General features: G+C 43.4%; 2 long non-coding RNA genes across 2 annotated transcripts; both read right to left on the bottom strand.

Moving 5' to 3' along the window:
- Nucleotides 1–24,195: 24,195 nt before the first annotated feature.
- LOC140648454 (uncharacterized) lies at nt 24,196–26,644 on the bottom strand. Its single transcript, XR_012041220.1, has 3 exons — nt 26,514–26,644; nt 24,869–24,949; nt 24,196–24,470 (listed from the first exon to the last, which is right to left on the bottom strand). It is a non-coding gene; the product is annotated as an uncharacterized lncRNA (long non-coding RNA).
- A 48,542-nt stretch (nt 26,645–75,186) lies between these two features.
- LOC140648452 (uncharacterized) lies at nt 75,187–110,412 on the bottom strand. The gene is made up of 4 exons (XR_012041219.1): nt 110,184–110,412; nt 95,704–95,881; nt 82,265–82,318; nt 75,187–76,583 (listed from the first exon to the last, which is right to left on the bottom strand). It is a non-coding gene; the product is annotated as an uncharacterized lncRNA (long non-coding RNA).
- Nucleotides 110,413–144,179: the final 33,767 nt, after the last annotated feature.

The raw sequence follows: 144,179 nt of genomic DNA, 5'->3' as shown, positions 1-144,179 counted from the left end.
GGGTGGCTATATCAAAGACTGGCACATGGAGCATCTTGGTGAAGGACCCACACAGTTTTGGAATGCTTGCTCTGGTCAGACTGAGTTAAAGCTAGGGCTCTGGCCTTTCCCCACAGAGGTTTTAGTGCTGAAGCCTGGAGTATTCCTGCTAGTTTATCAAGGAAAAAAAAAGGGGAGCTTGGAACAGTCTCAGCTAGGCCGACAGAAGTGCTGGAGCCCAGCTTGTCCTAGGATGAGAGGAGCTAGTGCCGAGGGAGAAGCCCATTACTGCAGGCGATGCTGTCATGGCATCATCCTTCATCATCAGTTGTGGTAACAAGGGACTACTGGGGATGGTGGCAAGTTGGCAGAGTGCTTACAGGGCTCCGTGCACATCAAATAGGAGATGAAAGGCCTATCAGCATTGTATCTTCTTCTTTTCCTCTTTTCAGCCAAGACACACAGTTTTGTTGCAGTGAGACGGATGCTAAATCAGCTTCCCAAGACAGACACGGCACTAAAGCTTTCAACAAAAGGACTCAAAGTCCTCTTTGACCTCAGCATGGCCAGAGATCTCATTGCTGCCTCTGCCAGATATGACCTAATTTCTGATGAACAGATTTTCAAAATGGCTTAGTCTTGATAATCTATATATATTAGCTACACTTGTCTGTTATCTGCAAACATAGTATTGCCTGCTATTTATTTAACTTCTATTGTCTCTGTGAGATACCCTGCCAGCAAACTCCCTCACTAAAGTATCTGCAGAGTGTGCACTTGGGTGAAACAAATTAAATGTGTTAGATGAGTCGGTACACTTAGGAAATATGCTAGAGGTATCCATCCAGGCCTAATGAGAAGAAAATTAACATTCTCCTTTTCTCTCTAAACTCCCTCCTGTTCATTTATGAAGTAAAGAGAAACTTCAGGAGAGGCAGTGAATGAGCCCCGCTGACATAAATAGGAATTGCATACCGCAGGCAGATTTGGGAGTGCACATGACATGGAAAGTGTCACTGCCTGTCCTGACATTTGCTAGTGTATAACAGCTAAAAGACTTCCCATGCATCAGGAATCCTGATATAACGTAAAATTTTGAGAGAGGCAAAATTGGAGCAAATTAGACATTGCTCTCTGTGAGAAGGTACCAACACAGAGATGGCTAATGGTGGTCTATATGCTATAGTGACTCTTTCTAACTTAGATTTCTCCAGTGGCACTTCAGAAGTTCAGCTCTCTTTCTTCCCTGCCCTTCATTGTGGCTGGCCACAGAAGCTGCACCACTAGCCACCGAGCTAGCCAGGTGTGATACTTGGATTCACATTATTAGTTTCTGTGTTTAAAGGCTTATCTTCACAACGGTGACAGCGCACATAATACCAATGACAGGCAGAGGACCCCAATAACCTGATCAGAGAAAACAGAGCATCCTGACCCGGGTCCTCCCAGGGCTGTTGCAGGAGAGCATCAGCCCCACAGACAGGGAGTGAAACCCACAGAGATGAGTCAATAGGAGAGGGTCTCCGGAGCACCTGACAGGCTGAGGGGGCTTCTGCGGGGGGATGGGATGCTGGGGGAAGGGCATTTTGGGATTGCATGAGACTCGTTATGGGACATTTAGGTTATGGTTATGGTTATGGTTATGGTTATGGTTATGGGATGAGAGGGTCTGTGGGGGAATGGGATGCTGGGGAAGGGCATTTCGGGATTGCATGAGACTGGTTATGGGACATTTAGGGGAAGAACCAAAGGTGGAGAAAGGGAGATACCAAGGGGGTCTGGGGAGGGACAAGCATCTGAAAATATAGAGATAAGGGGATAAAAGGGGCCAGTCATGTGCAAACAGGTAGCTGGTCAGTACACTTTTCTGGCCATGTCCTGCACCTGATCAGCACAGCCTGTCCTGTCTCCTGATTAAACGCCATTTCTAACTCTTCTCCTGGGAGAGGGACTCTGTTCAGTGCCCGTGGGTGTGTGGGGGCTGACTGCAGCAGCTGGAGTGGGAGCAGGGTCAGAGGGACGTGTGACAGAAGAGACCAGAGTGCGTGTGTATTGTGTCTGTGAGCATATGTCAGTGTGTGTTCACATTAAATACCAAGCTGGACTAGCTGGCGAGTAGGATAAGAGGCTTTGGAGCAAAGTATTGCGGTGCCTGTAGGTTTGGGCCACATCCTGGAGGGACCCAAGGGTCTGTCAGTCAGCTACTGGAGGGACCAAGGGATATGGGGGATGACTGAGAGACCTGTTTGCGTGTGTGCATGTGTGTGTGTGTGTGTGTGTGTGTGCAAGGCGGTCTGTACCTCAGGTACCTGGAGTGGGGCCACAGCCACAGGGGTTTGCATGCCCAGGTGCCAGTGCTTGGGGAGACTGGGATCAGGGGCAGCTGCTGCGCAGACTGACAGTCCAAGCCCAGCTGCTGGAGGGACCCACATTGCATGTATGTGTACATGGCCCACTCACAGACCTTCACCCTGAGCCACCAGAGAGTGGGACCGGATCAGCCCATTTGAGCCTCCTGTCTTTGCACGAGTATTTCTGTCTGTGCTGATCTGTGTGACCAGCCACGTGTGTATGTGCATCTTGTGTGGGTGTGGACCTGTGCATCTTGTGTACCTGTGGTGGATTCGTGCTCAGCTCCTCTACGGGACAGACCTGGGGGCACGGAGCTGTGGGTGCCTCACCTCGATCAAGCTGATGGGTTTGGCATCCCCTACAACAGATTACTTGCAGAGGCATGGCTTGTTTTCATTTTAAGTCCATTCATCAATTTTGCTGAGAAAATATGGAATGAAGTGCTAGCAAAAAGGAGCATTTGGGCTGATTGGGTTTCCCCAAAAACCAAAGGTGTGACTAGATTGTAGCACTAGGTTTAAGATCCTAGATCAGCTCTGCCATTAGTGTTGCCCTTGTAGCTTGGACTTGAGCGTACTTTAAACACCCAAATAATTACCCAAGGCCCCAGTGGTTCTTGAAAACTACACTGAGGTTGCCCATGGTCACAGCAACCTGCAGCCCATTGAGGTCTGGCCCCATCTGCAGTCACATCTCTGGATGAAAGATAATGAGAGGGAAGAAAGGGCTGAGGACAGAAAGCTGTGAGAGAAGAGCCTGAGATGAGAGAGCTACCTCACTCGTCTGCATGCAAGACAGACTCTGCCCCAACAGCTCTTTAAGCCTATTTCTCCACTTGAATCTATGAAAGGAATAAGATAAAATAACCCAACAATAGGGCTCTGTGTGATTCAAGCCACAATACTATGTGTGTCACAAAAGAAAAAGCTTTTGTTTGTATTTGGCTGGCATCTATGAATCACAGTGGCCAAAAAGATTTTCACCAACCTTTGCGCCATCTTTGACGGTCCGCAGATGTCCCCCACTGTTGGTTTATTTCAAGTTTGAGCTGGTTTAGTGAAGAGACATTGCAGACGGCAGCTCTGACGGCCTTTCTCTTAACTGTCTTTTGCCTTACATAGTGTTTCTTGCTTTTTAAAGCTTTTTTTTTTTTTTAATTTGGGCAAAAAGGGGGTGAAATAGTGCTATTGGGAGTTGGTGATACTGCCAACTTGCTTGATATAATGATACAACTTGCTTGATACAGCCAGATACAATGACTCAAAAAGGAACAAAGCAAAAACCACCCTAATATTTCCTCCCCCACTCCGTTTTCCCAAATGGCTGAATCTAATCTATGCAATAAGGAGTATCTCTTCCAGTCCAAGGAATTATTTGAATGCCATGTGCTAAAGCAGATATTGAAGACAGTGAATAACCACTCTTTTCCCACTGTGCTGTTTACTGGTTTTATCATTAGATGACTGCACTGTTTTTTTTGAACCACCAAGCTGTTACATTATCCCTAAATGACTTTCACTCTCTTGAATGAAATGTCTCCTCGATTCAGATATCACTTATTTCACCAGGAGTGGGGCCTCCTCTGTCAGGCACCTGATGTAGAGCAGGTCCCTCAGCATGCAGCACTGCTTTTATTTCTCTGCAGGTCATAGATTTTAAGGACAAGACACACCACAAACCTTGTGCTGGTTTTGGCTGGGGTAGAGTTAATTTTCTTCATAGTAGCTAGTATGGGGCTATGTTTTGGATTTGTGCTGGAAACAGTGTTGATAATACAGGGATGTTTTTGTTATTGCTGAGCAGTGCTTACACAGAGTCAAGGCCTTTTCTGCTTCTCACCCCACCCCACCAGCGAGGAGGCTGGGGGTGCACAAGAAGTTGGGAGGGGACACAGCTGGGACAGCTGACCCCAACTGCCCAAAGGGCTATTCCATACCATATGGCGTCATGCTCAGCATACAAAGCTGGGGGAAGAAGAAGGAAGGGGGGGACAATCGGAGTGATGGCGTTTGTCTTCCCAAGTAACCATTACACGAGATGGAGCCCTGCTTTCCTGGAGATGGCTGAACACCTGCCTGCCCATGGGAAGCAGTGCATGAATTCCTTGTTTTGCTTTGCTTGCGTGTGCAGCTTTTGCTTTCTCTATTAAACTGTCTTTATCTCAACCCACGAGTTTTCTCACTTTTACTCTTCTGATTCTCTCCCCAGTCCCACTGTGGGGGGAGTGAGCGAGCGGCTGTGTGGGGCTCGGTTGCCAGCTGGGGTTAAACCATGACAAACCTTCAAGCCAATGTTCTTTTTGCATGGACCACAAGACTTACTGAGATCAGTTCCTGCTTCAGGTCCAAAGACAATGGTTGGAATAAAACAGATCTTTCTGGAAAAACTTCCAGTATAAACATTTTTTTTATCCATTGTGAGTTGTTCCAATGATGAAGTACTTTCTTACAGTCAATTACTTTTAATTAAAAATTTATTTCCAACCCAGCCACTGGATCTTGTTTTTTGTCTCTCTCTGCCAGACTGAAACAGTGTCTCCAGTCAGCTGTTAACATATAGATGGCTATAGGTTGTAATCAAGCCACCTTCTGCTTTCGTGGTCCTTTTAGACATCTCTTTATCAGATATATTTTCCAGTCAGCATATTTTTGTGCTTGGTTTGTGCATAGTCTCAGGAACATCAACATCAGTGTAAGGTCTCTAACTCCCACCTGCTTCTTTTCTCCCCCGGCTCTCTCTCCCACTAAGCACAGAAACACATATATATCAGAAACATTTTTAGAGGATGAACATATCCCTGTGCAAGAGTATTTTGAGAGCAGAGGTTTGCCCATCTTTGGTGCATCTGGCACGTGCCCTGTTGATTCTGCATCCCCCTTGTTGCCTGATAAAAATGTTATGCAGTACCAACTCAAATCCCTGGGATCAGCATCAGGCTGACAGTTCTACAAATTATCTGGGTCGTGCCATTTATCGTGCTAGCTTTCTCCCAGGCATCTGGAACTTCCCCAGTGTGCTAAGATTTATTTTCTTTGGCTAGCTTTTTTTTCAGTCTGCTGGATACAGGTTACTCAGATCTTTGCCTGACTTTATTATCTGCTGTTTAACCTCCTCTTTAGTTACAACTAGAAAAAAACCTATGTGATCACTGTTGGTTGACATGAATAAATGATTAGGGTTTTTCCCCCCCCTGGATATAGGACAGAAATATTACAGAATAAGCCTCTTTTTTACTTCCTTCTTATTGGCAGTTTTACTATTTCCGTCTTGTAATGAACTCATGTCATTGTTAGTATCCTTTATGTTCTGGAAATACTTAAATAAAATCCTAAACTTACAACAAAATACTCCTCAACAGGCAACTTTCCTCAGCTCTGCTTGTCATGGTTCTGCTTGTGACCTGTTGCTCCTTTTACCAATTTGCTCCAAATCCTACCTTCTAATTTATATGTATTGTCATTAAGCGCTTTTTGCATTTTCTCTTGGGGTCCAAGTACACATACACATAATAAGTTTTACTTCCCTTCTGAGACAGGCCATTTAATGACTGCAGATTTCTTTCTTGGGTGTGGCTTTTTTGGGCATCCGCTTAAGTATTATCCAATGATTCTCAATCATCATTCGGATTTTCCTGTTAATAAAATCTTTCTCCCAGTTGAATTTCTCCCAGCATTGTTTTCAGCTAAAATGAAATTTTCTCTTTAAGGCACAATGAATATGCTTTATCGGTTTGGACGTCATTCTGTTTGGAGATAACAATAAATATAATCCCACTGTCATCAGTTATACCCAAGCCATTGCTAATTGTTCATTTTATAATCAGTGTCTCTGCTGTAGTAAAGACAAGGTCTAATGTAGGAGATTTCCCAGTTGGACATAGCACTGAAATTGTTGTCTGTAACATTTGCAATGGTAGCCTTTCTCTCAGGTTGGTTTAGTACAGAAAATTTGGACTATTTCAGAAAATCAGGGTACCCAAAAGGTAAAAAACCCTGACAACAGAAAAGGTCAAGGAAACAGCCTGTGTTTCTCTCTAGTTGTCTGTCAAATCTTCTCCCAGTGTCTAAAATGTGCAATCGGATTATCCTGATCCAGCACACAGTACATCTGTGGAGCACACATCGCCACACTCTGCAGATACCCAAACAAATGAGACCCAAACCTGGTGGGTCTGGGAAGCGGGGAGCTACGTCAGCCCAGCACCTCGCTTGCCTGGTAAGCCTTGCTGAGCAGACAGATAGCCCTGTGGTACCCTCAAAGCACTTTGTCTCCAGCCCAAGTCTGCATCTCTGAGATGCTCGAGCAGCACAGTGTCCATCTGCTCTCTACAAAACTGACCCCAACCTCTCTCAGACCCCAGTAGGCATCCCACTCTTGATTTCCCGTTAGGGCTTTGCCTTGCAAAGCACAAGGGACAAATCCCCTGGGTGCCTGCATCTGCATGGCATGGAGAGATGAGGTAAATATAACTGCCTCATACAAATGTAGAAAGAGCAGGTCCCGGAGCTCACTTTGTGTCTAAGTGATTCACTGTTAGCTTTTTCTGGTCCACCAACATTACATGTCATTCTCTCAGTTTCATTTTAGAAGTCCAGTTACTCAGTGCTACATGCAAAAAGTGGTATTATTTTGTGCCTCAAATTTCCTCATATTCTATGATGCATTCTTTGTGCTGTGGTGGGGCGTGATGTATGATATAAGAGGCTATCCTGTTCCATGAAAATTCAGTATGAACATATATCTACATGTAATAGGGAGGAAATATTTTTCCAAAAGTCTTAGATGAAAAGCTGAGCCTTCAATCTACTGTTTCTCACATCTGCCTTTAGTACACTACCAGCATCCACAATGCTAACCTATTCCACAAAGGCTGAAAAAGGTAGCAAACAAAACTTGCATGATTATTTCAATTTTTAAAAGAACAACATTTAAAAATATTTGTCCAATTTACACGCACGCACGTGCACATGCACACATACAGAGCACTAGATCATTTTCTGTTCTCGAGTTTAGCTTGCAACATCCTCAATGTCTGCAAGACATTTCCCTCCTTGGAAGACTTTTCCAAACAATCCAGAAGAATTCAGATTTTGTTGTACGAGGATTTTTTTCCCTTTTAACTATTTAATCCTTTCTTTTTTTTTTTTTTTTTTTAGGTGTGCTGGCACTTGCAGAAGCAGCCTGTGTTTGCACTGTAGGCCACCAGTAGCTGGTTCAACAACGCAGGAGCACAAACACACACGGACACACACACACACACACACACACGCACACACAGAGCTCCACAGAAAAGTGATTAATGACCAGTTTTCATGTCAGAACTGTGATATTTCTGGCTGAACAGCTTTTTACCCATTCTTTTTGGTACAAAAGCCATGGCATAAAGATAAGAGGCAGAGCACTTAAGACATGTTTACAGAGATTAAACCACTGACTTGGCTTTAGTTAAAGTAAATTCTCCTGCTTCCCACTGTGCAATGAAGGTTTACAAAGGGAGGACTGGCAAAAGTTGCTTCGTCTTCTTTCCTGGCACTGTCTGTTGGCTCCAAAACTAATGCAGGACTTAAACCACATAAAAGGGCAGCAAGGTATTAGCACTTTTGAGGGGTTCAGCATCTGACACATTCCTAATCTGCCTGGGTAGGTTTTAGATCTGAGCCGTTGCAGTGCCTTTATAATGACAGGGCAATTTAACAAGCCAAAAATTCCAACTTCCCTCCATTACCGAGCCCAGCACTCAGCCCCTCTTTGCTGCCATCATTACCAGGAGGACTGCCCACCCCCCTGCTCTCCCCCAGGGCCGGGGGGGGGGGGCGAAAATCATATTGCATTATAGACTAAAATGCTCTCATTTGCCCTAAGGTTGAGACCATAGGAGATCAACCTGAGGAGGGATTTAGGGCATGATAAAAAGGGAAAATTGCACAACTGCTGACATAGCACAGAGCTACTTTGGACCTTCAGACTATGAAGGGTCACTTCCTGACAGTGACAGGAACCTCCAGCACTCAGGAACAGTGACAGGAATCTCACTTTACAGTGACAGGAACCTCCAGCACTGAAGACACGATGTTACCAAGGGGAAGGGGCTACCTGCTCAGACAGCCCCTGGGAGCAGAGCATGGCAGAACAGCCACGGGACAGCAGGGAGGAGGAGTAACAGCAGAAAACAAAAGGGGACATCAGGAACGTAAATCCCAAGAGAACAGATAAAAAAATAAATAGGTAAGGCTCCCCCAAAAATATATTCAAATAGCTCAAATACATCTGGAAGTTTTGTATTAATGTGTTTGCATTAATATTAGTGGGATGCACTATTCTGCACTGCTTGCAGAAAGAGATTGTCTCGGCTAAGGCAGGAGAGTAGGAAAAGGCAAATGTCACGTCTATTTCTAAAATGGAAAATGAGGCAGATTATTAAGCAAATTATGCACCTATCATTATTCCTCTCAGAACTGATTATAACAAATAATGATTTAATACTAGAAAACACAAACATGGAGAAAGAAAAGGAGTTGAAAAACAGCCTTTCATGTTAGTCTGGCTTTTGTCCCTGGTGAGGAAAGCAGTCATTGAAGTCGGCTTTGGGAGGTGTAATCCAGAAGAAGACACGGTGGGGCAGGTAGGCTGTACTTGGAGAATATTGTATTGCCAGTCAAAGTGGAAGGACATATGGGCTAGGTGTGGCACAGCCTCTCCCAGGTTTTGTCGTGTTCAATATTTTTATTTATGCCCCAGACGATGGAACAGAGAGGATATACAGATGGCAGCCAGCAGGGAGGGACTGTCAGGAATTTGGAGGACAGGATTAGAATTCAAAATGATCTTGGCAAACCAGTGTTTTTAAGGTCTAACAGAAAAACATGCTAATCTAGAGACAAGCTTATAGATTCTGCATCTCACCAGGAATAGCTGGCTATATACCGCAGGATGCAGAACAGCTGCCTGGAGAGCAGTTCTGCATAAAACCGTCTAGAGGCTGTAGTGGATCACAAGCTGAACAGCAACTTTGTGTTGTTGCAGAAGAGGGAAGCCCCAGACTGCCAATGCAGAAGCAGAATTATACCCTGTGAGACACACAATCAATTTTCAGCTCTACAAAGTGACTGGGAATATCTGTGTGCACTCTGGGGCACAGTTCTCAAGAAAGATACGGTTGAGTTGTGCCATGTTGAGAGAACAGCAAAAGGTCTCATTAGAAAGCTAGAATCACAATGCAGAAGAAGACTAAAATAATAAGGTTGCTTGAGAAGAGAGGACTGTCTGTCATGGCACATAAGACGACAAGAGAGGGGCACAGATTAAAGAAAGGAAGGCTGAGGTTAGAGATCAGGAAATACTTCCCTAATGCTAAAGAGGGGTCACACAGGAACAAAACTGAACCACAGCATGTCCACCACTGTAGGCTTTTGAAAGGTTTGTGGGAGTATCTGAGATGTGGCTGAGCCCAGCTGACAGCAGAGGGATGGTCCCCCCAGCCTGTCGATGGGGTCGGATGGCTATGTCCCAGTCCACTTCCCCAGGGGACACTCAAATCTCAGTTTCTAAATCTCAGAATTGCCTGTCAGCAATTACCTTGGAGCAGGAGAATTATGCAATGGAAGGACCCAAAACACAAGCCTTTCTTTGAGTGTCTCATGGCATACCATCTCCTTCAACATACTGGTTTCTGGGAGTCCATCCTTTAACATCCAGCTCCCCCTTTTTGTGATACAGGGAGCTGGGGTCAGTGCTAAAGGGTCTGAGGATCTGCACGGGGACATTGCAAGCCTGGGAGGCATATTCAATGGTCTAGTGGGTCAAGCTGCTGCCATAATCACTGAGCTAAGCTCATTTCATTAGGAATGGGGTGAAATAAGTCTCACTTGGCAAAAACATTTCCCCCAAATCAACAAGTGAGTCAGAACTAGAATTGAAAAAAAAGATGACCGGCAAGATCTCTCTGCTAACCCCATACATTGTGGCCTCTATTACAATGCACATACTGGACAAATAAAGTCTCTGGGGACCTGTTTTCTTAAGAAACAGATAAGCTTTGAGTCAAAAGAGGTTAAAAGCAGGCTTAGGGTACAGATCTAACAACAAGCTCAAAAAAAACCAAGCAAAAGAGAAATTTGTGATTTTAGACGGATTTTTTCTTCTATTTCAAAGCAAAACAGTATTTTAACATCCATTTTGAGCCAATAGTGTTAGTGTATGCTGGCAACTATAAACGTTTATCTCGCTCAAAAAAAAAATCCACATTAAAAAAATTGCAGACAATTGGTGGGTTAGTGTCTTGGGGGATTTAAAATGCATGGTGTGCAACGTGGTTATCAAAATTCATAAAGGAATGACTGTGCTGTAAGACTTTTCAGGGGAGGTACAATACATTCTGCTCACACTCAAGAGCACAAGTGTGGCACAGCCAGCTGGGTTTTTAAATGCCTACCATTGTGGTTTGCTCCGTCCATCAGTCAGTCAGCTCCCAGATAAAGTTTCTTGTAGCATTCATTTCTAGGCTTTAATGGTCTTAAGAACCAATGAACTGTTGATTATGGGGGTGCCTCAGACTGTCAAGAGGGTTTCTTTTACCCTCGTTACATGGCTTAAATGTTGGGGGGGGAAATAAGCAGACAAGAACAAACTGAGGAAACATCTAAAGACCATGAAAGGGCATATTTTCAACACAGACTCCCACACGGCCCTTTTGCAGAACTTGCAGGCACATCTATTTGCATTTGGCAAGTGAGTAAATGAACAGAGATGACATTTTATACAGGCATTCGCAGTTACTTCTTTGTTGTGCACAAAGAAGTTGCACAACCATGCAATTTTCTGCGCACAAAATGGATGCAATTTCAAATTCTTCAGGTGCACTTAAAAATGCTGTTGAAAACCTGCATATGACTCTTTCAACATGGAATTCACTGTTCTCACTTCCACTTCTTCCTTACCTCACATCTTTAGCCAGAAACATTAAAAATACACAGAGCTCATAGAGAAGCAGCAGCCTCAGCTCTGAATCTCCGTGTTTTTCTGTGTTTGAATAAAACGTTTAATGTTACTTGAGCTGGCGAGAAAGGTGGGGGGTTGTGTGTGTCTTAGTAGAAATTAATGTTTTGGTTGGCTGGACAAGCTCAGGAAATTTCTGTAGTGAGCATGATGAGAGAGGATGTTTGGCAAGATGTTTTCCAACAGCTGGTACAGGTAAAGGATTAGAGGGAAAAAAATGCTTAAGAGCCTTTTCCCTGATTTTCTACTTTGTACCCCTCTTAGACATACAAGCAATTTTAGAGTCTAATCCAAATCTCCCTGAAATCCATGTATCTCTTTCCACTGGTTCAATAAGACTTGAACCAGGCGCTCCAAACGTTGTGTTGGTTATTAAAAACATTTTGACGTTCCTCCCCTCCCTCTTAAACACAACTATTTTGGGAAGAAGGAGCTGATACTGGCCTCTCTATGCAGCCAGGGCTTGGAGAAACCACCCAGGTGACTCTGCCCATGGTAGGACCAAATGATGTGTCAGGGTCCCGACATGGCAGGTGATGGGGTGAGGTGTCCCACTAGTTCCCCCCTTCCTGCATGGGTGGGGATGGCGGAAGAAAGGCCACGAAGGGCACAGACCTCCAAACTGCCTGAAGGCAAAGGTGGTATAGAGAGGGATACACATGGCAATATGCTTGGACATGGTGTGATGTGCTTTGTGGGACGTGAAGGATGAGGATGGTCCCTAGCTGGTGCCTTTGCCTAAGGCTCCTTGCTAAAGGCTGCATGATGCAGTGAGAGAGCAGGATCAGGCTTTAAAACTCAACATAATTTGTTATACAGCGAGTTTCCAGTAATGTCTTCATCCCATTCCCTCAGCGATACAGCTCTGCTACACCATAAACACTTCAGAATACCCCTGATGTATTTGATATTTGTAATATATAGAGACTTCTGCAAAGTGAACATTTACTGACTCCAGAATTGCTTTTGTTTAGTTCATTATGAAGGTCAGAATTATTATAAATCTACACAAATCGAAACAGCTTTTTGGCATGGCTCTGACGTTTGAACCAAGTTAATAAAAACAATGATATATAGTATTCGGGTATCATTTAATCTTAGGAATCCATAGTGAGCACAAAGACCAAAATAAACTCTTGCAACACACATGTTTATTCACATATTAAGATTCCCTGAGACTGTTCTACATTACTGACTTTCATATGCTTGGAAAATAAGAAGGCTTTTTCATATTCATGCTCAGTGAGTGAAAACACATCACTCAGGAGACCATCTGCTTCTCTCTGGAGCGCGGATCTTGACCTTAACACATCGGGCTGCATACAAACTCCAAGGGGAAAAGATGTATTTGGGTGCTTCAGTGCAATCTTAAGAGCATGGATAATTCAGTGAGCATTCAGGGGATTCGGTGTTAGTTCAGCTGCTACAGCCGCCAAAATTACAGGAGGCAGTTCAAGTTTTCACCTATCTGCCTCGGTACAAATATTCTGCCACAACCCATTTGTTATTTTACCCCGACCCATTTGTACAGGGCCAAACTCAGGTCCCCAAGAAACAGATGAGAGTTTTGCCACCAACTTCCCTGGGATCAGGATTTAGCCTGCAGCAAGGAAAAGAAAAAAAAAGAAGAAAACTAGAGGCAGCAAGTCCATCTGGAGAGTGGCAAGCTGCCCACTACCTTGGTGCCCGCAGTCGGCACAGCCTGAACAAAGGCAGGCGAGGGGAGACGTGTGGTTTGGGCACACACCGCTTTAACCCCCCCGTGGCTCCCCGGGCTCCCGGGAGGACGCAGTGCCTCCTCGGGCGGCCGCTCTGGAGGGAGCCGCTTTCTCTTCAGTCCATTTAAATGGAGATCTGGAAGAGGCAACCTGGCAAGAAGTGCTACCAGCTCTGAGGGGCTGCAGGATTAAAGCTGAAAAAGAGCGGCTGGGTTGCGGGGGAGGAAGGAGCCACCTTTAGCACATCTCACAGCTCGAAGTGTCAAGGTGCTTTGGCTTGGGGAGCTGTGCAAGAAGGGGAGCGCAAATTCCTTTAACGTTTTCAAAAGCCCTATTTCTTCCCAGGGCTGAGTCCTGAAGGGCCTTTGATACAGGTCCCTGACAGGTGCCTCCCTGCTGGGAACATACCCTCTTCTCCCTGGGCTGTTAAGACAACTGCAAAAGAGCATTTTGAGAGGGACTGGATGCAAGGGGAAGAAGAAAGGTGCCATGCCAGGGTGCTCCCCTGGAGGTTTAAGAGCATAAAGACCACAATGCACAACACGAGCCCTAGTGCCTTGCTGCAAATTAATTCCTGACTCAGGGTTCAAAAGCTGAGGCTCAACCAAAACAGGGTTTGACTCTAAATGGGGTGACTCCAGCACAGGTACATACACTGTCGGTAGCCTGGGTAATAGCAGAAGGAGCAGAGGTGGTAGCATCAGCTGCAGAAACCCTCCAGGGACTTGAAGTATTCAGGTAGCAGTTCCCTGCTGCCACACCTTCACTGTGTGGTTACCTAAATCAGAGTAAAACTATCTATCTTGAGCAACTTGCACTTTGCTGGGGCAAAATTATTGCTCCTGATTGCGGTGCCAGCATTACTTCAGGTCTAGGCTGTCTTCGGACTAACTGTCTCAGAGTCAAGATACACCCCACCTGCCTTGAAACCACTTCTTTGAGGTCACAGCAGTTTAACATGAGCTGTGCAGGAGGTGCAATATGGGAATAGAAGGGCTTTATGGACAGGAGAACATGGAAGAGAAAACTAGTCATTTTAGCCTGACTCAGGGTAAAGGCCCAGTCTAGTCCTACTACAAAAATTAGGTGAATGCAGCTACCAATGTCAGTGAGAAAACTGCTCATAGCAACTACTTGCTTGTACCAAGGAAAGAAGAAAATTAGAGGTAGTAAATTCACCGGGTGGTGGCTGTTGTTCCTTGTATATGTGCTCAAGCCAACCTTGACACTAGGCCCTAGTGTCATGAAGAGTCCCATAGTGAGCTACGCGTATTGAGGAGCATGGTCAAATCCCATATATGCATGAAATGACCACACTTCCTAAGCGACACAAGGGAAATGATAGCAGAAAAAGGCATCCCTCTCCAAGTCTCAAAAAGGAAGTAATAGACGCACAGAGTGAATATTTTCTTGTACGAGCATTCACAGTGGCACCTGGGGATCTAGAGGAGAAGCACCTCCAGAGAGATAACCTTAAAGATATTGATCCAAGACACAAAATTAACTTCCAGCCTATGAGAAGCCCAAAGGGGATAAAGCATTACCTGGTAATAGTTATGGTGAAAGACAGCTTTCTCATTATGAGAAACCAAAGGAAACAGCTGATCTGCAATGACAACACACAGTCTTTAGGGGAATAAAAGCTATAGACTGGAATATCAACCAACCAAGAAGTCTGACACTCTAGAAAACTCATGCGTGAAAGAGGTGGGGGAGGCTGGTGTCCTAGTGGGAGACTGCTAGAAATATTGTCAAGAGACCTGCAAGGCAGTAGAGCAACACTTGGAAGAAATCCATGTATAAAGAACAAGGGATGGCTTGATGAAGACCTTGGAAAGTCTTGGAAAATCAACATGCGGCAAGGGTCACATGCTGCTAGACTCACAAGAAGATATTTGTGGGGTGGAGGAGACAGAGCAGGAGAGTGCTCCTAAGACCATTTGACCAAGGGGAAGGCATGGAGGGTGTCAGCCACAAGGAGCTCGGACATGTGGGAAAAATGGAGCCCTCTGAATTTCAAAGGCTATCCTTGTAGGAAAGAGGAGTGACATGGGAAGGGGCTTTGGCTCTGCCAAATACCAGTACACAACCTGCTACCCCTGTGCTTGTAGTCCAGGGCCTGAGGTGCTGCAGGAGATGCCCATGCAGCTGCTCAGCTGCAAGCACAGTAGTAGCCGTAGCAGGACGGAGCACTTTGCTGTCATCCCCAAAGAGACAGTGACAAAGGAGAAAGATTGATGACATCTTTCCAGCCCACGGAGCAGTTCTGAGCCAACTCCCAAAGCCATCCCAGTGGTAATCAGAATTAGGGCTCAGGAAGGGTCCGGAGCCAGGTTTTGATAATGTCCTGTTCCTGCCATGTTATTAAAAACAGGAGGGGATAGATTCAGTCAAAGACTTTGTGAATTAGTTTTGTTGATTCGGTGGCTTGAAACGATTCCAGGGGAACGGCAGGTCGCATGCCTGAATGTGCACAGGAGGGACCGAGCGGAGGCAGAAGTGGCTGGGATGTCTCCTTCTCCAGTGCAGTCTGCAGAGGCAAAGCCTGTCCAGCCGGAGACACCCTTCACCAAGAAGACAGTAGCAGAGTATCCATGTTAAATCAGCGGGCCAAATCTTGGCAACGGTGGCCTGCTCATCAAAATGCTCTGTCTGAAGTTATGTGGGCGCGTTAAGGCTTTCAGCAGTTAACTTGGGAACAGAACAGGGAATAAATATGCAGGGGCCACAAGGGTGTAGTTGGGGGGTGGAACTGACCCAAATTTTCTTGTTATTATTGTTGTTATTTTTTTTCTGTTAGTTCCTATTACAGCATACGAAGGGTCTGGTCTCATCCCAGCAGCAAAGCTGGCCTCTTTTGAAAACCCAGTCCCCCATGGCTGTCAGGATTGGAAAGCTGTTGCATGGGCTAAAATTTGTGTTTTGACATTACAAGTTTGGAAAATTTTAGAGATTAAATGAACCAGAGCCGTCAGGGTGTGGGGAGAAGAGAGGGGAAGGAGTTAAAAAGGTTACAGAAGTGTAGGTATGAAACTGAGGAAAGTTAACTATTTATCACAAATCACATTTGATAAAATGCAGAAAGTATTCTGGTTTGGGTTTTGATTTCATTTCCCATTTGAAGTTGAACTGAACGACTAAAATTGCTTTTACTTCAGGAGATAGGTCAAAGTGTGCAAAGGAATGCAAGAAAGAAATACCCTTCAGATTATAAATACTGGTGACATCAGTCATTAGCTGTAGTGAGGTCTTCACACTGGCTAGTTTGTAAATTAATTCAAAATAGATTTTGAATTTGAAAAGCCGGACGTGCTCTATTCTAAAATGAGACACAGAAACATTAAAGAAAATGACAAGATTAAAGTGATCTGTAGACGGCTCCCTGTGGCCAGACCAATAGGAACATTCAGCATAGAATTAGCTTAAAATTAGCTCTAGTTTTCATTCAGAGCTGGCATGGCTCAGAGTCATCAGCCACTACGCTCTGTGTCAGCTGCTGCAGGACCTGCTGAAACCTGGGTCTGGCATTTCAGTGTCCTGGCCTGCCAAGCCTCTTTCTACAGAACAGGGCAGTTTTGCAAGAAGTCTTTGCAAAATATTTTAATAATGAAAACTTTAAAAATACACAGCTGTTTTGCAAAACCCTCTTAACAAAGACCCCTTTGAGATCAGCTCTACACAGGCTCTGTAGTGGATGTGCTACCATCAGTACTCTCAACAGAGACATTATGGAGCCTGGCGTTCCCTCCGTGCCTCTTTCACCCCCTGGGTCCCCTGCCTGGACCTTGTTCCTTTCAGGCGCTGCTGCCTGCTCAAATCCCTGCTTCAGCCCCTTTATTTGGGTGCCAGCAACTGCTTCCAGATGTTAGGCACTTTTGCCCCTTGGGACGACCTCCTCAGAGGGCTACTTGTCCTTCCTTGCTGCTGCTGTGGCTCAAACAGGACATGCTGGGGCATCATTTGGGGTGAAATTCAGCTCCCAGCTGAACTGGGCAATGCTGAGGAAAAGAAGTCCCTGGGACCTACAAACACCTGGGCACCATTTAACTCCCAGGTGAGCATCTGAGCGCCTGCTGTTTTAATTCAGCCTTTCTGCACATGGACCAACATCTGTTTCCATGCTGGGAGCATGGTACAGGGTGCTGCTGTGCCTGAGACCTGCATATTGGAGGTTGGCATCAAGCTGGATTCCTCGATTGTTGTTACTGACAAGTGTTTAGTGGAATCAATTTTCCAGAGTGAATAGTTTATTGGGATTTGAATAGTTGCAGGGAGTTCATTGCTGTAAATAGGGTAGCCCCTAACTAGGAAGTCTATTTATGGCGCTTTTATTACTGCAGGGAACATGGGGATTCAGCTTTTCAGTGTTACAAGTATTTCCCTTAAGTGGTCATTAGAAGAAATGCCTCCTAGATTCACAAGCGCTGGTATCTGTATGTAAGCTGTGTTTCCAGTAAGTTTTAATGACAAAAGAGAGAAAGCTGGCCAAGGCAGCACGATGATGGCTTTCACTCTTCCCCTAGGGAAGCCAGGAGGAATTTCCCATCAGTTTGAGCAGGAGCTGGCCGCTCACATCCTATATTGCCATACCTCCTTGCCTTAGCGTCACAGGTGGGTGAGGTGGGAAGCACGAACCTGGCGGGAAGGAGCCAGGTGGGGAGGAACCAGCCTCTCCCAGACATGCACAGGATAAAACTCTTGTTTTGCTCTTGTGTGGTGCTTCTTCTGAGAAAATAAGGGTCCTGAACATGAGCAGGGGTGAGAAAAAAGTGTGGTTATATTTGATTGAACTAAAGCCCTGTCTAGCTTAGTATCCCATCTCTGAAAGTGGCCAAGGGCACTCTTCAGTGGAAAGAACAGAGCAAGCATATACAATCCTCCCCTGAAATGCCCTGCCAGACTCAGCAGTCTGTGTCCCAGGGACTCCTGGTGGCCAAGAAACCAGAGGAGATTGTCTCACCGATTGTGGTGGGTGCTGGCTTGAGGAGATGCTGGACGAGGCTTTCAGGTGGGCTGCACCGAGCTGTATGCTGCTGAGCTGCGAGCAGACTGGGTGTTTTGTCAGGGTTCACTTCATTCATAACCCCTTTCACTTCCAGCGCTTGAAGCTGTCACTCTGAGCATTCACCTGATCCCTGGGCAAGGGAGATGTTGCTTTGTTCAAAACATGAAGGCTGGCTACAGCTCAGCCGGGTGGCCACGGCTGAAATGGGTACCTTGGACACATTGCAGCATCCAGCAATCGGCCTGAACGGGGTGCATGGGGACCTGGGTGGGACCCGCACCCACAAGGATGCTCTGGGCATTGAGAGGATGCCCAACCCACCGGGACACCCAGGCCAGCAGAGCTGGGGTGGCTGAAAGCCAGCACTTTGGAGGACTTCACCTCTCACAAGCACTAGTTCAAAGCCAACCTGCCAGGAGTCAGCAGTGGTAGCAATTCGCCCACGACTCCCAGCTGTTTCATAGACAAAAGACTGGAAGAGGCTCAGCTTCATCTGATCCACCTCACTCCTGGGGCAATAAGGAGGCTATGACTCCTGACAGAAGTTATTCTCACCTGCTCTTGAAGGTGAGCAGAGGAGAGCCACAGCATCCTTGAGCAGGCTGTGTTTCATCACCCTCATAGGTGGGAAGTTGCTTTGTAACGTGGAACCCAAATCTTCCTTGCTGCAAATTAAGCTAAATTCCTGTTGACCTTTTCCTAACAGCCACAGGGAACAATTTTAATCGCTGTTCTCTTTGTTCAGCCTTTGCATTCTGGAAAATGTATCATGTCCCCCTTCATCTCTTCTGCTCCATAAAAACAAACCCCATTCTCTCAACCTTTCCTTGTAGGTTATGTTTTCTAAACCCCTTCTTGCTGCCTTTTGGGTTCCCATCAGGGTGTCTGCTTATTGAAATAGAAGCTTCATTTCACAAAGGTTGCTGCATTGCTTGGCACAGCAGAAAATAATAACAAACACTACAATGCCACTAGAAAATCCACGATAAGATCACAAAGTGAAGGGATAGCGTGGATCTCAAGAGATCATCCAGTCTGTTTCCTTGCACTGGGGCAAGTTCAAGTGAATCAAGACAATCCCTTAAGATTTGTCGGGTCAATGGTGGCAACTTTCAGTGGTGGCACACCTCCAGTTTCCTGGCAGCCTACCCTATGGTTTTTACTGTCCTTGTATGAGTTTGTTGTATGTTGATACAACCATAAGGATTAAACACATTAAAAATATATATGGACATTTTAAAAGAATATTTAGAAATCATGTATGGCTATTGAGCTCCAAATCAGAAAATAGTCACGGGGAACAGAAGCATAATAAGGATGGATTTACCAGCTGTGAAGATGGAGGCTTTTTTCTTTTGATTTTTTTTTCCTATTCCTGTATTTTACTACTCCTTTCTTCTCTCTTTCAAGGATTCAACTACAGTAAATTAAGGAAATAAAGATGAGATGGATAGATAACATCTTTAAAGACCTGGCCTCTACACACAAACCTTGATATGTAATTTGCACTTTACCTGGGACTTCCTTGGCAGGATTTCAGCCATAGAGCAATTTTTCATGCTGGAGGTGGCAAAATGGCAGGGTTTCCTGGCAAAGGGCAAACCAATTCTGCCCATCCTCCCCTCTCGTTTGGTTCTAGGCTGATTTCACCCCAAACCAGATGAAAAAAAAAATGTCCTTTTTTTGTCAATTGCCTGCCACAGATACATTGGCAGGACTGTTGGTTGTACTGAATATTTGCCAGGGTTTCCCTGGGCCTGAAGCCCATGGGGGGTTTCTGCAGGCTGCAGGGACAGAAGACCTTTTGAAGGTCCCAACAGGAGCTGGCTGGATGTTTCACACAGGCTCAAAATGTTCCCTTGAAGTCGTGACTTTATACCATTATTTTCCTTTCGAGGAACCACCCTGTGCACAGGTTCATGCACATGGACCCTCCATCCCAGACAGGGTCCTGTCCAAACCTCTTCTCCCTGCCCTGTATTTATGCCAGGGTCTCAGGCCAGCAGATGCCACCTGGCCCAGCGCAATTAGGGTGGAAACGTTATGCTACAGGTGTTTGCACCGGAACACGGCACGTAAGCCCTGAAAGCAGAGATGCCGACCACACATGCTGGGCTGCTCCAGTTCTTGCTCAGCTATTTCATTATTACCACTGCTCATAAACAGAAATGTTTCACTCCACAGGATTTGCTTGCACAAATCCTGATGTCATCTCCCTCCCCTGCACAGAGGCAAGGAGTTTCTACCAGGAGAATCAATGCAGGAGCACAGAAAAAGAGGAGCGATGTGCTTTTGCTTTAACCAAACAGGTCTTTCAAAAGCTGAAGCTAATGAAGACCCACTTAACAACTCTGCATATAGCTCTGATAAACAAAACATTTCCAACTGGAATTTACAAAGCTGAACATAATAATATGAAGAGGGAATAAGAGCTTCCCCTTGTCAACTGGCTACTAACAAAAGAAAAATATGAGGAGTGAATGCTTAGAAAAAAGACCAACAGTGCTGTAATATAATTAAAACCATTAAAAATGCTGTACTCTGGTTTTGCTCCCTGAAGCAGTATGTTATTTTTCTTTTTTAAGCTGTCACCACATTTTGATACCATAAGGAGTAAACTAAATCAAGACAAACCTCCATTTCAAAGTTGGAGGATTTGATAGAAATATTAACTTAAACTTCAGTAACTAGCAGATGATGCTCAATGAACTGTAGTCATCAACACCTCTCTGTTTATTTGGTGACAGCAGGTATTCCTCAGGTACGTAAGCAGCACTGAAGCGGAAGAAAGACAAATGCAGAGAAAAGGCCAAGAGAAAGCACCCACAGAAAACCCACAATTTTAGAAACTCAGAGAGGGCCCCATTCAGCAAAGCGCTGAACCACATCTAGAATGATACGTATCATATGTGTAACTTAAGAGTATGCAACATTGCTTTTTCATTTGGCAGCCTTTCTGACAGAGGTAACACAACCTTCCTGTCCCTTGCTATCATATACCAAAGTTTTCCTGATGCCGTAGAGGTGATGTAACTCTGACACATGAGCAGAGATTCCACTTGCCAGCACACTGCATGGGGCCACCCTTCTGTTAGAGACAGGAAAGTATGAACCAAGGGGCTGCAGGACTGAGCCACCTCATGCATTTACCTCTTTTACTTTCCTTCTTGAGGAAAAATGTAGTCTACTGGCATTGGGAATGGGACTTGAGGGCAATGCACAAAGCAAGGAACATTCACAAAAGTTACTGCACATGAATGTACAGTCATAAAATTTCAAGCAATAAACCATGAAAAAAATTGGAAAAAATGTATTAACTGCATTCCTGGTTAGTCGAGCAAAATTACCAGTTATCATTTTTGAGCCTTGCAAAAAAACATATTATTTAGGAATGTCAATGAACCTCTTCCCCACCACCTTCTAAAAACGCAAAAAGCAAATTGAGAAAGCTGACGATACACTAATAGCAGGTTTCTCACTGAACTTGTGGCACTACACAGTGACCCAGACAAGCAATACTGAACATCCCAATTGCTAGCTTCCCAAGGGTGAGCAGGACTGTTACTTGCATCACTCTGCAGGGCCTCTGGGCATTGCAGAGATGGAAGCTGGATGCATCAGATCCTGCACAAACTGTTCTTAAGATCTGAAGGCATAGACTTCTCCTTTCTCATCCTACCCCCTCATGAAAGAGAAGATGCAAAGAAATATAAGAAATACACTGTGGACAACTCTTGTGATGAAAGGGGATAGGGGCCATAGTATTGAGACAACTGCACAGGCCCAATATATTCAGTGTATTGTTAGAAGAACAGTTGAAGAAATCTTCTCAGCTTGGCTAATTACCATCAATTGGCTATGTTTCGGCAGACTATGCTGCAGATTTGTGTTTCTCAGAGGAGCTTTATAGTGTGATAGAATAACAAAACAGAAATGAGTGTTGCTGTTCAAGGGGAATATAGTTCACAAAATGTTGTCTCTGCAACTGCTTTACCTTATGAGCCAAAAACTAATAGTTTACCATAAGCCCTTGGTATACTGTGCCCTAATATTACTCAGTTTGTTCCAGCAAATCATTGGTAGAAGAGACACATTGTTGATCCAAGGGCTGTGCACAGATTCCAGGCTGACAATATGAAGACAAGTTTCTAACTAATACAAATGATCCCTGGCACTAGCCTAGTAGACAAACACAACACACGCACTCAGTCAGAGATTCATAAACCTACCCATTGAACTCCTCAGAGGCCAGATTTGTTCTCTGCTACGTAACGTTGAACCATTTCATCTGCATACGAGTCCTTGCATGTAAGATCTGCAGTGTAAAACATCCTCCTCTGCTTTTTGGGTTTGCTATCACCCTGTTTTCAGTGACATCTGGACCTTTCAGCTGAGGGCAAGAATATTTAATCAGCAGGACAGGATCCTTTGCCTCAGCATTGCCAGTTTAAACAGGAAAAGGCCCAGCCAAGGCACCCAACAGGATCCAAGATCAAATCCTGAAAGGTGCCTTCCGTGGCCCAATGCTGGAGAGGAACCCTCGGCCACTACTTTTTCCATGGGGATAAATCACAAAACAGTGGTAGGAAAGACAAGCCCAAGCATTTTGTCTCAGGGGAAGAAGGTACTAAAGAGCATTTGTGGTAAAATAGTCTAGCAGAGCACTTTGTGTCTCTCCTGACCGCAGATGAAATGATGGGGCCAGATGTGTCTCATGGGCCACCGACTAGAGAAAACTGGTTGTGAACCTTCCTTGGATCAACATGAAAGAAGCCTAAAGTTACGGGGTACAAAAGCTGCCAATAGATGAGACTCTTTGATGTTTTTTATGGAAAAAAATGGACAGAAACATTTTTAATTTCACATTAGCATGTTGTGTTGTGTTTTGTTTTTTTTCCAACTGACTCTGTGATTGTTGATATTAATTAAAGTGAATGGTAGATTATTTTCTAAAGGCTATAATTTAAACCAGTAGTTGAATATAGACTTGAGTGTAACATTCTTCAGCTCAAACCACAAGGTATGCAAGCTGGGAATGAACTATATTTTTTCCTGTTGAAGGACAGATTAAATATTTTTTTATTAATTCTAATGCTAGCAAAGAAAGTAAGATCCCCATTTTTCCTCCGATTTCTCTGTACACTTAATTGATGTATTTAAAAGCAGTCAAGCTGCTTTTAAAACCCATTCTTTTTCATAGAAATATTATCCTCTTTTTATTAGTTTGAGTTGATAAATGGATCAAGAGTCTTTGAGGGTATTGTGTACTGTCAACAGAATATATCTTTCAGATGCATCCACTGCAATGGAGCTGAAAAAATATATATCATGAAACACTTAATAAAAAAGATACACATATTTGTCTTTTACAAGATCATGGGACTTGAGTCTATCTCCAGGGAGGAGTTCCAACATGAGAAAGAAAATACATAGTTCAAAAGCCTATGTTTTCAATTTGCAGCCACATGGTTTAAATTATCCCTGTATTTATTAAGGGCGCTAAATGGGCAGCTCAACTTAGGGGAAAGGGTCATTCAAGTTGAGAATAGTCATGTTTAATCCCTTAGCTAGCTGCAGGTTAATTGTACTTTAAGATGCTGAATGTTCTTTATACAGTGTGTGTTAAAATACCATGAGACACAGCTGGAGGGTTTTTGCCATTTATTGTTACATATTTTTATTAACTTCTATATCTCTCCATTGTAAACAACAATAGAAAATTGTTAAACACCTAGTCTGGAGGCACAGCGATCCTATATGCCACACAAAACCTATCATATTGTCATCCCTTGCACTTCAGTTTCACATGGGTGTGCACTCTGTGTTTTGTGGTCATCTGATTTCCCTGACACTCAGTCTTGTGGATTTTCATGTAATCAGAACCACAAAGAAGTAGTGTAAGATGTCTTTTCACTTTATGCTGGTGCCTAGAGATAGTAGGGTCTTGGATATTGTATGTACCTGCCTGTGAACTTGCTAACTCAGCATTTCAGGAGGGAAAAAAGAAGATTAAGCAAAATCCAAAAAGCAGAAGTTAAAGCAAACAAAAGAGCACTTCCAAATGGACAGGCAATATGAATTTTAAAGCTTTTCCACTAAGGCATCCATTGATATGAAAACAAGTAGCTATTGATTATCAGGGCAGTTTACCCAAATGTCACTGTTCTTTTATTTTGGCGGTTTACCCACAAACAAGCCCCGTTGGGAAATTAAAATATATCTCTTGTTCTATCTATCTGTTAGTTCACCCAGGCAATAGCCTGGATTTTGCCCATGAGATGCAAACGGATAGTTGCAAATATCCAAAAGGCCCACTGTGTTTGATGCAAACCTGAGCCATGTTGCTTCTGTTCTTCAGTCGGGCTAAAGCAAAAGGCTGTGGAAACAGGGATGGCCTGGGCACTCACACGGAGCTTCAGCATCTGAATGTTTTCAAGAAAAAAAAGAAAAAAAACAGAACTCAGAGGATTTCTGAGCATGGTCATGTCTAAAGTCACTTTTAAATTCAAATAAATATTTGTGGGAAAACTGTTTCCCCTATTCTCCTAGCACTCATAACTTAATTATAGTAGCCGCCAGGCATCTTTAACTTTTGTGACCAGCAGATCACTCTGGGTCTCAGTGACCTTGGCAGTTGTAACAGGGTAATATTTTCACAAGGATGAAATGTTCTTGAATACATTTCTCCAATGTACTGGTGTTCACAGGCATTTCTCAGCAGATCTGACCTGAAGTGCAAACATAATTCTTCAGTTTCACCTAGAGGTTTATTGACAAACTCCAGAAAACTCAAGTTCCCCTTCCTTTTGCTGAAACTCACCCTCTGTGAGAAGACAAAGGTGCTGGTATTCTTCTTTTGAGCTCTCCATCATCAGTGGGAGTCTGGACCAAAGGCCTGAGTCTTGGAAAATCATCCAGTGAAGAGGAACATGAAGGCAACAAAAAAGAGCAAGGGAGAAAACGCATAAGAACACAATAATTTGGTTTTTCAAGATATTTCAGTGTAATTTTTCATGTAAAATTGCTCTTAAAGTTCATTGCAATCATTTGTCAACAGAGTTCAATGAAGAAACCCAGGCAGGTGGGAATTAGTGTTTTAAAAACACCACTCTTTCACTAGCACTTAAAGCAATAGTTGCGAAATGCGGGAATTAAATCAGCAGCTTGAGAAAGATGCAGTCACCAAAATATCTGCATTCTTTTGTTGGTGAATAAGCTCCTACTCCACACTCAGGCAATGTCATTTTTGCCCAGTCCCTCTCAAAACATCATGTTCTGTTTTATCAAACTAAAGAAATCTCATGTTAGAAGAGCTTGAGCTTATGACCTATAACTCATTTTTCCACTTTGAGTCATGCAAATGTAAATCCTTACCTTTAAATCATATTGATCTGAGTTGTCTACGAAATTTTCAGGGAAGCTTAAGAAGGCCAGCTATTTGCATTCTGATTACATTTGTCTCATTTAGAGAAATGATGTACAGCTTACTTTTTCAAATGCCATATTTTGACTAAGTTCAGATAGCCTTCCTCTGCTGAAAACTATCACGTTACTCCTTGAGGAATCATGGTGGTATCATATAGCAAGCATATCAAGATACAGGCCTTAGGAAAAAAGATGAGGGATTGCATTCTTGCACAGTGCAAGTTATTTTCTTGGAGAAGGGAAGAAAAAGCCCAAAATACTGGAAATCTAACAGAGACAAGAAATAGGTCTTCTCAAAAAATGTTTCAGCTGATTTTTCAGACCTCTGATTCTGAACAGATCAAATACTGCCACATACATTCCTCTAATCTGTGGGCTCTTATGAAACAGAATGAGAACCCCAAATCAGTTTAGCCTTTATATTTAAATCGAAGGCAGACTGATCAACAAAACACAGAAGGTCTCGACTAGCTGAAGTGGTTGTAATGTGCCTAATGGACTTCAGAGACTTTGCACCTAAACCACAAATTCAATCTTATTCAGTTTCATAACGTATGGAATTCTTCACCGCTGAAGGATTCATTAGCTAATACTAGCTGATACAGAACAAAGACAGGCTTGACCTGCTGGTTTTTGTCTTATACACTAAAGATTTCTGCCTACAGTGCTGCTTTTCTTGAGAAGAGATAGACAATTTTTATTTAACCAAGGGGAAGTAAATCCAGGGAACCTGACTTTGAGTGTCTGGTGTAAATATTTCCAGGAGTGTTTTTATTCAAACAGTGTCCCAACACGTCTATCTTGTTCAAAAGGCTTATCTTACTGCTCTGACTAGGCAACCACCATAAAAACTACTATCAGGTAACAGCAGTCCAGAAAATCTTTAATGCTCTGGGTCAGTTTGCTAGTTAGCTTTATGAATCTGAAATTGAAACTAGGAGATTTCACTAAGGGCAAGATCTGCAGTGCTAATGGTACACTCTGCAACATTCATCTACTCAGAAAGCTTCAGACACCTCTGGTAGGAGATAAAGGTTTACCTCTTCAAACCAGGAGACTTGTCACCATGCTCAGAGCTTGCCATTAAATTCCTTGAGTCACATCTCATCAAGATTTCAGGAGGTCTGGATCTTCCCCTGGGTTCCAGGGTAATTATAACCCCATATTTAGTCTGTCAGTTAAAAGCCAAAGTCATTAGTTTAACATACATGCTGTGTTACTAGCTGAAGTATGTAGGTACCCCAAATGCCATGTAAGCTTGTATTTAAAATAGAATAGATTACCTTGACTTCCCTGCCCAAGCCTGGAGATGGGGTCAAACTGGCCCCATCACAGTCTTGTAAAGGTATAGACCCTTTGGGTGATAAGAAAGCAGTCACATGTACAAGAATAAAGCTAATGTTTTTAATACAGGAAGAATCTTCTGTTCCTTTTCCTTTCTCTTCAGGTGGTTTCTGTGTGATTGACAACAGTGCATCTCATTCTACCATGCTGGATTGCAGCATTTTTGAGCAAAACAGGTAAATATGCAAGGTGTCAAAGTTCTACCTTTTGAGGGCTACGCAGTCTAGTTCCTGCAATGGTGATGAGAACAGCGGACAAGCAGGAGGAATGAAAGAGGTATCCCAAGTACAGAGCACAGACCCAGCACAGCCAAGAACAGATAATTTATTTTCTGACAGCAGCTACATTAGGGATGGATTTGATGATTTTAAAAGACTCCAAGCAGCAGTGTGTTTGCTGTCTTGTCTAATATCTTAGTCCCATGTTTGATTACTTTCACTACAGAGAGAACATAGAAAGTATGCTAAAGGGATATTACAGATTTGAGAAATCATGGTTAATAACATTGTTCCTTTGCTATACTGGATCTTATTTTAAAATTCATTCTTCATTCATTTTGTTTTTCTCTGCATTTCAGTAGGTTTAAACAACACAACAATCAGTTTAACCACTGACTCGTTGATCGCTGAAGGTCATCTAGCCCAACCTGCTCAAAACAGGTCCAACTGGATCAGGTTGCTCAGTGCAATCAGGCTTTGAACACCTCCCAGAACAGAGATGCTACAACCTCTCAAGGCAACCCGTGCCAATATTTTACCACCTTTCTGAGAAAAATCTTTCCTGATATCCATCAGAACTTCCTTCATTGCAACTTCTGTCTGCTGCCTCTTACCCTATCAATGTGCACCTCTGAGAGGAGTATAACACTGTCTTGTCTATCTCCTCCCATTAGCTAATGAGTAGCTGGTCCAACAGTGCATCTCACCTATTTGGCTTGTGGATCCCCAGTGTCAGGAAATAGTCCTTGCCACTCTCCAGAAACTTGCTGGATTGACTGTGCCCTGCCATGTTGCTCATTGAGGTGGTTAAAGTCACCCATGAGAACCAGGGGCTGCAACCAGCTTCTTCTGGCTCTCTACCAGCTTCTCACAGACCAATAAAACAAAAATGAAAGAGTCCAGTGAAACAGAAATATCAGTTGATGGGTCTCATGATCAGTGACCAGCAGGCTTGGGTTTTGTGGTTTGATTTTTTTCTTTTTTTTTTTTTCCAAATTGGAACATTTTAACCACAACATTCTGGGGAACATCTATTGTTCTATAGTCCTTTGGTTCATCTACAGATAACAAAATGACAGTGAGTGCATAGCAAGAGTTCAGAAGTCCCTCATTCTCACAGTTATGCTAGAAATTAATAATAATGCTTCAGATATCTTCTCAGGTAATAAATTTACATCTCCATGGCATAAGCTAAGTGTTTAATTTTAGCAAATTCTTCATATCCGTCTTTGTTACAGCTAATAAAATTCCTGTCCCACAACCCAGCATTTCAGATGGGCACAGATCATAGAATCATAGAATCATGATAAATACAAATAAGAAGTATTTATCAGCCTCTTTGTAGCAGTGTTCATGATTTTATCATATGTATCTAGCAGTCAACTTTTACCTCACAGAGAACTGTTTTGGCTCTTAACAGGCTTAAAAAAATACCTTATCTTTTTTTAACTCCATTGGGATCAGACTTTTTTTTTTGTTCTTAGTATATTCTTTAATGTTTTATTGTTTCTCTATTTAACTAAGGAATTTTGTTGTTGTTGTTGTTGTTCTACATAACCTTTTTTTGTTGATGGAATCATGGGGTTTGGAACAACTAGCACAATATTCTTGAACAACTCCTGATTTTTCTCAGCACCTTCCCACTTAAAATGCATATGTTCAGTCAGTTATGCCAGCAAATCCTTTAAGCTTTGGAAAACTGTCCCTATTAAAGTTCCAAATGTGCAGATTTTTGGTCAGTGCCCTATTTCATTTGTATAAAGTGAATTTAAATTGACTGTGATCTCTGGTACCTCAGCAACTGCACTTTTTTGGGTCTGTAACTAACACTTTCTCATTCAGCATACTTAAGTCCACTATCAAGTTACCTTGTACTGGATACAGGACTTCCTGTTTTGAGAAGACAACATTATTATTTATAGAAACACTAAGGAAATTTGTTATTGGCCACAGGAGATCAGCAGCAAATGGCCCTCTGGTTGAAGTCATCCGTGATAAGTTTCTTGGTTGCCTTTTGACTGTTGTTGTTATTTCCCACGTCCCCTACAAATTGCTAACAGATGCTTAAGGAACAGCTCCTTTCATCTCCTAGAAATTGTTGCTGGGCTATAGAAGACCCTTACCTGTAACCTGTCTTTTGCTTCAAATAACTATGAAAACTGGGCTTTCAGATTTAAGGAACCTTAAAGACATATCTGCAGGGTATGCAGAACTGAAGTACAGGGATAGACACATTGGTAGAGACCCCTGGACAGAGCATAACACCCACCTCTTTAACAGGATGAGGTCCAGATGCAACTTATCTCAGTAACCTGGACACTGCACAGGAGATAGGAAAGCATCAACACTGTGAGCTTAGTTTGGGCCCAGACAAACATGGCTAAATTGCATCTGGGCGCTTCCCTTCTCCCCCCAGCACACATCCAGCCAGCTCAGGTGTGTCTGCACCCACCATCACCCAACTTTCCCCACACTACAAGCTCTAGAGTTAATGTGGAAGAGTGAGCTCAAATATCTCTGCATCTGCCAGTGTGGTCAAGACCAAAATCTTTCCCCAGCCTTCTGTTTTTCTCCTTCCATCCTTCATCCAAAGCCTTGGCTTTCTGGAACAGAGGCAGGGCATGGCCAAAGACTGAATCAGGAGGGAAAAAAGCTGACAGCACTGGCTGTCTCTTCTTCATTCTTCTTTTTACCATCCAGTATAGGCACTGTTTTAAATTACGCAAAAATAGCCTGTAAAGCTCTCATCAATCTCACTTGTTCAAATGCAGCTTTTCCACATTAATCATTTACAGTGACACGAGTAAACAATGCCACATGTGGCCACAGCGATGGTGCTCTTCCATTATTCATTCATCCCTAGGTGCGCTGGTTTTGCATTGAGTCTTACTCCCTTGTTTCTCTCTTTACGAAATAATGTGAAAAAGAAACCGTACAACCACCTTTTCATTTAAGAGTAAAAGACAGGAATATTCAAGCAGCAGTGGATCACAGACTGCTCCTGCCAAGGAAAGGAAAGTGTCACGTTTCAGCCTCCCTGCACTCATCCTTGCTTTCTCTTTCTGCTCATAAGGATACCTGAACTAGCTCTAGACAATCCTGCTTGAATATTGGAAACAAGACAGCTTCATTAGCACAGTGTGCCACAAAATCTAACTTAACCTGACTCTGAGAAGCCGTACAGCTATACTTCTTGCTAGTCCCCAAACCAGCTTGTTGTCTGCATCCAAAGTCTTTTTTTTTTCAGCCAGTGTAACTTTTTGGGGTAAGAGAGGGGAGCATCCAGTAGTTGTTCAAGAAAACTTACTTCCCACCTTACACTTAGTGAGTTATGCTAAAAAGTCCTGGGCAGGTTTTAACTCTCTGTTCATGGGATTGTGCTGTGCCATTTAGATACACTTTATACTATTTTTTTATTTTCAAAATATATTTCAGACTAGAAAGAGCTTCAAAAGTGGGAGGCTGAATTTCAAACCCACAAGCATTCAGAACCTGGGGTGTAGTTTGGACTCCATCCCCACAAAAACCAGCATAAAAACACTCCCCATCACTGCCAGCTCTCCTGACTTATCCAGCGTTTCACAAACGTAAAGCTGGTATTCGAGTCCCAGCTTGGAACGAAGAGACTGAACACAAACCTCAACTTTCATTCCTGCAGGAGAAGTTTCCATGCCTCCTGTTTGCAGAGGAAAGTTTGAAAACATGACCTGACTGCACTTGAGCAGGCTGCTGGGGAGGGAGGGGGAGCTGACTCATGATTTTTGCTACCCGGGGATCGCAGTGCTGGGACACTGGCCAGTCGGGAGCAGAATTTGAGACTTTGGAGCCTCATTCATTATTATGACTGTGCTGTTGCTCTGGAAGATGCCACCCTTCACTGGAACGGAGGCCAAAGCAAAATGTTTTGGTTTTGAGGAGAGGTATCAGTCAGGTGTCCTGCCTCCTCCTAAACAAACTTACCTTGGAGAAGGCTGCGTTCAGTGCAAAGCATACAGGACATCCCCATCGCCTCATTCCTCCTGGTAAATGGCATTAAGCAATATTCCACCAACACTTTTACCCATGTGTCAGCCCCTTCAGAGGGATGCTTGGCTCCTTCTGCCCAGCCCATTCAGCAGGTCCCCCTCCATGGGCATTGACTGTGGTAGCCTCAGTGCCATCATTGCTCACAAACTTCCTCCATCAATTGCCCGTAGCAAAATAACCCGAACGGGCCCATCCATCTGTGTTCTCTGCGTTTACACAGAGTTCAACCTCCTGACAAAACTCATATTAAAAAAAAAAGATGACTGCCCTGGTTTTATAAGAACCTCCTAATTAAGGGCATAAAAGCATTAAAAATGTGACACTAAAGGGACGATTAGATAGGCGTGATGGTATGTGGCACTGAAGTATACTGGAATAGTGACAGACCCACTCTGCCCTCATGACTGGGTAGGAAAAAGTAGAGAGAGAGGGAAATTGGTGTCAGCTTTATTTCAGATTATGAAGAAAAGCAAACAAAAACAGTTGCCAACACAAAAGATGGGATTTCCAGTAGGATTTATTGCTGTCTCAGCTCCACTCCTGCTGAAGCTGATAAGAATTTCATTGCCCATCTTAACACTTGCAGAATTAGGCCAATGGAGAGCACCGCTAGAAGTCCCAACCATCAAGCATAGTTTGACTGTTTACATATTAAAACCAGCAGTAACATAATCTCAGATTAAGAAAAATCCTGGCTAGCTGGAATAAAACAAAACTTACATTTAAACCGTGTATTCTGTCATTGCAAGAGAAAGACATTAGCAGGAATGGGTGAGCACCAAGAAGCGATGCAAGAGGACTAGCTGACAGCAGACCATTTTGCTAGAGTTTCAGCTGAACAAAGCATGCGGGTCTACGCTACTCCTTCAAAGTACTGAGTACCCTGAGTACTGGCTACGTGCTGGGTCCTGAGCTGCTTGCTAAGGGATCGGGACTAGTTTTGACAAGCAGGGGTGCTGTACATGCCCAGGATCTGGATTTCTCTTCACAAATTCCATACAGCTAAGCAGCTATCTGGAAATCTGCTTAGGATGAGAAACAGAAGGAAGTGAGGAAGGGCGGGAAGGAGAGAAGTAATTTGTATGTGTGTGTGTGTGTGTGTGTTGGGTTTTTTTACAAGATTGCATTATTTTTCTGGCATTTAATTTCTTGCTGTTGTCCTGACTTTTGGGTGTGGTGGGCTCTGAGCTTTGCCCTGTGTGCCTTTAGGAACAATATTCTCTGGGCAAAACTGCTTTTTCCATTTCATTGCGGCATTGTGGTTATGTATTTATTTCATAAGGAGAGTGGGTTATTTGGCAATTTAGGTTCACATTGTGGGTGTGGTCCCTGTAGATAGTTTTCTTCTGGATTAAATCTTTGCAAACTGTTATTTCTCTGGTAGTACACCAGTGAGCAGCACACCATTCTCCTGGGCAGGGTTTTATTTTATCTTCCATTTTGTTACCAAATAACCTGTTTCATCTGAGTCACCGGCTACACTTTGTTGGGACAGTCCTGGGCCCTTCTCAGGACAAGTGGCTTGGCTACCACCATAACCCACCTTGAAGCAGCAGCACAGAGCCTTGCACGGGCTAATTTCCCATCTGTTGGCACCCTGCTAGACCAGTTCCAGTTCCACAGTGCTCTGTCCAAAACTAGCCTAGGTATCTCTCTCTGCAGAGCACTTGACTATGGAGCACAAACCTAACTACCCCAAAGGGTCTCTTGTAGCTCTGGAGTAATAAAACAGGGAAGAGGAAGGGACACAGAAGCTGGCAATGGAAAGCCATAGCAGATGCCGCGCAAAGCATTTTTTTATGCTTCGTGGTCACACAAGGAGCAAAGAAACGTCACTTCTGTTCAATCACAGAAGCAAGCATGAGAAGGGGAGTATCCACACCTCCTATGGCAGGTGTTTATGTTGGGAAGGGAGTCTCCCTCATTACACAGTGGATTTTCTCACGTTCCAAAGTGCAAATAAGCACTGCAGCATGTTTTCCCTCAGCTGACTATGGATATGAAGCTAAGGATAATAGCCTCTTAATTTAGGTACTTTAGGTATGTGCCTGACTTGCAGTGATGTGAATGTATCTTTAGATCAAGCCCTGCAGAACAATTTCAGAGTATTAATCCTTTTGCTATCCCAAAACGCACCTCCTGAAAGGAAGCACTAGTCAAGCACCCCAAGGCTTGCACTGGTACCCTGTCTGTTAAACGTGTCCTGATCACATCATGGGAAATGCAATTTCTAGCCAGTGGATTCAGTCACACCTTGGTGAACCAACTCCTTAGACTCAAATATCTGGAAAATCTACCAAACCGACCTGTTTGCCATTAAATCGGGAGGGAGTAGGGAGTGTCACTGGCCGTACCCCAGACAGACATCCCACCTGGCAGCAGGGACTGTGCCTCCAGCACCAGGAACACGACCCAAGGCAAAGCTTTGCCTCCGGCTGCAACAGGAACAGCAACTGTTGCGGAGCCATTACTACAGAGAGGCAGTAAAATCACACATATCACACCACAGTATTGCAGGCACAAATTAAGTCTGGGCTGAGGCCCTTTTAGAAAAACATGGTCCATTATGTTTAATTTAGAATCTCTTTCCTTGCAACTACAGAGTAGATGATTGACAAAACAGACTTTTTAAATCACCTATGAAACTTCACTCAATGACAGGATACCAAAAAGACTCTTTTGTGTTAAAGTGTTAATTATTAAAACATGACCGAACGGTTAGTTCAATTTACAGCATTGCCATTAGAAGGAAGGCTGGAAACAATGCACACATTAAAAGGCTATATTATATGTTCTGTTACTTGGAGAGTCTCTGAAGTGAGAAAAGACAAGTTACGGAGCCAAGAAATTCTCCACTGGAATGGTGCTAGCTCTGCTTTTCTCTCAGTACAATCTCATTTATCTGAAATGCTACAGGAAGCAAAAATTATTCGGCCAACAAGAGATTCAAATCATCGAAAGAAATCCTGGGGAAGCAATTCAGCCAAACATTTGAACAGAAAGGACACTTTGGATGAAAATATCAATCACTCAGGTAAGTGGCAGTTCATTATGCGTAATCGTTAATTTGTGGCTGGGTTACTTGTTCTTGCAGTTTCCCATTTAATGATCGTTTGGATTATTATAAAAGATACAGCACTTTACAGCAGGTTTCCAAAACATTCAAGAACAGACTGACATGAACTTAGCTGTAACTCCCAACATTTCTCCTCAAAAGTGTCTGTTCATCTGTCCTGCCCACAAAACGAGGAAGGGTGTCAGGCTGAAAAAGCCACTTTGCTGAATTAGGGGGTCCACTGCACAGTGAGTCAAACAAGCAAGATATCAAGGCTGCAATTCAGTGATTTATTTCAAAGCACCTAAACACCAAACTGAGATTTGGGTTCATTTTGTGGTAGCATAAATCCGGCAAATGGAGACAATCTGATGGGTATTTCTGCATTGGGTTGAGCTAAACATATACAGTACTTTTCCCCCCAAAATAGCGAGTCATACACAAAATAGTGAAACAAGTTTCGTAACAGTTTGCATAATTATCAATTATTCATAACACCAAAAAAATGAAACACACCAGACCCTCCAAAAGCCGAAATCACATCAGCTCTGTTGAACTCTAAGATTTGTGTCATTTACTGTCAGCTGGGGATCTGTCCTGAGAGGTACACGTATTACACTTTTTTTTTTTTCCCCAGACCTATTTTTTTGCTCAGACCTATTATGTACAGTAACAACACAGCTCACCTCATAGCTGTGTAGAAGTGTTTAGGTCAGTGACAGCAAACTGGTGTGAAGCAAGAGCAGAACCGGATCCCGTGACTTGCTGTGGGGCTTTTTTCCTTCAGTCCCATTCTTTATTTAATTTACAACCTCCAGTTCTGTTCATCTTCCTCCATTCCCAAGTCCTTAGTAATAACCCTATTTCCTTAGCTCTTTTCCCATAAATAATTCTCCTGAAATAACATGAGGAGAGCCTGCTCTGCTAGCACAGTCCCCCTCAGAGAAGGCCAGGAGATCAATTACTCTCATTGAAATGCCATGGGAAAAGGAGAATTTCAGTACAGGATTTCACACAACAGTTTATAACAACAAGGTGGGAGAAGGAAAAGCAATGAACAACTTTGTTGTGTGCTCCCACATAGAGAAAAGAGAAAAAAATACCCAGACATCACTGGAAATTACTCTCCTCACTGCTTATTTCTAATTTATTTTCTTGACATCTAAATGTTATCATCTCAATGATAGCTACTGTAGCAATATATAGACATTCACACTTTTCTACTTTATAATTCCATAACTGTTTCTTTTAAGTTAGCGTACAATAAAATCAATTAACTGTGCCACTAATTAACTGCTGCATTGTACTGTGAGACAACATAGGGAGAGGACTTAAAGGACTTAAAATTAATTCTAGTTCAATGGAAAAGATCTCTAACAAAACTGTTTATTAAAGGTAGTAACTGTTTTTACTAAGCATATTTTACACTTGATGTAATTTTACACTGCTTTTGCATAAAGTGATTATTTAATTAGCAATAAAAATGCCCCCATTGTAATTTTTGTAGCTAATGTTTGTAGAGTATTTCTACTGCTTTGCAAGTCTGTAAGTGCAAATAGCATTATTTCTACTTAGTGTATGGTTGAATTAGGACCAGCAAAGACTACAGTAGCAGTACTTTGATTAAAAATACACCTCCAGGATTGGGGGAGGTAATAGTATTTATTTATCCATACAGTATTTAAATGAACCTTCCTTTTTCTTCCTCTCTTCAGAATAAACTTTAACTCCGATGATTAGAGCAGCAGTAAGTGATCAGGGAGCAGAAGGCATGTTTGAACATGTCCTCAAGGATGGGGACAGTTTCCTAATTTCTCCACAGGTTCCCCACTTAGATTCAGTCCAGTCAGTTTTAAAAATAAATTTAAATATGTTTCAAGCATTGCATTTCTCCTGAATCTCTCATCCAGCTTTAGGGTTCTTTACTTGCCTTCTCCATTTTAAAGAGGCTTTTCTTTCCTCCAGGTACAGGGGGACCGGCACAAACAATAATGCTCTGTATTTGGATGCAGTGAATAGGAGATAATCAGGGATGTTAAAGGCTCAGTTTAAACATACCAGCAAACAACCAAACATAAAAAAACCAGAAGAAAAATTTTCTCTGCTCTCTTTCAGTTGTTTCTTGGGACATTAACATTAATTAAAAAAAACCCCAAAACCAACAAACTCAAACAACTGTGATTTTTAAACTGGATATTCTTCCTTTAAAGCCCCAAAAATGTCAGCACAGGGACAAAGCTTCCACTGATGTAGCTAAGCATAACTTGATCACAGAGCTGTACCTATTTACATTAGCTGAAGGTCTGTCATATAACCTTCTATTATATGAAGATCTGCTAGTTTTTAAACAATGAGCAGGATATTATACTGATTTAGAAACATCCTTTCTTTCTCAAGAACTCCTTGCCCTCTTATTTTTTCATGCTAGTTAATGCCAGTTCCATTAATTTATTCTTGCGTACACAGCCAACACCCAAATTTATAGGCCAGGCCAAGAACATGGGGGCAAACAGCAATTTTTTGTAACAAGAAAGCTCAATCTGGCTCGAATATAAATGTTTTTTACCACCTGCAATGAAATCTCCTGGCTGCCTGAGAAAACGCTGATTGTCAAAGGAAAAAAATGTGTCTTCTAGCACAGTGGATCTTGAGCAAGCAGGAAAGCCCAAAGGGAAAGCAAGAAGGTCAAGAAAAAATTATTCTGGAGGAAATATTGAAGGTCTGGTGCTGTCTAGGCTAGAGAAAACAAGACTGGTGGGGATGGCATGGTAGAAAAAACCTACCCCTCCGTGCCACACTGAATATAGCAGGAAGAGCAGAGTGAGAGCATGGGGGGAATATACTTTAGCTGGTAGGAAAAGCTTTCCAACCACAGGGACAGGTATGGGCTGGAGGCATCTGCCTACCACCCAGAGGAAGTTCAGTGGTGGACGGTCTGAGCACAGGACAGACGGACATCACCCAGGAGCAACGGCGGCAGCACGGTGGGCCAGGTCAGCCCAGTGCTTTGCGACTCCACGGAAAGGCACACGTTCAGCGGACGGGGATCGAGAGCGCGCTCAGCTCTGAGTCAGAGAAACACATCTTTTAGAGGATTAAGAGATGATGTAGGAAGTTGAGACTGCAAGTTGCCGACAATGAATACCAGACGGCCGATGCGGCGCTGCCAGCTCATCAAGGGCCTGACTCAGCAAATGGCTCTGCTTTCTGCAACCGCCGCGCCAAGGGTTTGCTGCTCCCACTACATCGCATGCCTCAAAAGCCAGAACAATCTTTTTTCTTTTTTTTTTTTTTTTAAAACGGAGGGAGATCCTAAGCCAGTGTCTCCTAAATTGGGAAGGCAGAAGATAAGCGGCGAGGGAGCGGGAGAAGGGAAGCGCGTGACTCCAGGACTCCTTGTGCTTCATGCCCAACTACAGACACACAACACTTATGCAGGCGTCTGGGATCTGTAAAAACAGCTGCTTGTCTGTCTTCCCCCCCCGGCTACTGTGGAAACCCTCCTGCAGCAGCCACAAGCAGGGCTGGGGTTTGGGCAACGGCGCCTGTGCTCCTCTTTTGGCCCACTCGCCCGGTGCTGGGCAGAGCATCCCTCCTTGCAGCCAGAGCGGGCAGCAGCCGGCAGCCCCTCGCCGCCTGCCTGCACAGGGACAGGGAAAGCCGCCCAGTGCACAGGCGTGGGGGAGGAGAATCAGGGAAAGGGCTTTAATGGATAGTAGATTGCAATAGATGGGAAAAAATGGGGACTGAGTGAGCAGGAAAACATGCTGAGTGGCACCATGAGAAGACAGCAAAGGGATGAACTGATGGTGGCAGTTTTCATCTCCCGTGAACGGCAAATGAGCACCCAGTTTGCCTCCTCGCTTCCTGTCAGCAATGCCCAGGCTCTCAGACATCTTTTGTTCGCACTTTGCACCAGCACACGGACACATGCCGCACACTGGTAGGGCCCACGGTCAGTAAGAAGCTCAGGGCACAGGTCTGCGTTACTGCCTCTATTGTGGAAACAGCCGGTGAACGAGGATTTTCCATGTTGCATGCGAATTCTGATGCTAAAAAGAAAGTTTCTCCTCTGAGCTAGAGAGGCAAGACTGTTGCAGGTTATCCTTCAAAAGGAAATGAATTTAAAAGATCTGGAGCTGATTTATTCCAGAAAATTTAATAAGGCTGTTCCCTGAGGTTTGGACCACAGGGTCCAAGGTGCCCAGCAGAGCTGCCGCGGCACCCAAGGTGTCAGTGGAGCCAGCAGGCTGCTGTGAGCTCCCGGGGAATGGGTCTGATTCCCAACAGAAACCTGCCTGTAAATGCAGGGACACCTGTAGGTTTCCTCAAGACTCCTTTTGCAGGAAAATGCCTGTTCACCCACTCCAAATGTTTAATCAGAAAGTTTATTGGTGCGTTATTCCCATTCTCACCTGCCATATTTGGTCTCCTTTGATTATCTATTTGATTTTAAATTGTTCATTAGAAAATTTAATGCACTGCAGATAACCTTTCAATCAGTGTACTATTAAAGGTAAACTATTAATATTTTCCTCTTAAGAAGCAATAATAGGGTTAAGTATTTGCATGGCTCATTTATTAGAAAAATGTGTGCAAGTAACTCAAGGAGTTTTCAGTGAGTTACTCTTTATGAGCTAGATTCAATCAAGATTTCATCTGGCTTCCAGGCTGCAGAAATTGTCCAAGGCAGCTCAGCCGCCCAAGTCTTGGTGCCTGCACCAGGCTGATGCTGCTTCTCATGGCAGCAGAGCGTGCACAGGGTCTGTGGCCCTGCTCAGCCACCAAGCAGCCAAACCCAGCAGATCTCCCTGGGTGAGAGTTTTATGCCTGGTGGGGAAACCACCAAGGTGACACAGGACAGGGTTATCTGAACCAAGGACTTGAGGAAGAGATCCCCAGGACCCTGGGTGGCCTCCGTGCCACTGCAGTGGCATGGTACCGCAAAGACATCCTCAGATCTGTCAGGTCAAGCATCAGGGAGCACCAAAGGCGGGTTGAAAGGCCCCAGCTCCTCAAGAGCACCAATTTTTCTGAGCTGCAGGTAACATGGCCGGGGAAGCTGTCTCACTGAGTGTGCCTCTGGATCTTCCACGTGGGAAAGAGTCCTGCTCAGCAAGCCTTGCCATTGACCTAACTGCAGGCACCAGAAAGTGGACTTCTTTCTCCCTTTCCCTCTCCCAACAGATTTTTTTTATTTTTAAACAAGATTTTTTTGGCCAGAAATAATATATTTTTTTTTAACAGCCTAGATGTATTCTTTCACTGTTCTCAAACTGAAACATTCCCAAATTGGTGTTTAGAAGATGTTTTCAGTTAGAGACTGACTCTTCTTATTTATTTCTTTTATTAGGATTAAGCAGGCCAAAACCAAGATGTGCTATTTTGGATTAAATAAACCATTTCAGGTTGACTACACTCTCTCATGTACTTGAAGTATGAAAAAGAAATAGGCTTTGTTGAAACAAAGATAAATGTATAAAAACACTTTTTGGCCCATTTTTCACACAGCTGCAGTCAAAACTTCTCCTACTTGGATTAACTCTTCCCACTTCTCCTTCATGCAGCCTACCCTATTCCAAGCACTCAAACAGAAGATGTAAAAAACATCTTCAAGTAAATAAGAGCTACCTGCAATCTGCAAAACAAAATACAGAAAAGCAGAAATTAATCTCTTTTTAATCTGAAACAGAAATTATAAGCACTGAAATTTCAGCATGCGGCCCCACCCTTGCAACTGCCTGCGTTGGCTCTGCTTTTGATAAACCAAGCCACAAACACAGAGCTAAAGCCTTTGGCAAACCATATACCTATGAAGCAAACGCAGCGTGAATGAGATGGGGGGCCATCTCCCTGGTTGGAGTATATCACTGTGGCTTTGCTGAAGTCAGAGATGACACAGCTGGAACAGCAGTAGCCAAGACGCAGTGTCCTGAGGTCTCTGAACCTCAGGGCAAATATTTAGCATCCATTCTTCAAAAACCTCGCTCATTTTAAAATGAGGTAGCCTCCAGCAGCATTTATTCATAGGTAACTACCAAGACTTTGTACCCATTGGACGAGCAATTTTTAGCTCCTCAACATGTGTTTCACATGCTGGGAGGAATAAATTAGGTTAAAATGCAATTCTGTTCCTTTAGCTGATATCAGAGAAATTACTGCTTACAGCAGAGACACCTCAAACAAGACAGGTTTCCAGGGGCTATCTTCAGTGCTGCTTGTACACAGAATATGGACCACTCTGACTGCGCTGGCATGAACAGTTACAGCAATAAAGTCCCTGGTAACTAGGACCTGATTTGCATCCATTGCTTTTTCTTTTTTTTTTTCCCCTTCTTTTTAATTTTTTTTTCCATTTACTGGAAAAGACATAATCCCAGCAGAAGGCTTGTTTCCCGGGTGGCCTGTATAAATGTCCCTTTCTTAGGCTCCAGCACCAGACCCTAACAGACCACCTACTTTACAAGCAGTCGCCCTCTATTGCCTCCAGACATCTCTGAAGTCTTTTCCCTTCCTAAGTCTGTTGCTTTTATCAAACGAGCCTTGTTCCAGCCCGTGCCCGTTGGCAAACCGCCCATTCTGTGTCCTATGTCCTTTGCCCCTGCACAGAGCACCTGACCATCGATGGGGAGCTGCACATCACAGCTTACAGGCTGGAGGGCTTTTAGCTTTTTCAGAGGAGAAGGAACAGATGCCTCATGACTGTCCTCTCCTCCTCTTTCTCCTCCGGGACCAGTCTACGGTAGCTTTGCCCACCAGGTTAATGGGGCCTCCCGGGCACAGGGCTCCCACACTGTTGGGGAGCACTTTACCCTTTCCCAGAAAGTCCGTCCTCACCACAGCTCCTTTGTTGGTCTCTGCAGTACCATTCAGATTGGTGTGGCTGAGCCAAAAGCTAACTCAGCAGCATTTTCCACCATATAAAGCCATGGTAGGCTTGCATCATGAACACTTTGTACAGTCCTGATTGTTCTTCCACCCCCACATCTTAAAAAAGATATAGGGGAAACTGGAGGAGGTTCAGAGAAAAGCAGCAAGGAGGGTCAAAGGTATAGAGTGGTTTGCACACAAGGAACAGCTGAATGCCCTAGAATGCTTCAGCCTGGAAAATAGAAGACCTGGGAGTGGAGGAGAGGGTTTAATACAGTCAAAAATCAAGTAGTCATGAGTAGCATGGAAAGGGTGAGTAGGAAATGCCCATTCACTGCCTCTTCCAGTGCACACTGTGGAGCTCGCAGCTGGTAGTTGGATAAAAAGCAGTGAAAGAGGGTGTTTTAGCACAGCGTGTGCACTTAAACCATGGATGCTAAGAGTGTACATGGGCTCAAAGGGAGACCAGACAAGTAAAAATCCACCAAAGGTGGCTCGGTGTACTACAGCGGCTTCCACCTCAGGAAGCCTCTGAGCTGCAAATGGTTGGATGCTGGGAGAGCATTCAGGGACGTGGCATGCTTGGACCCTCACTGCAGGCATTCAGCTACTATTGACCACTTCCAAAAACTCGTTACCAGACAAGACAGACCTTTAGTCTGGCCCAGCATGATGCTTCCTATATTTGCTACCATATACTCCTCCTGCAGAATCATGCCCTTCCTTTTTTCCCAGGACTTGAGTTTATTTGATTGGTATGACATGCAAACACTGAGGCACCAAAGTCCTTCCTCTCTTCCCCAGGGTATGGCACAGCATCCCAACACCCAGTCCACTCTGTTGGGGATCAAGCCATGTTTTTGTGCTCCCTTCTGCTCCCCTGTCTGCTCTCCAAGGCATGATGCCTCCCAGCTCCTCTGCCATGTCCTAATGCTGTTTTACCCTGGCCCAGTGTGCCCAGAGCTAACTGAAGACTTGGCAGCTACAGAGGAACCCTCACAGGGGGCAGGGGGGAAAGGTACCAGCAAGGCGGGAGGTTGAGGATGGCCCCAGAGAGGAGGGGTTTCTGCATCCGTGCCTCTAAGGACTGGCCAACATATGCAGCTGTAACCATTTTCCGGACATTCAACAATTTTTACCTTGGCTGTTAAAGGCAACCTGGGATGAGGATACCCTAGTGGTACCTAGGCCAGCTCTGAGGGCATCATCAGAGCCCTCACAATGGGCTCAGGCAGGCAAGTCCTTTCTGGGCCATCCTTGAGCTCCCCCAGGCCCTCAGCCGGGAGAAACCGGTCAGCCACCAGCAGAGCTGGGCAATCGTGGTCTAGCTGGGGAAAAAACATTAGCATAAGCTGAATTGACATATTTCTTTTTGGGTCAGCCCAAACCATTGCATTTGACCCAATATAAAATTTTTATTTTGATTTTGGAAACAAAAGCCTTTACCCTGTGTTCCAATTCAGTAAAAGGTCTTGTTTTGAAAATGTTCATGGCACAAGTGTGTTTCAAAAAAATTTATTCTCTACTTTTAGATTCGAAGTTTCTTTCTGAATTCAGCACATTTGGTACATTTATTAGCTTCCCCCTCCAAAAAATAATAGTCACTCAGTTGACCTCACCATGGGGTCTCAACCTATCTCTTGAAACCAGACTGCAACATGGTGTCATAGTGGTTTTTATAACACAAATAATCATGCCCACAATTAAATAACCTGGTGTTGGGGATATATCTGATCTTAGACTGTTGAAGCCTATGTAATTCAAACCAAAGGTAGCAGCTGCACAACTAGGGGGTACAAGCAGCGGCACAGCACTGAATACATGCAACACCCAGTTATGCCTTGACACTGTTCACTCCTAGGTGCCAATGCTCCTGAGGAGTTAATGGTAATTTTAGCCTTGTGTCCAAAATCAGGTAGGAAACAGGGGCTTACTGGAGGCAGAAAACACTGTCCTACCCCCCCCAGCTCCTCTGCTCCTTGTCCCTGAGCACTTTGGCTCTGTCATACTCCTCCTCACATCTCTGGAAGACTCTGGTGTTTACCCATGCATATTCACAGCTATGCACTGGTTTCACTAAATTATCTTCTAAAGTCTATTTCATTCAAATTAAATTTGTTTAACTAAGTTAACTTTATTCAGGCCAATGCTACATTCTTGTATTCAGTCTTTTTCAAATGTGTCCAAAGGCTCTGACGCTCTGTCGAACATGAGTCACTCAGAAATCCCAAGAAACTTTGGAAAAAGCTGAGTCTACATTTGAAACAAACATGCTAAGCAGCTTGTCACAATATCATGCCCAGCGTTAAAGAGATGTCATATCTTAGGATTGTACAACATGTGAGTGTAGGATCACAGGATAGGACCATAGGTACCCTGAAGCCCTGAGTCCTACAGGACTCCCATGAATCCTATAAAAAGCCCGTTTCCCATTCCCATGGAAAGAGCCCATTGCAGCTCCCGTAGCAGAAACCTTGTCTATAGTCATAATATGCCCATCCTTCCCAGAGATCCAGCTTTAATATTTCTTGTTTTTACAAAACTGTTTGCCACAGTAGCTCGCTCTGCAAGTGCACCTCATCATGGTCAGTTAATTCATCATTTCGGCTGGTCTCATTAGTCTCCCCCTCCCCTTCCACAGATAAACCACATTTAATGGCTGTGTTAAGCAAAAAGCAGCATGCCAAGGAATATCTTGCATACTTCAGAAGGGTAACATCCTACCAGATTTATCTGGACATTTAAATCCCATTTTGAAAAAGTTCTCTCAGTTACTGATCTACTGAAAGTAAATTTCATAATAATTTATTTCAGAAGGGGAAAAGGAATGAAAAGTTAGAATTATTACCTAGTTTTTCAGTGTTTGTCTGACAGGTTAATATTTTGATTTCAAGTCCTCATAATAGGACTTTCCTCAGGTGCAACCCTGTGTGTCATCAAAGTATTTGCCCTCTAAACATTGCTCTTAATTTCCTGGTCCCAGACATAACCAGCCTGAGCAGAGACCTCAGCTCATACTTGGCAGGGGCCATGCCAAATCCACCTCCCATCCTGTCTGCTGTTTGCGTTAGCCCAGCAAAGAGATGATGGCTTCCCCCTCCAGAGCGAATGTTGGATGCTGTCTGTGCCTGCGTTCCCGCACGGCCAGGATCTGCAGCCCCGCAGCCCACGTTGCATGGGCAGCAAGTAACACGCAGTGTCTGGTCCTCACCAAACCCTTGCTGTGTCTACCCGCCATACCCGGACGCTACAGAAACCCCATTTTCCACTTTTTTGTTTATTTTTTAAAGCCAAGCCTTTGACCTTCTAGGTAATAATAATTTTCCAGCCATCAAACAGGCATAAGGAGTGTGGTATGTGCCTGCCACAGCCCCAAACCACAACTGAGAGCTCTGAATACCCTCTCTCATTAGCCCCAACAGGATGTCAAAGCCAGGCTCAAACACTAAGCCCTCACTGTCTCAGCTAAACTTATGTATTTTACTGCTAATTATTTTTCAAGCAGGATGGGATGGTGTGGCAGAAGCCAGATGTGGGGATCAGATGGATCTGCCTGCATCTTTCACTTAAAGCAAGCCCACCTAAAACACAGAAAGGCTTTTCACCTTGAAACCTGGGATTTATTAGGAGATTCTGTCATAGATAGGATGGGGAAATCCACAGCCGGAAGGCAGAATCGTTGAAGCATTGTCCCAGAACACAAACTATGATTAAAAACACACATTTCTCACAAACACCTCCTTTTTTTTTCAATTATTCTCTTTACAGGTTTATTTATTTTCAAGTGTAACAGAATGTGAGTTCTCCAATTAGGAAGCACAGTGAAGGAAACACTGAAAAATGCCAGGGTAGGAAAATTTGATTTTAAAACTCCATTACCAAAGTTAAACCAAAAATTACTTTGGATCCATATTCAGCAATATCTACCCAGCCTCCACCATCCTCGCTGCTATCTACTCCTGCCTCCCTCAGATAAGCACATCCCAGTGCTGTGGACATATCGCTTCACTGACTTGTTTTCAGCCATGGTCAATGTGCTTTTTTGAGGGGCTATTTATGTTTCCTTTAAAGAATATTTCTCTTAAGTGCCGTAAGGCTATACTGTCTCTTGGCATTTTAGCACAGTCTTCACAAGCTCTGATCTCTTGTATGTTTTCATTGAAGAGCTATTTTTTTCCTCATGCAGAGACTTAAAACCCACCTATCACATGCTTCAAACATGACTAAATAAGTGTATGATATCTCAGAAACACAGTCGAGTATTTCTGATGTAGAGATAACTGTGTCATCTTCCTGTAAGACAGAAAAATAAGGAACTGAACTTTTCTTAATCAGGCTTTTCTTTGTAGCGTTGCAGCATAAAATGGTGTCAATTTTTGCCATGCTTTGGAAGGCTGCCAGCTCCCCATGCTGTGTGCAGGAGAGCCAGAGCCTCCAGCAGGGTACTGCTGTGGCTACCCTAGCAAACCACCTGCAATTCGCCACCTGCGATGTGCTACCAGTCCCTGAAACGAGACAGAAATCAGGTGGTTTTGAACTTTTTTAATCATAGAGATTCAACAGACAGTTGTGTCTCCTGTAAAACACACTAATAATCACAACCGGCCTTTACGTCTGCAGTCGCTGCCGTTTTCAAACAGGAATTATGCACGCCTACTGCAGACCAGAGTAGTCACTGTGGATCAGGGTCTGATCTCATTACCCTGCTGTGAATCTAGCATAATTCAGTCACTCACGGCAGGTACTTTGGACCTGCACCAGTGTCACTGTGATCAAACTCTGCCCCTCTGCCTGTTTTAAGAAGAATGTTTAGAACAAGATGCCAAAAATATCTTTTCTCCGGTACAGGCACTGGCTAAGAGCACGTCCTTGGTTATTAGAAACCTCTCACCATCTGGTCATTCTTATTTCAAATATTACCATCACCTCTGCAAAATTCACAGTGTCCTGTAGCATCAGGTGCTCCAGGGGGCACAGCGGGACAAAGCTCCATGATGAGCATAATGTGGCCGCCTGCAGAATATTTTGGGTCACTGCTCAGCCTGGATGTTGCCTGAGAGTGCACACAGGGATCCTGGCAAGGCTGGAGAGAAAGGCAGAGCCCACATAACCTGTACTTATGTAGTTTCATGCAGGAAATGCCCACTTTTATCTGAACCAATGTTCCACACAGGTTGATTGCCCTGCCTACAACAGCAGACTCAGAGCTTTGACTGGGGAGGAAAGTGATACTTTCCTCAACGCCTTAGAAGGGTGAGTGGGGTATAAGGTATAGGTAGCCTGACTCAATTGGGTTTTATACTTGTTTCTGAGCTAGAATTAAAACTGCCTCAGCTGATGGGTGGTGCAGACTCAGACCTGCCACTACAGCACACTGTGGGCATCAGCTTTGTCCACCACAACCTTGCAAATCGCAGCAAACCACCCCTCCCTTGCATCCCCTGCTCCTGAGCTCCAGAGACTGACAGTGGACTTCCTAATGTGTTCACTGCTTGGAGGTGCAACTGAGCCAGATCAGATGGGTGTTAGAGGAAAGAAAATAAAAGCTGATATGTTTGCATTCACATACTGTCTCCTGGAGAGCTAATTAGTCTTGCTTCTGGTAAACACACTTGGGGGGGATGACACCAATCAGCCAAATTAACTTGCCATTTCCCTGGAGACCTTCAATGCATTAAAGAAAAAGACCATTAGCATGCAATTTTGACACTGACACAACTCTGTGCATGCTTTCTAAACATCACTGTTATTGGCTGTTTGTGGAGGAATCCAAAAGTGTCTCCAATTCAAAAGTGTGTCCATCTTTCTGAAGCCTAAATTCCTGTTACAGTTGTGGTCCTGCATCTCCGGGGTGCTTTTCCCTGTGGGGTATCAGAAGCTGTCATCATCTGGAATTAGCCTGGGCAGTTTGCAATAATTAGGGACCTAATTAGTGCTGCTGTGGGAGCACGGTGCCTCTCAAGGTGCAGTCCCAGGGCAGAATAGGTGACATGAGCTGGGGCAGAAGGCGGCTGAGAGCCAGAACAGCAGAAACAACTTAAACACCATGAAGATGGGCAATAATGCAATAATACCAAGCAGGAGCTCCTTCAATTACTGAGTAATAACAATTTTTGCTATAAATTGGAAGTTCCTCAGTAGTGAGACACCAAGGGGGACAGGAATCTGAGCGTCCTGCCAAGTCCCAGGATAAGGACACAGGGGAGACTTGTGCCATTGGGGCATATCAAAGGAGCCATGAAGGTCTGTAACACTGAAGTGCCCTAAAGACCTAGTGCCGTGCCGCTAGAGCAGTCCTTCAGAGCAACCTTACATAGCAGAGTGGGGCAGCTAGGAAGAAATCAGGCAGATTAACAAAAAAAACATAACTAAGATGCCCAGTCGATTAAATGAAACCAGAAGCAAGCAAAACATTTTAAATAAAGCGAGCAAATAAATACTGTAAATATGAAAAGAGAGGGGATTACAGACCTGAAGATAGTGAAGAGATTGATATAATGAGGTATAAACAGAAATAGGTGAAGAAGCCAGATAGAGTGTCTAAGTCTAATCCTTTCATAACACAGCACCATAAAAGGTCTTAAAGCAAGGCTGGTTAAAATTTTCCATCAAAACTTCTCTACTGAACAGTAAAAAGAGTAGTTTTATATGATTACTCTGTCTAATATTTTTTTTTACCCACAACAGCTGCTTTCCATGAAAATTTTCAACATTTTGTGGAAACACCAAAAAAAGCCAACCCTCTGTTTATGGCAACTGAACATTTTCAGACAAAAAAAAAAAGAACATTTTTGGTGACATTAAAGAATGGCCTGTAGTTTTGAGACATGACTAATCTCTTTGTTGCCAAACACTGAATATTTTTTGGTTTTCCCATAAAAAGTCCAAATTTTCCTCTGGGTGAGGGGGGGACTTTCCAAACCAGCAGCACATTAAATGTCAAAAGGAAAAATGCAAACTCAATTCCTGCCTTAAGGGATGGCCAGTGCTGAGGCCTCTGTAAAGAAAGAGTATTGGGGGCCGGTCAAAGGGCAAAACCAAACAGACAAACAGCCTAATTCTGGACAGGCTGCAAACAGAAATGGAAAGAAGCAGGAAAACCAGCAAAAAAGAAAATAATTGAAGTTATTAGGCTGAGAGACATGGTGAGAGAATTGGAGTGCAGATTAGTGGTTTTGTTGTGGAAAGTGTCAAATAGTCCGGTTTTGGATGGCTGAGAAGCAGTTTGTAACTGAGCATCTGAAGACTTGGAGACCAAGTAGTCACAGTCTTGAATACTTGGCCAGTCAATGGCTCTGGCTGTCTCAATATCCTTGGTTGCTTTATAATGATAAAGAAATGAGTGGTACATTTTTTATATCTGCCTTTGCCAGGGCCGGCATTGTCAGGCCAGAAACATTTCTTTAGCCTAGAGAAGTATCATTCACTAAAATAAATACATTATTGAACGAAGTTAAATCAAAATCTAAAATCCTAACACTTATTGCAGGAATCTTATATGGTGCCATATATTAAAAATGGTTATTTAAGGAAACTGTTCTGTTGGATTGGAGCCAACCCTTGTGTTCTTAGCAATAAAATATTTCATCTCATTTCACCTCTAACTTTTGATCTTGCAGCAGGTATCACCAGAAGATGGCAGGGTAAGCCAAGGCAGCTGTAAATGTCATCATGCATTAATATAGGACCTGGAGTTAATTTAAACCTATTTATTTGTGTGATTCTCTTGCTTTCCTAGCACCTAGCAGCTTACTTTGCAAACGCAATAGTAGCCCGGGGTACATTTTTCTCATGAAATTTCAGGTTTAAACATGGTGCTGAAAATGATTCCCAGCAGCCTCAGCTAAAGCGATAATAGAGGCCACGTAGCCAAAACTTGTATAGGAGGTAAAAATCACTCTCCATGGGTCCCGTACATCCTCTGAAAACTTCACCAAGCCTAAAGAGAGTTAAAACATAACAAATCTCTCAGGATGAGGCAACCTTCTGTTAAAGCTGGGGAAGAGGCTGTTGGAGCTGATGGTCTGGTATCAGAGCTATGATGGAGCAGAAAAGGTAGGAAGAAAAAGGCTCCTGGAAAGAAAAAGGCAAAAGTGTTGCAGCTCTGCCTGACGATGTTAGATAGGAGGAAGAGAGCGAAGTGTCCCCCTGCAGAGGCAGAAAGCAGGTCACACAAGGATGTAAGGTGAATTAATCTGAGATTAATTGAAAACAGTCCAAGCCCACTGAAAAACCAAACAGTCATGGTCCTGCATCCTGGTGGTAAAGTTACACAACATGAACTCAGGGAGGAGGTAACATGCCAGGAATGGCATCCTCAGAGATTACTCAGCTCAGCAACGTGGCTATCAAATATTTGGTGTCAAAAACAAGAATGCTCCTTTCAGACAGAGGCACAGTGGTATCACATTGCTTCACAAGGGGTGGTCTGAAAGCAGACCCCCTTCTGGTGCCTACAAGGGGTTCAGTCTCTGTCAGTGGTAGAGACATCCCGGCAACGTCTGGTGATAGACACATCAGCAGCAGCATGTCTCTACCTGAACTGGGGAAAAATAGTGGATGAGTATGGGATGCATAGCAAAACACAAAGGAAGGAAGGAAGGAAGGAAAGAAGGAAAGAAGGAAAGAAGGAAAGAAGGAAAGAAGGAAAGAAGGAAAGAAGGAAAGAAGGAAAGGGAGGGAGGAAGGAAGGAAGGAAGGAAGGAAGGAAGGAAGGAAGGAAGGAAGGAAGGAAGGAAGGAAGGAAGGAAGGAAGGAAGAAAGGAAAGAAGGAAGGAGGGGAGGGAGGGAGGGAGGGAGGGGGGGAGTAGAGAAACTCTAAAAGGAATATTTAAAAGTGAGGGAAAGCAACCAGCCTCCTCACCACAGACAGTATAGGAGTGGCAACAAATGACTCACGGGAGAGGAAGAGGCTAGTTTCTGGAGCAAAGCAGATAAAAGGATGCCTGAGAAAAGGCAAGTTTAATCCTCAGTCTGTTCCTCCTTCAAAATCCTTTCCAAATGGAGACATGGTGGCCATTGAAGGATGTGGTTTCTGTGAGGGTAGAAGTTCCAGGTAAGGATAGGGCAAGTTTTACTTGGATGCTGTAAGAGCTTGTCATTTAGGAGCATGGCAGTGCAGTATGCCCACATTGACTTTCTCTACAGACTCAGCAGAGATGTGAACTATCTTTTCTGCCTGTGAAAACCCAAAGGGAGTCACAGCTGATAATGCCAGCAGATGCAGGTTAACAAAAAGTAGATGCAAAAGAAGACAAAAGCATGGGGGGGACACCTGGCTCAGCCCAGGGTTAATGGCAAAGCTATGCAATTCCTGAATTTCCTCTGGGACCAATCCCATTTGATTTACCTTAGAGAAGCTCTTCTCATTTCAGCATAGTTCCTCCTGGTTCCCATCCTTGTGCATAAAGTATTACAGCCTTTTAATTAAGACTGTGTACAAATTTCACTTTCTATAGTGAAATTCATGTCAGGCTGGAGTGCTGCCTGCAGGTTGACTTCAACCTCACAAAATAAGCATTGCTTATTTTTAGTCCCAGTGTAGGGTGAAGAAAACTTATAGTCCCTTCCATTGGTTTGCTGCCTAAAGAAAACTAAAAGACATTAATCTAAACTGTGAATTATAAAATCTTGATCTTTAAGTTAATTAATTCTCCTTCACTGGCTTGAATTTTTAGGCACTTTTCCTTAAAGAGCAGGATAAATTTAAAAGCCTACTTCTGAACTCATTAAGGCCAGTATAAATAAGGAATGACTGCTCATGCTAATGGAAATACACTAGTGTATAAATTAACAAAAACAGATTTCATTTCACTTAAACTGGGTTTTGATGTACTATGTCTAGTTCCACTCCCTCCCTACAGTTATATCGCAAGGGGTGTTGCTGTGCATTGCACACTTGCACAATAAGTAAGACTATTAAATAAACAGGGATACAACAAAAATATGAAGTTTCAGAATATTCAGGAAATCATCATTTCCTGGAGCTGAATAAACATTTTAGAAAAAACTCACCCAGCAGGAAATGGAGCTATCTGAAGTGGCCAGTAGGTTCAGAGGATGTGGAAAGGGGTTTGTTCAGAGGCGTTAAATAAACAGAGTAAAATGCCTTGGGAAATAGTTCCCTTTATTTGCTTTCTTGGCTAACAATGTTCATGTTACATTCAGCCTTCAGCACAGGAGACACAAACAGGCCCCATGCAAGATTACCAAGCTGAGTGTAAACTGATACACAGTCTTCCTGGTTCTGCAGGCATCCTGAAATGATAGTTAAGGGAGATCGTGCTGCCCTGCTCAACTCCTGAGCAGGCTACCTCTGCATATTAAGGATTTGGCAAGTTAAATATTATCAAATTAACCATTTCACTGCTCTCAAACTTAACAGGTCCACTTATCCCTTGGCCAAGCACCAACTGACCTCCAAGTAACAGGAAACAATACAAACATATGTTGATAGAAAAGCCTATGGCACATCAAAGCCTGCTAACTGGAAGACGACATTAAACCTAAAGTCTAAACATCAGAGTGACACAAAGGAGGAGAATGTGAATCATGATATTCATGCTTAGGTCTTTACAGTCTTCCATCTTAATACATCTGTGAAGCTGACACAGCATTTCATGAATGCTGTGCTGGAATATCACAGAATACGAGGACCATGCTGCAGTTTTCAGCTCTAGTTGTGCCTCAGAAAAACAGGCTTTTCAGTCCAGGCCCTTGAGCCAGAGTCAGATACAGCATGATGACCACAGTCTATAAAGTTTTTGGTTTTTTTCTCCCCCTATTCTCTCTCCTTGCCTTAAATTGTGCTGAGTGTTCATTCCCCCATGAGACGATAGAGAGAAATGGATGTTCTTGAACTCTCTGTGTGGCCTTGACCCAGTCACCATGAGCAAAGTTTTCTATGGTTTCTACATGGGTGTCATTCCTATACCCCAGTAAAATCAATAGGTTGAATGGAATTAGACAGTTAATGTGCATAAGGACATCAGGCTGGGGAGAAAATATGTATCTGCAACTCTATGTGCCTAAACAGCTTCGTAAATTTATTCTTATTTTCCGTAAGCCTCAGTTCCCAATGTGTAAGATTGAGGCTGTAATCCCTTTACGCCTGTGGAGGATGTGAGGAGTTCTGGGGCAAGAGCTGTCTTTTACCACCCAGCTGCACAACACTTGGCACTGTGGGTCCCCAACATCACTTGTTAATAAAATATTAACAGCAGCGATGTCACCCAGACCTGCATCTCACAGCATCTCTGAGGACCGAGAGAGATGTCTTTTCAAGGGATAGACCCCATTACTGGAACTGCCATTTATGGAGCTTCTGGAGAAAGGATGAAAGCGGGGACATGGGGACAAAAACACGAGGCTCCTGAGAAATTAAGAAGAAGGGCAGAGAAAATGGAGGAGGCAATGGAGAGGTGCAGTGAAGGAAGAAGTAATGAGTGAAGAAAAAATGAGGGGAGAGATTACAGCAAAAGAAGCCAGAAAAGATACTTTAGGGACTTTGAGAAGAAGCAGAAGTAAGATTTAGAGGAGTGAGAGAAGGTGGACCAAGAAGAGAGTGAGGGGAAAAAAATTCCAGCAGGTCTGATAACAGAGCTCTGATGAGGCTTCACACACTTCAAACAAGAAATATGGGCCCCTCCCCAGCGAAACTGGGCTTCCACTGCCAGCAAAATTGTTTCCACAGCTGAGACTGCAGTGCCAGCGAACGTCTGCGCTCGGCCCATCCAGGTGCTCTGTGATACAGGCAGCACCAGACTCAACCCATCAAAGCGATGGGAATAAATCTGAGGGCCAGGAATGAGTACTTGGGCCCCTGCTTGGCTGCCGCTGTGCAGAAACGAGAACATAAGTAGCCAAAAAAAGACACATTTAAGGTATAACTCAACAAAAAATAAGAAACAGACCTTTTGACAGCAGACATGCTAACAAATCAAGTTCAGGGAATAAGAACCAGCTATGCTGCAGGAGGGACAAGGACTCTGAAAGCTGCTGTAAGAGTCTGATATGCCAATTTGCAGATGATACTGAAATTCCATCTATTTCAATTTTTAAATTGGACTTATGCTGGTAAACTCTCCCATCTGAGCTTTTTATTAATATCGTACGAGCTACAGCCTGCAGAGATTCAAAGTCTCTCCAGTTTTCCTGACTATGCAGTTAGTCTCTGGCATCCCTGTGAACACCAGCATGACTTCTCCAGCAGGCCCCCGAGCTCAGCAGGCGAATGCACCAGCGTCAGCGGCCACTACACCACCACCGAGCCGCGACAGTGCTTCCCGGACGCTCAGCGGAGCTGAGAGCAGGGCATTGAGCACTGCTTGTTCCACAAGTAGCTGCACTGACCTTTGAGGATTATTAATCCAGTGCAAATAGGGGTATGGCAATTTGCTCTGAATGGGAAAGAGAGAGACATTATCATCCAAACCTATTTTTTCAAGCGTAGCTCCAACAAATTGAGTGCATTACATAGCAAGGGTAGGTGAGATTTTCTATAAATAAAACAGTAACCCAAATCCTATTGAACATCCCCCCATGAATCTGTACCAGCAAACAATAAGACCAGGCTGGAAGGTGCCTTCTGGGGCACCACATCCAACTCACCGCTGTTGCAAGCAACCACGTCATAGGGTCTCTTTCATAACCACTAATTCACTTATGTTTACTAGGGCGTCAGAGTGTTATCTTACAGCTATTTCAAATATTCATCTTTTTATCACTGCTGCACAGAAGGTTTTGTGAAAGAATCCAGTTCTTGGACTGGAGAGGGAACAACATGGCTGCTCATGCGTCAGTTTGTCTTGGCTCCATCTGGTCTTTGTTTGCACCGGACTGAAATGTTCACTACATATATTTAAACTCACAATCAAATCCTGATATGATTTAAAGTTATGGGAGTATTCCACACTAGCAAAACTGAACCAAAGCCTTGCTTTGCTGGACAAAGATCATTTTAAAGGTAACCACCCGCTTTCCTAGGAGGCTTTCTGCAATCAACAGCTGAGTGACTCTGGGCTAATGTAACCGGGCTCCCATATGGTGCTCAGCATGTGACCGGCAAGATCCCTGCCCTCGTGTTACATGGGGAAAGACTGGGACATGGAGAAGCTCCCCTCGTCAGGAGATGGTGCGTTGCCTGGGGCCTCCCAGTGCTCCATGTGATGCGTATACTGTCCTCCCTCTGCTAAGCCCTTGCCTGGGCTGTGGTCTGCTTCAGCTGGGACGGAGGAGTCCCAGGAAACTGTTTTCACCACTTGCTCTGTCTTGAATTCACCGTCATTGCAAACTCTCCCAGGCAAGTACTCTCCTGCAGTTATGTCAGCACTGTGACAAAGCTGACAGTCTGTGGTGTCACCCAGAAGACATTAATTTAAGCAAACAGCTGGGCAGTTTTTTAGAGGAATACCAGGAGGGCTGAGTCCCTGAGCAACCTCACTTTGTATTTTCTCAGCCCACCCGTCTAAAACTAGATTGTGAGCTCCTCCAGGTAGGAGCTGCGGATCCAAATGGGTTCAGTCAACTGCCTAGCATGCTTGAGGATGGTGTAAATCAAATGTGGGTAACTAAATGCCCTTTGCCTGCTTTCAGATCTGCCCAAACACAGAATGCAAAGTCAGGCAAGACACGTACTTGACACTGATTTTGCAGCCCTCGTGATTTCAGGCTCCCTTAGCCACTGGCCTCTCTGCGCTCGCAGCCCACCGGGGCTGACAGCAGCCACCTCCCCTGGGAGAAGCAGAGCAAAAAGGATGGTCCACTGCTCCCGTCCAAAGGAGGAGGTGAGAAATCTCCCACCTTGAAAGCCCGAATCACAGGCAATGCAAAAGGCATCAACTTGTCTCCCGGGGAAGCTCAAATCCCCTGTAAAGGAGAGAAAGGAAGAAAGGAAAATCAACCTTGAACTCCCAAATGAATTATATGCCTCCTGGGAAGAAGACGGCATATTTCTTTTGGTAAATCATTAGTCACCAAAAAAACCGACTGTGTCAGGTTGGTTGATGACTTTCTGAAGTTTGACCAAATTCAATAAACAGGTTTTGCCAAAACAAATGAAGACTGGGGTTTTTTAACTGTCAGAAACAGTTTGTTTAGACACTTTCTGAATATAAGCCCGTCACATTTTTGAAATATTTAACTTTCTGGCTACTTGTAATCAAAGTCATGTAAATAAAGGTACATTGGTGGTAGTTAACCTTCCACCCAATAGCACAGTATTAATGCCCTCAGCTGAAAAATGAAAGACGCAGGTTTAATTTCTTCCTCTGGCTCGAGGAGCTGCACCCACACCCCAGAAAACTGCACTGGTCATCAGTCAGTGCTGGTGCATTTCTGCTCTCATGGATCCCTGTGGACAGTGCCGCAGTTTCTGCGAACTAAGTGTCCTTTCTGATTTAAAGGCCTGACTTTAACTAAAGTCTTCTACCCCTTTGGAGCACAGTAGCAACTTAACCCGTTGTCGGTCCCTCTCAGTTTTTCCCAGTACTCTGCCAGCCCCTGGCAAAGTATGAGGCTGAGGGTGCTCCAAGGAGGAGAGCACTGCTAGGAGGTGAGGATGACCGATGCACAGGAGGGAGTCCCAGGCAGGGCATGCAGCCGGCAGAGCTGCCTGCATCAGCACACCCCACGTTCCCTCGCAACCTGGGCAGAGGAATAGCCAGCGGTTCCTTTTGAGTCAAAGAGATGTCCAAGCTGCTGCCAGCTTTATGAATATAGCATTTAATTTTCTTGTCTTTTACTTCAGAACTCCAAGAGAAAAACTTTCTATGACTTTTTACCCCAAAGTTTTATTTTGTCTTTTTTTTAACTTCTCACTTTGACAAGGAAAAAATCCTGAGGTTGGGAGAGTAGAACACAGTCTGCATTTCAATTATTTATCTCAATTACTTTTCAGATCAGCCAACAAAAGTATTAATTGGTTATTTTCGCAATCCAGCCTCGGTGCCCTCATTTCTCCCATTTCCATTTTATTTAGATGCTATCTGGTTGAGATAGGCCGGCTGTTTCCATATTATCCCAGACTTCTGTCTGGCATCTTCTACCTAGCTGGGTCCTTGTCAGGGACCACATCACTGAACTGCTGTCATCAGAGTGCCTGAGAGAACCAGTTGTCTTTTCACTTTGGATAAGGCAGCAAGGCGGCCTAAGTGGTCCCCACATCCATGGAAAAAAATTGAAGACGTAACCTTACTAACCTCTGGCTTCCAAATTCATTTCGTACATCACCATCTGATTTCTAGTAGATATAGTGGAAAATAAAGAATCCATTTGTTTGGCATAAAAAGATTAAGAACCCAACATAATTTTCTAATTTTATGTTTTGTAACATGCTTCATTGTATAGCTGAGAGAGAAATCAGCTGAATTTCCCTCATGCCTGACCATATGATCAGGAGGCAGCTACTGCGGGTACGGTTCTGTAAGGGAACTCTTTTGAAGTCAGAAGTCAAAAAGACTTTCAGGGGTTTAAATGCCTTTTTAATGTGGTCTCTTTTCTGTGTGGAGCACAGTCCACACTTAAAGGGCTTTCTATGTGCCTGTGAGAAATGTGTTTCTTGAAACTCATTTTTCATCTCTGCCCTACAAAATCTGTGTAAAAGCTCAGACCACTCAGTAGATCCTCACATGCTTCAAAGAGTGCTCATCTTAACCATGGTCCTGTGAGGTCCCAAAACCAACAGCAGTTTAGTCTGGATCAGATAACGCAGGTCACGGTCTAAAGGCTGAATGTAAATATCTATTATAAAGGTAACAAAGACTTCTTTTTCTCCTTATTCCCTTCAAAGCCAAGGACATCTACTTTGCACTGAACTGATTTTACTTTTCACAGGGTAACCTCATTATATCTTGATTTTTGGGCCATCATTCAGTGCGAGTGCTGCATGCCCCAGGCAGGTACCAAGCTTGCAGCGGTCAGGCAGGACCAGGTCCCTGCGTCCGTCTGACCACAGACCGCAATCCGCAGGGGCAGAGCGGGCACTGCTGTGCTCCAAAAAGTGCCTTCTCAGGGAGAGACTGGCAAACATTGCCGCAAAAAGGGCAGAGGGGTGCCTAACAAGGTAACGTTTGCTGCTCTCTCTGGTCATGACTCATCTCATAGGAGCTGGCCTCAGGCGCACAGCATCTTTGAGTAAGGCTTTGTCTTTCCTCCTACAATGGCACCGTGGTTGGGAGATGGCTGCTTTGTGCCAAAATACCCACCAGCGATGCATGCTCCGCTGGGCACCATCAGCGAGGCCCATCGTGGTAATGGAAATCAGGTGGCTGCATGCCCTTCCTTTAAGCTTTGAGTAACAGGGGAAAGTGTGGGTGGGTCTGGAATCACCTATTTCCCCCCCTCCTCAGTGACTCTCCCTCCCAGTGTAACATCTGGGGTTGCTGTGTACCCCCAGGCTACAAAGGGAAAAAAGAAAAAAAGGGGGGAAAAAGGAAAAAATCCAAACAGTTTCTGGAACAAATTTCTGTCTTCATAGTCCTGTCACCCAGTCCGAGTGCAAGAGTCAAAGTAATTGTGCAACCATTTTAAAATATCACAGTGACATATGAGGTAATGCCACTTTCTGCACAGGCTCCTTCAGGAGCTGCCAGGCTGAGCCCTGCTGTCAGCAGTGTGTTGGGAGTGAGCACTCATCCACCTTCATTTTCACAGGGGAACAGGAGTTTCCAGAACCCAGAAGGGACATTACTGCAGAGAAACCTCCCTCTGATGTGAAAGTCCCCTTCATTTCTGGATGATCCTTTAATGAAAAGAGGAGTTGCTGCGATTCTGATTTGGGAAGATAAAATGTTTGTTATCTGAATGGTTCACGGATCAAGTCCTTCAAACCGGCTGAGATCTGCTGAGAGAGTGTGCTCGGCCATAGGGAAGCATGGAATAAAGCTAGAGCTGAAACATTTTTATAGCCTGGTTGCTAACCCCTCTCCATGGATTTTGCCTACAGTCACCTAGAGTCTCTGAGAAAGCAAACGACATGTTTTCTTTTACTAGACCAAATAGTTGTTATTTTAGCATTTCTTTCACAGTGAGTACATGAAACTAGCAAAGCCTGACTAATCCCACAACCTTCTTTTCAACTCCAGTTACAAAACCACGCCACATAGCAAGCCCATCACGTTCCCCTAGACTAGAGAGGAATGAGAAACTGCCCATCTCCCCCTCTCGCAGCGGGTGGGAGCCCATCACCCACATCACTTCTGTCTTTATCACTGGCTATTTCTTCAAATGTGCCCTAGGCTTGAAGCTTACATGCAGTGCTGAGGAATAGCCATGCTTGGGGCATGGGTCAGCAGACCTAGCAGGAATGTTTGGTCCTTCCTCTACCCAGTCTGCTTCAGTGAACAAGATCTTTGTCCTGTGCAAAGGTGCCAGACATATTTAAGCTCTCATAAACAACTCCAAAACTCAGCCTGTGCCTACACCTGAGCATATGCTTGCATGCAGAGAAGCCTGGATGTGGTATTCAGGAAATGATTAATAGGCAACATTGACATGCCTGAGGACATTGAAGAGCTGTGCCCCATGAAGGCCCCATTCTCCCAAGAAAACAGAATATTTTTAGGTTGGAGAGGACAGACTTGATTATTTACACAATGATACGTGATTCCTCTGACCAAATGTCTCCACAAAGAGATATCCTCAGGCAGGACTGTCTCTTTTGGTCTGCAGTAAGAGTAAAAAATATTTTTTGAAACAAGTGAGGAAGAGGATCCAGGCAACTAAGAGATAGTGAGTCTTCCCTCAGTTCTTGGAAAAATTACAGAACAAGTCTTCATGCAGGTCATTTCACTGCACATTAAGGGAAAGACAGCAACAGCAAACAACCAGCGTGGATTAACCAATGGCAAACTCATCAATAACCTGGACAATGGGATGTAATGAGCCCTCAGCAAGTCTCCTGATGATGCCAAACTGGGAGGACTGACTGATACATTGCATGTCACCTGGGGGGCCCAAACCAGCTGGAGTAATGGGCCAGAAGGAACTTCATGAAATGCACCAAAGACGAATGCAAAGTCCTGCACCTGGGGAGGGCTAGCCCCCTGTGTCAGTACAGGCTGGGGGCCAACTGGCTGGCGAGCAGCTCTGCAGATAAGGACCCCGCTGAACTCAACTTGACCCTGTGATCTTGTGGGAATGAAGGCTAAGCACATACCAAGCTGTATTAGCAGAAGCGTAGGCAGCAGGCTGAGTAAAGTGGTTATTCCTTGCTACTCAGGACTTGTGAAGATACATCTGGAATAGCGTGTCCTGTTTCGGGCCCTGATCAAAAGTAAGGAAAAAGTTTTACAATGATGGTGGTTGAGTACTAACACAAGTTCCCCACAGAAGCTGTGGCATCTCCATCCCCGGAGATACTCAAAATGCAACTGGACATGATGCTAAGCAACCTGATCTAACTTCAAAGCTAGCCCAGCTTTGAGCTGAAGGCTGAACTACAAGACCGCCAGAGGTCCCCTCCAGCCTGAATTTTTCCATAATTCTATGATTTATGATAGCTCTTAGTAAATCTTGTGCCATTATGCTGTTGAAAAAATGGCCTATACTTTTATAAGGGGAACGTTTCAAGCAGTATCAGTACTTCCTATTAAAACTTTGGCAACTGCATATGTCAATATTTTTGAAATATATTTTAACATTGTTGCTTTCATTTTCCCTACTTTCAGGAGGAAAAGAGATTATTAGTAAACATGAATTTTCTAAAGAGATTTCATAAAAATGCTGGCAAAAATCTGTGGAAATATATTGTAAAATAAGCAGAAGAAGTATCAATTTCAGATCACAAGGAATGGAAAGATCTTCAGAATGTCAAAAATAGTGAAATAATTTAACTAGCTCTGTAATTTCTATAATGCAATAAACATATGCATTACCTGCTGGGTAGAAACCATGAAGACATTTTCCATTTGAATTAAGCGAATTCAATCCCATAATTTCCATTCTTTGGTGCTCATTTTCCTTAAATTATCTCCTGAAAAAGTTTCTTGGCAAAGATGTTCCCTGGAACAATTCACTTTAAATAAATGTTGCACACATTGCAGAAAAAGCAAATTTCACTTTCATAATTGCCCCACATTCTCACTACAAACTGTAGCATGGGAACAGTAACACTGCATATAACCTATATGCAAGTCTGGACACATGAGTTTCCAGTGGCAAACATTTCTTATTATTTTCTCACAAACATCCAGGTGGATGAAGCTGGCCCTTCCTTCTTTGTTTATGCTTAGCTACACCTGCAGCACAATGACAATAGTTCCTTCTCGTGATGTTCCTATCAGGGCTGCCAAAAAAGCAATCGCTTCGTATCAAAAAGCATTGGTTTTATGGGAGCACCTGGGAATCTAAACTCGTAGCTACCTGAGAAACCAAGAGAGCTCTGGAATATCAGAGGCAGCACAGTCTGCACCCTTTCTACCTGTGTTACTTTATGTGCCTGCACGAAGTGTTGTTAAGACCTAGAGAAACCTAACATAACTCTAAATTGTCCTGCTTTTTGGGGGGAGTTGGACTGGAGGATCCTTGTAATCCTAATTACTCTGTGTGATTACATCATATCATCATGATATGATGACTATACTTGGATTTTTCATGAGAGAGCTCCAGACCTTGGGCTGAAGTAATGTCCAAGATATGACTGAGTGCTCATGCAGCAAATGGTTGGAGAATCTCATCTTGAGAGTAACCTCTAACCAACCTTGACCTGAGAGCAGGGGCATATCTTCAAGATAGAGTCAATAATGAACAGATTCACATCACTTCCACCAAAATCATTGCTTATCAGGCTGGCCAGTATTGTGTCACTGACCTTTCATTTTCTCCTTGATTGTCTGCATCTAAATCTTATCTCTTGTCTTGTAGTTTGTAAAAGACTGTTCTTTTTTATTCTATGTACTAAAATATTTTTAGCTATGAGTATTAACAAACATGTCACTAACTATGTAATGACAACACCAAGTAATTCTTTCAGTAGATAATAATATAAGGAAAAGAATGGCAATCCTTTCCACTGAATTAATTTAATTCAAATGGAAGCACATACACAGAAGATACAGGTAATATGTCAAAATACATGTATAATAAAAATTGGGCTTAGATCTTTGTTTGTGCAAGCAAAATGGCACTACTGCTGTCAGGTTTCTTCTTCATTCTGAATACCAGTATTTTGAAATTTTATTCCCTAAAAATATCATATTTGTATTATTCCCCAGCATTTCTCCCTAACTCAATGGATTTTTTAAAATTCTTTTTTCCAAATGTTCATAGCACATACCAGGCTGCATTAATAAAATTTTGACCTTTCCTGGATCATTAACAAAGTCAGAAAATAAGATGTGTTTTAGAAACAATCTTTGCAACACCTAAAAGCATTCCAAATTGCTCAGTTTTGTGATCATTTTACCCAGGTTTCATGTTATGTGAAATGTTTAGAAACAATTTGATTTAGTTTTTCAGGTAAAACTTTATTAGACTTAGAGAAATGTTCTAAATTATAAATGCTGATATTCAGCTTGCTTTAGTAAGTACAGTGAAGTCAATATGGTTATGGTTCCTTTTTCCAGATGAGACTCTGACCTTCAATATAACATTTACCCATTTTCTTCATACAATAATTACTCTGGGCTATAAAATGGTTTGTCTGCCAAAATTTAGTCTTGACAAATCAGTGCCGGTTATTGATCATAATTTTGTTGTCTTCTAGATGTTCAAAGATTATTTTCCTTATCAGATGTTGAGTTTTGGATTAAAGTACTTTAAAAATTATAATTACTAAGAATATTCCTTGTTTTTGAGGATTACTAGTGTGCTTCTGTTCTCGTTCCAGTCATTGCCCAGTCCTCTTATCTTTTTAAAAGTAACTGCCCATGGTTAGGGAAGTCTTTTAGCTGGCTAAAACATAGTTCATATTTCCTAACTGTTTTGTCTTTTTCCTTAAGTAACAATATGATGGAATTCTGCAAAATTAGCAACATTTTTATTTTTTAGAGAAACACTTTATAAAGGTATTCATTGTCTTGATCTCAAATTGTCACTAATTATGTATGTGTTCTCAATTCATAATGGATTTTTTTTCTAGGTTTTCTATCTTGCATTCATTAAAAGTCAAGGATAAGGATTTTATTTACTTCATTGATCTAGAAGAGAACCATTTCTCTTCAAAAAGAAAAAAAAAATAGAGAAAACTTTAGTTCTCTTTAACCTCAATTCTCTTTAACCTCAATGACTAATTCACACCATACACACAAGTTCATCCAGTTTACACTTATTCCACACCAATAACAGTTACTGAATATAACAGTTTCTGAGTAGTCTTGGCTAGGTTTCATTGCCTCCCACCCCTGCCGTATATTCTATTACCATTGCTGTCCCATTGTGATTTGAAGTCACAATCAATGGAATAATCTCTATTGAGGCTACATGTGCTCTTCACAGTCTCCATTTTGAGGACAGCTACAATCTGCTGTACCTTAATTCTCTTCCACTCATCACAGAATCACAGAATGGTTGAGGTTGGAAGGGACCTCTGGAGCTCATCTGGTCCAAACCCCCCTGCTCAAGAAGGGCCACCTATTACAGGCTTCCCAGGACTATGTCCAGTCAGCTTTTTAATACCTCCAAGGAGGCAGACTCTACAACCTCCCCGGGCAACCTGTTCCAGTGCTTGGTCACCCTCACGGTGAAAAAGTGTTTCCTGATGTTCAGAGGGAACCTCCTGTGTTTCAGTTTGGGCCCATTGCCTCTGGTCCTGTCACTGGGCACCACTGAAAAGAGCCTGGCTCTGTCCTCTTTGCCCTCCAGGTATTTATATGCCTTGATGAGATTCCCCCCTGAGCCTTCTCTTCTCTAGGCTGAACAGTCCCAGGTCTCCCAGCCTTTCCTCATAGGAGAGGTGCTCTGGTCTCTTAATCATCTTCATGGCTCTTGTTTGGATTGTCTCCAGATGTCTCTCTTGTGTTGAGGAGCCTGGAACTGGACGCAGCACTCCAGGTTTGGCCTCACCAGTGCTGAGCAGAGGGGAAGGATCATCTCCCTTGACCTGCTGTCACTACTTTGTCTAATACAGCCCATGATCCCATTCACCTTCTTTGCCACAAGGGCACATTGTTGGCTAATGGTCAACTTGTTGTCCACCAGGACCCCCAGGTGCTTTTCTGACAAACTGCTTTCCAGATGGGTGGCCCCCAGTATATGCTGTTGCCTGGGATTGTTTCTCCCCAGGTGCAGGACTTTGCACGTTGCACTTCTTGTTGAACTTTGTGAGGTTCTTGTCAGCCCATTTCTGCAGCCACTTCTCTCTGTTGGTTTTAAACCCTCAGTCCTGCACGTGTTAGTGCTGGTAGGATTTTCTCCATTTACATCAAAGAGGCCGTGGGTAATTTTTTGGTTTCTTAATCAAACTTTTTGGAAACCAGTTATCTATGCACTCCTACAATGAGTAAATCTGCTCCTTGTTCTAATGAATCAGAGTAGCTTTTGGCTGCCAGCTTCCCCATTATTCTCAAATCAGCACTGAGCAACACAACAAACCCCATTAGAGTCAATGGAAAGACTCCCCATTCATTTCCATCGGTGGAAGCTTGACCAGGACCCCTCTGGGTAGTACTGCAACTGGTTAGCATGAATAAAAAATATTTGTTACATTTTCTTAGATGGACTAGAAACTATTTTTCATTTCATGTAGGAGGATATTTATATGAATTTTTAAAGCAATGTTTTCCTCTACTGTCCAAGCAAAATAAAGGTGGCTGCTGCTCTCATATGTTTACCAGATTTAAGGTACTCACCTCTCCAAAGTTCATTAAGAAATGATACATTTTTATTATTATTTTGCCAGACAGCAAGAATGCAAGCTTTCCTGTGCTACTCCATCAATTACTTCATGGCTAGAGTGGAAAGGTTGCTGCATTCAGGGGCCAAAGGGTGATTTACTCCGCGCAGTTATTACAGCTAACAGAATCCTTGGCTTATTTAACAGAAAGACGGGTATCTGCTAACATAGAGGCAACAATTTTTGAAAAACTGTCTGTGAAGAAATGACTCACGTTTTGGGCAGCCCCCAAAAGTCATATTTAAAGTGAAGGACACCTCAGTTTGAAGAATGTAGCCAGTGTGATCTAATTGGCAGTGACTTCAGTAGCAGTTTTGGGAAGTATCAGGTTTCCTGATCACTTTGGGAGATGTGGAAAGTGGATCTTTAGTGAATGCACTGATATAATGTCAAATAGCTCAGATATAATCTCAGATAGTTGCTATGAACACCAGCATTGCTTCACTCCAGAGAGGGGTCCACCATCCAGACCTTCCATGCTATCTTAGGGGCAACACATCTTTAACTCTACCACTTCTCTCTCTCTCTCTCTCTCTCTCATCCAAACTCCTCCTCCAAGAGTTTCCACTGGATAGCTATTTTGAGGTAAATTAAATTAATCCCTTACAGGTTGCAGCAAAGCACTGCTGGTTCTGCTAAATATGCTGGGCCACACAGAAACCAGTAGTAACTCCCTACTTCTGGGCTTCCTCACCCTGGATGCTTTGAACTGTGAAAACCGCTTTTCAGTGAAAAAGCCTCCCCAAGAAGATGCTCAGTGGAGGGAGCAAAATGTTCCCGTTCAGACCTGAAATGAAGGACCATACAGCATGGCTAAAGGTGTCAGAATGAAGACTCACTTAGGTACATATTTCTTATCATGCTGGTAGTTTGTCTTTAATTGACTAATTGCACAGTCGCAGTGCAATTAATATCAAAAAGAAGAAATTGTCTAAATAAGATTCATCTGCTTATACCATTATTTAAGGATTCTGCTGTTTGAAAGCCTAACTTTGTGGATACAGACATCAGGTTAATACAGAGGTTTCCTAATTTGGTATCAGTCTGATTAACAACACTGCTATGCTTGTCTACTGGCACATTGGATTACTGCCCATGTGCTGAAATAGCCTTAAATAACCAATCAAAGAAATTCCAGGGCACTGCCCTATATGCATCAATACAAACCTGAATAGCCTTGAGCTTACTTCCCCCATGGCTATGTCTTGTTGGTTCAATTACTACAACATTTTCCAGGAGGAGCCTATCAGAAACTGAAATAAAAGGCTGTGCAGCTACAAGCAGGAAGGTTGAGCAATGACAGAACTTCTTTCACTGGCATGACTGACCCATGGAACTGCGTACATTCTCAAAAGATAATAAACACAAACATGAAAGAAGAGACTACAAACTGCAATATTTTTCTTATTAGCACAGTAAGAAAGCCACTGATGAGAACAGACCTCAAAAGCTGCATGAGGAATGAAAAACAGTGTTTAAATACAGTATTGGAAAAATATGGGAATGAAGTAACTTCAGGGCAAAGATCATTAATAGTGAAATCAAGGACAATTTTCACATAGATTTTTTCCAAGATGGCAGCTGTTCTTAGGAGCTGATCCAAAGCCTACTGAATTCAATGGAAAGATTTAACTTCAATGGACTTGGGATCATTTTAGCTTTTGGCTGAGTTGCATTACTCCAAGTTAAAAGAGGGAAGACTTGGCAAATGATAACTGAGGCTACAGCACATTTAGGGTCAAAAGACCTTAATTGCTGGACCAATTCATCCCCGGTGTGATTCCACCCTACCCAGAGGATTTGCAGAGTTAGTTTTGTACTGACTGATGATGCCATTTGCGATTTCCAATGAGTTCAGTGTGTAAGTCAGGGTAGAAGTTGACCTAGTGGATGTGACTGTACTGTAAAATTTAGTTAATTTGAATACAATAGTCCTATTGGTTTAAATAACTGCAGAAGTTTTTCTTAACATTAAAAGGCTATATTTTATTACTATAACCTCACAGCTATGAAATATGGCTCTCCAATGATATAACTATGAGATATAACTTTCTTCCCAACAGCTGCTGGTGGGAATTCCACTGTTTCTGAGATAAATATTGTATGCATACATACCATACATGGAGGGAAAGAGAGAGCAATAGGAAATACAATGAGCTGACTCGAGATGTGTTATTTATTTGCACACATTATTAATGATCTCATAGCTCAGAAGTGGTGGAGGGAACCTGAGCCACTTGTGAATTATGAAAGGTCATCCATAACTCATAGCAATATATGACACATCCATTCAGGTCATCCAGACTTACTCCATGCTTGGATCTGTTTATCTAACACCAGTTTTAGTTTAGTCTGTACTGTGTGTTGATTTCATAGTACATCATGAGACCTGTACAGCAATGAGACCTCTTGGCTGCACTCCCATGTAAGATGACTAAGTTTGAAGTATAAGAGAACCTGAAACAAATTTTCAGAGTATCAGTTGATTGAACTGAACCACACGTATCTACTTCCAATGACATGTGTGATCATTAAGTAAAGTAACTTAGATATAAATATATCAGATTGGGTGTGTGCACTTGCATCTGTAGAAACACACTCACATTTCATACAGCTGAAACTCAAAACTTTTCCTTATGCTTGTTTCTCTCCCTAAGAAACTGAAAGAGTAAACATGCAACAGAGATTATTTTGATAGTATTATCACAAGACACTCAAGTACTACAGAGATGAGCATAGTATAAGAATGAAATTAATTACAATCCAGTTTTTCACTGTCTTAAAAGAAAGCTAAAAGACACATTTTGTTCTCAGTCACATATCTGAAACTGAACAATTAGGTATAATCCATATATAGACAAGGGTATAATTTACCTCTTCTATTCTTAAAAATTGTACAGACTACAGTTATACGTGTTTTAATTATAGCTACTTTGAGACAGCTCTCAGACTGTAAACCATATTTGAAAACGTGATTCTGAAAAAATATGAGTTTAAATGGGTTTTGTCCAAGGAATCTTAATAAACTGGTTAGAAAATATTAAACTCCTCTGCTAGTTCCTCTAATCCTGTTGGTAATACTCACTATATCAAACTGGCCAGGCAGTACCCATTATTGACTGCCAAAAGTTCATGGCAATACCCTGGGGCAGAGCTCATTTCTTCCAGCCCCAAGTACCCATATGTTTATTACTTCTTGAGCTAATGGAAACTCAGTGTGGGAAATACATGGCACGTGGCACACCGTAGGGAGCTGTGATGAACACACATTTTAGGCAGCGGTACATACTTATAAGGTGCCTAATGCTAACACTGTCATCACTACTCACACGTGCAAATTCTCAGTACAGATCAGTATCCAACAGCTATATGGCAAGACAGGATGCATTTAGTAACCTACAGATGTGCTTTTTGGGATAGCTGCAAACTCTTAGGCCTTCGGACAAGCACCCCACCTGGCTCTATATCAGCCCAAATGCTACATAAACTGTTTTGTAGTGTTCTTACATCAACTTGGCATGGGAAAAAAAAAAGTCTCCAGACCAAAATCCTCTGAGCACTTCTCACATCACATGTGCTATTTGAGGCAGACAGAGACTGAAGTCATTTATCTGCACAGTTGTTCTCCCATCTGACAAAAAAGCCAAAGCTAAAGGGTCTTTGATATCAAAGAAAAACTAATTCCAAGCACGCAATTCTTGGTCTTTTCAACTACTTTAATCAAACTCTCATGGTAGGTCATTTCACATTTTATACGTGAAATAGAACATTTTGTTTATAAACCAGAACATGACACAAACATCGCTTTCGTCAGGGCAGGAGAACAGCTCTCAGGCAAGCAGCAACACAAAGCAACCCTTTCTAAAGGCTGATGGGCACTACCACATCACAAGAGAAAGTGAGTGTTACCTATTTACTGCCAGAAGAGGGAAAAAAGCATGGTGCTATCTTTTGCTGGCAAAACCTTCCCTCAACTTAATGGCAAATGTGCCTATCTAGAAGTAGTATCATGACACCCTGCAATTAGTTTTAGTGTTTTCTCCCTCACTTTTCCATCTTTCCTTTTAGAAAATGTTTTGCTTTTTTCCCTTCTTTCACCTCAAAATTGCCTTAAAACAACTGAGTTATCAGGTTATTGTCAAACTTTTTTCTCTTTTTTTTTCCCTGAACAGGACGGATAACTTTCCCAAGGTTAAAATGAAATCATTGGTTGTAACATGACAACTTCATTCCCTCCCATTGAGCAAGCTCTCCTTTGAGGAGTCATAAGGAGACTCCTGGACCTGCGCTCAGCTGAGATGTCGCTGTGAATCCTTGATCTCCGCTGAAGCCATACGAGTCAGCCTGCCAGTGTAACAGGATGGCAGTGCTGAGGAGCTCTGCACAGCAATGCAGGGCTCTTTGCTGAGTCAGATGCTAACACTGTTCATGCAAAGACAGAGAAATTACTTCCGAATCATATCTGACATACAGACATTGTTAGCTATGGTAAAAGGTTAGAACCATAGCTGTCTCTTTGTAGAAGATGGATGTTTCCAGCCAGTGGCAACCTTCCCAAAAGGAGAAAATTGTTAAATGATTAGGCCACAGTCAGAAGAGTAATCTCGAACTGACTGAAGATAAAAAACATTGAATATAAGTAAGTAGAAACCATCAGAAACTGAGGTGAGTGGCAAAACACAATGGACAATCCCCATCACAAATACCGAGCTGCAACCCAGAAAACCCAAAGCTGCACAGTTTTGCAACTGAACAGAACCACTAGATTTAAAGCCAGAAGGGGATGGTTAGGATGCCTGAGGTGCTGCCAGAACATGTTTCCATACCTGACGTGTTTCAGAAAGTATTAAGCGTAGGGTAAAAAAAGGGCATATCCGCTCTTTCAACAGGATGCCCAGTGGTCCTAAGCATTAAAGCCAGCTCAGAAAACCAGGCTATATTCAAGCTGTCTCTTACCCCGTGAGAGGATGATCTTCTGGGACCAAGGGGAGATCATTTACAGAGCTCTAGAGAAGCTCACATTTCAGCTACCAGCATTGCTCCTGGCCTGGGGATAAATGGAGACCTGAAGTCTACAGTGCTTCCGACAAGACTCCAACTTTTCAGAGCCAGCTGTAAAAACTGTAAGTAAAAAAAAAGCAAAGAGCCTATTGTTTTACAGTTAGCACTTCTTCCAGTTTTTGCATGAGCACACTGAAGTCAGGTCAAATCCTAGGAACCTGATTCTGACATCATCACGTTAAATATATTGCTCTATCTCTGTCAATTTAAATCAAATCACTGCTGATTTATCCTACTATTAGATCAGAGTTAGGCTAATGAACTGTTCAATATGACTGCAGAAGTCAGGTGCTCTGAGTGCAGTGTTGATGGGTCCTATGCACGTAATTGAATACAACAAAACAGAATACATCAGAGCCTGACTAACGTGATCCTGGCATGAGACCGGGATCTAAGCCTTGTTTTTCTCATTCATACATCACCACCACATTTTTTAAGTGCCACTGTCATTAAGTTAAGATACAGAGCAATCCATCATTTAAAACCATTACGTAAACATTTTTGGGTCAAAAAGATGACCTTTCATATAACTAGGTCTGAAAAGAAGAACGCTTTCCTGATGTGGCAAAGGGAACTAAGCAGAGGAATGCAACACACTATCAACAAATAACTCGCTGAGCTTCACCACTAATTACTTCTGATTTCCACTGGATTTATGCTTCATGGTTGACTGAACCATCAAACAAATCACAACAATGAACTCATCCTCATATCACCTACAGCCCCACCACAATAACCTCAGTTCCCTCATTTCCCCTCACTGCAGGACTCCTCTGTCCCTACCACAACATCCTTATGCCCTTTCTACTCTCACTTCTCCTACCCATATCTTTCAACAACTTTGTCCAGCTTGCTGGTGGGCGAAGAGGCATCAAGACCTTTGTAGGGACCAGGGCTACATGAACACGGTTTCACTGGCCAGGACACGCATGTTGGTTGCTCAACCACTTGGTCAGGAGTCAAACACTTTTCCACAGCCCAGCCTACCACGGTGCTGCAGCTGCCCTGTGACAAATTCTGCCCCACATCTCTTTTGGAAGGAGAAGACAGGACATAGGGGAGGTCAGATGAATGTGGATCCTTATGCTCTTTCACCATACATCTCACAGACCTTTTGCAGAAACTTTCTATATTGGAGACTTAATCCTCTGTTAAAGCTTGATGAAATTGGTTGATGAATTGAAACATTCAGAGAGGAAAAGGACTGACATACACACCGACAATGTGACTATGTAACATCAACTCCTCACTCTAAGAACTACTGCTGATATCACACAAGCACACAAAATGATGCAGCTTTAGTAGAAATTAGAAATTTGCTCACACAATTGCAAACACCTTCTGGTGTGCAATTTTCATTGAACTGCTCAAAACAGTAAGTTAATGCACCATTCAAGCCAATAAAGAAAATCTGGGAATTGCAGAGATAAAGTTAGTATTACTCCCCTCCACTGACTAAATCACCTTGGCCAAGGGAACGAGACTTTCTTTAGCTATTCTTCACTTGTCAAATCTAAAAATAAAAATGATCAGGCACAGGGAATACCTAGGGTCTTTTTGAAGCCTCATGCAGTGTTTAGAGAAAGAAAAATGTACATTCAGCACACAGATGCGTGATCTTTTGTTAACAATAATGTTCTAATGCTTTTGCAAGTCCTGATGTCAATAATTACCCTTCAACCCCAGAAAGGCTGTTCTGTGCTCAGGCTTTTGCTGCTGTCGTGAACAATAGCTCGTTCCCTGTTCAAGCCATTGGCGCTGCAACTGTTCAAAAACCACTTTGAATTCTAGTCAATATTTTTGACATCCAAAGTTTTTCTCCATTTAATTTATTTAGGCATTTGTAACACATGAGGGAATGACAACAGCTGATAAAGACAACATCAGAAAGGAACTCCAGCTGAATAAGTTAATTCACAATCCCACTTAAAAATCAGACTGTTCTGATTATCACCTTCCTCTCCTTCAGTTTCAGCATGATTTTTAGCAACCACGCTTCTCACAAACTCCTAGACTCAGCAAATAATACTTTAAAGTTAAACCACTCAAAAATGGAAGTAACAATGTTTTAAACATAGTCTACTGCCTCCATCCTCTAGACAGCTGCTGCTAAAATGTGGATGGTGTGGAAACGGAGAGGAAAATGGAACAACCAAGTATTTTTCATGTGTAAATCAGTGAGATTCGATAGAAGCACTGTGTTTAATTAGAAAATAAGCATTCCAAAGGTGTACAGCATTTGTTCCTGTTCATGGTACTTCATGATAGTGAAGGTTTGGAAATACCCACCAGTTCTTTTCATCCCAGCATCCCAGCAGGCACTAAGGATGTTAGTCAACATGCCAGGATGCTTTATTACCAGTGGGAGCTTGGGCCAGTCCATCTGTACCGTTACTTGAAGATGGAGAGTTGTCCTCTGGTAATTAATACATTTCCACCTCTGTCTCATTAAAGAGATCCAGTGCATTCATTCTCATTAAAAAAGAAATGTGGAGCTTTGCAATTTCTCCAGTTTGGGGCTGTAAAAGAACTTCAAACATCAGAATAATTTTCTAAAAGTAATGAGTTGCCTCATTCTAGTGGGTGCTACAGACCTGGTAATAAAGCATCTTTGCTAAAAACTGCTGTCTGGAGACTGATTCATTCTGGTGGCATGGGAGAGAGATTCAGACTGGGAGTGCTCTGCAGGGAATCTGTGACAGACTTTCATCAGCTGCATATTCTTGACTTATAAAAACAAAAACAAAGGCATATTGTGAAGATCATGGAGCCTCATTGCTGGGCTACAGTGTTTTAGCTGAAGATTTCAGACTCACATACAACAGCGTGCTTGAGAAAAGGGTGCCGTATAAACTTAAAATCAAGTGTGAGATTTCTGTCTCCATTGCTGTCTGTACAAATCAACAAAATCTCAATTATTCTCCCTCGAGGCATCTTGAGGATTTTGCTTTTCTCTTAACAGACCCACTTTACTCCTTTGAAGTGGCAAACGGAGACAGTGGATTGCCTCTCTGGGGTAATATGCATAATGAATATGTTCACATACAACTGCCTCCTTTCTTGGCATATCTGCAGGATACTTGCACCAGATTCTCATCCATACCATACCAGTGTAGATCTTGAATAATTTAGACAGGAATCATTATCTTCTTTCAGCTGAGAAGAATAAGTGGCCAACAGGCTCCAACAGGAGATTGGCCTAAGCAAAGTCTGCAAGACTTTGTAAAGACACCTGAGAGAAACATCTTCAGAAGGCAATCCCAGGCCAATGAGCTCCTAACTTACATGACCTTGCTAGGCTCTCCAAATTAGTCAGAACTGGGGAAGAGACAGAAGCTTGGGCTACGGCTCACCTTCCCTTTGCTTTGCACCCTCTGACACTGCTGGGCCTCCTGGGGGAAGTTTTTCTGCTCCTTCAAGTGTGGGAACCACAGGCATTTCTGGCACTTGCATACAGCACTTTCAATATACTCTCCCCTCTACTCACACCCACATTAAGCATAAAAGACAGTGTTTTCCATCAACACTTATCAAAGTGCCAGTACTCTGAGAAGAAAAACTAAGGGGGGAAGGGGAATTCAGCTGAAGAAAATGAAACCACTGCCGTCAGCCCATTGAAAACGCTCCTAAAAGCTTTTTTCTTCCATATTCCCTACCAGAGTGCCAAACAAACAGTAATTAAAATATATATTATGCTCAAAGCCACAGATTATTCTTCCCGCTGGATTTCTTGAGTGGTCCTCCTGTCTTTTTGCATCAGTGTTTCAGACTGTGAGCTCTCTGAGACATGACTTTCATTATCTCTGGGTCATTAGCAGCTCATAACTCAATGTCAGATAATACAGATAAAGAGAGACAAAGGGCAGACCCTTTTCAAATTGTGGAGCCAAATGTATTGCACTGCATTGTGTAAAGTCAAAATTGTATGCATTAGTTACCAAGCAGTGACAATGCTGGACACTTGGCTAGTTAAGAAAAGTAGATGGCACAGCACATTGCATTCAGCAGTGAGATTCACACAGCTGCTCAAAGGCACTCATTGAAGGCCAGGTTGAGTCATAGATGGGTCTGCAGGGATCTTGGTCACCAGAACAGAATCCAAGACCCAGATTGGTTCAACTAGGGCAGAGTTACAGCTTCACAAAAATCATCTAAAAATACCCCTGAAAACCCCAAACCTTGCACTCCACAGTGATGAATAGGAACCATGAGCCACAGTGATGTGTCTGGGCTCCTGCCCCACTTTGGAGCTTCTGCACCAAATGCAGGAGGTGCCTCCAGTTACCCAGCGCTTGCAGTGCGCTCCGTGGGATCTGCTGAAGTTACCTAGAAAAGCAGGCCTAGGCTCACTCTTTTAATAATCTCAGTATTTTATAGTAAAAATACTTTTTTTAAAAAAAATATCCTAGTGACTATGCATTCACTTGCGAAGCAGAAGACCAGGCTCCATTCGCACCTCAATCTGAGGTCCACCCTCTTCTCCCCTCTCTTCCTGCCATCAAATTGGTCTGCAAGAGGTATTCTCCCCCATCAGCATGTACACAACAAAAACAGCAAAAGCTTCATCCAGAACAGAAGAACATATGACTTTGTAACCTAGCAGACAGTCTCTCATGAGTATTTATTTTTAACCCAGGGACTATTTGAACAAAAAATTATGAGCTGTCCTTGGAGTGCAGACCAGCCCCCAGGTGCACCGCACCAGCTGAACACCCTGACCCCAAGCAGCCTGAGTCATCTTCCCTCTTGGTTTTCATTCCAGCCATACGAATCCCGCATTATTTGCAACACCATAACACCACTTCAGTAGGAAGGGTTGGAAGAGCCCTCCCACATGACCTTATTTTCAAGGTCGTGATTCAAGGTACTCCCCAGTTCAGTAGTAAATGTGGTTTTGAATGCCCTCAGGCTGATGAGGGTGGTGTACCCAGCTTTCCTGCTCCTTAGTTATAGCACCTAACTCACAGCCTAATATGTAAAGGCACTAAGGTTGGATTTTTTTTTTTTTTTAATGAGGCAGGGACTGTGATGGTAAGCTGCTTTTGTCTGTCTTACTGCTGATGGTAAGCACACTTTTGTCTCATGTTCACTGTGCATGGAGCATGCCTCTGCAATCACAGGTAACCTCAGGTAACCATGAGAAATAGTTCTCTGATAATTGGAAACGTTGTGCAGCCCAAAGATGACATGGTTATGTTAGCATCTAGAGTCATTCTGGCACCAAAAAGGAGATGGACAGATGAGGAACCCGCTGAGAGAGCGAGTTTGGGGAATCACAGATTTTAGTCACCTCAAACCTACTAAGGTGCCAACAACCTTATTATAGATCTGGCACCACGTGGTTTTCTTGCATTCACCAGAAGCATTTTGTCCTCTTCCAGGGTACCAGCACTTGTCAACAAACCTCACACAGTTGGCTGACGCAGGGCTCCAACGCTCACCCTTCACTGTGGCTGCACTTTTAGCTTGCTGGAAGCAACCAAACTGCTGACATCAGGGTGTGAAGACTCTCTAGGATAGCTAGTCTCCTAAGAAGCTCAGCTATTAGGCTGCACTGAGAGCAGCATACAGTTTTTTGGCTAAAAGGTCTTCAAACTAAATAACTTTTTCCACACGACTTTCAGAACTTTGTTTTGTCAGCTTCTGCTTTTTTTTTTTTCCTAAAAAAAGTTCAATATTGTTATTTAGGGATTTTTTTTGTAATTATCATGTCAGTAATTTTTCTTTGCAACTTTATATTTCTTTTCTTTTCCTGCAAACAGCTATTGTGCTTTAAAGCCTTTTCAGTTAAGCGAACTAAAAAGCAACTTTCAGTTGTGATCCTAGACAGACACTGCTGAGCTTTGTTTAATTGGTCTGGATTTTGTTGCTAAATATATTTTTTAAATGAATGCCACATATTTGCAAGGATGCTAGAGGAAAGAATGGAAATACAGTATTGTACAACCTGCTGAAGTTCTTTGTTACTGTGGTGTAACATGCCACTGCGTTAAATTCCCCCTCTCCCACTACATACACATTTGGACACATTAGGTGGCCAAATGGTTTTAAAAATTGGAGAAACTCTTGTTTCTGGAATTATCCTGCATTTATGTCATTTTATGGAAAACATTATCTGATAAATTTCTAAGTGAAAGATGGGAGAGTCCAGCAAAGGAAAAATGAAAATAAATGTGGCTCTTCTTAATTCAAAAGAGTTAAACTTGCATCTGTCAGAGCAGAACTTGTCCCAAAGTGAAGGGGAAATAGGATAAAGGAAGAAAAGAACCAAATGAGACTGAAACACATGTATTTAATGGGAAGTTGCTGATCAAGTTTAAATATGGGGGAATAAGATTGCCACTTTCAACATGTAAAAATATGTAGCCATCTCAATTTAGGCATAACCCATGTGTTTGACGCGTGCAGGTAGGTTGCAATTCTACCAATACTTGGTGAAATATTAACAACACAAATATCCCCCCCCTGTTTTCAGAAGAACAAAGAAAGTGGATTGTTTCTCTGATGAACTCGTGTGACAAGGTGGAGGTGCTATCTCCCCCAAAGTTCAACAGGCTCCAGATACTACAAAGCACAGAGTGCCAAAGCGGGAGGAGGCTGAGACAGAGACTCTAAGACTCCAGAGAGTTTCACGGGATCAGAGGAGGCTTTCTGTGCATAGGCTGGCATGAACGCGGCTTTGAGTGTCAGGCTTATATAATCAAGATGGCAGGAAGGGGATCTGAAACTACAGTGCCTCCATTTAGAAAAGGCACCTTGGACATTGCGGAAACAGACAATTTAAAAAGACAGTTTGAAACCATAGGCCTCCTTTTTCATGATAAGGGTCTGCTGCCATCTCCAGCTCAGTTGTCACCATTGCTAAGAGTCTCACGGCTTCAATCTGGTGAAGTAAACACCATGATCTTGACATCCCAAATGGCTCCACCTGCACTGCTGCACCGAGTGACCTGAAGGGTAGGTCTGAAGCTGAGGCAGCCAGGAACCCTCATCACCCGCCTGGAGCAACACCTAACCTGCCAGGCTACAGAAATCCCAGTGATACTCCCTGGGAGGCACTTCATTTCTGGCCAGGGTTTACAGTGCCTCCCAAGGGCAACTCTACCTGCGGTGCAGGCAGCTCCCAGGTTTCTTGCTAGCCATCTGTCCTCGCAGTTGCCACATCAGCCTGGAAAGACTTGGAGGCACATACAATCCTTCCCAGAAGAGTCACGATAGTGCAAGGGCAGGAGGCATGTGCCGACAGCCCAAGCACAGCCTGTGCACAGGCAGCCCTGAGACTCAGCACACTGCTGGGAGTCAGGATAGGAATAGGTCCCTCGCTAAGGAAATACAACAGCTGCAATCCCTATCCTTTCTATAACTACCTCTATGATCCAAATCGCCAGTTAAGAGATCAGGTAACCACAACTTTCCCCCAACAAACTTTCCCTGTGACGATAAGGAGGTTACGAAGGGTGGATAAACTGATGCACATTTCAGTATTATTTATAAACAAATCCATCCCAGATATTTTAGAAATGTGGATGAAGGAAAGAGGTTTGATTATTTCTCCATTGCACAAGTAACACTACCAGGAATGAAAACAGGGCTCAACAGCCCTGCTCTGAAGATTTTTGTAGCTGAATGGTCAGACCGTGTTTTGTGACTGTGGAGAACGGGGAGAAGTTCTTTCTTCTTTTCATTTGTACCATCCGCAGTGGTGCTCCTGTGAAAATACAAGACAGTCATGAATGACAGGGGTTGTAAAGCAGGGCTGCCATGGGATGGTGTGAAAGCAGAGCTGGAGATGGACAGTTAATCCTTATAACAATGTTTTAAATCAGACAAAACAGACCCTGGGATTACAGCATGGGAAGAGAAGGCACATTCAGGAAGGTCACCATTTCATTTAACTAATTTGAGGTCAGGGCAAGGTAGGGCAGCTGGAAAAGAGAAATGGAAAATGTTCTTTAAATGGCTTTATTAATCATGACAGGATCTAATACTGAGAGCGGGAAGAGAAAAACATTACTTTTTTGACCAGCATTTTAAAACAGTCCCATCTTCAGATGAACACAGTAAATGACTATTCCTTCAAGCAATGGATAGTGAGGAAGACCTTAAAGCAGATTTCTGGGACATTCATAGGTTCTTCTTTCATGTTTTTCTATGTCCATAACAGAAATAGTAAGGGGCACTGGAGTCTATACTAGTAAATATAGTAGTAAATTAAACATGCCAAGGACCAGTCTCTGGCCCTGAGGGTAGCAGGCTGTGAACAGCCCACATCTGTATTACGGACTTCACTTAACTCTCCAAAATGGATGGCCACCACCAAACTGCTCATTTGGAGTTGCTCGTTCCCTGTGCTAAGTCCAGACCCACCAGCCAGGAACAGAGGGTGACAGTTGACCTAAGCCAAACCCATGCTAAGGATTTTGCTAACAGTTCAGCGCTATGGGCAATCTCTTTCCCATAGCCAAAGGGGCTGCAAATACAGAGCCAACATTCAGCAGCTATCAGTAGGCAGGATCCCACGGACCTTACTTCCAAGAAAGCTTACCCTACAAACAAACTTCATTTAGCTCGATCATCTTCCCCTTTGCCTATGGTTAAGGTGCAGGAGCTGGAAGTCTTCCACCTTTATCATTTTATGCCAGTGGAAACTTCCAGCATAAGGTCCTACCCTAGTTCCCTGACTGATGATGTAAATGGATCTGAATTTATAGCGAAGACTAGTCGGTCTTCTGGGAGCACAGAATTGACTGGCCCTCGCCCTGCTTCTGCTCAGGAGTGGCATCTGGAGGAGATGGGAATGGGGCCCAGCCAGTGGGTCTGCAAGTGTGAGAATCACTGACTTAAAAAAAAAAATCTCCCTTTAAAAGGAGACAAAAAGGTGCCAGCTGTTACCACATCCCAGTGGTTGCATTAGCAGTGCTCTGGTCCCCCTTTCCGGGAAAGGACCCTGCCTCAGCCCCAGTCCACGGAGCGGGGGCCATCCTCCAGCAAAGCCTGTTTATTCATCTGTTAAGTGTTTGGACCTCCATGTTTAATCAAGCAAAGCACCTACCAAAGGGGATAGGAGCTTTGCCTGAGAGGAGTCTGCAGGATTTTGGCCTTTCATTTTAATGGTTAAGCAGCTCCGAGCCTCAGCCTTTGGCGGGGCTGGGGAGATCCGTGCAGATGGGAGACTGCTCCTTCTTTTCTTATGGTAAAATAAAAAAAAAAAAGAAGCTCATACATCATAAAACGTGACAATTCCCAGAGTAGTTCTTTTGGGGCTCCTTCTACCAAAGAGTTGTAGCGCTGCCAGGCAAAAGGAGAAATGGTCTTAATCACCCAAACCCTAGGCAAACACTATATCTTTTTTGTGAATCAAGTTTAAACAGAAGTTATGCAGGAAGGACCAAGTCAAAAACCACTTTTTCCAGATGTCAGAAAGATTGAAACACACATGAGGGAAAAAAGCAGTGTTACAAACTTTTAGCTTGATATATCTGGTAGGTGAAAGAACTAATGCTGTAAAGAAAATGTTTGCATAGTGCCGCTGAGTCTGCTCTAGACTATAATACTGGTCAAACAGCACTTTCACCAAATGTTTCTTAGCCATGCTGCTGTTTGAAGAGCAGAAAGTACAGGGAGGGGGAGAAAAAGAAAAATCTAAATGTGAACACAAAGTTCTATTTACTGAGATAAAGATTGAAGAAATAGATATGGTTATGGAAAATGCTCTTGAAATATGTTCCTTGTTATAAATAAACCATGTTGCCAGCACTTAAATAAAAAAAAATAAAATAAAATCCCTGTTGAGAGTCACAGGGGAGCAATACCATCGCCGGAATATCTGCTGATGCAGCTGAACTATGCTTAAGACATCTGCTGAGATGAAACTACTTTGTGGCTGGAGGTATTAGGAAAAAAAGAGTTACTTCAACAAAAAAATAGCCAGTGTGTGAAAACAAAACCACACCAAAATGTAACAGAACGTGCACTTCTACAACTGTGGCACCGCCGTACAGTAGTTATTCCATCAATCTGTCTGCCTTAGAAGTGAAGCAAAAGATTGTAAGACAGGCTGATAAATGAAGAAACCTCCCCCACAGCACTGCTTTCTGCAGAAATCTCAGATCCCGAACACAGTCGCAAGCTATTAAGAGAAAGCAAAGATCAAAAATAAATGGGGTTTAAAGCCAATTTATTCAAAACGAGTGCCTCGTTCACTTTGCTGCCGAAGCGCTGCGTTCAGACCCCGCGAGGTCTGCCTGCTGCTCGCTGCTGCGTTCATGAGCACCCAAATCAACGGGAGGAGCACAGCTCCCAGCAAGCACCCCAGGTCAGAGCCATGCCACCAGCTGCGGGCAGGGAAGGACAGCGAGCAGGCAGCCGGCAGCTATGCATTATCGATACTGGCATGCGCCACTTAACCAAGGGTGTGTTTTAAAAACAATTAGCTTAACTTGGAGGGGCTCTTACTTCAGTTTGCGAGCGGTTTGACACTGGCTTCATTGCAGCTGATTCTTTAATGGCTGGAGCTACACCAGATGAACTGCTTGACCAGAATGGACAGAAGCGACTCGTTTTAATTGAACTGGTTTAAAAGCCAGCTTCAACAAAGCACAAGCAGTTCCTGCACACAAACCATACCTTGCCTTTTGAGGGCTGCAGCCTTCCATTTAGTTTTTATAATGAGTACAATTCTCTGCACCTCCTCTGTGAGGAAAGTAAGAATTCAGGTTATTTTTCACTTTAATTTTAGTATGAACTTTTTACTTCTACTTTTTAAAACACTGCGTAATGATTATTAACCATATGTCAGGGCTTCAGGCAACAAGGGACAGACTGGTAGATCTAATGCACATGTACATTGGAGACATAATTCAGGAATACTGAGGAATAGGTATGCCCTCCTACGTCCAGATTCTCACTTGAAATAGCAGAGGCTTTCTGTAAATCCCCCTTCTCCCCCCATTGCCTTCTCTCTGGTTTCTTCTCTTCCCATCTAAAATTATCACAACTGTCATATACAGCTGTTGTCTCAGGTGTCACTCAATAAGCCTCTTCACCCCTGCCTCGCTGTTTTCCCCTGAAACTCCTCCCACCAGCATTTAAAAAAAAAATATTTGTCAGCCACCATATTTAGAGTTCCCATGTTCCCCTTTTCTGCCAGACTAATAATATCTTTTACCTCAATTCTTGGGTTGTCATGGGTTTAAAATATGAATCAACTCCAGGGTTATCTTCCAAGTCTTGCTATACCTCTGTACTTAAAAGATTTGGTATAATACTGCAGCAGGAGCTGTACAATTTTATTCAGGAGCAATTTAGCATCCAAATTCTATTCGTTGAGCCCCTTACTTATGTGTGCCTTGTGCATGCCTCGGACAGACCCCACGCATCTTCCTAGGCTTGTGGGTCAATCTCAATCTCTCTTCTGATGCTGTTCTGCCATATGTAAATGGCCAAATGCTTCATGGAGTAGGGTACAAAAACCATGTGTCCCATGTAGCAGGGGGCATAGATGCGTTTTAGTCCCCATGGAACTGTGTGGAGGAGACTGGTGCCAGCAGGAGATGCTCTGTGTCCCACCTGTGTCACCTAGTGGTGAGGGCACAGCCTGGGAAGGTCAAGATCTGGGTTGAAGCTTCTCAGTAGAACAGGACTGGAGGTGGGTGTGTGCCATGGCCATTGGACCATTGGATAAAAGAGGTACATTTCCCTTGTTTCCCAGACTGTTTTTCACATCTAGTCCTTTTTCTCCTTTGATTTTCTCATTAGTATCAGAAAGGGGAAAATGTCATTTCTTCTGATATGAGATATTCCACTCACTCCAAACCACATTCAGGTTTTTATCTCAGCAAGGAAAACTGGGAGAGAATGCCAGGTGAAGCTAAACCAGTTCTGTTGCCTGATTTTATTCTTCCAGAGAGACCTTGGTTGCCAGTTGAAAACCCTGTTTCTCAAACAGCCCTAACTGGCACCTTTTTACCTGTACGGAAGGGTCAGGCCCTGGTGTCCCAGATACACGATGCATTGCACAGCCACAAAAGGGTCATAAGCTCCCAGAAGGAGGATCCCCCAGATAATTCACCAGACAGTGGCAACTTTTCTTCTGATGATGCAATATGTGAAACTTTAACTCCCTGCTAGAGCATTTTAGTGAATTAACAGCTCAGAAAATGCTCAAAGTCCCCTGTTCATGTGGAAAGCAGTTGTAGCCTCTCTGATTTACCTCTGGTCCCTTAAGTAATGACTCAGTAACTGAGGTACCCTTCATTAATACATACTTGACAGATAAAAAAGGTAATGACAGTCTTGTCACAACAAGTCTCATTGTGGCTGTTGCTTTTCCTCTCTGCCGTTGCTTTCTGGTCCTGTTTGCTGGGAAACCTGACTCATCTGCTACTTTTGTAGCACAGAGTAATGCAGAGTTGGGGGATTCCCTGCTAGAAGAGCTATTTACAATTTAGTTGTAATCAGCATGGTTTGTAGAGGGTTTTTTGTATATATATATATATATGTGTGTGTGTGTGTACACTCTCTCCTGAATCTAAAGTGGTATGAGCTACTGTATGGTAGCTTTTGCAAAACAAAATAGTAAGGACAAAAATAAAGCTTCTATGTGGGTACTTAGAAGTATCTCCACAAGCAAAATAAGCTGAGAACGTACAGACTGTTTTTATCACCCGCTGATGAATATGAACTTAAGAAACATACAGGCAGTTAGAAAAAGTATACAAAAAAGCAGCTCTCTGAGATTGGAAGAAATGTAAATGTTAGCCATCCTAAAATTATTGAAAGAAAAAAAGAGACATTTGGTATTAGGTATACTTTTTTGGTCACAAATGGAGAATAGGTGATAACATGATGCAGATGGTATGTATCATGCTTTGATAAACACTTAATAAAAATGCTTCAAGCTCTCCCACCACCTAGTAAGTGATATACATATGGTCTTGGCTTAGTGACCATTTCAATGGGGCCAGTTCAGTGGGATTCAATGTTAGGTGCATCTGTACTGGTTGCTCACGGATGTTCCGGTTCCATATATAGTCCTTTCGAGCCTCAAGTACCCGCTAACTTAAATGGCAATCCAGAACGTAGAAGGTTTTGCAAATCAGTCAAGGAGGCTGTACTTACAACCTTTGCAGGAGTGCATTCATATCAAGAATAACTTATGAGCTAAGATGACTGTTCCAAAATAAATTCCTTCACAACAGACAAGTGATGTCTGACATCAAACCTTATAAAAATAGTTTTCCACCTTTCTGAGAATCACTGTATTTAATTTTCAATAGCTGCTTAGAAGCATTCATGCAGGGAATATGTACCATGTTCATTGTGAGTAGGGTACATGCTAAGCTCTCACATTAGAGAGCATCCTGTACCAATGGTGTATTCTTCACTCACCCAACGCTCCAGTGAGGAGAAGAGAAGGGTCTTTATACAACTCAGTGCTGGAAACTGGAAAAATAAAAAAACAGTGTAAAACAAACAAACGATACAGAGACAGAGATGTTAAGAATTTCCATTATTATATATATGCTGGTCTTTTCCACCCAAACAAGTCTTCATGCTACTGTAACTATTCAACTGATTTTACTTCAAAAGATATGGGCAGATCTGCAAACATTTTTCCCTGCATTTTTGTGGTTTTCACCCTTTCAACCCATTTTCTGCTACGGAATTAATTTACAAACAATGTGTGTTGTCCTCCAAGTAACCGTATGTGAAAGATACCCTGTGCAATGAGGCATTTCTTACGATTAGGGCCACCCAGTCTGCCCCCTGGAGACACGTCCTTCTAAAAACTGTGTTTATGTTTCCATTTTTATATAGTATTTGAAGCTGAAAATTTTCTCTTAAACGTTTGGCATAACCTTTTCATTACTCCATGGTATACTTCTCACACAAAGTAACAGGCAAAGAAGAGGAAAAATATCTGAACTTTTTTTTTTTTATGGTGTTTATGTCACGGAACATCTGGCATTAGCTTTGATTTAAATATCCTTCTAACATGCTAGAATTTATTTTGATAAAGAGCATTTGGTCTACATATCTTGATATGATAGTAGCTCAGTAGTTGCTGAGAATTAAATGATACCATTTTTCAACAGAGGAAAAATTTTTCAGCAGCATTGTAGGTGGGGTCTAGTGTGATATAGCTAGGACTAGGGGTCAAACCGCTGGTATGAAAAAGCTTAAACCATGACCATCTTCCACCATTTTAAGCATGACCATTTTGGCACATGAGTTTGTTCACAGGAGCATTGTTTCAGACTAGGATAAATATAGATGCTAGACACGACTCCACACTACTATTACCTCTGTAATGAAATTTAGGGAAAGGCATATTCCCCTGCACTCCCAGAAGTTCCTAACAGCCTCTGTGACTGGTGGGTCTGGTCCTCGGAGGTGCACATTTCCAGTGCAGCATTTGTCAGCCTTTCCCCACAGCTCTGCTGGGAAGTGCCTTGCTTGGACCCTCTGAACAAGCTCTTGTTTTCCTGCAATAAATAATCTCTGCTTATTCAGTTCCACTTAACTTCACAACCCCCCTCTGCCCTCTTACTTCTGTTCTGCTTCTGTTCCTGCGAGCTGTCCCCAGAGTTATTGCTTTGGCAGCTGAAGTCCTCCTCTGTCTTCCCCCAGCACCTCGCAGGCAGCCCAGGGAGCTGAAAACTGCACCAAACCCCTCCTTAGCACCCATGTTCCCACGCAATGGACATGCTGAAAGTTGTTGAGATTATTCAACATATTGTTTAGACTCATGGCTATTGGTCCTGCACCAAAAGCCTCCCAGAGCTGCCAGTGAGAGACCAATGTGGTTCGAGTTCATGGTTCAGAGTAGGGAAATGACCGACATGAGATAAGGAAAAGCAATCTTTCTTGTGCTATTACTGTAGAGGAAGTTTCACGGGGAGAAAATGAACCCTGCTTTTCAAACAGAAAGGAGATCCAGGCAGAAAGAAAATTTGCAATTTTTCTGGCTCATGCTGGAAGAGGAAGACGGCATTCAGGGTTCGCAAAACCAGCATGCACTATTTGGATACAAGTAGCCCTATACCATATGGATATAAGTATCCCTAACAGTCCAAAAAGAGGTGGCAATGCAATTGCTGGGCGTGTTGCTTGCAACCAGCATTACTGTAACAGAGCTGCTCCAGACAAAAGCCCGTACGTGGTCCTTGCAAGGTCCTTCTTCTTCTTATGGGCTTTCCACCTCTGCAGCCAATCGGGCAGAAGAGAAGTAACTGAAGGTCCTCAAGTCAGCTGCAGCAGTGGGACGAATCAGCTGCTCCTTCCTCCTCCTCCCAAGGGCTGGTGTGTGGGGCCCAGGTTTTGGAGGGGTGAGGAGGCCATGCGTGAGCAGGGGCAGTCGGCTGGTGGCAGCACCCCTGGGCTACCACGGGGCAGGCATGAGGACAGAGATGCTGGCAGAAGCTCCTGCCCCAAATGCCCATGGCAAGCTGTGGTGCACCTGGCCTGTTCATGGCCCTCGACCCCCAGCATTACAAACAAAGCAGAAAACCAGGAATCTTTGTCTGTGGCTGAGTGTTTTTTGAGCCTGTGAGCTTCACATTTTCTAGCTTTTCTCCATGACCACAACAGCTAAAACTTCGTTTCCTTTTTACTTTGTTAACCAAAGTTGGACACCTGTCTTCTAAAACTGGGATTTGAATTCCCCCTTGTTCCCGGCTAGTCTCTCCCTTCTCTATCTTCTCCTCCTCCTCTACAACACCCCAACACTCAAATTTAGGAAGATTTATGCTCGAGCTGATGGAGCTGGCAGCAGTATATTAGGAGCAGAAGGTGGTATTCAAGTAAAGGCCAACACAGTGCAGAATTGCAGAGCTGGATGCAAGAGCAAACAGAAAGGAAGCACCTACCATAAGGTACTTTGCATCAGAGCTGGCTGCAAATTTTTCATCAAAGCAAATTTTCATTGAAAATTTTTGTTCTTTTTTTGGTCAAAGACAAATTCTCCATGAGAGGTGCCTGCTTTTGCATTTTGTCTTAAAATAAATGAAGGCTACCAAACAAAAGATATTCCAATCAGCACATATTCCAGTTTTCAGCCAAATTATGTTTGACAAAAATTTGTCATTTCTCAGGGGAGAAAGGAACCTTTTTTCATCCAGTCCTATTTTATAAGCCTACAGTATACAATGCCTATTGTTTTCTGTGTTGTTAAACCTCTTACCATGGTTCAGTATTGCAGCTGACTTTCATGCTTGTGTTTGTATATTGAATATCTGTGGGGTAGATTACTTCATCGCTTATGTGTATCAATTCCCCATTTGGAAAGGGGACATACCACATCTTGTCTGTTCATCCGATAAGCAAAGCGACTACTGTCTCTTACTGTGCTTGGGTACCGTGCCACTTAAAATGGGTCTCCAGTTTCAATGGGTACTAATGTTGTGCTAATGTCATGCAAACAATACAAAATAATAGTCTTATTAAATGAGTATCTTCTGATCAGCTCCAGAACAAGCAAAGAAACACATGCTCACGTTTTCTTCCCCAGAAACAGGCCTCATGAAGCAAATCTCCCTGGTTGTCTGACAGTGGCTGATGTCCATAAATCTTTGTATGTCCATGCTGTTTGCTGAGCACACAGTGAGGACAGGGGTATCATGTGGGATTATTTGTGCACTAGTGATAAAAATCACATTGATATGAGAACTCAGCACTCATCCCTTCCCATTCCTCCAACAGCTCCCCAGATTATTCTGTCTCTTTTTTTCTCCTTTCTCAAAAGGATTTTATCTTTTCACTGCCAGTAGAAATTTCCATTACATAGTAGTGCCATTGCGTGGTAGCTGCTCTAAACATGCTTGCCATCAGCAGATCTGAGCTCAAGTTCACCGTGGAGAGGAACTGTATTTGCAGGACTGCCATCTCTGAGTGCTCTTCCCAGAACAAACCAGTTAAACTGGTTTGCTCTCAGCCCCCAGAAGAGAGAAGCTGGCAGAAGAGGTCCGGAGGGGCTCCAGCAGTGCTTGCATGTCCCATCCCCACCACAGCTAGTGCAAATGCTGCTTGGGTGCAAGGCAGTTGGGGGTTTCTGCCCAGTTGGCCCTTCATACGATGACCAAATCCTGAATTCTCAACACTGCCACCGTACACAGTACCAACGGTGTCTCCAGCCATTTGTGCCATGCTGGGCAAGTCTGTCACACAGCACTACTGGCAGGGAGGTATAATACAACACAGTATCATCAACGTCGCAAAAGAGGAAAAGGTCCAGGAGCAAAGATGAGAACCAAAGTGAGGGTGATGCAGTCTGCTTGCTTTATTCTTGTCTGTGCTTTCAGGTCCTGAAACGGCTCTTCTGCTGGCTTCACCCTGAACCTGAACTCTCAGACAATTAGTGCAGACCAAGCTCTGAAGGTGTGCAGAAACAGTATGATTTAGGACTCAGCTCTAAACAGACTCTGCAATAGTTTGGTGCAAGCAAGCGCCTGGATAGCAAGGGATGTTAAAGGCATACAAAACTCACTGCCTTCCCTGTGTGTCTCATGTCTACATAGCAATTGGCTTGGGTTGCATCTCTGAACTTTGCCTAAAGCACGTAACACTCATGAATCTGCAAAATTGGACTGGAAGTCTCCAGAGAAGAGGATTACCCAGGAGAATTTTAGTATTTCCTGCTTCCAATTGGGCTGGAACCAACACAAAAACAGCTATAACAGTATTTGGCTCTTGTACGCCTGGTCCCAGCCAAAAGGCAGGAAATTTAGAGGTATGTAAAGATGAAAAAAAACTGATGGGAGATTGGGGTGAGGAACAGAGCTGAGGTTTTGAGAAACTAAAGGGGGAAAAAAGATTCAGTTGGGTCAGTTCTTATTTGTTTCTGAAGCATTTTGCTAACCTGCAGGGCTAGGTCCTCCCCTCTGCATGACACCTGGACTTTCTTACAAAAGAAGAATCCATAAAGGCTAGATCTGGGGGCTTTGGCACTGGTTTATACCTCCCTGAAACAGAATAAAACTGCCAAGTCAGACTGGGATCTAGCCCAGAGTTTGTATTAATTAAATTATTTATTTAGCTGATAATTACAGGCTTCCTGGGCTTGACTCTCCTCATAGTCACACAAGTACTGTTTGGAGACCTCTACTGAATTCAGAGGAAAATGTAATCTCACTGTTCTTCAGCAGACCTGGCAACTGTTAGAAAGGCCATAGCAACTCTGCATTATTACAGATCCGTGCACAAGTGTAGCATTTCAGACAGAAACCACCTATCAAGATGAACAGTGGGAACTTGCTTTGTGTGTACATCTGGAAATGAAGTGCTTAGATGTAGCACTGCAGACTTTTGCTGCTTGTGACCTCTGTCACCAGCACAACAAACTTCACTTTTCGAGGGGAGGGCTGGATTTGTACATCTATGTGGCATGAACACAGCCTCTCAGACTGCTGGCTGCATTGTATAGTTGCATGCAAAACAGAAAACCAACCCTTTTAATAGCAAGCAAGGACTGCAATAGCAATCAGAAGGCATCCCGAGCAGTTTGTACGTAGTTACAGCAAGGTGGTCATACAGATTGCATGAAGAGCCCTGTGGTTGTGGAGGTGCCCACCAAGGTGCTACACCAGCCTCTCTGGATCTTGAAGCAATTCAGCCCAGTTGGCACTGCACTATATTGTCTGCATCGATCAGCAGAGAGCCTGCTTGAGGGCTGCTGCTCTACAGTCAGAATTGCCACTGGCTTCTTCTCCCCCCTCTGATACACTTGAAATGTATGTTCTTAGAGCCAAATCTGCATATATTCTGTATTTTTGCCTTTACTCTCGAGCTGAGTAATCCAGTGTAGACTGGCTGCATAAAGCTCTCATGTGCCATAACCTGTCCTATTAAATACTGTAAGCTATTAATGATAGCTCATGCTAGGGGATGAAGGGGCATCTTGTTGCTTTTCAACTATACGTGACTGCAAAGAGTTTAAGTGCAGCTCTTCCCCTGAGGTTATGGCAAGCAACCAGTAGCTGGGGCTGGTGGGGTACCAAGGCTGCTGGGGAATTTGCTTCTCCAGATGGGACAGAAGGTGGGCAAGGAGGACAGCTCTGGCCAACGCCAGTGGTAACCCCAGGCGCCTGCTGCATGCTCAGCCCCGGGCCAGTGGGCAGCATGGTGGTGGGACCTCTGCGAAGCTCCTGCTCCTGGGTCTTCCCTTCCTGCAGCCCTCTGACAGATGGGATGACTGATAGGTCTCGGCTGTTTGTGTATTTTGGTATGCAGCTCAGAAATTTGGCCATCCCGCTCTGGTGATTCAGACCACATACATCTTGATAACTGGGGATGTTCATTGACTCCTGAAGAGAGGGAATAATCTAATTAGGTTCTCACTAGTCATAAATTTGGAATAGTCACAGAAAATTTTAAAAACTGAGTATTTCCAACTGGGTTTCATATCCCTGGAAGATAACTGCCTAAATGTTTGGGTATTGGTCCTCTAATTAGATAAATATTTACCTGAATCCATTCCATTGTGGGGAAAAAAAACTTGTAAAAATTGGTCTTGAGTGATAGTTTGCTTTAGTTTTACAGCTGAGTCACCAAATGAAAATTCTTTTAAAACCTACTCCAGTCCTAGTTTTCATCCAACAAAGAAGGTCCAAGCCCTATGAGTCTTTGAATACCAGGGATCAAATTAAAAATGAGCCTGCATATAAAAAAAAAAGCCTTGGTTTTAGACTTACAAATAAAAGCATGAATACCTTGGTTTAACCTTCCTGTAGCCTCTTACTCACAATGTGCTTACATTGTCACCCAAATGCTTGAATAGAAAAGCTTTCCCCTGTGGCAGTGACTTTCTCTCTGTTTTCTGAAGTCTTGTGCCCCAGATTCACATTTCAGGAGAACACGCTATAACTCCGACTGCACATGCTACCAGACCACCCCATTCGTAGTTTTACTACATTTCTGTCAAAGAAAATGGGCAATGGCTTTGCCTTTGGCGTCTCTTTTACTGGCATCTTAACTTTGACATCTTTCAGCACTTGGGGCTTAAGAGGCTTCTTATAATTGAGAAAGGACAAGTCCAGCTCTTTTTTTCCATGAGCCCGTGCCGTGCTGGTCCCACTTGGTTATCAATGGCAGTGTTATGAAAGTTCAGCAAGGCTAAACACTGGTTAACTGCTTACAGGCTTTTTTGGCTCAGCAAGTAAATCCTTCAACAGTTCTGCTTGCTTACTCTGCTATCCCATTAGACAGGATAACTTTGGGGCTAGACAGGAAGGGTTTTCACAATCTTATGCCTTCGCAAGCAGAAAATCCCGAGTGTTTAGGGTGCATTTCTTGCAGAGCCCAAGTGACACAGCCTCTTTATGCACAACAGTTTTTCCCTTTCCAAAATCAGAATACAACTGTGAGTGTAAAAGATCGTAAGGACTACAGCAATACAGCTAATAAATAACCATCTCACCCTACCACATACTCTGGGGTCAGTAAAGCAGGCTGGTTGTTGTTGCCACTTCTTCTTCTTGGGGAACACCTACCTCCTTCTCCTTCAGAACACTGAGGGGCCAGGGATACAGAACTAGATCTATTGATGGCTGGTGTTAAGAGGAAATTCAGACAGCATCATACCATGATCCCTTTGGCCCAAATTAATCTCAAACTCCAGTTTAGACCCTGTGCACCTTTTGACCAAAGCACTTTTGGGGTCCAGTGAGAGCTAGGAAGCCCTTGATTTAGACATGGCAATGGAATTTAGGTCAAATGAGAATGTTTTTGGCCATGAAGTTCAGAAGTTAAATCCTTACCAGGATGAGTTGTGCCAATCTTTAAAAAGGGTAGAAAGGAGGACCCTGGGAACTACCAACCTGTCAGCCTCACCTCTGTGCCTGGGAAGATCATGGAACAGATCCTCCTAGAAGCTATGCTAGAGCACATGGAGGACAGGGACGTGATTCGAGACAGCCAACATGGCTTCACCAAGGGCAAGTCCTGCCTGACCAACCTCATGGCTTTCTATGATGGATTTACCACATCAGTGGACAAGGGAAAAGCAATAGATGTCATCTATCTGGACTTCTGTAAAGCCTTTGACACAGTCCCCCACAACATCCTTCTCTCTAAATTGGAGAGATATGGATTTGATGGGTGGACTGTTCAGTGGATAAGGAATTGGTTGGATGGTTGCATCCAGAGGGTAGCGGTCAATGGCTCAATGTCCAGATGGAGATCAGTGATGAGTGGTGTTCCTCAGGGGTCCGTACTGGGACCAGTGCTGTTCAATATTTTCATCAATGACATTGACAGCGATATCAAGTGCACCCTCAGCAAGTTCGCAGATGACACCAAGCTGAGTGGTGCAGCTGACACACCAGAAGGACGGGATGTCATCCAGAGGGACCTGGACAAGCTCAAGAAGTGGGCCTGTGTGAACCTCATGAGGTTCAATAAGGCCAAGTGCAGGGTCCTACACCTGGGTCAGGGCAATCCTCGGTTTCAATACAGGCTGGGAGATTATGTGATTGAGAGCAGCTCTGTGGAAAAGGACTTGGGGGTACTGATGGATGAAAAGCTGAACATGAGCCAACAATGTGTGCTCGCAGCCCAGAAGGCCAACCGTGTCCTGGGCTGCATCAAAAGCAGCGTGGCCAGCAGGTCGAGGGAGGTGATTCTGCCCCTCTACTCTGTTCTGGTGAGACCTCACCTGGAGTACTGTGTCCAGCTCTGGAGCCCTCAGCACAAGAATGACATGGAGCTGTTGGAGCGGGTCCAGAAGAGGGCCACGAAAATGATCTGAGGGCTGGAGCACCTCTCCTGTGAAGAAAGGCTGAGAAAGTTGGGGTTGTTCAGCCTGGAGAAGAGAAGGCTCTGGGGAGACCTTATAGCAGCCTCCCAGTACTTAAAGGGGGCCTATAGGAAAGACAGGGACAGACTTTTTAGCAAGGCCTGTTGTGACAGGACAAGGAGCAATGGTTTTAAACTAAGGGAGGGCAGATTTAGACTGGATTTAAGAAAGAAATTTTTTACAATGAGGGTGGTGAAGCACTGGAACAGGTTGCCCAGAGAGGTAGTGCAGGGGGGTTGGACTAGATGATCTGTAAAGGCCCCCTCCAATCCAAAGCATTCTATGATTCTATGATTCTATGAGGCAAATTGGCATTGACAACAAATATCCATCAGCAGTCTTGCTTCCTTTTTGGTGAGAAGCATCCTTGGGCCTGGGCAATGGATTTGCAAGTTGCTAAGGTCATGAAGGAGAGGGTTTCTGCAACCTCACTAGTACCTACAGTGTTTCTTTGGCATAGTGAAATCTGTGGGTATGCACTGAGAATGAAATACCCCTTTTGCTCATTATATCCTACCTTCAGAGTTTGCCAGTGCTCCACACACTCATTAATCTCTGAATCGTCCCAAAATCAGAATATTCAGATCCTTTTCTGTAGCATGCAACCTGACCTGAGCATTGCACCTGTTACTTCTGCAGCTCACTCCCTGTCACTGGAAACTTTCAGCTGGAGTCAAATTCTGTTGAAGACCATCCATGGATCCACACGCTTCAGCTATTCTGCTTATGAATATGGCCTTCCTTTCTTTCCTTTTTTCCTTCCTTCCTTCCTTCCTTCCTCCTCAAGCTGTTCCAACTTCTCAGTGGTTTCTATAATCTTCCTCCTTCCACCCACCTCCTATCCCAGCTGGCATGCCTGTCTGTGAACCTCCATTTGCCCTTCCCTCTCTCTCTAATGCACTTTCCTTGTGGGACACCCCACTGTCTCCCAACACCTCTTTCATCATCTTTATGCTGATGACTCCTAAATCTTCTCTTCCCCAAACCAATTCCCCTTGGCTCAGGTTCACATCTCTGATATTGCCTCACTGACATCTTGCCGCTCCCTCGTACTAGCTGGCAAGAACAGACTTGTTTCCCTCCTTGTGCCCTCTTCATTCTCCCAGCCTTTCCTCTGTGCAGAATTTCTGCAGTCTGGACTTTCTTCATCCTCCCCATAGCCAAGAACCCTATCTTCAGTTTCATACCCACTTCATCTGAATCTACTTTATAGCTGTGTTTTCACACGTTGGTCAGGCTTCTGAGAGGTTTGGATTCCACCTCCATCTTTGTGATGTCAGTTCCCTCCCAAGCAGTGGCTTTGAGGTCAGGTGGCAGCCTAGGTAAAAGCCCAGCTTCCAGCCCAATGTGTGCAGTCCTTGGGGTCTGCACTGAGCGGGAAACATTTGAGGAAGTGCCAGGAAGAAGAGCGCTTCAGCCCAACTATATACCAACAATACTGGAAACACCATGAAGTTGGAGAAAAGTTCACTTGATATAAGACATTCTTTAAACTGTGATGGTTCTGTACAAAACAGGATCCCCAGCATGGATGTTATTTCACTTAGAAGGATCTGTGTTCAGGTTTAGGATTTTACAAGTAGTGAAAATGGAGTTAGGAGAAGGATGCCACACAGGGTTTAGTTTTGTTACAGTCCTCTATACTCCCATCTCATCCCCCTTCAGCCCACTTAGTAGCAGAGCTCACCCTCCTCTTCCACAGCCTGTGCATACTCCTTTTCCTCCTTGAGGAGCCCCCAGGCTTGCATGAAAAGTTCAGATATGCCCATTCTCTCTTTTGAGTGCTCTTTTCATAGCCTCAAACTCATCTTTTGTATCTTCTAAATTTCTGTCTTCTGTTTGGACCCACACTACTACTAGCTCCTTTATTGACTGCTTTTCCCTTCTTATAAAAGTGATAGAAAAATGTAAAAAAATTATCAAAAACTATAAAAAAAAAAAATTGTCATTAACTAAAATGTAGCACATTAATTTTAACCCAGTTTCTTAGGAAAGACAAAGTTAAAATTTTCTTCATTATTTTCATCATTTCTGCCTCATAACAGAAGCCACTGATTAATTTCAGTAAAATTTGGCAGGTGTAAAGAAACCTCAAAATATTAAGTTCCAACAACTTTGGAATTTTAAGTAGTCCAGCTAAAGCTATAATTTCTGTGACTGGGAAATCAGCAGCTAAAGTGAGGAGAAAGACCCTAAACAGCCCTTCTGCCTATGGAAAAGCGGCAATAAGAGCTGACCATCTCTCAGACCATATGCTATTTTAATAACACTTACCTAGGTTTCCATTTCCTACCTTTAAGCCATGTGTGTCATTTGTTTGGGGGTTTTTTCCTCATTTTCAGGGAAAGCACTGATTTTGCTTGTTGTATGCTTTTATTTTCCCTTTCAAAAGCCAAATGTCTGGTCATCCCAACAGTTTTGTGGGGAGTTTGTCATGCGTCAAGCTGCACAAACTCACAAACTTGGCCTTAATTTTTAGACCATTCATATACTGATCTATTGTTTCTGCAGGAGTCTGATATCTGGTAACAAATAAAAAAGACATCCAAATGTCACATATTTCTTGGGGCTGAAATAGTTCTGGAGCTGGTCCACTAGTAGAGTTAACTTTGTGTTATCCTTTTACATTACAGAGCTGAGAGTACTTCCAATACATCATGCCCAATCACATGAAGGAAAGCAGATGCTTGTCATTTCTTTCCTCACCATCTTGCTGGTACATAAATACTGTTCAAGCATTTGTCTCCCGTTTCTCCTGTGCTAGGATAAGACCTCTCTAAAAAACCAAGCTTTGTCAGGGTGCCATGTGTCTGCTATTTTCACCATCAGCCCAGTGCAATAACAATCCAGCTGTGCTGGGGTCAGAGACACTTTGCGCAGGAACAAAGGCAAGGCATGAACTAACATGGTGTTTGCAATTGCTCCAGTCAAGAGCTGAAATAAGAGAGTGAAGTCCTTGACATAAATCAGAGTACCATGTAAACTGTTCCAATCTGGTTAATCTGGTACCTCGCAACAGTCACATATATCAGTATAATGTTTGCCTATGCTAGAAAACCAGATCATGCAAGAAAAAAGACCCTTGAGAGTTAGGGCTGCTAACACACTGTTAAACATTCAGCGCAGGCAGATACCATCATGTTTAGCGTTGTGGCAGCTGGTCAGCCCATGGGCTTAACCACAACCAGCTGATGTGATGTTAAACACAACAGTCCCTGTCTGTGTTCAATGTTTAGCAGCATGTTTAGCATTGTCTTAGTTACCAAGATTCCTCGGGGTTGTGTTTTATCATGATGCAATTTTCCAGTGTGGAAGAGCTCCAAAAGGCTAGTGTTTTACAACCACTGGAACATAAGTCAGAATATAAAGTGTCAAAGAGGAATAGATGGGTTTAGCCAGTATGCTTGGCTTGTGGCTATTCAAGAGATCTTCCTCCCACACATGATATTGCCACAGGTGCAATTCTGGGCAAAGAGATCCTTTGTTTAGGAAGGAGGCACAGATAGCAGGTATTTTCCCCTGCAGGGTCCATTCTGGAGCAGCCTCCACCCTCTTTGTATGAAAAACCTCAAATTCACTGACTTGGGGGCATCCTGGCAAGATGCATCTATTTTCTTAGTTTTTATTGGAGATGACAGGTTGAGCGAATCAAGATGGCAAGTTGAGGGAGCCTCTTGCTTTGGCACAGGAACTGTTGCAGTAGAGCAAATTAAGATATCTTGGATTTTTATCCATAGCTGTGTGTATATTTAAAATAATTACCCAAGTGTGTGGAGTCATCCTGATGGGTGCTTTTTAAATAAACATGGAGAAATAGCAAAAGATAAACACATAACATCATCATATAACTCCTGCAATTTGAATTCTCCACTGAGCCTCTTCCCAGATATTTAAGGAGCAGAACTATTCAGCCCCAAAATAAACTTTGAAGAAGTTTGGACCTGAGTTGACAAGCAAGTTTTGAATCTGGCCTCCTTTATCTATTAGGAAATAAAGTCAGTCCTTGATCAGAACATTCCTGAACTTTGAGAAATTATGAGTATGATTCAAATAGAGTGTTGGACCTTTGTCTCCTCCAGTTTTCTTCAGCTGGAGGGATGGGTCCAAAGGTGACAGGTCCTCAGATTCTTGACACAGTTGCAATGCAATGGGTTGCCACAGGTCCTTTGATTCTTGACACAAGCTTAATGAACTTTGAAGCTCTCCTGCCAAACATGGCAAAAACTGTCCAACTTTGCAAAAGTAAACCTCCAAACAATACATCTAGCTATTTCCTGTGCCCTTCTTTTGCTTAATAAACAATGGTGACTTTTGGGGAGAAGAATCCATGTTCCTGAAACATTAAAGTTAACTAAAACATGTAAAGTCAGGGAACATAAAACTAAGGCACCTTTCACTAGTGGCATGTTGTCTCATAAAGGTGATTCAAATTTCAGTGAAAACAAGTTATCTTAGAAACATGTTTTACAAAAAATCACTGAAAAGAGTTGTTTATTGGAAAAATATTTTCCGCCCTTACATTTGCAACCATACTGGCTATGCACAACAGGACAAAGCAAAACAAAATCATATTGACTTTGACGTTTTCTGGCTTTTGAGTAAAACAGGCCAAACGAAAGTTGGTGGCTTGATCTAAAGCCTATGAATGACAGTGGAAAGTTGCCCATTCACTGCATCAGATGTAAGATCAGGCCTTACTATTTTAATGCAGTCCCAAGCAAAATGTAAATAAATTATTATCTTAATCTCTTCACTAGCTCCGTAAATTGGGCATGTAAGGCCCAGGAACTGATATTTACATATTCTAGGAGATTTGTCTATAAATTGCTATTGCTCACTACTCTCCTAACTCTACTTGTGGTTGCTTCTTTAGGAAAAAGACCACTTTTCATGTACCTCTGCACATGCCAAAAATCTCTTACTTTGGGCAGCTCTTTTTGAAAACCTTGACTGTCAGACAGTTGTCTGATGCAGATACAGCAAATTGTCTGTTCCATTTTGGTCCCTTTCAGCAAGCCAGCTGCCAGATAAGACTTACCACAGTGCTTTTGTCACTTGTACATCTACGTCAATGTGGCTGCAAATTCTGGAAACCCGAGCCATGAAGTTGAACTTTTGTGAAGAGCGATGGCGTTTCATGCTTTTCAGTGGGGTACAAGTCAAACACGAGCCGGGCTGAGAGAGCCAGCCGCCCTTGGTACTGGCATGATTGGGTCCTGCAAGGGGAGAAAAGGACTCTGTAGGCAAAGTTCTGGTTTTCTTTTGTTTTGTTTAATTAGCATCCCAGACAATTATGTGAAGACAATGTCTGATTTATCAAGCAGTTGGGATATGAGGTTTCTATCACAGCACCATCATGTACACCGTGGTATACATAAAGGATATCATCTCAGGGGCAGTTTCAGTAAGCAAAAGGGTTGGAAGCTATGTAAGGTAAACAAGGCTGTTGGGTTTTTTTCCTGGCGTACCCACACTTACAGCTGCCAAAAAGCAGGCAAACTTTTGCCTCCAAAAATAAAAAGTGATTATACTCTGTCTAACCAAGTCTACCCTTAACTACACCACTGCCTATCACAAAAAGAAGGACAGATATGTATTTTGTGGTATTGTTTTTGGAAAGTTTCCATTCAGGAGTTTGCAAGAATAATGTGGGTGTGTTGCTGGTGCGGAGTTGAGTGTCTTTGTGAGTGTGAACTCAAAGTCCTGTAGAGCACTGCACTATTATCTTTGCAGCTTTCTATGGGCACTGGACACAGATTGTTTTTTTCACCAGAATATCACCAACTCTCTCCAAAGGCCTGATCCAGCTCCACTAACATCTGTAGGAGCCTCTGCACAGACTCCAGTGGTGGCTAGGATCAAGTCCTTTGAGGAATGATGATCTTTCCCTAGGAGATCACCTACAATTAGCAAAGCAAGAGTGTGTACACTTACCTCCACATTCTGCTATGTTTACCTGTCCTCAGACTGATCCCTGCGATTCTTCTTCGACATCTGCTCTGCCCAGACTTTTTCTGCATCACTAACAAGGACAAACTTTAGTCCAACTTTCAGTCTTCTGTGCAATTTTGAATAGGGATGATATCATAAGCCCTGTGACAGGAAGAGCGGGAGTCTCAGCATGGCTGGTTTGCTGAGGTATTTCTGGCTGAAGACTGAAATTCTAGCCTGCCTTCATTACACGTGTATGTGAGCAGGTCTGAGCCCCATCAAAGGGTGTTTCACATCTGTTTCTCAAATGGTGAATGAATAGCCTCTTACACCAGACATAATTTTCATCTAATTTTGTCTCTCTTACTGGCTTACTGCGTGATCTTGCAGAAGTAGCTCCATCTCTCCACGCCTCTGTTTCTCACCCCACCCTTCTACACCTTACCAGTTGAGCTGCTCAGCTGCAGATGCCAGGGCTTGGTTCTCATGGCGTCCCTAATGTGCTTACAGTATTCAGCCCTGACTATCATTTGGAAATCTTGCCACCATCACAACACAAAGAATAACAGCCCAATATGGGCAATGGCAGGCTTTAATCCCACAGTAAAAGAGGGGTCCTGGATGGGTGCTTTCTTTGCACTAGCAGCTGAATTCCCTGTATGCTGCTTCTGACTCATCCAGATAGATAGGTTTTGAAACCAGAAATTACAAGGTGGGATGCAAATTGTTATAATGTGCCTGGCTACATACTCTTAACTTGTCGTATGCTCTACAAAAGTATCCTAAGCAAGGGCATGTTCAACCTGTGCCTGTTATGCACATTGGCAGCTTGTCAGTGTCCCAACGAATTTGAATTAATTAAATAGCACAGCTACATTATCCATCTGGGAGCCCTCCAGGCTTCTGGTTCCAATACACTCTCTTTCATCTTGATGAGAGGAAACCCCCCCTTAGTCATGATAGGGCACTGCATTGTGGGGTTTGGGCTCTATGGGCTCACCTCAGTAATTGAAATGGGAGAACAGCTGCAGGCTACCACGTAGCACTTTCTGGGTGACATTGGCCTATGGACAGCAAACTGTGTCGCATCAAATCTAAAAGAAAGTCTGCTTTGCATCTGTGTTGTATGTAAATGAAGGCACTCCTAGGTGCATTTTCCACAGTGAAACCAAACAACAAGTGGAACAATGCAGTGCTATTGACTTTTCTTGGGCAGAGGGTGAGGTGTGTATCTGCATCGTGCAGCAATACCTAAGTTAGCTACTAGTCAACCAGCCCAAGGAGCACCACACTCCGTCTGGGCTCATTGACCTGTTCTGGGATGGAAAACTGCATCTGCCATCCTGTCCTCACCCTTCAGAGCTGTGAGGCATGTGCAGGAGACCACGTAGGCTATGCCTACACCATTTTAGATTACACTTGTCAGTCAAGGTCCTCCATAGCTGCTTCATCTCCTCACAGTGTTCGCAAGGATTCTATACAGCCTTTCCACTTTACTCCCCAGGAAGTGCTTAAGGCAGCATTTTTTCTGCTCCAGCTTTCCCGAGAGGATAGGGAGAGCACTGGCATAACAGCTCTGATTACCTTCCTCTCCTTCTCCAAAGCCGAGGGGTCTCGTCCTCCCCTGTTTGTACAGCACTGGTACATTTCAGGGTAACACAGGGAGCAGGTAATTTCCTGCTGCAACAGTCAGCACCATCCCTAAATTTGCACACTGCTGCCAGCCTGCCAGGCTCTTTTTTTTTTTCTTTTTACAGTCTTTTAAGACACAGTAACAAAGCTTTTTAAATTTCATACTATGGAGAAGATGGATTTTTTTTTAACGCCTGGTTAGTCTCATAACATCCATTTTGCTTTGACCCATTCAAACATGATACAAAAGACAACAAAACAAAACTGGGCAATCTGCATCCTTAGTATGTGGAGGCACATAAAGTTTTCTGCTGGCTTTCTCAATCCTAAAAGGAGGAAGAAGACACCTTGCTTAAGAAGATGTGATCAGCCCAGGAGGAGCTCAGTGTCCCTGCAGAATCAGGAGAATGATGGAGGAACCAAAGTGATCCTGAGTGGATCTCTCTCTGCCCCTCTTGGTTCCCACCCACCTCTCCCAGCAGCCCAGGCAGATGTTGCAGGCAGATGTGCATGGCCGCTTGGTGATGTGAAAGATGCATAGGAGAGGTGGGCTGGATCTCAGTTTCGTGTTTGCCTACATTTCAGTTCCCTGCTAGCAAAATGGCAATAACAACACATAGGCTTCCTGGCTAGTTTGTTATTTGGAGCATCAGATATTTAGAGGAGATTACGTATGTTACTAATACTTTTGGGCTGATAACCAAAAATACTGTGCAAATTTCTGAGTTTGAGTCAAGCACGGAATTTATGTGACTAGCAGAGTATACACAACAATGCTCATGGAGATAGAAAAAAAACCCCACCCCAACAACCCAAAGAATGGTCACAATTCTAACTCTGGGATAAACTGCAAGTTTCATGTATTGTCTTTGAGTAAAGCTTTCCTATAATGTTTCTCCATGTTGCAAAAAACAGTCACTCTGTCCAGGAAAAAAAATTCTCCCTTGCTAACAAAATTGTGAGAAATGTTCAGAACAGCCAAGTCAAAAAGATGGAAACAAAATAAAAAGACGACTGAAACAACCCCCAAGCCACAGGTACAATTGCTTTCTCCAACTGCTATCGGTTCTCTAGAGAGTGGCCTGTTTCATAAATGAAACATGTCTTCCTTGTAAATACGTAATTGTCTTTTGACAGGCCACAACTACCTTCCTACATCCAGACTGCTCCAAGCCATGGCGAAGACAGCATTTTTTCGAAGACTCACCTACTGTCACACTTCTTAGGCATAGCATTGCTTTTTCGCTGTATTGTACAGGTCACAATTAGCACAACAGGGTAGTAAAATATTAGCCAGTTATCACAGACAAGCAGTTCTGCCTTGCAAAGCCTTTTCCACACTCAGAATTGCACTGGTTTAATTAAAGGTGTGTTTTAAAATCAAATTAGTTAAGCCAGTGTAAACACTGGAAACTATTTTAAGTTGGTTTGTATTGATTTAGCTTAATCTGATCAGGAAATGACTTAAACTAAATTGATACGGAGCAGATTTAAATTGGTCTGAATGACCACGTCATGCGCCAGCTTAACTAAAACATTTTAAAACCAATTTTGTGTGGACCATATCCCACTGTTGTGCCAAGGAGCATGAGCTAAAAAGATGAATGAAATAACCAGATAAAGGAATGACACTTAGGACCTGACTCAGCACTGCAATACTTCAGTGTAAGTAGTCTACTGTCATAGAGTTGTAGGTGGCCATAGTTGTAGTAAAACTCAGAATGGAGCATAGCTTGATAGTGCTTCCTCTAAGCATTTTGTAAGGTTTCCAACCCTAAAACAGGACGAGCTATTCTGGACTTTTTTTTTTTAAACAGCCCTGGCAGTAGTTCTCAGATACACTAATTTCCTGAGTCGCATATTCATTTTTCATTTTTTATTTAAAATTTCTGTAAACTTCTATCATTTCAGGCCTAGAGAAAACAATAATATTAAACCTTACTTGACTCCTTTTAAGAATTATTACTTTCTAATCAAGGTTGACAGTCTTTCCATTCTTACATAAATGAGGTAAGCTCATTTTTATAAATAGTGCATTTCCATCCAAGATCTGCTCTTTTAATTCTGCATAGGAAAGAAAGAAAAGGGCCGGGGGGGGGGGGGGAAGGATATTGCATTTTCAAATAAAATACCCCCAAATTAAATCCTACAGAAGCTTAAGGTCTGAGAGGGGTTTCTTGTGGTGCTTTTATATTGTAAATACTGAGAGTTTAGATTACTTAACTAAGCTTTAGTCACAAATAGAGCTGGCTTTAAAAAAAATGAGAAAGCTGAAACAGCTGTAGCACTGTATATGAGTCACTTGGACTGTGGCAGAGATGTGAACACTAAGGTAGGAGTATCGCTGCTCCGCAAGCTTACCGAGGCGCCTTGCTGTTGGGTGTACCTCCAGGCAAAAAATGAATAATGTCTGCTGGTCTCATAATAAACGCTGTGCTGCAGAAAACCAAGCCAGGCATATCAGTGGCTTGTTAAAACAGGTGGTCACCAGTGTGAGTGGGTTAAATAGACCTTCCAGTGCGGTAGGCAGACAGCAGGAACGGGTGCTGTAGAGTCGCATGTGCGTGTTGGAGGGTCTGTCCTGGTGACCTGCACTGGGAGGCAGGAACAGCACACTTGTTCAGATGAGCTCAGGCCAATGGAGATGGGCAGAAAGACGAACATAATATTGATAAATTGGGCTTTTTGGAGGCTTCACTGCAAATCAGCACAGATGGCTCTTTCACCCACATCCTAGCAAAAATTGTGATTTGTGGCTGGAGGCAGCAAGCATGTTGCCATGAATTATGGCAGTTTAAGAAGCTCACATTTGTAATTGGGTGCTGGTAATTATTTACCATGAAATGTGATCATTACTGTCAGGTGATGATGACATTCCCCCGCTTTATGCATTCAGTAACTTTTTAAAGACTCTGCATGAACTCTTTGTGGGGGGTGGAAGGAGGAGCGCTGGCTTCCCTCCATCACTGCTACCAAAACGGGTGTGTGTTTTGGCAGTAGTTTTGCTTGGAATATTCAATTCAGATTAATGTAATTTCAACATCTACTATCCCAAGTGTGTGGTGGTGCCACTAAACATACGCGTTTGCCAACTGTGAAGTGCAGGCTATGTCATTCAGCATGGAGGTGAAGCGATTCTTATCTATCTCCCATGTGTGTACCTTTCAGATTAGCTCCACTGAAATCAATGGCATTACAAGGATTTAAAAGCAGCAGTGGTGGTAACAGGCCCAAGACAGGCAGTAGATTATCAGGCAGTTTGGGGTGAGGAACCATGATTGTTTGGTCATTAATAGTCATGCTAAATAAAGATGCAGCAACACATTCTGGTTGCAACCACTCAGCCTGGTGCCTTCTCCATTCACACAAGCATGGGAGCAGCTGGGAGGTGCTGGGAGGAGAAGGGCCTTCCCTGGGGCAAACGAAGCCAAACCTCTTCTCTCCAGTCACCGTTCTCCCTACTCCCTCCCTCTCCCTACTCCCTACTCAAGGTCCATTTTGTCTGGAGCTGTACGTAAAGCAAGCCCTTGTTATAATGTCTTGGGATGCAGGTCCTTCTGAGACTGTGTTGTAGCTCTTCCTTCTTTTTTATCTAATTCATAGAAAATACATATGTCTACCCGCAGTATTAATCGAGGATTTCCTACTCTTATGAAGTTATCACATGCTTTAGAAAAAGCCCTTGGGATGCAGACAATAAATGCCTACCTTCTATTATTTTTCTTGTGTCCCTTGTATATTAACTGTGTATATTGTAAATTCTACTGTTCTACTGTTGAGACTTTCTTGGTTCCCCATAATATCAGCCACACAGTTGTGTAGGGACAGATGTCTTCTCCATTCTTGCTGCCTGATCGTTTGTTTGTTTGTTTGGCGATGACCTTTTGAATTTCACCTCTTTCTGAAAGCATTTTCAGTCTTGGGCAGAGGAACATCCTGAAAAGCATATTCATGCCAAGAAAAAGAGACTAATTTTATTTTGCTGAATCATCAAGTCTCTCCGAAAAAATTACAACCCTCATCCTGCAAGAAACTACAGATGGACAGACCACATAGGGATTTGCAGCTACACAGGTATAGCTTGCCACAGCCTGGTCAGCCCAGTGGTGCCATTTTCCTTTGATCTTGGCCAACCCTCAGTGAAAACTCCTGCTCTTGGGCAATCCTGTTTTACCACCTGCCTTTACTCCTGAGCAGCCCCATTCAGCCAGACCCCACTCTGACAGGTATGTAAATATTCAGTTAACAGAGATGCTGACCTCCTCAGGCTGTAAGTCCCTTACTTGAGTTACTCTTAATTCCCTGCACCAGATTTTTGCCTCCCTAAAAACTAGTAGTGCCTTCATGAGACTGTGAAAAAGCAGAGCTAGGCAGAGAGCCCAGGAGATTGGCCCTTGGGTTCCCAGTGACTGCACAGCATGCCATTTGCTGGATGGATGCTGTTATACATATGAATAGATTACTGTTCCATTCCTGTCATTTTTAAATTTCTCCATCTGCATGGATTTTTTCAGGCACAATATTTCATATCCAGGTGGCTTCCTTTGTGCTTTCACCATAATAAAATGGCATGGGGGAGCAGGGAAATAACTGCCATTGCCCCTAAAAATGTTGATTGATTTCAGACTATATTTCTTTAAGAAATAGTCTGGTATATGCATGGTGTGTTAGCAGGCAAATGAACACGTGTCAGGGAGAAGAACTAGTATTTAAAACCCATAAAAGAAAGAACTTATTAACAAAAATACAGTGTGAACTACTTCAAAAAGTAAGCTCTCTCTTCTTTTGCATTTTTAAGGCGTAAGAGGCTCCATCTCTTTTCTCTTCATGCAATATCTCTAGTTTTGTCATAAAGAGGAATTTCACTGTCAAAAAAATACCTGGAAAAATTCATTAACACCTGCACAGCTCCCAACAGATATGAAAACCAAACAAGAAAGAATAGTCTTTGTCCTACTCATTGCCTTGCCATATTGACAAAGCTCTACGATGTTGCCCTAGCAGCCACCCTTTTGATTTTCTCTCAGTGACTTTTTCATGCAAATGCCTGCTTTGGTGCTATACCAATGAAGCAGAGCATCCTCAGCTCCTGGGGCTCAGAGCCACTCCTCTGCGCCTGGGCACTGCCTCACCCCAACGCTGGGTTGTCGTCTGGAGCAAAAGCCTTTTCTGTGCATCCCTAGTGCTTGTTGGGAAGTGGGGATATGTTTCTGTATATACAGTGACTACTAAATCTAATGGTGTGTTATTGTGCAGACTTTCTGACCAGCTGTAGCTTGGTATTTGTAAGACCCTGTTATTACGGGCTCATACTTTATTCTAGGGACATTAACCTGCCTGTATGCTTCTGCCGATGCCTTACTGGTAACCTTCTGTGCTATGCCAAGCTCAAGACTCCTCAGTAAAAGACTCTTTGTGAGTCTTTATTTTAAACTTTTTTTAAAAAAAAATCTCTTTCTCTTTCCTGCCCTCTCCCATACCCTCTCTCTTTCTCTTTTTCTCCCTCTTTCTTGGCTTTTGCTTCTCTGTCAGAGAGGGCACCCACCCGGGGAGCGGGGTAAGGACATGTCGCCTGTAAGCTCTGCTCTGTCAGATCCCCTCGTTGGTTTGCTGAGAGCACCAATGACCAGCTCCTCATCCACAGAAACAGCCTAGGCAGCAGCCTCTTCCGAAATTGTGAATCAGGGCTCCAGCAACTACCCCCAGTTTAACTAGGAGGACAGTTCCAACTGTGGGTTGGAAAGAGAGCTAGTAACTAGGCAAACCTCCTCAACCCACCATCACCAGCACTAGCAACAGGCAGAATCTCATTCTCAGGCTGAAACAGGGAAAGGCAGTAGGTACAAATCCTGATGTCAGCTGGGGTCACTCCAGGATGCTCCCTCCCTCCGTCCCACCATCTGAGCTATAACCAACCTGACTCCTTCCTCGTTACAGCTGGGGAGAGAGGAGAGGAGAGGAGAGGAGAGGAGAGGAGAGGAGAGGAGAGGAGAGGAGAGGAGAGGAGAGGAGAGGAGAGGAGAGAAGAGGAGAGGAGAGGAGAGGGGAGGGAGGGGAGGGGAGGGGAGGGAGGGGAGGAGAGGAGAGAGAGAGGAGAGGAGAGGAGAGGAGAGGAGAGGAGAGGAGAGGAGAGGAGAGGAGAGGAGAGGAGAGGAGAGGAGAGGAGAGGAGAGGAGAGAAGAGGAGAGGAGAGGAGAGGAGAGGGGAGAGGAGGAGGGAGAGAGGAGAGGAGGGAGGGAGGGAGGGAGGGAGGGGAGGGGAGGGAGGGAGGGAGGGGAGGGAGGGAAGGGAAGGGAAGGGAAGGGAAGGGAAGGGAAGGGAAGGGAAGGGAAGGGAAGGGAAGGGAAGGGAAGGGAAGGGAAGGGAAGGGAAGGGAAGGGAAGGGAAGGGAAGGGAAGGGAAGGGAAGGGAAGGGAAGGGAAGGGAAGGGAAGGGAAGGGAAGGGAAGGGAAGGGAAGGGAAGGGAAGGGAAGGGAAGGGAAGGGAAGGGAAGGGAAGGGAAGGGAAGGGAAGGGAAGGGAAGGGAAGGGACAGGAAAGGAAGGAGTTAATCAAAGCACAAAGTACAGAAAGAAACACATAAAGAAAGTGTGAGTTGCTATTAGGTGATAACCTACTGTCATTTTTTGTCCCTTTACAGTTCAGTCACACCATCATGATCAACATTTTCCTTAGTTTTCCAGGCCTTCACTGGGATTTTTTCACTCCCCAGATCATTCAGCACCTTTTTCAAATCTTTTCATTTGAAACAATTCTCTCCAAATTACAAATGACCTTTTTAGAGCATTTCTCCACCCAAGTGTAACCATGTGTGGTTGAACATGATAGAAAAATTATCTGGAAATAGGGCCCTGGGTAAGGTCCAGAGAGCCATATCAAACTAGTAGTGCTTTCAGTTAGACATTTGATGCTAAAGGTACGTGACGGCCACAAGGCGTTTGGTGTTGGTTAGTTGTTTACCAGGACAAAAATGTGAGGAGGCAGTAGGTCAGTGTCAGGAGGAATTAGACCTGTCGTGCTGCCGACCTTCGGTGAACCTGGAGACTGTCGTTTCTCCTTTTTCTGCTTTTCTGTCATTTGTCTTCTTTCCTGAAGAGTCCTTAAAGCAGGGACATGCATGCTGCATGTTTATATATTGCCTAAAAAGTGCCAGCCTGGATTAATGACTATATTGCAAACACCATATTGTTGCATCACTATATTGCAAATAAGTTTGCAAGCACAAATTGCCCTTGTTAGGGTAACCCCAGGGGTAGAAGGAGGTGGATGGGGTAGAAGGGAGAGCACAGTCACCAAGCTCTGCACACCCCCAGCTGGCCAAGGAAAGCATGTGGAAACTAACTCATGCGGTGGGACTGTGCATAGGATTTCTGACGCACAACCTTCATGCCACTGTAGCTCGGGCTGGCCGCGATCCTGTGACTGAGCAGGAATGGTGGCAATGATCCCCCATCTCCCTGATCTCTGGAACTTTCCCCACTACCAGGGGGTTTCCTCCTGCCAGGATTGTCACCTTCCTCTTCCTGACCGCCCTTCTCTTTTCCATTACCACTTCTTCTCTACAGGAGCCCTTGTTTTTGGGCAACTCTGCTTTCCAGGACACCAAGGCCCAGATTTCACAATCTAAATAGTTTATGTGCAAAAGCACAATATGTCATCAGTCTCCTAATAAGTGTCTCTGCCCCACATCTCTTTATTAACTGGAGAATTCAGGACATGCTACTTTTGTTTAGCCCCAAAATTGACAACCAGCCTGCATCAGTTGCAGCTAGCAAGTAGCAGGCTTCTGCTTGAGAGTTCAAAAGCTCGTTTTTGGACATTCACCCACACACATACATACACCAAATTATCTGCTGCCTGATAGCATTCACAGTTTAAGCCATTTTTCACCTACAACACCCACAGTTCCTTGTTGCCTAATGCTGGATTATCTGGCCAGGAATAAAGCTTGAGATTTGAAGATTTTCACTTAGTTGGAGCATGTGCAACACCTCCTCTCCCAGTGGGGTCACTGGTGTTTAGCGAGGAGCTGGATTTCTGCTTAGACTGCTCTCCCCAAATCCTTTGGAAGGGTTTCTCTACTCTACCGTGCCTGCAGAAAATCTGTAGGAACTAAGTGTCCCTGACACAACTACTTGTGAAATTCAGATGAACTTGGCCAACTTGGGCGCTCGTGGTCTGCTCTTCACTCAGAACAGTGGAAAACAAAATAGGCAGCCAGAGTGAGGGGGAGTGGGATTTTTCCTGGTCTGGACTGAAATTCATGACAGAGATGAAGTTTCTTTTTTTTTTAACCAAAGGAACAGGCTCTGACCTCGTGGAAATCCCGTGACTCATGAAAAATCCTCGAGACCCGGACATGCTCCACATTCCTGACCCATTTGAGCACTCCCATCAGAGCCGTCATCACAGAGCCAGTCATCCAACTAGGGAAGGGAAACCATACCACGTGGCTTACAGTTAGTGGCATTTTTCAAACACTTTTGAGAGAAATCACAATGTGCTTGAAGAGTTTCCAGGGTGAAATATATCAACAAAATTATTCAGTATGAATAATTCTGCCAGTACTATTTACTGTCACACATTAGGATCAAGAAGTAGAAAAGGACATGTGAGAGAGAGAGCAAGAAAGAAAAGAAGGAAATTCTCCTCCCACACACTCAGAAGATGTATCGTTTCTGGATTGCTTCAAACTGAAAGGAACCAAATAATTATGATTTCACATTTCCAAGAGAACTAAGACCAGTCCCACACAGCCTCACTGTAGTAATATGCTGCTAGCCACCCATCCTAACCCTGAGCACACTGTAAAGAACTGACCCAGCAGGCTACCAGCACTAAATGTGGTTGTGGACAACCCTCCTGTGTTTACTTTTCATTAACCCTGCATCACTCAGGTCTTCATTAAACTTGTTTTTCCTTTTATTTTCCAGTGTGCTTATCCTGATATACCTTGAACAGTCAAAACCCAGACTGTGTGCTCACAAAATGGGAGAAAGTTCAGGGGCACCAGCAAAGAGTCTGATTTGTGTTAACTTATGAAATGACGACATCTTACAGATTTTTATTAATGTAAACCTGAGCCTGCTATGGTTTAGTCAGGAACAAAGCTGCTGAGTGGCCTTCTCGTGAGCAAGAGTTGGCTCCTGGGATAGATGGTCCACGTGCCTGAAATGCAGGCAGATCTGAGCTCCAGTCAGAAATGAAGCAAGATTCGACTTGCTTGACTAATGCTTTTCAAGAGCTGTGAGACCTTCTCCTAAGAAGCACCTTGTGCGTACAGTGGTTTGAGTTAACAGAGCTCAGAAGGGCACAAAGTCAGAGCAAGGCTCAGGCTCACATCCCTGGAGCCAGCTCTGCAGAGGCTTAATCACTCCACCCTTTCAATGGACACAGAGAGGCATTCAACTCGTAAGAAGGTATAGAGCTTTTAGCTCAGTGGCCCCGCCTATGCAAAAAGCCATTGTAACAAAACTGCTCTGATAAGAAGTCTTGTTCCAAAGAAAAGTTCACATAGCAAGGAGAAATCTGCATGAAGACCAGGTCCTGAGCACATGCTTAAGCCAATGCAAGCAAGCAAATCTTTTGATGTCAGAGGAATTGCTCCCAGGAGTTACTCTACCTGTGTGCCCAGGTCACTGGGCGCTCGACGTTCAAGCATCTTGCAGCAGTACAATGAGTTCACAGCCCCATGGCAGGAGAAATTCTGGTTTGTATACATATTTTTTAATTTTTGAAGTAATATATCAGCCTTTCCAATGTCTCCCTGGAAAAGGAGATTCCTGTCTGACAGGACACAGCAACAAAAAGGAACACAGAAATTTTTATGGCTTTTGTCATCTTTTAATATTATTTTGTGAACTGTGGTTATAGCGGTTTCAAATCGTAGCCATTGCTTGCTGCTTTGTTTCTGCTTATCAGACTCAAAGCCAAAACTAAAAGTAAAGCTAGCATGTTTGACATACTTCATCCTGTGCGAGAGAACTGCCTATAGCAACTAGGAAGAAAACATTGAATTAAAAAAATAAGGAAAGAAAGAAAAGGAAAGGAAAGCTCTTGCTTTTATAGAATTATTATTCGAAAGCCATGGTACATGGCTCTGAAGCTGAGTGGTGTAGCTGTACATTGCACAGACTAGTGTATGCCTCTGACGTGCTAAACACTGATATCTCCTTATAATGATGTGTTAATGTAAGGGGACTGATTTTGCAAAATTTTATGCCTTATTAAGGAAATGATTCAAGCCCAGGAAATGTGCGGGTTAAGTACTTGCTTTCATAAACATGGGTTACGGTGGAAAAAAAGATTTTAGATATTATGTGGAAAAATGCAGTAAAAAGCGCTGAATTAGCCCATTCCATTACATTGAATTGTTCAGCAATTATGGTCATCCCCTGGCCTAGAAAATTAAAGTATATGATGAAAACCCAATCTAAAGATATCCACTGCTGTCCTACTGAAGACATAGCATATCATGCTTAAAAGGCACTTAGGGCTTCAATGACCAAAAAAAAGTTATCTGGGGAGTAAGTTTAAACCAGCTACAGTCCCAGCCCAGTGCTGCCCTCTTCTCTTTCCTTTCACTTCTCAAACCACTCATGCAAATAGGAATGGCAACAGATTGCCAGGGGCTCAAACGTGCTCTTCATAAGTGGAAGATCTCGTACAAAACTCTTAACTGCAAAGCAAGAGCAGTGTTTTGTGCTCTTCCGTCCAGAAGGCAGGATCAGTCCGCCAGGCAGCGTGTTGGGGACGGCCCGTCTTGCTAGGGAAGGAAAATGTGTCATGATCTGAGCTGGGTGGAGTGGGAGAAATAATTTTCAAATATTTGTTTGAACTTGAAAGCCACTTTGTATTTCACTGCTTTCCCTATGCCATCGTGTTCGCTCACCACAACCGTTTCGTTGCTGGATGGTATGTAAATGAACACTCATGGAAAGCACGCTTTTCATGCACATGCTTGAGCAGTGTCTGCAAGTCCCTTTGAGGCTGAATAGCTATCTGCAGCATGCCTTTTGAACGACGCTGATTTTCTCAGTTCTATTTATGATCTAGTATTTACTAGAGACATTCGCACCTACTGGGTATTAGCTTAGCAGATATTTCTCTTTCAGCTCCAAAAGCTACTCACTGTTCCTTCTTTGTTGCTTTCTCTCAGTTCCCTCTCCCCAACGTTTAAAAGCAGTAACTTTAGCCAGAATTCTTCTTTTTTTTTCTAAATTTAAAAATAATAATGTGGCTCCTCACTATAAAATGTCTGTCTCCTCCACTCCCAGCCTCCTGGGGGTTGCCATGGGCATGGTCTGCAAATTAAGTGGAGGCACTCAGCCCTCAGTTCGGCTCTAGTCAAACATTAGCTGCAGTGTTTACCCTTGTGTAATCTTCAGTTTTGCATTAATTTAATACTGCTCAGCACTTTTTTAACATATTCAGCAAATCTGTGGCACATAGTGCTTTGGGTCTGTATCTCCCCCCATCAAACCAAGTTTTGATTTTTAACCAAACTCATCAAAGTAAACTCCTTGCAATACTGTTCTCCCTCTACTTTGATCTTTACATAATAATAAAAAAAAAAAAGTTGCTTTATGTGGTAATTCAGCTATACTCTGAGGGTTTTTCCCCCCTTAACTTCAAAGAGAGCAAATAGGAAATTGTTTTCATTTTTCTTTCACATTTCACAAACATGTTCTAGTTGTTTTTGAGCAGCAGAAGGTAGTAAGCATCTCCCAATTAATAATTCCCAGGTAATATCACAGCCTCCTCTAAGCACAGATCTCAAGAAATTCAGTTCATAACACAAACAAATAAAACTCTCTTTGAAGGTCTGCCTAAAGGACAGTCAGAAACAGAGTGGGAGCACATCATCATTCTTAATCAGCCTTCTATCTTTGAACCTTCCTCTGAGCAAAATAAAACAAACAGAAATCTTGGAGTATTTAGTTAGAAAGCCACTCACCTCCTGGCTTCAAATCTGCAAAATCCCACTGGGCTGGAAAGAGCAGCGACTAATGCCACACAACCTAGAGATCTCGCCCCAGCCCCGTTACAGGTAGTCCCACAATGAAGAGGGAAGATTTTGTTAAAGCAAGGACTGAAGTAAAGTCAACACCAGACCTTGGGCTTTTTGGCTGTCCAAATAAAGATCTAGCATTTCACGCCCCCCGAGGACACTTGTATAACTCCCACCGCACAACAGAGTGGGCAATTGGGCTCCTACATCCGCATTTGAATTGCATGATCTTTTCTGGGCTGGTGAGGCACACCAGCACATGCCTCATCCCACCTACACCGATATTAGTAACTCTGCAAAAATCAACAGCTGTGTGACAAAAAAGTTTCGGGCTCTGCTTGCTTTCATCGTGTGGGGGCTCAGACGGGGCCTGGAGAGGAGCCGGAGGAGCCGGAGGCAATGGGGACTGTTTCCACCCCACGTCGCAATGCCCCGGTGAGAAGAGCTGGCAGCAGCAAAGGTACTCAGGCTGTAGTTAGGTTGTACAGAGGCGCAAAGTCCAAGAAAAAGAGCTGTTTGAGCTCTGCTGCTTCCCCTTGCAGCTGATTTTTCATCAAATCCCCCTTGCCACACTACTCCCGCCCCAAGGACCCAACATGTCTGAACGTGGCCCTCGGGCAGGGGGGGCTGAGCTCAATCTCTGGCACGCCAAATTTAGTACAAAGAGCGAAAATCCCAGAGCAAACAAGGGAAAACACAGAGCTTGCTGTTCCTTGTACATGAGATAATTCCCTTTAGCTTATTGACATACATTGCTTTGTTTCTTCTCCCATTTAGGAAAGTACACAATTATGTGCGCGGCTGGGAGCTGGAAGCGCTGAGCTGGTTCGGCTGGACGGTACCCCGCCGGCAGAACGCTCCCCAGGGACCCCCTTGATCTCCTCGCGCCTGTCTGAGGCCCTGCTTGAGTCAAAGAGATTAAGGAAAAGTCAGTGAGAATTTAGGCACGCCTGGCTCCAACAAGCCATTTGCACCAATTCACAAAGGAAAAACCTTGGAAGTGTTTCCAAAAATACAGGCCAGTCGTGTGAGTTAAGGCTGTGAGGGAGCCTAACACGCAGACTTTCCCCATAATCAGGGTTTACCTCAACTCTGTTTATTCTGTAAACTCTGGTTTCTCAACAGAAACAGTTCATCACGCTACACCCCGGCTCAACAGACATGCAGAAAGCCTTTGTAAAGAGCTAGAAGTAGAACAACGCAGCTGTTTCTTTCATGAAAACTGTTTGTTAGCAAACTTATCTCATCATTTTCCAAGCATTTGGGAAAAAAAAATATTAATAATAATTACATACGATGGGAAGCTGCCAGATTGATGGCACTGAAAAGCATGGAAGTATCTCAGGCCACAGACAATTACCAGCGTGGACAGTAGCAGCATAGCTGTCCCCACAGCCTCTGGTGAGGGAGCAGAGGAGGGGAGCCCAGGCTTTATTCTGGAGACAAGTGAATTATTCAGAGCAAGCCATTTGCCAGATTGTCCTTTTCCGTGTTTTGGGGTTTTTTTTACTTTTGATTTGAGGAGTGAATTTCTGCAGAGCGCTTATGATTTCACAGATTTATTTCTCAGAATTGTTGAATAGTGCTTGGCCCGTGACCCATCCGCAAGCTGTTCACGTTGAGGCTGTACAGGCCGAGCAGCATGAGGGAGGTTAGCACTAGGTGCAGCTCAGGGCTGGAGGCCACCAAAAGCCAGGGAAAGAGCTCACACTGGACCTCTGCCACCCCAGGGCTCAGCCTGAAGGCCAGAGCAGTGCTACGTGTCCCTTAGCTGATGGGAGAAGGCAAGACCTCTCCTGTGGCAGAGCTCGGTGGCTGTGTAACGCAAGCTGAGTTTTTGGCTGATTTGCTCATGGAAACACGTCAGCCCATCCGTGCAGTGACACCAGATTGACCGTGCTGCATCATCCCCACAGCTATCAGTGGAGGTATGGACTGTACGTGCAGATGTAGCCACCTGGCTCATTGCTTTTCTGTCCCTATCACTTTTGAGGTCAAACGTCAGGACTGACTACCTATATTCATTTATTCAGCATTCACTTGGCTATCGAGCTGAGTGCATTGCACATAGCATGCACTCATGCTGATAGATAGCTCATTGCTATCTATAGCTCATTGCTATCGTTGATAGATATCCTTGCTATCATTGATAGATAGCTCATTGCTATCATTGCTAATAGATAGCTCATTGCAAATGCATGCACTCATGCTGACTGCATGCCCCTCCATTACAGAGAGGCATGAACAGCATCAGCAAGAATTCACTTCTCAAAATAAATCAGTCAAATATTTGTGAGAAAAAAAATGGACGTTATTTTGTCTTGCTTGATGTTACTACAGAGGAGACCCACCAAAACAGTATGGAGGGGAGACAGTGATTCCCCATGCACCAGGATAGCTAATAAATTGAGGGCAACACAACCTGGATCAAATTCAAACCACTGTAGGCTCTTGACTGTATTACTGCCGAACCCTGAGCCACCCAGTCCCTCTCTCCCTTGCCCCCCCCAAATATGTTTAGATTCCAAACACAAAGCTTAATTGTTTATTAAGGAAGTGGTTATGATGGGAAAATAATGTCGCTGTGGAGGAAAGAGCAGGAGGGTTTTACAAGATGCAGTGGGATTTATCATCATCTCCTCCAGATCAACTCCCTCACCCCTTTGCTCTTCCTTTGCTTTTGCTTTAATTCTTACTGAAATAGAAGTCACTTCTCTGTCTGTGGACAGGATGGTATGCAAAACCCACACAGGATGACTGCATTGTATTGATATCATGAAAAAAGATCAGCTTTCCTTTTAGTCATAGCCCTGTGAGACCTCTAATTAAACATGTGGCCTTATTTAACCCTGCTTTATTCTCCCAACGCAGCTGGTGTAATTACAAACCAAACGTATTTTACACCCTGTTGTAGTGTATTGATACATCTCTTGTTAAACAGAACAATTTCACGCATGGGAACTGGAGTTAATTTTTCCCTTTGAGGATATAAGACTGTGAGCTAGTACCTAACTATCTATTCTGTGTAATGATACCCATGAAAGCACCACAAAAATCCGTAGTCAGAGATCCATGCTCAGATCTTAGCAGCATGTTTACAGGACTGAAGTAATCTCTCCATCGTGTCCTGTGGAGCTGTACCAGGGACAGACTCACCCTCATGAACCACTGGTGGCAGAATCAGAAAATTCTCAATAATGGAACAAGGCACAAAACAACCCTGGCTCGTTCCTAAATCCGCAGTGCTCACATCATGTATATCTTTATTCGGTGATGCAGGATGACTCACGAAAATGTTAGCTCAAGATATATTTTAAACTCCTGAGCTAGCACTGTCCTGAGAAGAAAATTCTAATTTTGCTTCCTGTGGGCATACTTTCGAGAGCAGATTATAAATCTGAGTAGTGAAAATTGCACTCCCTTTTTTTCCACACAGACAGTTCTGGAAGATCAGGATTTTTCACTGTAAAAACAGCAAATTGCCCACACAAACAATTTACATGCACACCCAAAACCACACACTCCAAATCCCATACTCCTGTTCTCCACCCTTGCACAGTGTGTTGCTCTCTTTTATTCTCTGGTTGGTCTAAGCTTGGCTTTGTGAGATTGCCCCTAGCTTTGCAATAACAAATCTAGGTCTTTCCATTGAGGCAGGAAACATTCGCGCTCTAAAACCAGCAGAGCCTGTTCCATTTCTGTCTGGATGCAGTCAGGTCTGCACATTCACTTCGGGTGTTTCGACTGGAAAGCTGTGCTGAGGCCATTTTGAATGCCTAGCTTTGAAAGTCAGGCATGAAATGAGTTTGGAGAAACCTGGTCCTGTGGTGGGACACAAGGCAGCACCAAACAAACTACCGCTTCCAATGGGAGTAGCACAGCTGTGTTCCCACGCTGCCCTGTCCAGGCTGTCTAGCAGGCTCTGCCTCTGCCAATACAACTGCTCTTCTCCTGGGAACCCCTTCCCTCCTTTTAGACCCAGCTCAAGGTGCCTCTCACATGACCTTGATCCCACCTTCACTCACAGGTCCCCATCTCCTGTCTACTCCACATATGTCTTGTTTTTCTCTTTTGGAGCAAATCAAGTACTTCTCTCAAAAAATTAAATCCATGTATGATTCTGGGAATAGCTGACTTCAAGAACTGCTATGGAGAGCACAGGCAAGATTACAGCTGCTTTAGTTTCCTACAGTACTGCTGTGTTATCTCCCAGTAGGGTTTCAGAATCACAGTATCACAGAAGGGTTGAGGTTGGAAGGGACCTTAGGAGATCATCTGGTCCAACCCCCCTGCTCAAGCAGGGCCACCTAGAGCAGGCTGCCTAGGACCATGTCCAGTGGGCTTTTGAATAACTCCAAGAGACTCCGCAACCTCTCTGGGCAACCTCTGCCACTGGTCAGTCACCTTCACAGTGCAAAAGTGTTTCCTGATGTTCAGAGAGAAGCTCCTGTATTTCATTTTATGTCCATTGCCTCTGGTTCTGTCACTGGGCACCATTGGAAAGAGCCTGACCTCGTCTTCTTTGCACTCTCCCTTCAGGTATTTTTATATATTAATAAGATCCCCCTGAGCCTTCTCTTCTCCAGGCTGAACAGTCCCAGATTTCCCAGCCTTCCCTCATAGGAGAGGTGCTCCAGTCTTTTAATCATCTTTGTGGCCCTTTGTTGGACTCTCTCCAGTATGTTCATGTCTCTCTTGTACTGAGGAACCCAGAACTGGACACAGTACTCCAGGTGTGGCCTCCCCAGTGCTGAGTAGATGGGAAGGTCAAGATCACCTCCCTTGACCTGCTGGCAACACTCCTTCTAATGCAATCCATGACCCCATTCACCTTCTTTGCCAGAAGGGCACATTGTTGGCTAATGGTCAAGTCCTTTTCTGCCAAACTGCTTTCCAGGAGGGTGGCCCTCACGTACGGTGCCTGGGGTTATTCCTCCCTAGGTGCATGCTCAGCACCTTACTAGGGGTGAGCAATGCTTGTTCTCCTGAAAACGAAAAAAAAACAGAAAACAAAAATAGTTTACTTTTATTCAAAATTTCTTTCAAAAATTCAAACTTTTGTCCAAAAAAGTAGGGGGGAAAAAAGACTTGAGAATTTTCTTGCAAAAAAATGTCACTTTATGAGAAAGCCAGATTTTCAGCAAAAAGCAACAACAGAAGACATATGTCAGACAATGAATTCCATTCAGCTCTATGGGCTGGAGGAATATGGCTGGCACACACAAACCAGAAGAGTCTCCTTGGAGGGACAGAAAGTACATGCTCCTCTTTTGGCCACCAACACATCAAAGGTAATGGAAAAGCGGGTTTGCTTTCTGACCAGGGGAGATCACCAGGTCATGAACTCCATTTCCAGACATCTTCTGTATGTTCCTCAGCATTCGTTTATAGTTTTTAAAATTTGCCAGAAGCAGCAGACTCAACCAGATTCCAGGGGAAGTCACTCCCCAGCAAGGAAATGCATTTATGCATTTTGCTTGTTCTCTGCATTTTTTGCATCCCATATGCATGAAGGCTTACTCTCTGGTGTCCTGGTTTCAGCTGAGATAGAGTTAATTTTCTTTATAGTAGCTGGTATGGGGCTATGTTTTGGATTTGTGCTGAAAACAGTGTTGATAATACAGAGATGTTTTAGTTGTTGCTGCACTAGTCAAGGACTTTTCAGCTTCCCGTGCTCTGCCAGGTGCACAAGAAGCTGGGAGGGGACACAGCCAGGATAGCTGACCCAAACTGACCAAAGGGCTATTCCATACCACATGACGTCATGCTCAGTATATAAAGCTGGGGAAGAAGAAGGAAGGGGGGACATTTGGATTGATGGCATTTGTCTTCCCAAGTAACGATTATGCGTCATGGAGCCCTGCTTTCCTGGAGATGGCTGAACACCTGCCTGCCCATGGGAAGTAGTGAATGAATTCCTTGCTTTGCTTTGCTTGCGTGCGCAGCTTTTGTTTTACCTATTAAACTGTTTTTATCTCAACCCTCGAGTTTTCTTACTTTTGCTCTTCCGATTCTCTCCCCCATCCCACCAGGGGGGAGTGAGAGAGCGGCTGCATGGTGCTTAGCTGCCGGCTGGGGCTAAACCACGACATCTGGTTACTCCATGTCAAAGAAAATGGGACCATGAGGCCATCTAGGAGTTAGTGTAATAAACAGTGCCCTTGCCTGGAGGTTAGCTGTCTGTTCTGCTCAACTGCTAGGATGGACCATGAGAAATTTTTCAGGTCAGTCAGGCCCTGGACAAGTTTCAGGGACCTTGAAGAGGCCACTAGGGGCACTGGGCATGACAAATTTGAGATGTGGCTTTTGTCCCATGCCAACTAGCACTCTCCCATTCAGTTTCCAGGCATGATTCAGGGGTTAATATGAGCAAGGGGCTGTTCAGGTGGGAAATTTGGACAGCTGCCCCTTTTTGGCAGGTGAAACAGTCCAATAGGTAAGGAAATGGGCCATTCTACAACAACAAATGGTCTTAAGGACATTCAGTTTACCACAACAGAGAGACAGCAAGATGAGCCACATCAGTGTTTTCAGCGGTCCCAATCCTTAGGGGCATTAGTCCATGTTGCAAAACCCCTGTGAGAGGCAGCACATGCATGTGGCTTCCCAGCAGACACGTGGCACTAGCAAAGAGGCATGCTTCAGGTCCAGAGACTGGCAGAGAAGGCACAGCATGGAGTATACCAGAGCTGGTAAGTGCTGCTTCTCCATTACTGCAGGCATGAATGCAATATTTCACCTCCAGCCCACACCACTCCTCCGCATAACACATTTGAAATGGAGGGTGGATTTTACAGGGGTTTTAGCCATGATATGTTAGCCCAGACCTACCCTGCCACCATCCCCAGGGCACTTTCCCAGGCAGAGGGAAGAACACGAAATTTACTCAGCTTTTTAGAAAGATGCTTCAGCCTACCTTGGACCCCAGATCACCTTCTGAGATCTTTCTCTTTCTCCACTGAGTCCCGAGGAATCTTGGGTGGCTACCACCATACCTCAAGTCCCTCATTTAGAAGGACCTTAGAGATAAATCTAAGGCAACATTTCTGAGTGATATCAACCAGGAAATGGCTCTCCTTCTCTCCTGCAAGTCCAGACTGTGCACTCCCCGCAGCTTGCAGACCAGTTGTACAAATGGTGCACGCCTTCCTTCCCACCTTACATCCCATGTAAGGTCTGGCCAGAACAACCAACCCCCTCTGATACCTGGATCTGGTGGGGGTTAGATGGCTGTACTTCACCTTTTGTGTTGGAAACTCAGCACATGCTTGTTGGGAGATGTCCAGGGAATGCATGATTCGTCTGCTTCTTGCCGTGGGGTTTTCAAAAGCTGCCAACACTGGCCCTACTCTGCTTGCATTTAGTAACACAAAGGTTTTCAAATCCATCATCTTTTTTCAGTAATTAGTGCATAATGGTATTCAAGCAGTATATCATAATTAGCTTCTCCCTCGAGACCCTTCTCTGCCACACACAGAGTCAGAACATCTTTATTTTCTTCTAAAAGGCATTAATCTTTACAGGCATTTTGGCTTCTTTTTCTCCTCCATCCCCACCCCAATAGAAACTGTCTTCTCATCGTGAGTCAGTTAGGCAAACCTACAGAGCACTGCCTGGATTTAAACCTTAAATCCAGTAGCATTTCAAAACATGCCTGCTGCTATAATTGGTCCAAAACTTTGCCCCTGATTTGAGCGGTCTTCTGCAGTGCGCAAAGTTATGAGTCCATGCAGTCCTTTCTGCACAGAAATGTGAGTAGCTTACCACTGAGTAACTTATTCTGATCTCTGCTGATTTTTTTTTTTTCTTTTTAAATGGGTTTGGTGAGGAGAGGGAAAGGATGCTCTGGTTTTTGAAGAAGCTTTATGGTTTCCTTGAACCAAACTGCTGATGTTGTGTGCGGCCATCACACCCGTAAGAACTAGAGTCTGGTGTTGTCCTGAGAAGAGGAGGGTTAATTTGCCTGAGTCCAGCCACTAAGCTTAAGGGAAGAGGGGAAACTGTGATTTCAGAGGACTATGCCTATTTTCGCTGTACATGAAAAGAGAAGCTGTCCCAAAACAAACCATCCTTCTGCGGCTGAGCTCGGGGAGATTTTAAGGGGTCAGAGGAAACAGGGCTGGACCCCAGCTCTGCCTCTCATCACTGGATGTTCATTATGCATGTAATGTTCTTTGCTCTTGAAATTTATTTCAAGGTCAGAGAAACTTACCTTCTGTGTATATTGGGTCGAGGCATATTTTGATAGCAAAATTTATAAGATGGCTTGTTTTAACAGTTGTTACACTAGATTGATTGGGTAATATTTACTTGTGCTATAATTATCTTATTTCATAGTAGTGAATGTAAGGAGGCAGCTAGGCACGCTGAAACCAGAATAACAGAAATCAGGAGATTTGCAGCAGGAGGCAAGGTGTTGTACTGTATATACTGTTGTGTCTTGTTATTTATATCAAGCTAAACTTGTTTTTCCAGCTATTTGTGCAATTGACCAGCTACCCTATAAATTACATCATTTCCAGCACTGAATGGCACCATGACATGTTAACTAGGAATTTAAGCACCAGAAAATAATCTTGACTGACTTAAAAGTGCAGCTATAAAAGTCCAATGAAAGCTAATTTTCTGAGGCAGGATGGGGAGGGGGAGAGGTAGGAAACAGGCAGGAGGAGGAAAGGAGGGAGTGGGACCAGGAGACAGACAAAAAGAAAGCCTCATGCACAACCAGATTCATAGACATACACAGGTTTTAAAATTCTTAGTCTAAAAATATATTCCCTGTAAAAATTCATTTGCGGGTTGATTGGTCTCTCCTCCCTTGGCTGAGCCAACTCTGAGCCCTTCTCATGTTTTCAGGTGTAGACAAACATCTCCTTAGAGGTGAACTGCAAAGAACTCATTCAAAATTAAATATAACTACATATGGCAAAGGCCTCCAAATAGAATTGTAAAAGCAGAGATGCGTTCCCCACCTTTATTTTAAACTTTTTGTATATAGGAACAGGCCAGTGTGGAAAGAAACAAGAATTCAAGAATTATCTTATTTATTTTTTTTAACTGGACAGACACAAACTTCTTAAACCTTTCATGTAAGCAAACGATCTCACAAAGGCACCATGGTCTGAGACAGTGAGACTAGGAAAGGCTGGCGCTTGCCATCAGCAGGCACTTGGGCAAGGCTGAGCATATCATCGGGCACATTGGCTCCCCAGGGAGCCCAGCCCAGGTGGGGCTGGAGGGTGCTGGGGCTCCCTGCAGCCCACTCACCCTGGGCTTCTTCATCTAGGGGCTCACCCTGACATGAATTTAGGAAGCAAGAAGGATCCCTGAGCCCCACAGGACAAGCACAAAGGGGGGAGCCTCTTCTCCCGTGGTGGTGTCCCTGTAGGTGGCCCCAAGGCAGAAGCCCAGGAATGAAGCAGAGAGAAGGATCCCTGGGTGGAGGAGGGCACCCTCTGATCATCCTACTGCAGCCCCAGGACCATTTCCCACAGCCTGACACCAGGGTTTGTTCCCTGAAGCAAGGCTCACCCCAAACCAAAGCCTGTGTAAGCTTTGGTTAATCTTAGCTTAGGAAACAAGAATCCTGCAGTTGCACTGCCTGCTTGCCTGCCTGTCTTTTAGCCTCCCCTTCCTCTCAGTACACACACCCTAATAAATTTTGATTCCAGTTTCAACAAACATTATGTGAAGGAAGAGACGATAGACCTGAATTTGTGACCCCAGTACGGGAAGGATGCGCCAAACTCAGCTGTTATATTTGGCAGGGAATGCCCAGGCAGACAGCACAGGCTTTCTGGCTGGCAAGTGAGCATGCAGGCAGGCTACAAATGTGTGCTCAGCTACGTGGTGCCTCTCGGCTGGAAGGGAGCTGGAATAAGCCGGGGCTGTCACCACAGGGTCAGGGCTTTCACAGTCAAAGGATGCAAGTCTGTATGAGACAAAACATCACTGATAAAATCCCAAAGAGTATGAAATAGCATGACAGGAACTATTCAAGGTAGTTCCATCACCTTTTTATTTTTTTGCATGATGACTTACAAGAACAGAGGTGGCAACCTCCCTTCAGTCAGAAAACAAGGTATCAGCACCATACCTCCTGGGGATTCCTGGAGGCCTGTCTTGGCTGGGAACAGGGTCAGCACCTCCTTCATGGATCATGCAAGCAAGCACCTTGCCTTCCGTGTTCCCCAGTTTCTCATCCAGGCATCCAAGCAAAGAGCACCTGGAGCTTTGCAGCATGCTGAAATACAGGGATGCCTGGGAGAGCCTGCAGGCTCTGAGGATCAAAGCTCAGAGCAGTCAGTTTCCCAAGACCCGCAGTATCTGTGTGGCTCTCATTGTCTTTCCCCTGAAATCCGCACATTCACATGCCATAACATCCTGGCATGAGTAGATTTATAAGCTTCCTCTGGCCTTCTGTCTCTCAGACAGCAGGGTGCTCAGAGAAACCAGTGCCACACACACTTTCATGTCAGCCCTGCCACTTACCACACATGCTGCCATCTCTGCAGGCAAGGACGGGGACTCGCGCTGCACCAGGTTCTGCTCTCGGCTCCTTTTCCTCGAGGTCAGTAGGTTTGCCCCAGTGTAAGTGAGAGCACAAAAGCTGGCCCTTTATCAATGGGTTTTGGTGCTCTTTAATGGGATTAGCCAGTTCCACCCAGTGCTGGTTGATACAAAGGCTTTTTCTCCTGTCTCAATGACGTGTTACATCTTAACGTGTGTGGTCATATCTGCAGTCGATTTGTGCAGCTCTTTGTTCTTTGCACATGTTTTTATTGCCTAGGGGGCATGCAGCAACCAGCCAGCAAGCTTTTGTGGTGCCCAGTTTACTCGACTGTTTATACAGTTAATGCACTGCAGCCAAAATAAGAATCTGCAATATCAATTCATTGAAAGTAAAGCTGTATGACAATTGCAGAGCACTTTTGGATTGGCAGGACATAAAAGATGCAACACTGCCAACAACCCATGGTATAGCCGAGATAGATACATCTCATTTAACTTTAGCAACCTACTCGCTTGGCAGCTAGAAGTTTAGACCCCTCCTCCATGACAAAAACACATGAGAAGCAGCACCTTCACAGGGCAATTTATCCTCTCTCCCTTAGACACCTACTGAGGTTGAGATGAAACATCCTGTAGAGGCGTCTCTGTCGGTCTCCTTCCCCTTCAAGGACAGAGAGCCTCACACAAGTGGTTTTTCAGTGGCCAGCTACAGGGTATGTGCATCGTCCCAGGTATCATATGGCACAGGACTGATCAGGACTCAGACGCCTGAGACCTCTTCTCAGATAAGCCCCCAAACCACTGCTAGAGGGTAAGAATATTTAATCGATTATGACCTGAGGTGCCCGTGGACATTTTGTTAGAAGAGGCATAGAAGTGAAATGCTCTCTTGCCGACCACCAACGGGATATATGCCATTCCCTGGTCACAGACCATTTATCATAAGACCATGAATCAACAAGCACCCTGATGAAAGTGTTGCCCACTCAACAGGGCTTGAAATGTCTCCCAACCCTGGCATGCAACATTATTCTAGTCCAAGCAGCTTTTACAAACAAATATTCCCTGGTAAGTAGTATACAACAACCCAGTTTCAGTAAGTGCATCCAAATTTGGGGAAATATTCAGGGAGACATCATCAAGAAGAACAAGGAGTTTGGAGCATTTGGAAAACTTTATACCAGAATTGTCTGAAATAACTGAAGTTTCAAAACTGCCTTAGAAACATATTAGTTACAGAAATTGAAATTTTCTATGAAATCCCATTAATATCATCAGCCAAAAATTCAGGGGGAACATTTATGTCTTATCACTGTTGTGAACTAAAATTCCTTTACCTGAAAATAACAATTCATTTGTGTGCTGGAGATCTGAAAAGTTCATGCTTCTATTTTTAGTTTTGAACTCCTTTGTGTTCTGACCACTCTTTCTTCTGCTTTCCTGTCTTTTTAACTTCTATCCAGTTTTTCAAATGGAAAAATGGAAAAGCAGTGAAAAAAAAGTAAAGTTGGGGGATTCTTTTGCTTCTTTCCTACTTTTTTTAAATTATATCTTCCTTTTCTCCAGGTAGGAAAAAAATTCAAGAAAGGTGGTTAAAAGGTCATGAAATATTATCTGTAATGGTAATTCTAAATATCAAGAATATAAAATTCTTTTGGGGGTTTTGTAAGAGAAAACAATGCTTTGCCTGTGCCTGCCCCATTCTGGGAGAGCTGCGCAGTGTGCCCCATGTTTCAGTGGTGTCCCATCTACCCAGAGGGCTCCTCAGCAGCCCTGGACAGACGTGTCTGGTTGAAGCAGCTCAGCACCTTCATGTCACCCGAGATGCCACAGGTGACTGGGCAGGGAGCATTTCAGGCAGCTTCACACAGGGCAGGGCTGCCTCTGCCTCCCCTCTGCTGGGAGTGCCCGCTTTTGGCTGGCTTGGCCGTCCCCCACCGCCACGGCTGGAGCCCAAGAGCCGGCATGTCCATCCAAACCCCCGTCACGTGTGCTCTCCTGTAACGGCAGCCACTCCGGAAAGCATCCCCAAACCATACAGGTTAAGACGTAATAATCAAATCGGAAACTTTCTGGCACTGCTTTTCCACACACTAAATCCTCGATAACAGATTAGCACACTAGAGCCTCTGAGCAAATGTAATGACTCCTTCCCTGTGCTCCCTCCCCTCAGCAAACCTATGGCTGGAAAACCTATAAATGTGCTATTTCAGCTGTTTTAAGCAGCTTATCATGATTTTCTGAAAGTCTGGCCTCAAGACTCTGGATCCCCTTCTTAATAACATTTAATGCTACCATTATGTAATTGAATCCATTTTGTCTGTGTGGTGGGAATATTATTAAACTGTAATTCATTTCACTGTCTTGGTGCACTTGGACTTTTAGGTCCAAGTCTGGAATGTCAAAAGAAGGAAAGGAAAGGAAAGGAAAGGAAAGGAAAGGAAAGGAAAGGAAAGGAAAGGAAAGGAAAGGAAAGGAAAGGAAAGGAAAGGAAAGGAAAGGAAAGGAAAGAAAGGAAAGGAAAGGAAAGGAAAGGAAAGGAAAGGAAAGGAAAGGAAAGGAAAGGAAAGGAAAGGAAAGGAAAGGAAAGGAAAGGAAAGGAAAGGAAAGGAAAGGAAAGGAAAGAAGGAAAGGAAAGGAAAGGAAAAAGGAAAGGAAAGGAAAAAGGAAAGGAAAGGAAAGGAAAGGAAAGGAAAGGAAAGGAAAGGAAAGGAAAGGAAAGGAAAGGAAAGGAAAGGAAAGAAAAGAAAAGAAAAGAAAAGAAAAGAAAAGAAAAGAAAAGAAAAGAAAAGAAAAGAAAAGAAAAGAAAAGAAAAGAAAAGAAAAGAAAAGAAAAGAAAAGAAAAGAAAAGAGAAATCTAACCATCCAGCACTTTCCATTACCAGCCTGAAGTTTTTCCACAAAGAAGAATTATCAGTTCCTTTATCACCCCTGTTCTTGTATTTCTTATTTTTTACCATATGTGCACAAAGCCCATAGGGCTCCTATTCATTTGTCAGAGCTTCATCCTTTCCTGATATGGGGAGATTCTTCATTATCCCGATTTGCTGAGTCTTAACTTTTTTGCCAGAGAATTTTTGGAAATGCAATCATGTCAGGGATGGTACTTTTTTTACATCTGTTGCCCCCTCCATATTAAGTGCTTGGCTTGTGGCCAGCCATCTTACAAGTAGCCATATTATTATTGAAACCACATGCTCATTAGTGAGGCTGGCACTGGCTCAACAACCACTGTCCGAGGCTAACATTATATTCCATTATATCCCAGACAACAGGACAGTGTAGCATACAGTTTGCTCAGAAGAACAAACAGTCTCAGCAGACAAAAATCTGAATCTTAAACTGTCAGAAATGCAATTCATTTTCTGTCTCTTTGTATGTGGGCTCTAGTAGTTCAGAAAGAGGTGTGTTTTGAAAGAAAATACTGTACCACTAGCTTATCTTCTTGATTTTTAATTTCAAGGTTTACAGGGACAGCAGGAGTTCCTGGGCCCTTCTCTAGTGGGTTTAATCACTTTATCCCTTTGGAGGCATGCAAGAGTATTTCACTTAATATACAGGAATGACTCATGATCATTGCTTTCAATTAGGAATGTCCTCTGGGATTTCTGGGAACGGTGTTTTCTTGGTTGGGGGAGGGAAAAAAGAATAAAAGGGAGAATCACAGACAGAATCAGACCAGCTCAGACCAACTTTTCCAAGAAATGCATTTCAAAGTGGGTAAGCTCCCACTTTCTCTCATACCTCCAAACCATTTGCCTTGCCCAACATAATTACTGGCACCACTCAATAGACATCAGTTTCTTAGCTTAAACCCAGGATTTATGTGAACTTCATCTTGCACTGAAGCCCTTGCTTGTTTGTCTTTGATAACCATATAAAACAAGGTCAGAAACCTCACAGGCTGGAAAATGGACTGGGACATTTTCAGTGTTTCTTTTCCTGCTGGAAATAGCTGCAGCTGAAGGTCAGTTCCTGTTTTCCTGCTGTAACAGGTATTACACCAATGGCTATGTGCATAAAGTCTCAGGTGCAATATAATATTTCTCAAAGACTTCTGGACTGACTTAAGTTCAGTGATTTCTCACAGCAGTAACCTTATTCCATCAAACTAGTTTCATGCTGGTGACCAGGACTTGCAGAAATACACAGGGTTGAGTCCAACAGTTTTTAAGGTCCATACAAAAAAGCAAGACCATCCCAACCCCATCCAAAACATGAGAGGAAAACACTTTCTTTGGTTTTAAGTGTACTTGATCTTGTATGAAAGTACTGTGTCCTGTTCCCAGAAGGAGGGATAAACCTGCATTTATCATAACTCCGAAGACAAATAAAGACTTACACAAGAAAAGGAAAAGGCCATTATAAATTCCTGCAGTTCAGAGTTTTATAGAGGCAAGACCCATTTGCAAATACAGACTACAAGAAGATAGCAAATAAGCTTCTTTTCTTTGAGGAAGGGAAGGGTTAACCCTGACAAATGACATGCTAAATTTAGAGTCATTTTTGCATGTGGTTGCATGTCTAGTTGGAACGAGTCTGCCAAAACTCATTTTACTTATGACCCTTTACAGCTAGCAGAGAAAGAGGTCCATTGTTTTCTTTGTATTAGCGAGATTAAAAACACAGTCCCCCCAACTGAAAAGGCAAGCACTGGAAGCACTGTCTGAGGCAAAAAGAAGCATTTTTAATTCTTAATAAACTACATACAGACACACATCTATATGTGTGCATCCAACACATGCAAGCATGTGTATATCCTAGAGGGCCGGATCTCATTCTATAAGCAGCTACATGCCATGTGGGTGAAAACAAAGTGAGAGAAAGAGGGATGCATCTCTCGCTGGCCACCCTTACTTCAAATGCTGCGAGAGTCTTCCCCTTGTAGCAGGCCCTCGGGAGGTGCCTTGTTCAGAGGGTCTGTTACCGCATCTGTCTGCCCTCAACCAGATGTGACTGGGGAGGGATGCAGATGTGCCACCAGCCTCTTCGCACAAGTACCAGGGAGCAAAGCAAATGCACTGAGGATGGCTGCTCTCTCTCTCCGGAGCAGCAGCACATTATGTGGAGTGACAGCAAGCTCTGTGGGTCCAGCCAGCCTCAGCAAAGAGGCAAGCATCCACTCACTTCATCCTCAGCTGAGGATGGGATCAGTTGGATGTAGATGTCTATGTCTGACCTAGTTACCACAGGGCTCAGTTGGCATTGGGGCAGAGGGGAGAAACAGACACTTTTGGACACGCTTCATCTTGCTCTAATGCAGAACATCTTAAAAAGTTCTCCATGGGCTCTTGGGGGAGCTGGATGACTAACACAGGTGTGGACATCTCTACAGTTGACATCAGCAGCTAGCCAGGATGAATCTCACCATGGATGACTCATTGTTCTTCATATTTCTTTGCAACAGGTAGTCTTTGCCTCCTGCCTGCTCCCAGTGAGGAGCTTGCCTTGGCCCTCACAAATCTTGCTCTAACTGGCAAAACTCCTGGAGGAGCTCCCCCAGGGTACAACCAGCTAGAAAAGGAGTCAGTCTCTTGTGAAAAAATAGCAGAACAGCTGCACGGCTTTTCTGTGGGGAGCACAGCGGCTGAGCAGCAGGACTGTAATAACTGTCCCTACCTACACAGGTCTTCAGTTTTCTGTCAATGGTAGCAAACTCATTCCTCTTTCCTCTCAGGGTCAGAATATTTATCTTCTGGTTGCAAGAGGTACACATTTAGACAAAGTGCTTGGTTTTCCTTTGAGCTTTTGATAGCGCTCAGTGACATTGGATGTATCTTTTCCAAACATTTAATGCTCTGGTACACATAATGCTCTCATGGAAAAAAGGTAAAGCTGATAGAAAGAAATACATCTTGCATCATACCAGCTGAAATGGTTAGGAAAAAACAGATGAGGTACAGGAGCTGTTCGTTAGTTCAGAAAAGGAGTCAGCAAACTTGAAAACTAAATCTGGAATGCAAACAATTGCTCTGAATTTGGCTATGTTAGTCAGTGAGGTGATTTGAGAGAGAAGACGGTTTCTACCAGTTGTGCAAAAAGTTGTGCTAGTGACAAGAGAGGTCCCTTCGAGACAGACAGTCAAAGAGAGAGAGGTAATTATCACCAATATAACACCAAAGGGTTAGTTGGAAGGAACTGGAAAATTACAATATGCACAAATCAACTTCTCAAGCAGTTTAGGCAGAATTTAGTCACCCATGTCCAAATATGTGATCCACAAAGGATTTGCTTAATCCTTTAGATGTCTGAGAGTCTGTAAGCGCTTGACTTTGGACAGGAAAGCTTACTTTGGCGTCAACATTTCTGCTACAAAGCATGCCCAATGGAACCATGATACTGGCTGAGCCAAATACTTTTTCTCCATCTCTGCCAAAGACTGTGAGATTCATGGATTGTGCCTCAGTTCATGGAGGCTGAATCCAGTAAACATGTTCAAAGCAAACTTAAAGTTCCCTGACAGTCATGAAAGCTTGAGATACTTTCAGTAACAGGGGTGGTGGTGAGAGTCTAATACATAACAGCTCAGCAGTTAGCCTGTGATTTCCTTGAAGAGCAAGAGAGAGGTAAGTTCCCTTGTCTGAGGGTGCTCAGACTCCATATCAGCCCTTCCCATGAAGGTGTCCTAGCCACCCAACCATGGACCACATCAATTGCTTGTTTCCCTGGGAGGCAGGTGGAGCAGCTCCCACACCTCCTGATGAAGATAAGCTCCTGTGCCAAAATGAGACTTCATGACGCCAGAGAAAGAACAGGCTGGGCTCTGCAGTCTTCTGCTCTGCACACTTTCCTCAGCAATGGGGACTCTTGAACTCTAGTTCTTGAAAGATTTAGGTTCAGCTCAGCCAAACCAGCAAGACTTCTTACTGTACACAGCTGCAGAGTTGTAGGGACCTAAGAGCTTTTTTGGCTCAAACCTTGGCACCTGGTGACAATCTAAATCATACATTACATGCCCACATCTTTCTTTGGGTTTTGCCCTAAGGGCCCCATAGATATGTATCCATGACAGGGGCATCTATGGACCAAGAGGTCTTGGGGTCTGTGAACATTCTGACAAGGAGCTACCACACAGTTAGGTCCTGTCCCTGATGCCTCATTACTCTGTCTTTCCCTTATGCCAAACTCAACAGCCCACCAAAGTCCAGCAGTTGCCAGTGGTTTTGAGAGGTGCTGATGGCTGCACTCCTTAAAGCACTGTCATGGAGAGGAGGGCACCAGCACATCTGCCTCTTCCCCATCATCCTGAGACACCTTCCTTTCACTTCAGATGGTTGCCAGTGCATGATCAGGGACACCAAACAGTCTCCAGATGCATCAAAACCAGGTTCAGTAAACAAGAGGAAGGTTTTACATGTCTCCCACACAGTATAGAATAGGTTAGGTTTTTTCTATTTATTTATTCATAGTTAAGATCCCACAGGTATTTCCACTACACAGAAATTTCTGTACCTCTTTGATGCCCTCTATCTTCCTGGTCTCAGTGATATCCCAGAATAATGACTTTCACAAGTTAAATATATGTTGTGCAATTGATTTTATCAATTTTAATTTGCTGTCTCCGTTTCACTAAGTGTTCCCCTGGTTTTTTTTGTGTAAGGAAAAATGGTAAGGAAGAGCATCTGATTTATCTTCCCAGTCCTATTAACTAGCTTGGATAGCTCTACCATATACTTTTCTTTTTCATTTCCTCTCTAAATGATCCCAACCTTTTCAGTCTCTCTTCATATGGAAGTCATTCCATGCCTCCAATCTTTTTTTATTGTCCACCTCCCTATCTAGTTTTACTGTTTTCTCTCCAGGGCAGGGAGACCAGGGGCGAGCGTGCCGTTCCAGGCAGCTGGAGGAGTACCATTTATGCCATGACACAGTGGGATACGGCAGTCTCCAACTGTGAATTCCATTTTGCATTTGAGCCTCCATTTTGTACGACATGCTGAATGTGTCTAACCCTGAGCCAGGATGTGGAAATGCGCTCCAGTACAGCCTGCTGTCAAGGAAAGGTATTAGACGCTACCCGAGAAAGCCATTTCATAGCAGTCTGGACCCAACAACTGCAATTGGCTTTGAACTGTTGGCCCAAACCCAAAGGAAAAATAGATTTTAAACAGAAGGTGCTGGCATGCCTGGTGGATCTGCAGCTTCGCAGCCTCTGCACATGGCAAGAGGAAAGACATTTTGCTTAGCTGGAGATATTGCTCTCAGCAGCGTTAGCTGCCCATTGCCACACGATGAAGTACTGGTAGGAAAACGAAACCCCTCCTGTTCTGACTGATGGACAAATCTCAGATTCATCAAAAAAGGTGAGGGAAAGGTGTAGTATCCAGATGTTTGTCATAAGGCAAAGTTTTATGCTGACTTTGAAAAGAAAAATGAATGTGGAAATCCCATATGGCAAGGAAGAGTCTACAGACTAGCTAGAAATAGTGAAGGGACTAAGTGCCTGTTATCAAATTTGATCCTGTATGGATCTGGTGGACACCACTTTGTGTGGTGGATCCATTATATTTTACATTGTAGCTTTTATTCACACCAACTTTTTCTCTGTTGTTTTGTTTTGTTTTTTTTAAAGTTGCTGCACACAAATCTGTCTTTGTAGTAACCAAGGCTCTCCCAGTCAGTCACAGCATTATATCTTGCTTTGCCAACATGGTCCATGTGGCAGGACATGGGCTGGCCCTGCTCACAAGACATTTCTATCCAGCTCCACGCTGCCCTTTCTCAGAGAAGACACCATTTGGAGAGTACTGCCCCACCAGATGTGGTGGCATCTCACACCTGGAGGCTTGCCAGCTACTTGCAGTCTCTGCTGCTCCCATCCCATCTCGCCAGGGCATTGGAGGTACCTGTCCAGCTTCACACATGCAGAGCACAGCACAAACAGCTATGCTACACTGGCAGCCAAACAGCCTGGTAGGAAATGGGAAGGCTGCCACCCACTGAAGGCCTTCTGAAGCTTTGGGCAGAACCCTTGAAACTCTGAGTGGAGTATTGCATTGTGCTGGGGAAGGAGATGGCATGTAAGGGCTGTCACTTGGACATCCAAGAACTGCCTCAGGTCCTTCATGAACCACCCCAGGAAAGCATCTTCATGCCTCTCTAGGTTCTTCTATACTTAATCCTGAGCCTTTTATTCATCTTGTTGCCCTTTCACATGATGAAGATCCTCTGAAGACTCCATAGTGTTCCAAACCTGCAAGACCCACCCTACCTCCATCTGTGCTTTGTCCTGCCACATCACCTGCAACCTCAATAGTCAACCAAGTGCATGACAAAGAACAACAAAATTGTCAGCTAGAAACTTATGGAAGAGGAGGGGAAGAGGTGACCTCAAGGCTTCATAAAAGCTGAATCAAAAACAGAAGTGAAAGAGCGAGTGCTCTGGACACTAGGAAAGGCAAAGGCTTTGAGACTTGGATAGAGGAGCAGAAGTGAAAGAGGGAAGTGTTTTCCAAATAGCAGAGGCAAATGGGAAGACCAGAGGGAATGGTAATGGATGCCTTATTCCCTGTAGTGGGAAGCTGTTCTTGACTCTTGACAGTAGGTTGTTACATGCTTTGCATACATAGCAAATATTTATTTTCCTTTCACCACAAGTTATTTTCTTCCTCTGTAGTGAGGCTGGACAATTGTTTCCAAAACACCTATATTAGCAACTGACTTTGGTCAGGGTTTTTTTACTATTTATGACTAAGTTAACAAACTGAACAGTAAGTCCTCCCTATTTCACACTAAGAACTGGAGACTCATTTCAAATCACTGCATTTACCAAATTAAAGCAAGTGAAGAACAACAATAAAAAACAGGGATAATGAATCACAATGTGCACTTACTTGGACAATTCTCATTGCACTGTAATTATTTAATATGCCATTGTATAATTTATAGAAAAAGCAAAGCCTCCATAATGCATGTCAAAATTACAGCAGTTTGTCTGTTACTAAGTATTTGGTGACACACAGAGTGAAACTAGCTTTTCTGCTGGCCTGCCTTGTGCCAGGCAGTGTAAAGGAGAAAGGGTCCTGCATCCTCTGATAGAGCAAAAGTCCAGGGAAAAAAAGTCCAGCTTTGAAAAGCAAAGTCCAGGGAAAAAGTTCCTATGTCTGAAGGAAATGCCAGGACAGAAAAAGAGGTGATGCTCTTCTGGTCATGGCATTAATGGGCTCATCTTCATGAAGAGAGAAGAATCACTGGGCTAGAGCCATTAAAACAGTGGTGAGAGGAGGCAATGGTGAAACACATTGGTGATTAACAGTCACCTCAGGTGCCTCACTCCAAAATTCAGACCTGTGAAATCCCATTGTGCTTTTGGATAGCTCTAGGGGCAGTTTAGAGCTGGTTTCTCCAGAAGTACCTGCTTCTCCAGGCATGTTGGGTAAATCCATCTCACCACAAATGTGGGTGGAAGAAGCAGCAATTGCAACTGTATCACTGCCTCCTTTGTGCATGAGCTCAGTGGGAAGAATATTTATAGCATTTATAATAAACAGGGCTCAGTTTCCTCTTCTGAGGGTGTTCAAGCCTCCTTGGAGGCAATTCAGACACTTGATCCGTGACCTGACCAGGAGGCAGTGAGATTGTTTCTCCTAATCCCTACAGCCCAACTAGTATATCCTGGCTACAGGGAGATGTGGGGATAGCACAGGAAGCAAAACTGGTGGGTTTGCTTCTTGCATACGTAACATGCTTCAGGATAAGAGGTGGAACAGGGAACAGCACTCTCTTTTTCAAAATATTCACTTGCTTTTTTCTGGAGAAAGGATTTGAGGGCTAGTCCCAAACCAAGAATCTGAATTTCAGTCTATCACATCATCACAAGAGAGGCGGCAGGCATCTCTTCTCCATTTACAGTCTGATTTGCTAACCCGAAGACTGCAGGACTCATTTCACATCTGCAGGCTCAGCTTGGCGGGAGAAATAAACTCTCTGCCCTCAGCATGGCCACCTGCACTGCGAGAGACTCAAATCTGCTCCATCAAAGCAGGAGCTTGCACCAGGGTTTCTCCCATCCCTAATAACTAGAGAACTAGGGGGAATCTGTTCTCTCCCCCCGCTCTTCCAAGATCTCAGCTGTGTCCCAAGGCAGAAAGGCTGGAGAGGACCAATGTCCCCCCCCAAAACACTGTGGAGGAGGGTGATGAGTTCCTGCCCTGGCTATTCTCCAGCTGATATAGGGGGACTGAATTTGTCATAGACCTAAAGTCAATAGTGCCTGGCTCTCAGTTACGTTAAAGTTACCTTATAAACCCTAGCAACGTAAAGAGGCTCAAAGTGTAATTTATAACCTAGCTGAAGGTGTTTACTTATACTGACCTTAGTGTAAATGGGAATCAGCCTGGTAGGCTCTGTAGATCATTAGGGCTTGTGTAAGAAAACACCCACACTTGATTTGAAGGCACTGCTATTAGCCAAGAAATCACAAGCAATAACTCTCCTTTAGTAGAAATGAAATAGCTCATACTCATCAGACCAGACAATCCTCGTCAGGGGGCAAGGGCTGTAACTACAGCTAGTCTGTAGTAGAGATTCCTAACGTGTGCAATTTCCAGTTGCTGGTGAAAACTCATACAGAGTTGCCAGATAACATTTATCAGCACACACAATGAAAAAAGATTAATTCCATGGAGGCAAATTTTTTTGTCCATGTTTTTCTATTAAACCTGATGAGGAGGGTGAGGGGGAAGTATCTTTCTTCCCTACTGCCTCTATCACATACAAGGGAGTATAAACCTGTTTGATACAGGAATGCTTTGCTTCAACAGTTATCTAGTGAGCTAGTAAAGACAATAACAGGTTTAAATCTATTATTTGAGATTTCAGATGAATAGGTTATTTTATATTTTGAAAGCTAATCAACATAGCTTTACCATCTACAGAACAGACCAGAACCTGGCTGCAGTCAGTGCCTTGAGGAATAGACTCCTTCTGGCAATCCTATTCAAAAGTGCAAGAAACACCTAACCATTCTAACCGAGAAAGCTTTCTTTCTAACCTAGAAAGGTATTGTAGGGGAGGGACAAACAAAGCCTTTCCAAACCCATCTTTACCCTGAAGAATCCTTCCACGTTGCTCTGTTCACTGAAACACACAACTGGAAAAAAAAACAACAAACCTCATATCGACTCATTTAGAAACAGTCAGACAAGCTTTGGATGTTCCTGTTTAATCAAACTATTGCCTTAAGAAACAAGCTCTACTGTCATTTTAAGTTCTGGCAGATGCAGTAAACATATTTGGATCCAAACCACATTATATTATGTGTGTGCCTTACTGTGGATCAAATGCATTAGTGTTTTTGTAATGTGCTTTACACATGAAACAATGATAACACATCCTTTTTGCACATACTGTAATAAGGCTACAGATGAATATATGCACAGAACCCAGAAAAACATCTATATCTCTGTTCTCAGAATCAGTTTATCATTCTCTCACATCCATTGTAAACCTACAATGAAATTAATTAGGAGCACAATGATGCCAAAGCTGCAATATAACCTTGTCACTTCTGCATGAGGTCCTGAAATTATTTGTTCAGGTGTGGACAGAAATTTGGCCTGACCTGTGTTTGCAAATCCTCTTGCATTCACTTTTTGTGAGTACTTGAACCTGCTACTTTTGTAGCAAGGAATGTTCACCAAAAATCACCTAAAATTAATATTGCAGAATATTTGTGCAAAGTCAAGTTAAGACTTGTAATAGAGAGAAATTGCACTGGAAAGAAAGATTCTGAATGTTAAACATACTCGTTTAGGGAACATTCTTTGTTTCCAGCCAAAACAGCTTGAATTTCAAGTATCAATATACTCATGACCAACTGATTGCAAACAAGCTACAGACCAAGAATTATTCATATAAATTATTTGATGAATCACTCCGAATAAATTTCAATAATGATCACATGAAAGAAAATTGTGGTCAGATGATGGAAACTTTGTAAACAGAAAAGCAGAGGTGAAATTTATTGAGTTACTTATTAGGAACTATTTGTCCAGCTCTGCCTGCTACCATACAGTATTGGAAAAGCTGTAGGAAGCATCTGTGGAGCAGATGAAAATGTAGGTGGAGGAGTCCTTGTCCTGTTCTCCTACCACAAAGCCCATTCAGTCAGGACAGCTATGGTAGTATAGCTGCTTTTGCACCGTTGGTGCAGGGCAATGTACAGCATTGAAGGAAACTACATTTTTAACTGAAAATAAACCCCTTTTTTTTGTTGTTATTTTGCCTGTGGAAGGATACGCACCATTTTATAAATATCAAATTCTCTGAGCACCACCTTTTAAAATCTCTTTTAAGCTTGTTATTACAGAAAAGTTCAGCTAACTCAGCAGAATCCTAACAGTTTTAAAGTGGCATAAGGAAGATCAAAATTTGGTCCTTAGTGAAATTTAAGTAATTTCTACCCAAGCAATTGCTACCCAAGAAAAGAATTGGATCCTGTTCTGAACACATCTGAAACCCAGTTACTTTTGATTGAGTGACTAATAGGGAAGACATACGCTCTCTCTGGAGCTCACATCCAGTTCCTCAAAAGGCTCAGTGTTTCTCACATTTACTTTCAGTATATGGTACCTCTTTCCTTCATCTAAGATCCTTGGCTCTGTACAAAGATCTATGCATAAGGAAGGGAGATTGTATCACTGTTGACAATAAAACTGCAATGCAAAAACACAGCAAGCACTTTGGTTTACGAGTGCAAATAAAACATTTCACTTCAACACACTGAGGACAGATTTATTTTCACTTGCTTCTTTATGAAATGGCTCCCTATACTGCTGCATACATTTGCACACACATGCAGGCAGATTAGAAAAGAAATCATGCTGGTTCTTGGTTACCCCCAGAACTGACAGAGAGTTAATGTATGGTCCAAGAAGAGTTTTCAAATGGAATTTTAACCTTTTCTTCCAACAGAGATTCATGGATTCGATTCCTGTCATCGCTGAAGCCAACAACAAAACTATTGTTTATTTCTGTGGGAAAAGGATCAGGTCCCTTATTTGCAATTTTGGCTTTTTTCAGAATCATGTATTTTTTTATTAAAAGGAAATAAATCCCTATCTGCATTTAATCACACAACTAGCATGAAAATGAACTCAATGAATAAAAATGTCAGGAGTGGGAAACGATAGGGTTCTCTCTTAGCCAAGTTTTCTGTCTAAAATTAGCCTGCCTTTCTGGATTTACTGCAGTTATTAAGTGAATGTCCTTTTGACAATAAAGCAGTGCTTCTTGGATTTAGACAGTGTTGTGAAGAATATGATAAAGTGCTCTGTGATGTATGGCTTTGATTGACTCAGGGGACCTTACTGTTTCGATGCTGTGGTCTGTTCTTTGTTCGTTAGATGAAGACTTTCTGTTCATTTAATACTCAGTTCAGGACCAGAACTTGGAGAAGGACGTGTGTAAAGATGTAGAGTACCTTGTTTCTGCCATGCTAACATGATGAATTATAGTGTATTAAGGAAGTGTTGACACATGTGGGAATAGGCTCTTGACATGCTTGCCAGTAATTAAGGCACATTGTATGTAAAGTCACTAAAAAAAGTTGGAGGCTTATTCTTTGTTATAGGGATGGTTTGCCAAGTGGTGTTATTCATAGTCTTGATGGAAAATACTTGTATCTTCAAAATTGTTGTGGTTCACACAATAATGAAGGCAACAGACAGAGATTCGTTAGTATGAAAATTTTTAATGTTTCCAATAGCCAGATAGGTAATCATTTTCCTGCCGGAGAGGAAAAAGTGCACTAAGACCTGTGCCTCACTGAAAAATCACCTGAGCACTACCAAAGCAGTCACAGGGCTTGAGGAGCTGTTACTCGAGTGCAAGGGATTCTGCATCCTCTGTGCAAGCGCCCAGAGCCTGCCCCTGAGATCTGCTCGCCACCTGCACCTCCTCCCATGCATGGCCAGGGCCATGAATTCCCCACCTCTGGCTCCCTGCCAGCGTGCCAAGGGCAGCCTCCATGCGCAGAGGAGGGAGCCGATGAGTGCCTCGCAGGGAGCCACAGCCGCCCTGCCTGGTCCCCCCATGAACACAGAGGCTCAGACTCGGCCTCGGAGTGCAGCCCTCGTGCCCAGTGCAGGATGCCCCCTCCTGCCCTGGGACATCACCCGTCCATCTCCATGGACCCCATGCAGCTCTGGTGCCCGAATTTCCTCCAGGCTTTATACTGGTAAGATAAGCATATTAGTCCATCAGACACCTTGTGCAGGGCACGGGTCAAGCTATCCACATGATGCATTACGTTATCCTGCTACCCTGTGCCCATTCTGGAGAAGTTTGTCCACTTCTCCATGCTCCAACTGGATGAACTTGCCCCTTTCCTACCAACCTGGGCACCGGTGCTGCTGACATGAGGCTCTCGTGGGGCCCAAGAAAGATTTAAACCTCTCCTTGGCTTTGTTCCTATCATCGGTGAAAGGTGCGTGCCTCTCCATTACTTCGAGGGGCAGGGTCCAGCAGGGAATTAGTATGGTACCAGTTTCCTTAGCTTCCCCCAGGGAGTCTGCTGAGCTCATTGTAATGCAGACCGGCCCTATCCTCCCTTTCTTGCTTTAGGATATTTTGCTTCCTTTCCTTTTGAATAATTTTCTTGAAGCCTGAAAAGAAATCATGAGACATTTCAGCCAACTCCCTGCTAAATCCTAAGATATACCCTATTTAGATAGTTTTTTAATGTGTAATGTATGCATTTAGCAGAAAGGTTTTACTCAGGGAGTTGGCAATTAGTGTTTAGTAAATGCTGAAAAATTTGGGCTGCAGAGAGAATTTAGTACTTGATTCAAAATTACAATACACCACTGAAGGACAGACATTAGAGAGACGGAAGAAAGCTCATAGGCTGCCAGTTACTCAAGCATTTAGTATGAATAAATGCATATCTCTCAATGTAAAATTTCTCAACAAGACTGTGTACAAGTGTAACTGCTGAATACATCTCACCATACTTAACAAGTCAAATGGCACCAATATTGATTCTAAAAAGCTCACAGAAATACGGCGTAGTGGGTGTCGCAGGTCTGTGCCCATGCAGGCACAGTTCGACTCCCCAGAAAATGTGACATTCTGTGATTCAAAACCATCCTCGGACGTTGGGGGTAACACCATTCATCTATAAGGCAACTGGCACTTTCACAGACAGCAAAACTGAGCAGCAAACCTCTCATAAGACAGAAGTAAACTGGAAATTATTTCAAAGGAGCTTTTAAGTCTTTCTTTCTTTCTTTTCCACCTGCTGGTACGTGCTTTAATATCAGAACTCTCCCCAGAAAATTTCCCTTCCGTTCTGTGCTTAGACATGAATCCCAATGCCTGTCAATTTATCCAAAACATTTAGTTCAATGAATTGTATTATTTACACTGCCAAGTTCCTTTCTATCTTTCCATTGGCCAGCATAACATCCATAGAGTATACCAGCCAAATATATAAACTCTACATATGTTTCTACTAGAGCAACTGGCCTCACAATTAAGTCCAATTATTTTTTACTCTCAAGAATTTAATCACATCTATCATAACACATTCAGTAAATCAGAGTTTTATTTCTCTCCTTTTTTTTCCTACCTCACTAGAGATTTACTTTGACATTTAGTTCCTGGGACTACATGAACCTTCCATCTCTCTAAGGAAATTATAAAGAGAAAAGGATGGAGAATAAAATAAAATCACAAATGGTGCAACAGAGGTAGGTAGGGAACAACACCACTGCTTCTCACAGTACCAAATCCAAGGGGCATCCATTAAACCATGAGGCAACTGAAGATGTAGTTTCTCTCGCAGTACAGGCCAAGTCCCATAACTGGTTGCAAAAGAGGTTTGTGGAAGGCAAAGGTATAAAAGTGGTCAAAAAGGGATTATCCAGATTAGTGGAGAATAGGCCATTAGTGGCTATAAAAATGATGGCTTAGCTGCAACCTGAGACAGACTGCGGGAAGGGCGGAGGGGGGAAGCATCCCTCCAGCCTGCCCCGCTCTCCGCTCTGCCCACTCAGCCACTGTTTACTCCTGTTCAAAAAACTATTAGGTTACGGTGACTTTTGGTCTGACCCAACCAGTCTGGCAGTCCTAAGTCTCCTGTATTTTCAGCATGAAGTTGTTATTTTGGGTGGCTCATTGCACAAAGATGTTAGACTTTAAAAAAAAAAAAAACAGAACATAATATAGACTGTTATGTTGTGGAAAGGCTGAAGATGTGCTCTTATCTACAGCTCTGGAGTTCTTTTTGATCCTGTTTAACAAGACATAGAAGAAACTTAAAAGGTTCCAAATGCTGCAATGAAAATGATTCAAAGAATTAATAGCATGGGAGGGAATTTCTACAGGAGATATAAGTAAAAAAAGAATAAACAGGACCATTTATTTTACAATGGACAAAGGAAAACATATGTTAGAGATATATAAAATACAGGGTGTGTAGAGGTCCAAGAGTACATTTCTATCCATACTCTTCTACAATAAAAAAATGCACTCAAAATGAAAGAAAATGCAACAAGTGAAAGAAGACAGATTTGTTTGCAATTTCCAAATACTTTTCGAAGATTACTGCTACTACATATCTTCGAAATAAATATATCCATAGCAGATTTAACTGTTTTCTTAGGGAAGAGCTTTTTCTGTTCTGTTTGCTCTTAAAGAGTTTCAGCCTTGTTTTCACTTCAAAAAAATCAGTACCATTGACATTTTTCATTTTTCAAACTAAATTTTGAAATGCATTTTTAAGCCATAATTTTTTAACAATCAGAATGAGAGTTAAGGAAGAATCTTATTTCCTCTCAGCTGGCATTGGTTTTCATATGCTCTTTTGTTCGGTATTGGGCTGTTTCATTTTTTATGGGAAAAAGATTTTTCTCAAAATGGGCTAAACACAAAAATATCAACAATACTGCAATTTAACTTTCAAAAAATCATTTGGAATTTTATTTTCACAAAAATGAAAATGAAAAAAAACAAGGAGGGTGATACATGAGGGAATTCTTCATAACAAACAATTCCTCTTTTGCAAATATCCATCAAAGTAAATGCTTTGAATTTACTTTAGTTCATAAGTTTCAAGAAGAGATTAGAGACAGAAGGAACAGTAGGACCATGCACATTGAGAAGTGGTTATGCAGAAGGGAAGGGCCATAAATAGGTATGGTTCTGTTTATCAGCCATCCATTAATTATTGGTTTAATGTAATCCTAGAGAATAAACAGGTACGCACAGAAAACTGAGCTATGAGTAACCTCCAAAGAAGTGTTGTAGCTGCTGTCAGTGACACTGGGATATTAGTGTAGATGAGCTATTAATAAAATACAACTTAGCAGTTCCTACATTTCTAGCAGGTATTTATGCCTAGTTTTGGGTTTGATCTTGTAATCCTTATTCAAGTGAATAAACAGTGTCCAACAAACAAAGAAATGCTGGTGGATCATCTCCTGGTGCTCACACTTGGACTTTATTGGGTCAAAACTTTAACTGAAGGTAGCGAGAGTTTTGCCTGAGTAAAATCTGAGCGAGGACTTCCAGGTCTGTCCCAGTGGGACTGCTCTCAGGAGTAAGGGTTGAATTGTTATACCACAAAATACCAGCTGTAGTTACGTTAACCAGGATAAAGTTTCAAGGGGTATCCAATCCCAATGCCTCAATGTAAAGCTAATCACCAGCTGGACTACAGAACAAATTTCCCCTCTGGTATAATATCGCACAATTATATGCATTATGAGGGTTTAAAATCTGGCATTGGCTGTGCTATTGTTGGAACTAGGATAACCACTCTAGTTCCAACAAGAGGCCATTCATCTGCACTAATTTGTAGGTTAGGGAAGGTTTTAAAATAGGAAGTCTTTTCTTATGCAAATAGGGACATGGTAAGAAACCAGGGGCCTGCAGGCAGCCATCTGAGGCATCACCAGATCACAGAGGATGAGCGTCACCAGGCCCACGCACCAGGGCAACCTTCAAAACCAGGCTTTCATGGCACCCCAGTGTAATAAAAACCTTAAGGCTGGGCCTCTACACAGGGATGAGTTTAACTTAGATTTTGTATCCAGCTTCTAAAATACTGCTAACAACCCTCCACTCCGAAGAATTGGAAGAAGGAATAAAAACAGATAAATTAATCCTAATAAATTATTCTCCTGAACAACTGTTTTCCCTTTCATTGCTTTCCCTGGATTCACACATGACTGTATTTGAAGTATTCAGCAAACTCTTTGTGTAAATAATGAGCACTGTCACTTTTGATCCATGACTCTGGGTTGTTTCAGGGCTGTGCATTGGACATGTAAGCCACATGGCATCAGTTTGTTTTCTACGGGCTGTCCACCACAGCTCACTTCAGCCTAAGGTTACTCTGGAGAGAAAGAGGTTCCTCTCTGCCATATTGCTTAAAGCTATATCTCTTCTTGAAATCAGAGACTCTCTCTCTTTGCTGACCAGGGAGCTGGCTCCTTCCACTCCTTTCAATTTTGAATTTTCCAGTGGAGGAATGTCGCGGATGGAGTGAGAGTGCACTTCACTCGTAAGAGAGAAGTAAAAATATAGTTTATTGATACAGAATAGGGAGTTAACAAAGTTCAATGCGACAGTGTTTTAACAAGATTCGATGGCGAGGCACACTTGATTATTTACTGCATAGAGGACAGGGTCAGACAAAACTGTTAGGGAGACCCTCCCGTTGAGTCATGAGGTTCGGAAAGGATCCCCTTGCTTTCTAAACTCCTTCTCAGAGAGGAGTCTAGGTGCGGCTAGATCCAGTCCTAGTCCCAGACTTGGTCAACGGTTTATGTCTAAAGGATTATATGTGCGCAGTCAATCCTTTATATCACTTAGCTAAGATTTCAAAGTTTAGCATGCTGTTAGTCACTTACCGAGGATCTGTTGCGGCAAGGAATCTCTCAACCTCGAGGAGTAACCTTGAGAGGCGTCCCTGCTCAAGGGGAGATCCTGGCGTGCAGCCCGCTGCCGTGCAGGAGAGCTCAAAGGGCCCTGGGCTGTCCACTATTTAAGGAGTAAGATGATTGACTTATGGTCATATTTGCATATCAGCAAGAGGTTTAGATCCTTGCGTCAAAGCAGCCCTTGGCTACTTTGTTGCCATTTGTCCTCAAGGTCCAGGATAACTGGATGCAGCTATCAGGATGACTCCCACTGATGGTTACTGCTTGTGCAGGGAGCTGGGGAGCTGGGGGGGGGGGGGAGCACACCGCCACAAGGAATCATTCCCCTGTAGAAATCTTGCATATATTGTCTGCTGTATATAAGCTTCCTGCTCTCAATCATGTCATGCACACTCCCTTGACACCTCTAGGTACCCAGGGATGATCACTTCCCTACATCATCGATAGCCTTTGAGAACATCCTGCAAGACTGATATGAAGGGGCAGGATGATGAACCCAACCTCCTGTACTTCCAGCCTGAGCATTTACCCTCACATGCTTTCTGTATGCACAACCAAGATCAAGAGGGGTTACCAACAGTAAATACTAATGTACGGGGTTTCCATAGGTTCTCGAAAGGAGCTTAATGCAGGTCCCAGAGAAGCCGTACAAGTGGAAGATGCTCAACACTTTGTGGTCCCCTAGACAATGACCCCAAAACATGCTTCCAGCAGACACCTCCCACCCAGACTCCACATTGGGTGCCACCAGACATAGCCTCTGCTCACGAATACCAACATGGGGTACCTTGAACTCTGCTTTCTCTGTACCTGCTGCCTCAAAGCACGCTTTGAACTGAAATCACCATGTGGTTTTCCAGCTGTGCTGCTCAGCCCATGGTCTCACGTGCTATAAGCTGGCAATGCAAGCCTGTGCATGATCGCAGCTATCACCTCTTGCTGAGGAGGCATGAGAAGCAGAGCCCACAGGACCCCAAGCAGAGACACTGCGATCTGCAGCTCCTGGCTTGGTAAATGTTTCCTGATGGACCCACCTCATCTGTTGGAGAGGTGAAAGCAAAACCTCAGCTTCATGTCATCTGAGTGTAAACCATTAACACAGACCTTATTTATTAATTTTAAAATCAGCAGCAGCCTAGACTTGTCATGGGAAATTCTGATATTTCATGTAAGTGAATAGGAAGACGGTATCAAACTTCCTTGCAAGAGGAGGCTGGACTCCAGACACAATTTCACATCCTCCCCATGGCTGTGGTTTGCAGGGGGGTATCACTCTGCGGGATTGCAGCACACTAGTCACACTTCCAGCTCCAGCTATTTCTACTCTTAAACTCTGGGAACTCTTTCTGTACCTTCTTCTTCTACCTACTTAAGAAAAGCAACCAACCTTCCAGAGTACAATTTAAATGCAATGAAAAATGCTTTGATAGGTGCAAAGAATAATGTAATGCCTTTAGTAGCCAAGTATCAGAGCACCAAGTATGTATTCCCAGCTTGTATCACTAAGGTTATAAACACATCAGATGTTATAAACACAATTCCCATAAGTGTAAGACAATAACCAGGGTAGACAAAAAAGATAAGGTCTTTGGCAATGATGCAGAATAGGGCTGTTTTGCAGTTGGGCGGAAAATGGTGTATTGATGGATACATTGGATAATGTTACAGTTCTAATTCAATACTTTATATCCCCAAAGTCAGCAGGGTGTTTTTAGACAGCAGCTACAAAGGTTAACCATCTTCACAACTCTTCCAATGTAGTACACTCCTGCTAATGGCCAAGTTCAGCACAGCACAACATACCAGAAAATTGATCTTTTAGAAAGACACTGTAGCACATACTAAACATACTAAAAACTGAGGAGTCCCCAGAGTAACTCAGTGGAAAGTGCCCTTACAGTGGGGATATTTTACAGGAGGCCCATTTGGATTTACTTTCATTATTTAATATGTTTATCTGTGATCCAGTATAAAAAATCTACACCCATTCCTTGCAAAGTCTGCAGATGACAAAAATCATGGAGTGGTAAATAATGAGAAAAGCAGATCTGTTCTACAAGCAATCTGGTTTGTATGGTAACCTGAGCTCACTAGAAAAATAAAACCAACATATTTTATTGTACAGTTAAGCATAATTGTGAGTATCCCAGATAGTTTGTACACTGAGGATGTGGCCTATATTTTAGAAACAGAGACTTAGAAGAGGATTTAGAGGTCACGGCTGATAACCAGCTGAGCTGCACAAGAGTTCCCCATGCAATGCACTGACAAAGAAGGAAAATGTGATCTTGGTATGTGCAAGCAGGGGACTATAAAATAGAAGGATGGAAAGGCAGATGCTCACTGTTCCTTGGAATATTAATAGTAGAAAGAGCGCAGGTCCAGCTCCAATGTCTACATTTTAAAAAATACTATTGACAAACTGGAAAGAGTTCAAGAAAGAATTACAAATATACTTGCAATTGGCAAAAGCTGTTAGTGAGATACTAAAAAAAAAAATCTCAATTCATTTAATTCATCCAGTAGGAGAATAAATGGTGATTTGTCTGTGGTTTATAACAGAGCTGGCTGGGTATTCTGTCTCAACAATAGAAAATGAAATTTCCACACAAATTTCTACAAAGAAAAAATAATGTTAATTTTCCTTCAGGACAAGCAAAATGAAATAATTCACTGTAAGCCACTCCACTTCAATTTGTTCTGTTCAAGGAAACTTTAAACTTCACCTTCTTGTGAACACATTTATCTGCAGCGTAGGTACCTGTTTTCTCCTACAGGCCAGCCATGGGGTAATTTGTCACTTAATTCAGAGTTGTATATAACATTACAGGAGCTGTAGTCCAGCCAAGAAGCCTCTGCCTAAGCTGAATAAGGATAGCGTTTGTTCAGGCTCTAATTCCCAGGAGCAATGCAGCATTATGGGAAAATATTTGTTTTTAATATTGAACTGACACAAAAGAAAGCCCTGGTCAATCAATTCAAGTAAATTCAAACAACAAGGGGCCTACATTAAAGAAAATTATAATTTTGTTTAGATTTGTTTGTTTGTATGTTTCCATTCTGGGTTTTCTTTATGTTAATAAGGCAATTTTTTGGTATAATTTGGAGTGAAAACAAATGTTGACAAGTCATATCTGCCCACTGTGTGAAAATTCCAAATTTTGTTCGGTCTTAGCTTGCAAGTAGCTGTATTATATTTCTGATACCAGGGGGATATCTGAATTAGTAGACAGAGACACGACATCCAGTAGGTGGAATCCGACACTAGATTAATCCAAACTAGATAAATGCCAAGATTTTAACAAGGGAGGGAATTAAACACTGCAACTATTTATCTAGGAATGGGATACACTCTCTACCATGTGTGGTATTTAAAGACAGGCTATCTCCCTATCTATTCTAGCTGGTGATTCAATCCCACAGGCTGTGTTGTAATAGATAATAGCAAAAATGCCTCCAGCCATAACACCTAAAAATCCAGGAAGCAGCATTTCAGGGAGAGAAACTGCTAGAAACCCTCTGTCTTCAGGGACAGAGAATAGG

This window comes from Ciconia boyciana, chromosome 1 (genome assembly GCF_034638445.1).
Source record: "Ciconia boyciana chromosome 1, ASM3463844v1, whole genome shotgun sequence".
In the NCBI taxonomy this organism is placed as follows: domain Eukaryota; kingdom Metazoa; phylum Chordata; class Aves; order Ciconiiformes; family Ciconiidae; genus Ciconia; species Ciconia boyciana.
Note: the sequence above shows the minus strand (reverse complement) of the source record. Positions and strands in the feature narration are given on the sequence as shown.